Raw genomic sequence first — 125794 nt, 5'->3', positions numbered from 1 at the left:
TTTCCAGCCTCTTTCTCTCTGTTACTTCCCGCACTCCATTCTGTTGTGATCTCTGTTAGTTTCCAGCCTCAAATCACCTGCCTTCTTTCCCCTTCCCTGCTTGCAAAATCCGCTTATTTTCCTGCCCCAACTCAAATGCTCTCCTCTCTTCCGGAATCCTGTGTTATCTCTTCCATCGAATTAATTGCCTCCTCAACAGTCCACATAGCCATAGCTCTTCATTTTGCGTAGTAGTTGGGTAGAATTTCTCCACAGCGACGTCATAGTCTCCGTGGACGGAAGGACTTTCTTTTATTCCTCTTTGTACCTTCACATCTAGCATGATACTTTTTGTGCCCCACAGGCACGGGGCTAAATGTTGCAGCACGTGACAAATTCCATCTGAGCTACAGGCAATTGCTGTAGGCATTTGGGAGAGGGAGATAGAATTCCCCGCCAGTTTTGTCTGCTGCTCAGTCTACACAGTCCCTGCCCTTTCTTTCCACACCTATGGCTTCAACAGCTTCTGTCCTGACACCTGTCAAATCTGTGTCTCAACCCAGAGGTCCACCCATCTCCTGAATATCTTGCACACATTTTATCAAAATTTCAAACTGAACAAGTGCAAACCTGTATACATTATCTCCTTCCCAAACACCTGCCCCTTGTCCTGTGTTCTCTCTATTATGTGGCCACACCACTGCCTGGGTTTGTTCAAGTCAGAAGCCTAGGAATGGTCTACCACTGCCTCTCCATTTCGCCCCAGCATCTTGGTTCATTCAGGCCCTTGTTATTCTTGTTGGCCTCCTGGAGCTGGCTTTCTAATCTACCTCCACAATCCCTTTTCTACACTGCTGCCAGAGAGAGCTTTTGAAGGGTAAATCATCCTGAGATTCAACAGCCTTTCATAATCTCCCTTCACTCTGAGAGTAAGATCCAAACTCGGCAGCTTGCCACACAAAGCCCTTTGTGTTTTGCTACTTTTGTACCTGTCCAGTCTTCTACACCCCACATCCTAGCTATGTAAGCAACTTGGAGCCCCCTGAATACACTATGATTCCTCCGGCCTCTCTGCCTTTGCACATGCTCTTCCCCTTTGCCTTTTCTGGCTAAGCCTTCTTTGGTCTGCAAGAACCAGCCTGGACATCATGGCCTTTGTCAGGTCTTCTTGAATGCCTTGGTCCAGGTTAACTGTGCCATTGATCTTACCACAGCACCTTGTGGACACCCACATCCCGCCTTTTCTGACCACCCGGGTTGTAACTCTTCTCTATCTCACCCTTAACTACTCCTTAAGGGTGGATACCGTGTCTTTATTTTCCAAGAGTCTGACTTAAGCCAGACACATGGGAAGGCCTCCTTAAAGAAAAACAGAAACTTGGAAGGTTACCAATGAAATGCTCCTGCTGAGGAGGGGCAGCTGTATTAGCTTGATTGTCTGCTGAAATTGACCTCCCTGAGGGATTTCCTCCGTTCATTTCCACTACCACCCTTCCCTTGTGTAGAAGGTTAATGCATACAGTTATCATAGTTGTGAACATACTTCCTCCCTTAACATCTCAGTATGTCTGATCCAGGCAGAAATTTTCAAGTAAAACACACCAAAGGGTGTTTAGAAGATCATTCATCCCTTGAAATTCTCTGGGGGGGGGAGAAATTGTGTTCATTGGTCACAATGTTGAGAAAACACTATATTTTTTTCTTCCTAGAGAATCTCAACAAACAGCATATTAAAAGCTCTGAGAAGTCCTGATGTTAACTCCTTTTGATGTTGTTTAGCTTATTGTAAACCAAATGTTGACCACAGAGCTCTTTTGGGTCCCCCCCCCCCGCCCATGAAATGTATATGATCCTTGAATGCTCTTGAAAAAGCCTGGCTAAGGAATAACTGGAAGAAAACAAGTACAGAGGACCGCTACTTCAGGTGCTCTGGTCTGTACAATTGGATTTCCTCCTGCAGATCCAGTTAGTTTCCAGGCTGAAGTCAACTTTTTGCCAAGGTGACATTACCCTGGGGATTTGACAACCCAAGGAAGGTCCCACTTTTTCCCCCAAGGAGTAGGATGAATTTGTATAATTAATCTGTACAACGTGTATGGTTTACAGAGCAGGACTTCCAGAGTGGTCAGTTAAGGAGCTCAGCAGATCCTATCCCTAAAAAACAGTGATAAAACTAAGCAAACTTGTCCCAAAAAATGTAGACTCTGAAAATTGATCAAAGGCATACAACAAATGGGAGAAGCATTTATTCAAGAAGATGTGCGGAACCGCTTTAAGAGCAGTGGGAGTCTGTGATATTTCAGCCTGGGCTACTCCCATCTCAGCTCCCCTTCCCCTAGCTATGTGGCACAGAGGTTCTACCAGGGCCCTCAGAGGGGCCTGCCTTTATTTCGAGCGTGGACAAGCCCATGTCATTGTTGCCAACACTGGCAGCCAGCCTGAGGTCTCAGTAGTGCTTGGTTTTAGCAATAGACTGGCAGACAGACCAGCCAGAAATTGAACGGACCTTGAAAATGAGACAGCCTACTTGATCCCTGGTGATCCAGACGGCTGTGTTCATGGACAAGGCTGTGTGCATCTAAGGGGATATCTAAGAGGGCCCTAGCAAGCTTCTTGTCCCTTAATGGATGTGAGGTCTTGGAAACACAAAATAAAAGCTGGAGTAGATTTGGAAACTGCTCAGACTTTGAATGCATTCCGCAGGCCACCCAAACTCATTAGCAAAGGGTGGAAGCCTTATTGGCTTCAAGGTGTTAAAGTGTAACTTCTGATTATCGCTGGCTGACCACTAAGCTATGCTGACTTGGGTGATCCCTGGGAATCCAAACTTAAAAAAAAAAAAACAACTGAGCAGAGACATCAATGGCCATACAGGAGTTGGGGAGGGGGGAATGGGTGGGGGCACGGACTCAGCAGAATTCCTCCAGGCAAATCACAAAACACACTACAAACCAGAAAACAGCAAAAACACCACACGGTTCCAGAGTTGCTACCATATATTATCTAAAATGTCAAGTTTCCAACAAAAAATTATGAGACATGCAAAGAAACAGGAAAGTGTGACCCATACCCAGGAAGATAAGGAGTCTATAGAAAACTAGCTCTAAGGGATCAGAGTGTTCATGGAAATCAGTGTAATTACAGTTTCGTATCCTGTATTTCACATAAAATTTTATTAGAAACAATTTCACAGCTCATTAAAATTTCTTTGAAAACATTTTTAGTGATTGTTTAGTGTTCCATAATATGGCTATACCATAATTTATCTAACCATGCCTCTATCGTGAGACATAACTACATTTTTGAAGTTCTTTGATTTGATTATACACACACACGCACGCACACAGTGTCCAAACTTCTGATTATTTCCTTGATGTAATTTCCTAAAGATGAAACTTAAAAATGAACTGTTTAAAGTCCCTGAGAAATATTGCTAGATTAAGCTCCAGGAAAGTTGTACAACATACCCCACGTCGGCAGTGGATAGGAGTTTCTTTATCACACCCTGTACTAAAAGAAATCAGTCACAAGCAATGTAATAAGTGAAAATTGTATTTTCACCTATTATAGTGAATGTTGAGTAATTTTTCCACATCTGTTTGCTATGTATGTCCTGTGAATTCCTGTACATGGCGTTTATGCATCTTTCAATGGTATTTTTGTGTTTCGTTATGGATTTGGAAGGATTCCTCATCAACTGTGCTTTGCCACACTTGAGCATACTATTCCAAAAGATGACTAGGTATCTTTAAATACTGGAGCAGTTAAAAAAAATCATATAATCAAATTTCATTAAATGTGAAAAGCAAATAAAACAATTTAGAGAAAACAAAAGAGATGGAAATTGTACTGATAGAGCAAAATGGTTAACAATTGAAAATATCTAAGAGATAGAGGCTGATAAAGATAATGAGAAAGGCAATGTATACATTACAGATTAAAAAAGACCTATTCAGAAGTTAACCAACAGCATTCTTAGATGTGGAGTATGAGAGGTTTCTTTGTAAGGGTTCCATTTTCTGTAAGGGAAACATACAAACTTTTTTTTTTTTTAAGATTTCATTTATTTATTTGACAGAGAGAGAGCGAGAGAGCACAAGCAGGGGGAGCTGCAGAGAGGGAAAAGCAGGCTCCCTGCTGAGCAAGGAGCCTGATGCGGGACTCAATCCAAGGACCCTGCGATCAGGGCCTGGGCCGAAGGCAGATGCTTAACCGAGGGAGCCACCCAGGTGCCCCTACCTTCAAACTTTTATTGAATACCTGCAATGTGTGCTAGTAGGAATGAAGTTAGGTGGGAGTGAAAACAAGATCCACTCTGCTCCTAATCTACTGGGGAAACAATTGGAAATCACAGAAGGCAAGAAAAGGTGCTAAATAGAGGGAAAAGGATACTGTGGGAGCTCAAAGTTAAAATTACTATTAATGAGAATCAAGGAAATGTTATGGAGGGATTGGCATTTCTACTTGATCATGGCGATTAAGATCTCTCTAGATGGAGAATACACAAAAGGGTTTCAAGAAAGGATGTGCAGAAAAAGCACAGGAGGTCACAGGAAGCATGCACCCAGATCCAATCTATCAGTCTTCTATTTAAGTGGATTCTGGTACTGATAGAAATAATCAACATAAAACAGGGTATTTGCTATGAATGAAAAAAATGGCTGAAGACTTATTTTAACTCACTGACCATGGAAAATTTAGACTTCATAAAAAATGACACAATAAAACTGACAATGGCCAAACTTTATACATTTGTTGCCTTAAGATGGGGTCCCTGGAAGCTGACCCCTAGAGGAGAATGAGAGTACAAGTAATTTACTTAAGAGGTCATTCCAGAAAGCATCATCAGTTAGGGAGGGGGAAGTAAGACAGGGATAGGGATGGGCCAGTTAAGGGTACATCTTCGAGCAGTTTTCCACTGGAGGTAATTGGGTTCGAGCCTCACCCCCACTCCCCAGGGAACTAGGAAAAACCGTGTAGAACACACCTGAGAGCCATCCCTCCAGAGGGCATGGGAGCTGGGGTATTTACCCTCCAACTTCCATTTGTCATTGGCTTAGAATTGTGGGGAGTTGCAGGTGTTTGTGCTCAGGAGCCAGCTACCATTCTTGCGTGCTGAAGGGTGAGTGCCAGGGAGGGTATCGGTGGGTCCCCACTGCTATCTATTACGTTTGTTAGTGATTCAAAACAATTGGAAGATTCACATGTTCTTGACAAAATTTAGGCCGACAAAATTTAGGCCCACAAAATTTGCAACACGGGAGACTGGTAGACCTAATTGCCATTAAAGTAAACTCATTTGTAAGAGGTTAAAATGTAAAAATTTTTATTTGGACGAATTTTAAAACAAATCATAGTGACATTTTTATGAATAAGAATTTTCCAGATGATAATAATTGCATTAAAATACTAATAAAAGTACTAGAAACATTTTATCTGCCTTTTATAGAAAATTGATATCAAGGAATTAAAGTGATTTGAGTTTGCTTGGGAAAATATGTTCTTCATAAAATTTCTTCGATGTTGGCATGATTCTGATTAGAATGTTTGTACTAACAAACATGGAGTCACAGTGTCCTCGGGCTCAAAACAAGAAGAGGATCGAAACATCCTGTTCTTGAGTTGCTAGAGGCCAAAAAATGAAGAGGTTTTGTGCCAGGGGAAATTGCATGGGTAAATGCAGAGTGGAAAAGCATATGGAATGCTTTGGGAATGATGAATTCCTTACTGACAGAGCTATGGGAGCAGATGTTAAGCAAAAAAAAAAAAAAAAAAAAAAAATATATATATATATATATATATTCATGAATATTCTGTGGATCTGCAGATTTCTTTGTTGAAGGAGGATAAGAGTAAAATTGGATCTTACAGTCCACTAGTAAAACTCCTCACAACTTTTCATTGAAATGTCCAATGGCCTTATAGAAAAATAATAAAAATTAATTAAAACAATGAGAGGTTGATGGACAACATAATATAAAATTGTGAATAGCCTTGAAAATAATTTTAAGGCAAATTGAGTTAGACTGAGAAAGATGCATATTTCACCTCCTTTGGAATACTGAGGGTTCCCTTCGTGAAAGACAGCAAGTGGAGAAAGATTTTTTTTTTAAGGTACATTGTTCTTGCTACACCAACTGTGTCCTGGTGCAGAAATTTGGGCCTTTACTGGCCAGAAGACTGGGCATTCACAGCTCTTGATCCCAAGGAACTATACCGTGAGGCAGGAAGTTTTGTTCCTGAGTTTTGCCCCTTGCTTGAAACCGGTCTGTGTCCTCTGCCCCTCTCTAGTCCCCCATCCCCTCTGCCCACTCTAGCCTCCCAGCCCCTCTAGTCTATCCACTGCCTTTTTACATTTTTACATTGAAACAGAACAACCCTGTTAATCAACTAGGCAGGAAGTAAGGGCAGACTGGCCGTGGTATAAAATATATCCTCCCCCATTACTCACTCACTGTAGACGACCACAGACCTAGGAAGAACTGTTTCACTTACTGTCACTGGCTTCCAGTACCACAAACGAAGATGATAAGAGGAAGATGATAACCACAAGAGCACAAGGAGGTACAATAGGGGAAAGCCTGTTAGAAGCTGGAACGCAGACAGGAAGCCATGCCCATCAACTAACCCACTTTCCAGCTGCAGATTTATCAAGGGGGTGGAAACACTACCCAAATGCATACAAGTTGGGACTAAAGGCAACCCACACATTCTGTTGATACACTAAGTCTGGGAGGGTCTTCCCCTATTAGTGTATGGATTAAAAGAAAAAACAAATTGGGGTCTACGAAAAAAGACTATGGCATAAAAGAAATAGTTGGATGACTCAAAGAAAGGAAATACTTCTGGAAAATTATTGGCTTTCAGAGCCAGAAGAAGAAGTCTAAACTATTTGGCATCTTCAAAAGATTGCAAATAACCATAACCTCTGTGCACAAGGAGCAAAAGGTCATAGGGAGATGAAGAGCAAAAGTTGAAAAGGTAGTTGACTCAAAGAAGACTGTAAGAAAAGTCCTAAGGCAACAATAGAATTAAAATCCGTATGCAGTCAGTAAAGAATAGAAAGCCTATTATAGGAAATTCACCTGCTGGCAAGAAAACAACCTTGAGATACTTTCCCAGAATGTAGGTGAAAATGACATTCAGTTCTTTACCACATCTTCATGAACACCTACTATTTGCCCATCACTTCCAGGTACTGGATCTAAAGGCCCTCTCCCTATTGTCAGAGTGTGAGAGGCAGCTATTAAACACTTAAACACAAATTAACATACAGCTGCAAATGATGATGGTCGCCACAACTAAAAACTGGTCCTAGAAAGATTGTCTGGGAGAAGCTAGTTCTGATTGAGTGGTTAGGGAGCATCTCTCTAAAGAAGGACGATACAGCTGGAGATATGAAGGATCAGTAAGAGAAAACCAAAACATAGAAAGTGGGCAGGGGTGTGTAGCCCTGCAGCAGGACAGCACATGGGGCATCAGAGAGACCAAAAGAGGACTGGGGCATCTGGTTGAGGAGAGGGAGGCGGGAAATGGGGCAGACGAATACTAGGGCCAGATCGCACGAGGCCACCTGAGGCTGGGTGAGAAGTCTGTATTTTATTCTAAGAGAAATGGGAAGTCATCGAAGGGTTCTAAGTAGGTGGCTGATGCGATTTATGTTTTAAAAGGTCGTCAGGTCCCTGAAAGGGTGAAGTATGGAATTGGAAAGCTCCCCGAGAGGGCCAGGGCAGTGTGAAGGGTGATGACTACTAGGACAACGGTGGTGGCTGACACTGCAGGCAGAGAAGTAGTGGCATTTGGACATGCTCTAGAGGTTACAATTGGCACAACTTGGCGATGAAGTGGTTATACAAGGTATGGAAGAAGAGATGGCCACCGAACAACTCCTGGGTCCATCTTGAACACAAGGGCATATGATGATGCCATTAGCTCCAAATGGAAATACAGGTAGAAGAGCAATTTGGGGAGGGACTAGCAGGAGTGCAGGTCCAGGCCCATTAGCTCTCAGAAGCTCGTGAGGTGTTCAAGAGTGAAGAGGTCAAAAATGTTGCCAGATACGTCAATCTGGATGAAATTGAGAAGAAAGATCAGAATTAGAGAGATACATTGGCCAGTTGCCTGCCATTACAGATAGTACTTAATTATTTTGACTTTATGTAACTTTTCCTTATGGAAATATTCACAGATACACAAAAGTAGACAAAATAGTATACTGAATCTTTACCCATCACAGTACCTATACTACTTTGCCATGAGACTGGTAAATCTCTTGAAGAGAATGAGAAAGATCCCAATTCCCACTGCTTACTCCAGTCTGCTTCCTCATCTGAAAAATGAGATATTCCAACCTACCTCAGGGAGTTCTGGTGACAATAAAAGAGATTAATCATGTCAACAATGTGTGGTAACCAATGTAAGCCATTCATATTTTTATTGTTCAGTGGGCAATATTGATCCAAAACACAGCAAGGTTCCTGAGTGGAAACAAGTTTCTAAACTCAGGAGAAAGTATTGAAATCATTGAGCTCTTAGAACAAAACAGAAGCCGCTGACACAACTATGGCAAGTTTGGGATTCTCAAAGGTGAAGGAAGCCAAGGACACAGCAGGAATCTGACCGAGTGAAATTAAGGTTTCAGTAAAGTGTGAATTGTGCGTGTGAGACTCAGGTGGCCTGCACCGAGTCCCCACTTTGCGATAACGACACTACGTTGAGGGAAATTTCACATGAAAATGAAGTCAGAAGTCGAGTGAGAGCAGGACATGATGTGGTCGAGTGGGGAGTCTGGGCCGGTCTTCGCTGTGAAGAATGACCCCGTGAGTAGCCAGAACAGGCGGATTCGGGATAAAAGGGTTACAGAGCCGTAAGCTGTGCTCTGCAGCAGAGCTTCTGGATCTCAGGGTGCACACAACCCCCCCGGGGGTGCTGTGAACACGCTCTTCTGCCGCAACGGGGGCCCCGCGGCCCGAGACTCTGCGTTTCCAGCAAGCTCGAGGGCCCGGCTTCCGCGCTGCGCCCCGGGAGTTGCCGGGATCCGTGGGCAGCACGGCGGCTCCTCCCGCTGACCCTGCTCCCAGCCCGTGGCGGAGAAGCCACGCACCGCACGCACGCGGCTGCCCGCGCAGCTGCTAGAAGGACGGCGGGACCGGGAAGGGGCAGGAGCCCGCTCTCCGGTGCAGCCAGCGGCCAGCGGCCCAGAGTCCTTCCCTGGGCCTCACGTGGCCCGGGAGGGTTGGGGGAAGAGCAGGAGGGCCACCGCTGTGGCGACGAATACCGGCACCCGCGTCCCTGCCCCCGGGGCCTCAACGTTCACAGGTGGAGCAGCGAGACGGCAGACACGCGGAGCGGACGACCGACGCCGACACCGACACCGAGACAGACAGGTACTGGCTGTTCCTGGCCAAGACATGCGGTCGTGAGAGGTCTTCTGGAAAAAGGTTTTTCCTAAGCTCAGGAACATCTCTATCTGCGGACTGAAAGAACTCCCGTCACCTCGGGGGAAACCACCTGCCTACACACCGACACCGACGGCAATAGTTTTTAACGACAAAAACCCTGCAGTCATTAAAACAGGAGCAAACCCTTCCTTTATTGAGGGCTCCCCTCGTGTTCCGCACGCTGCTTGGTGCTTTACACGAATTCTCTCACCTGAACCTCACGGCGTTGCGATAAAGCCGTGGTGCCCGCCTTCAGGTTGCCTGGATTCAGGAACCGCATCGATTTGGCCAGGACCCCTTTGCTCTCCAGCCGCCGCAGCTCTCTTCCATCCCATGCTGTGGCAGACAGGCTCCTTCTACGCGGGCACACGCAGCTCCGGGCTCACGTCATCGCGGCCCAGTGCCCCTGGAAGAAAGAGAGAGTCTCGCTTCCGGTTTCACCACAGAAGGACTCAGTTGTCTATGCCATGTGCTCACCCTTGGGTCCATCGCAGCGGCTAAGAGGATGGAGTTAGATAACTGGCCAGGGGCTGAGGGCACCATGATCATAAGTCCTGGCAGAATTAAAAGGTTGTAGTGAGGAAAAATAAACAAATGAGAGAGGGGAAGGAGGGTTTGGCCAGCAAATGCAAAGGGTCCAAGAGAGGGAGGTCTATGAGTTGCCCCACTTTACAGATGATGACAGCAAGGACTGGAGAGGTCATGTAAGTCGCCCAAGGTCACACATCTAGAGCTCTCAACCACTATGCTATAAGGCAACAAAGTCAGTTTGATTTCAGGCTTCTCTGCAACATCAGCTTTCATCAGAAAATGGAGCAACAGCTAGAGTTTTTAGAGAAAAGGATTGCTAACTGAAGATTCATACGCTCTGCCAAATTGTCTTTTACAATAATAGCTAACAAATATTAAGCACACACTGTGTGACAGGAACAGTTCTAAGTGCTTTATATACACTGACTCATTCACTCTACCATCACCGCTCATTTTACAGATGAGAGAACTGAGAGTTTAGGTAACTTCTCTAAGAGGCAGGGTGGGGCCCAGGCAATCGGATCTTCTGAGTCTGCCGTGAACTCTGCTTCCAGACTTACAGGGTTCAAACTCACATGGTCAGCACGAACTTCCAAAAAAAATATAATATACACCGTAATAACAAGAGATTAAAAAAGCAGAGTTCAAAAATGAGAAAACTGTGTGAAAATGACAGTTTTAAAAAGTCTAAATGATTACTCTGTATCTAAATCTAAGATTTTAATAACAAAGAGAAGAGGGAGGATACTAAAAGTAAGTTCAACTTGGTCAAATCAGGAGGTACTAAAAGATTACCATTTCATTTAAAAAATTCTCATCATTTAAGAAATATAGGCCACAGAATGCTTTTTTAAATTGTTGTCCTGTTTCAATATTTTATTTAACAGTTTTCCAAATACAGCTGGTGCTGTAAACTCCTCTGAAGGAAAACAATAAGGTTTTTGTCTTTTTTAAAAGGGTAAATAATAAGAGTTTTTTTTGTAATATGAACTCACAGATTCACACTTACTCGACATGTTTCAATTCCCTGCAATGAAGTTTATGTTTACATCAAATTATCCCAACTGTGGGTAGGGGGAGCTTTGAGTTGCCCCCTGAGTCCTTTTGTCATGTCCTGATGTGTCTCATAGATTTATTGCTATCAAAACAAGACCCACAGAATGCTTAAAGGCCATACATACCAGTCCGAAAAGGAGTATATATGCCTTCCAAAGTAATGAAGAGGATAAAAGTGAATACTCATGAGAAACAAATCATAAAACAAAGGAAATGGCAAAGAAGCATTTAAAAATAGCATAGGAAGAAGATGAAACGTAATACATTAAATGTATTCATTATAATGAGAAATATAAATGGAACCTACTCCCTTATTTAAAAATAACATTTCCCAGATTGGATTTTTAAAAATCAATTCTATGTTAATTAAAAACAATCCCACAATCGCTCCAAAAGATCAGTGTAAGAAAATGGGAAGAAATACAAGAATCTGACACAAATGAAGAAAAACCAAAGATCAAAATACAGAATTTGAGATAAAAAACTAAACAAAACGGCATTGAAGTGTATACAATCAAAATATGAAGGGCAGAGATTCACTTGACTATATAATTTATGTCTAATTTAATAGCTTCCTGAAAAGAAACATGTATATGTATTCTAGATACTACGCCTTTTTCTCTAGTGCCCATGGAACACTTACAAATATTGACTATAGTGCTGCACTAACAGTGGCATGTAAGCAGGGTTCAAAAGTTGAAGAAGACTCCTAGGACCCAGAATGACAAAGCCTACTGATGTACAGTTTATTACAGGGAAGTGACATGCTCAAGCAAGAGCATGAATGTCAGAGTATACATCACAGCCTATGACTCACAGTAGGCATCTGCAGAAGCCAGGTGCAGGCTCCTGCTGTCCCGTTTCTTAAGGGCCAGGCCAGATGTCTCCTAGATCCAGAACCACTGATGTGTGCGCAGAACCCTTTGATACCAGGGAACTAAAATGCAATATTTCCTGAGGTTGTTTATATTTTGCTGGTCACCTAGGCATATCCTGGCTGCAGAACCAACACAACCCTGTGGGTGGGGGCTGGGGAGTATCACCCCAAGTGCTACAGGTGCAAGTCTTCAATCTCATTGTTATTAATAAACAGTGCAGACAAGCTGTGTCAAACTGCTCTGAAACTCTTTGGACTCGTGGTTACAGAGATATTATCCATCAATGTTACATGCTTTGACCAGGAGTCAGTGTCAAGCAGGAGCTTTAATTTAAGCAAACAGCTCAGGTTAATTACAGACCTGCTGTGATTAACCTTTATAGCACAGTAGCAAAACACTAAGTATATTTTAATAATTTCCAAAATGCTGAAACCACACAAACCCTATATTTGGAGCACAATTCAAAAAATGAATAAATGTGATGAATACAAAGTAATCAAAATGCAAATTGAAAGAAGATACTTTTAAAAGAATATAAGTCTGATGAAAATTAATAAGAATGTTAATATCCAGTGTTAGCAAGGATCTAGGGGAAGTAGGCCTCTTCATTCACTGCTCCTGTAAACAAACAGTTATAGAACTATTCCTGGTACATCATGGTAATCTGTATCAAAATCCTTAAAAAAGTACCTTCTCTTGGCCCAGAAATTACATATTTGGCATTTCATCCTGAGCAAAGAATTGAGGATTTGGGCAAACATGGATGTTTATTGCAGCACAGTGGATAATAGCAAAATGTTGGCAACAATCAAAATTTCTAGCAATACAAGGGTCTATTTCAGTCAGTTATATCCGTATATTATTCAAAATAATTTTGTAGAGGTCTATTTGTGGCAGGCTGTGTGAGATGCATGTCTAAAATCCTTTCCCTCTTCTTCTATGCTAACAGAATCCAGATACTGTTCAGAGCAGCAATGTTCACTGTTCCAGGCACAAAATCATGAAAATCCAGTTCCCACATTCCCAGCTTCCCCCGTACCTAGAAGTGGACATATGATCCAGTTCCGGTCAATGAAATGTAAGGAGAAGTCTACTGGAGGCTTTGGGAAAGTGGTTTTGTTTGTTTGTTTGTTTGTTTTAGTTTTTGGGTGTTTTTTTTTGTTGTTTTGCTGTCCTAATAAAAGGGGAAGATGCTGTTGATGCAAAAAAATCATCTACTGCAGACCTTATCTTAAGTGAAAATAATTAACCATTCATTAAGCAAGAGTTGGTTGAATTTTCTGTTATTTGGAGCCCAAAGTGTCCCTCACTGTGGTGGATACTATAATGTGCTTCCCAAGATCCCCCTTTAGGACTTCAGATATTGGGAGTGCCATATACAGGCTGACAGTCTTCATCTGCCAGCTAGCTCCAGGAATTGCATTCACTTGAAGTTGGCTGCCTTGCCCAATGTCACATCCCCTTCCCAGAGGCAGCCCACATCAAACTCCACAGGAGTATACAGGCCTAGCCTTCTTTCTTCAGTTTGGGACAACTCAGCACAGCCCTCCCAGCTCCGGAGCTGAAGGCCTGTGACTGACAACTGCACTATTGCCTAAGTCCCCCTTCTGCCTAAACCTTCTTAACTCCCTTCCCCAATGGTGTTGATCTTAAAAGCACTCCCTAATGAACTTCCTGCACTCAAATCTTGGTCGTGGTGTCTGTTTCCTATACCCACAGCACCCACTGATACATTTATTCACATAAAAAGTTGTTCAAAATATGTTGCTAAATGACAACAACAGGTGAGAAAGCACTACACATGGTGTTTTCTTATTATACAGATGATACATCTGTATAGGAAAAATTTCTGCAAAGGAAAACACTAGTATTCTAATAGCAAAACTTGTGTTTCCAAGAATATGCTGGCTAGATGTTTGGAGAAACTCTTTCTAGTTTAGAAAAGAGTAAATGCCAAAAAAAAAAAGGTTTTAATATTTCAATATGTAGAGTAGTGGTGGGTAAGTAATGGCATGAGGGGCAGAAATGATAGGAAGGCACGAACCACAAGAGCTAGAGATCATATTTACTGTGGAGGTATCTGCTGGCTCCTGACAGCCTAGAGCCAGGTTCTGATGAGCCATTGCTGTGGGGGACAGGAGACAAAGCCTAGAGCCCAAGCAGTGTGAGAGGTCAGCTTGGAGACCCTTTCATAAAGGTAGGAGAACCCAAGAGTGACAGCCTCAAGAAATTCAACTGGAAAAAGCCCACCCTGCAGACAGAGCCGGAAGAAGTGAACTCCATGGGAACAGCCAAGTATAAGCAAACTCACATAAGTGTGGGCCAGATCTAAACCCGAATCTCTGTGACCCAAAATAAACCCTGTGCCAAAAATAGAGTTCAAAGTGGACCTTGGTAGTGCCCATAGAAAACTGCCCGAAGAAAACAAAAATTTTTCTTTGGAGGAATACAGTTACAGACTTTAAAGAATTACCATAAATTTTCAAATTCAGAATTTAAAAAAAAAATCACTAAATCCCCAAAGATTGGCGTACACATCAAACTTCAGGATCAGGTACACACACACACACACACACACACACACACACACCAAACTATAGATAGTGGGATGTTCAAACACAGAGTATAAAACAATGATGTTAATTGTATATAAAGAATTAAAGATAGGGTTGCTAGAATAAGGGTGCAGACAGGGTGAGAATGGACTGGACAGATTCAGAAGAAAATCAAATAAAAGTTTATACAATAAAGAGTAATAATTTAAGTTAGAAACTCAAAGGATGCTATAAATAGCAGATAGAACTAAAGGGGAGAGTAAAGAATTAGAAGGTAGATCTAATAAATTACCAATATAGGACAAAAAGACAGAATGATAGAAAATTAATATTAATTAGGGGTTAAGAGAAATAGAGCATAGACAAGGTCCAATATATGTTCCAGAAGGAGTTAAGAACAATAATAGAGGAAAAGGCAATATACAAAGAGGTAAGGTTTCAGAAATTATGAAAGACACCAATGTTCAGTTGCAGAAACCCAAGAATTCCAAGCAGGGTAATTAAAATAAATCCATACTTACGCACATAATAATAAAATTTCAGGATAACAAAGACAAGCAGAAGACTTTCCAATAATAGTAGCCAGAAGGCAGTGGAATAGTATCTTTGAAGCAGCAAGAGAAATAACTGTCAACCTAGAATTTTATAACCAGCAAATAAACTTTTATGAATGAGGGTGAGATAAAGGTGTTTTCAGACATAAACAGACATCATTAAATTAACTTTAAAAGAACATATCCTAGAAGGATTAAAATGATTCTAGGAAGAACATCTGGGATGTAAGAAGGAATGGTGAGCAATATTCAACATTGTACTGGAAGTCCTAGCCAGTGAAAAAGGACAGAAAAAGAAAGGCACACATATCAGAAAAGAAGAAATAAAGCTTCCTATTGACAAACAACTTGCCTATGTAGAAAAATGGAGGAGTCTACCAAAAAATGACTAGAACTAATAAGTGACTTTACCAAGGTCATAGAACATGGCTGACAACTTGATTGCAACCTTGTGAAAAGCCTTCAGGCAGAGGTACCCAGCTAAGCTGCATCCCGATTCCTGACCCACAGAATCTGTGAGATGATAAATATTTGAAGTTGTAGACTGCTTAATTTGGGGCTAATTTGTTACGCAGTAATAGATAACACAATGTCTATTCTCCCCAGATTGACAGGTAGATTCTATGCAATCCCAGCCAAAATCCCAGAAAGGCTTTTTGTAGAAATTGTCAGGTGGACTCTAAAATTTATATGGTAAAGCAAAGGAACTAGAATAGTCAAAACATGTTTGATAAAGAACAAAGCTGGAAGACTCACAGTGCCTGATTTTAAGATGTGATATAAAGCTAGAGTAATCAAGACATTGTGGTATTGGCAAAAAGACAGACTCATAGGTATGTGGAATAGAACAGAGAGTCCAGAGATAAACCCACATATATATGGTGAACTGATTTTTGACAAAGGTGAAAAGGCAATTTTTAGAAAGATAATTTCAACAGATGTTGCTGGAACCACTGAACATTCATATGTAAAACAAAAAATAAAAAACCAAAAGAACCTCATTGGATAGCTCACATCATGTACACAAATGAACTAAATATAGATCATAGACCTAGATATAAAACCTAAGACAATAGAACTTTTAGAAGAAAACACAGAAGAAAATCTTTGTGACCTGGGTTACACAAGGATTTCTTATCTCTGACACTATAAGGACAATCCATAAAAAATCGATTAATTGGACTTCATAAAAATTCTGCTCTTGGAAATACACTGTTAAGAAAAGGAAAAAGAAAAAATAAGAAAAGGTAAAAGACAAATCACAGCCTGAGAAAAATCTTTGCAAAACACATATCTGATTAAAAAAAATTGTAAGCAGAATACATGATGAACTCTCAGAACTCAATAATAAGAACATAAACAACCCAACTCAAAAAAATAGTCAAAAAATTTTAATAGACACTTCACTGAATAAGATGTATGGATGACAAAAAAAAAGCACAAGGAAAGTTGCTTGACATCATTTGTCATTAGGGAAATGAAATTAAAATCATAATGAGATACTACTCTATTCCCTCTAAAATGGCTAAAATGAGAAAGACTGATACTACCTATCAGCAAAGCAAGGATGTGGGGCAACTAGAACTTTCCATACGTTGCTGGCGGGAATGCGAAACATTACAGCCACTTTGGAAACCAGCTGGGCAGTTTCTTATAAAGTTAAATATACATAGGCTAAATTATAGCCCCCAAATATGCCCACATCACAATTGCTGGCATTTGTTAAAGTTCCTTTATACGGCAAAAGGAACAACCTGCAGATATGATTCGATTAAGGATACTGAAATGAGGGGATTATCTTGGATTATCTGGGTGGGACTGATGTAATCACAATGGTCCATCTAAGAGCGACATAGGGATTCAGAGTTAAGAGGAGAAGGTGATGTGATGATGAAAGTAGAGATTGAAGTGTTACACTTTGAAGAGGGAAGAAGGGGCCTCCATCCATTCTCCTGTATTCCACCTGAAGAAGGAACACAAGTGGCTACTAGAAGCTGAAAAGGGCAAGGAAAAAGATTCTCTACTCAGAGCCTCCAGAAGGAGTCAGCCCTAGTGGCACCTAGATTTTAGCCACTTGACTCATGCTGGACTTCTGACATCCAGATCAATAAGAGAATATATTTGTGTTGTTTTAAGCCACTAAGTTTGTGGTAATTTGTTTTAGCAGCAATAGGAAACTAATACAACTTGCCATACCACTCAGCGATCCCACTCCTATTTACCCAAGAGAAATGAAAACATACGGTTAGACAAAACTCTGCATGCTAATGTGTATGGGAGCTTTATTCAGAATTGTAAAAAACTGGATACAACCCAGATATCCTTCGACTAGTGAGTGGGTAAACAAACAGTGGTACAACAATAAGATGGAATAATATTCATCATTAAAAAGGAATGAATTCTGGATGCCTGGGTGGTTCGGTTGGTTAAGTGTCCAACTCTTGATTTTGGCTCAGGTCATGATCTCAGGGTCGTGAGATTGAGCCCTGCAATGGCGTGGAGCCTGCTTAATTCTCTATCTCCCTCTCCCTCTGTCCCTCCCTCCACCACCTGGCTCAGGTGCACTCTCTCTCTCTTTCTCTCTTTAAAAAAAATTAAAAGGAATGAGTTACTGATGCATGCAACAACATGGAAGAATGTCAAATGCATTATGATAAGTGAAAGAAGCAAAGCTCAAAAAGCTACACACTGTGTGATTCCATTTATATGGCATTTTGGAAAAAAGCAGAACTATAAAGACAAAATAGAGATCAGTGGTTTCCAGGGGTAGGGAGTAAATGTTGTACACAAATATTCATAGCAGCATTATTCTTAAGAGTCAGAAAGTAAAAACTATCCAAATGTCCATCAACTGATGAATGGATAAATTAAAATGTGGTCTATTCCAACAATGGAATGCTACTCACATGAACTACTGATACATGCAACAACATGATGTATCTCAAAATAATTATGTTGAGTGAAAGAAGCCAGACCAAAAGAGAGCACATGCTATTTGATTCCATTTATCACAGAACTCTAGAAAATGCAAACTCATTTACGCTGACAGAAAGCAGATCAGTGGTTGCTTGGAGATGGGGGCTGGGAAAGGCAGAAGGTAGAGACTAAAGTAGCACGAGGACACTTTTGTGGATGATGAGATAAGTTCACTATTTTGATTGTGGTGATGGTTTTATGGGTACATATATATGTCAAAACTTATCAAATTATCCTTTCAATATGTGCAATTCACTGTATGTCAATTATACCTCAACAAAGTAGTTGAAATTTTTTTTAAAATTAAAATTTGTGTATTGTGTATTGAGAATATCTTTCCCTGGCCCAATTTTCTATGTGAAGATTGTAATAACGGTCATGCTTGACTAGGCACCTACCATTTACTAGTTATCAGAAGCAGAAAAACAGGGATTAAAAGGCTGTTATGTTTCCCCTCTTTGAAAATTATTCATCTTTTTACTTGCAGAGTTAAACTTCTTCAATCAACGCACTTCAACATTTGGTTGAAATGTGAATCATTTTAGTAAAGTCTGGGAGAAAGTAAATAAAAGGTAAGAAAACATAAAACTTAAATTAAAAAATTTGTTCATACTGCTTTGCCCGTTGTCATTGTTGATCTCTCATCTCAATCCAACCAAAATACTATTAAGTATTATTAATTTCACCAGAATGGAGCTTCAAGTCTGGAACCAAAGGAGAGAAAAAATGCAGTTCTGTCAGAAAAGGAATGTGACTCTATAATTCAGCCCTGTTCCAGCTCTTCTTCCTGTGCAAGGGCAAATATTTTCAGACATTTAAGGAGTCATGTCCCTTTCAGGAAAGATAACTGGAAGCACTATTAATGGCATATGAAAAATTAACCAGAATGAGACAAGGTCCAAAGATGAGAAACATTGGTGTGAGGTTCAAGGTAATCTTCTTTTTCTCCTTCTTCTCCTTCTCCCTCTCCCCCTTCTTCTCCCTCTCCTTCTCCCCCTTCTCCTCCTTCTTCTTTCTTCTTCTTCTTTTGCTTATGGATGTCCAATAATTAAGCACCATTTGTTGAAAAGACTATTCTTCCTCCATTGAATTGCTTATGCATGTTTGTCAAAAGTCAATTTGGTTTGGTCTATTTCTGGGTTCTATTATTTTCTGTTGATCTATGTGTCTCTTTCTCCACCAATATCACACTGTCGTTTGTACTGTAGCTATAGAGTGTATCAACATCTGATAGAGTGATTGTTCCCACTTTATTCCTCTTTTTCAGAATTGTTTTAGCTATTCGAGTTCCTTTGCCTTTCCATATCACTTTTAGAATAAGTTTGTCTATATCTATAAAAAAAAGTCTTGCTGGCATTTTGATAGGAATTGTGTTAAACCTGTACATCAATTTGGAGAGAACTGACATCTTTACTATATTGTCTGCCAATTCATGAACATGGTATGTTTCTCCATTTATTTAAATCTTTGGTTTCCTTCAGCAACAGTTAAAATTTTTCAGCATACAGATCCTTTACGTGTTTTTTTAGATTCTTACCTAGTTTGGGTTTTTTTTGGGGGGGGTAGTGATTTTAAATGGTATTGTTTTAAATTTCAGTTTCCACATGTTTATTGCTAGTTTACAGGAATAGATGGATTTTTGTGTATTTATCTTATACTCTATAGCCTTGCTGAACTCGTTAGTACTGCAGGTTTTATGTTTTTTTTCCTGTAGATTCCTTAGGATTTTCTATATAGAAAATAATGCCATCTGCAAATAGGGATAGTTTTCAATCTTTCTTTCCGATCTTATTTCCCTTTTCCTTTTTCATTTTTGTAATAAAGCACTGGCTAGGACTCACAGTACTATGCTGAATAAGAGTGGTGAAAGTGATTCATTCATGATAAAAATCTTCAACAAAATAGGTTTATAGAGGGACCATACCTCAACATAATAAAGGCCATATATGAAAAACCCACAGCTAACATCATCCTTATTGGGGAAAAACTGAGAGATTTTCCCCTAAGGACAGGAATAAGACAAGGGTGTCTACTCCCACCACTTCTGTTCAACATAGTACTGAAAGTCCTAGCCACAGCAGTCAGACAAGAAAAAGAAATAAAAGGCATCCAAATTGGTAAGGAAGAAGTAAAACTTTCACTATTTGCAGATGACATTATATGATATGTATAGAAAACCCTAAAGACTCCACAAAAAAATGCTATAACTGATAAATTTAGTAAAGTTGCAGGATACAAACCCAATGTACAGAAATCTGTTGCATTTCTATATACCAATAATAAAGCAGCAGAAAGAGAAATTAAGAAAACAATCCCATTTACAAATGCATCAAAAACAATAGGATACCTAGGAATAAACCTAACCAAAGAAGTGAGAGACCTGACTCTGAAAATTATAAAACACTGTTGAAAGAAATTGAAGAGGACACAAAGAAATGGAAAGACATTCCATGCTCATGGATTGGAAGAACAAACATTGTTAAAATGTCTGTACTACCCAGAGCAATCTATATATTTAATGAAATCCTTACCAAAATACCAAGAGCATTTTTCACAGAGCTAGGACAAACAATCCTAAAATTTGTATGGAACCACAAAAGACCCCAAATAGCCAAAGCAATCTTGAAAAAGCAAAGCAAAGTTGGAGGTATCACAATTTTGAACTTCAAGTTATATAACAAAGCAGCAGTTATCAAAACAGTATGATACTGGCACAAAAGACGACACATAGATCAACAGTACAGAATAGAAAACCCAGAAATAAGCCTACAGCTATATGATCAATTAATCTTTGACAAAGGAAGAAAGAATAACCAATGGAAAAACAACAGTCTCTTCAATAAACGGTGTTGGGAAAACTGGACAGATACATGCGAAAGAATGAAACTGGACCACTTTTTTACACCCTTCACAAAACTAAATTCAAAATGGATGAAAGACCTAAAGGTGAGAACTGAAATGATAAAAACTCTAGAAGAGAACATAGGCAACAACTTCTCTGACATTGGCCATAGCAACATTTTTCTAGATATGTCTCCTGAGGCAAGAGAAACAAAAACAAAAATAAACTACTGGGACTACATCAAAATAAAAAGCTTCTGCACAGCAAAGGAAACAGTCAACAAAACTAAAGGCAACCTACAGAATGGGAGAAGATATTTGTCAATAACAAATTTGATAATAGGTTAGTATCCAAAATATATAAAGAATTTATACAACTCAACACCCCCAAAAATCAAATAATCCAACCAAAAAATGAGCAGAAAACATGAACAGACATTTCTCCAAAAAAGACATTCAGATGGCCAATAGACACATGGAAAGATGCTCAACATCGCTTACCATCAGGGAATTGCGAATCAAACCCACAATCAGATATCACCTCACACCTGTCATAATGGCTAAAATCAACAACACAAGAAACAACAGGTGCTGGAGAGAATGTGGAGACAAAGGAACACTTGGGCACTGTTGGTGGGAATGCAAATGGATGCAGCCACTGTGGAAAACAGTATGGAGTTCCTCAAAAGTTCAAAATAGAACTACCCTGTGATCCAGCAATCGTACTCCTAGGTATTTACCCAAAGAATACAAAAACACTAATTCAAAGGGATACATGTACTTCTATGTTTATAGCATTATTTACAATAGCCAAGATATGGAAGCAACTCAAGTGTCCATCAATTGATGAATGAATAAAGAAGATGGCATTTATATATATATATATATATATATATATATTCCATATATATATATATTCCATATATATATATTCCATATATATATATATATGGAATATTATTCAGTTGTAAAATAGAACAAAATCTTGCCATTTGCAGTGACATGGATGAAGCTAGAGAGTATTACGCTAAGTGAAATAAGTCAGAGAAAGATAAATACGATTTCACTCATATGCGGAATTTAAGAAACAAAACAAAGGGAAAAATAAGAGAGAGAGAGAGAGAGAGAAACCAAGAAACGGACTCTTAACTATATAGAACACACTGATGGGTCACCAGAGGAGAGGTGGGTGGGGGGATGGGTGAAACAGGTGAAGGGGATTAAGGAGGGCACTTGTGATGAGTACCGGGTGATGTATGGAAGTGTCGAATCACTATATTGTACACCTGAAACTAATATAACACTATATGTTAACTAACTGGAATTTAAATGAAAACTAAAAAAAAAAGGAGTAGTGAAAGTGGATATTCTTGCCTTCTTCCTGATCTTAGGAGGAAAGCATTCAGTCTTTTACCATTATGTCTGAGGTTAGCTATAGAATTTTTTTTAGATGCTCTGTATCAAATTGAGGAAGTTCTTCTAATTCCCACTTTTCTGAGAGTGTTTATTATGAGTGTTTAATGTTGTTTAATGCTTTTTCTGCATCACTTATATCATCATGTGATTATTCTATTTCAGCATGTTTTTATGATGGATTACACTAATTGATTTTTGAATATTGAAACTTTACATCCTGGAATAAACTCCACTTGGTCATGGTGTATACTTCTTTTTATATATTCCTGTATTTGATTAGCTAATTTTTTTTGAGGATTTTTGTGTGTAAGCTCACGAGTGATACTGTTGTGTAGTTTTCTTTTTTGTACTCCTTTTTTCTGGTTTGGTTACTATATTGTCCTCAAAATGAGTTGGGAAGTATTCCCTCCTTTTCAATTTTCTGGAATAGTTTCCATAGAATTGCTGCTGAAACTCATAGAATTTTAAGTCTGGAAGACACTCATGAAATCAGCAAGTACTGGTTGGGACCTTGATTTGACTATAGAGAACAAGAGACCCCATTTTTTCCCTCTGCAGGTAGCCAAATTCAATTGTAGAGATCTATACCTTGGAGCATTAGCAAAGGAATTAAAGTTACTATCCTTGACACAGTGTAAAAAGAAGACTGGATGGTCAGAAGGAGAGGAAGCGTCATTTCCTAACTAAGTTGACATTTGCTCTCTTCATTGCACTATAAAATCAGGAAATGACAACTGAATTCAAATTTCGAGGAAAGAATGAGCCAAAGCAGTAAGGGCTGGTGAGTCTTAGGTTGGTTTTCCCAGAAGCTGACTCTAAGGATTCCAGTGCAAATAGTTTATTTGGAAGGTACAAAAATAAACAAATAAATAAATCTCAGTAGGAGAAAGAGGAAGTTACTAGGGAAGTAAGACAAGGAAGACAATACAGCAAATAGTGTGTGTTACTATTCGGTACCACTGAGGGTGACTAGAATTTAATTGTGCTGGGGAGGTTCTGAGAACCAGGATCACACCCCCCCCACACACACCCCCTCAGTTATTCCACCAGAGACAGAAGGAGCTGGGATATTTACACACAAACTTCCTTCAGGCACTGAGTGAGAGCCATTCCGGAGGGGTATTAGCTGGCACTTCTGGCCTGCAGTGTAAAAACCAGCAGCAGTGGGCTCCAGCAGCAAAATGCCCTGAACAAAGGTCAGCCTGCTTATCAAAAACAAAAACAGAAGCATCAGTTTTACCTGTTGTTCCCAATATTTATTCCTTTTCCAGGTTTTGCATTTGTCTTTTAATCCACTCTGCTCTTCTTTTTGCAGCTGTTTCTCTATGCTGACCATTTACAAAATCACAATTTCCCAGGTTTATTTATTTTTAAAGATTTTATTTATTTATTTGAGAGAGAGAGAGAGAGAGCGAGCAAGCACGAACGGTGGGGGGCAGAGGAGCAGAGGGAGAGGGAGAAGCAGACTCCCTGCTGAGCAGGGGACTCAGGGCTTGATCCCGGGACCCCCAGGGGATCATGACCCAAGCCAAGGGCAAATGCTCAACCAACTGAGCCACCCAGGCACCCCCCCCCCCCCAGGTTTAAATTTAAAAAGTTGTTTACCATCAGCACATTGCAGTGGTCTTCCTAATGATGCCATTAAACATGAATACAGAATTTTATGAATAAGAAAAGAAAGGTTGTCAGGGGCTGCTAAGTTGGCAGTTAGGTTGTGTGCACCAAAGCAGTAAAGGCAAAGGGCTAGGGCCAGCAGGTGTATTGCATCTGCCACAGCTGGGTAGGAAATCACATTTTGGAGACAGAAAAATTACCTTCCAGAGAAAGATTTGCATTTTTTTAGAAGGAAAATATGAATATCATGATTTAATTTATTCCAAAATTGCTCAAACTGTAGAAATATATTCCTGGGAGTGACACTGTAAAATTTTTGTCAAAAATAATATTCCTTTGATGCTTTGCTTTCAGAAATAATCTGGGAAGGAAAATGGGACTGGCAATGCACAGTCTTTGCATAGAGCATTTTTACTTACTTCTAATTGACGTAAACCTGAATATCATGATCTGATCCTATTCTCTTTAGTATGTTGGAAGAATTACATTAACTTGCTTGTGCTAAATGAGAAAGTACTCTGAATGAGAAAAAAAGTAATGAATTGCATGCTGAGAATAACCTATGGATTAATATTTAAAGTGTCTGAAGAGATGATGTCATAATAAAACTCCCTGGGACACATAGTATAATGGCATTAGTCATAGATTTCCGGAAATGCTGATCCAACATCTTTTAACACTGGAGGCTTTTTATTTATAGAAACACCTAATAATTATTGATCCAAAATAAGCTCAGGTTGTGTTTGATTCTTTCTTAATATTCCATGATGGAATGGTGTAATTTTTGGTATTTATTTTTTCAGTCTGGCCGATAACCATTATATCTTAATATTTTCACTTTTAGAAGTTCTCATATCTCTGCAAATGTTGGAGAATTTTGGAGAATGTAATTTGACAAGTTGATTTGAATGCCAAGGATTGTCATAATTTAATATTATGAGGGAGAAATGAATATTCACTTTTCCAAAAATACAGAAGGAAATGACTTCCTCTTGGAGAACTTTAAAAAATGATACACATGAATATTTTAAACTTAATGTCATTTCTATGAATCATAGCTGAATATAATATTGTAAAATTATAGAGTAGGGTTGAAAATTTTGAGGTTTGGGACAATCTTTTCTCTTTCCTATCTTCTTGGTCCACAAATCTGAACATCTTACCTTACTTCCAAGCAAAGATTTAATAGTAGAGGTGAATTAAGTTCATGTTCCTAAAACTAAACCAATTTTATAAACATAATATACATACAACATAAAATGTTCACTAGTACAGTATGAAATTAAGCCACAAAACTATTTTAAATTCAACCACAGTTGAAACAATTTAGCCAAGAACTGTTCATGAACAGGAAGCTTTCATGTTTGATTTTCAGCAAATTAACATTTCTTCAAGTTGTCAGCATTATTCTAAAAGTAATTAGCATTAGTTAGGGAGACTATTATTGCTTTATCATAGGAAAAAGCTGTAGAAAGCATCAAGTTATAAAATCTTATTATTCTGTGTCCTTTTTTTAACTTAAGGTTCTGATTACTTAGAAATATGTAATGACATTTCCTCCTCTTCTTTTTAAAAAACCTTAATTGCTGAGTTCCTACAACCCGTTCCTATGAAATTTGCAACCATTGTCAGTAGTGCTTGGTAAATGTACCAGTGTTAAAACCAGCCTTGAAAAACAGACAGAGGTTTCTGTAAGTAGTTCTACAGTTAATTATTTCTTCAGGAAGGCATTGTTGCACTACTTCTATACTATTATCAGTAGTCCCTTTGTCAGTTAATATATGTTTTGCACATAAGGCCTACGCTTTTGGAGATGCCTTCTGAGTTGGCAACCAAGCTAATGTAACAGAGTGAACCAGAACAATTTGTCCCTCGAGAAGATTCTGTCAGTTGCCTGAATTAATGAAAGTTCTTTAAAAAAAAATTGCTTTGTATTTTTATAGTGTCCCATTCAGGCATGTAATAAATGTTCCATACATAGTTGCTGAATTAGTATTTTGGCTGTTGTCATTGTTGTTAATAATAAAGAATGAGTCTCTAGATCCACCTACCAATTTCCAGGAAATACACAGGGCAGAAGAACATGTTAAGCTATCCCACAGGAATTCAATCAGCAAAATTCAAATCATGGGAGATGCTACAGAGAAACAATCTGGTTTGTCAACAAATTGTAAGGGGGACAAAAAGAGTTGGTTGGGGAACCTCCAGATTAAAAAGACGTAAAAGCCATGTAAAGATGATAGGGGAAAGGAAACCATAGTGTTTGTGTGTGTGGATGCATACTTAGGTGATGAAACTATAAATTAATGACATGGTTACCATAAAAGTCAGAGGTACGGTTACTTGTAGGAAAGAGGGAGCAAGTGGAGAGCTTCTGCGGTGGCTGGCCATGGTTCTTTTCCTGACACAGATGGTAGTTACAAAGGTCTGTTGCCTTACCATAATTCATTAAGCTGTATAGTTGTTTTATATGGTTTTCTAAAATGTGTTATTTTAATTTAATGCTAATTTAAATTAATTTAATGTTAATTAATTTAATGTTAATTAAAAAGTTTAAGAAATAAACAACCACAACACAGAGGTGTGCAGAGATGTGCAGTAGCACACTGTCATTTAGCATTTCTACCAGACAGATGCAATACATATAAATAACATTGAGACCAGAGGATCATAGTAAAATGTAAAGCAATTAGGAAGTGATGAGGTTTATTATTTTTTATTTTTACTTTTATTTTTTAAGATTTTATTTATTTATTTGACAGAGAGAGAGACAGCCAGCAAGAGAGGGAACACAAGCAGGGGGAGTGGGAGAGGAAGAAGCAGGCTCCCAGCGGAGCAGGGAGCCTGATGCGGGGCTCCATCCCAGGACTCTGGGATCACGCCCTGAGCCGAAGGCAGAGGCTTAACAACTGAGCCACCTAGGCGCCCTGTGATGAGGTTTTTTAAAAAAGATTTTATTTATTAGAGACAGAGAGAGCGAGCATGAGCAGGGAGCCCGATGTGGGGCTCGATCCCAAGACCCAGAGATCATGACCTGAGCCGAAGGCAGAGGCTTCGACTCACCCATCCAGGCGCCCCAGAAGTGATGAGTTTTGAGTAACTAACTGTGCTTTTAATACAATAGTTTACTTAATCATAAGTTTATACAATTTCAGTTTTAATAATGGCTCTATTTAACAAGTGGCTCATGAAATTTCCAGAAATTTCACAACCAACTTGAGCAAGCTAAGAATGGTCTATTCTGGCACACTTGTGTCTGTGTCCCAACAATTCTCCTGCTTTCTTTTGTTTAAAAAAATTTTTTTTTTAGTTTTTAAAATCAAATGCATACTCGTACTGAGTTTTAAAGGTCAAATAGTTCTACAGTGATTATTATAAAATCCACTAGGCTCTGCCTCTCTTTCCCCCATTTTCTGATCCTTAGAGGCAACCACTTCAATTCCTATTTTAACTGATTCTGTTGAAGACACCAGTCCAAACGGATTAGGGGCCCACCCTACTCTAGTATGACCTCATCGTAACTAATTACATCTGCCACAACTCTATTTCCAAATAAGGTCACATTCCGAGGTACTGAGGGTTAGGACTTCAAAACATCTTTTTTTCAGGGAGAGGACAGGACACAATTCAACCCTTAACAGTGGGGAAGGGATTTGGTGTTCTAATTACTTCTTACACAGATTTTCAGCCAAATCCTTTTCCTTCACCCTTCACTTCCAAAGGTAACTTGTTTGCTGTTGCCAATTCTTGAGTTTTGTGGGGTCCTGGGGGTCCCATGGTGTAAAGTGGTTTCTTAGCTTTCCTCAAGGGCAGTTAAAGTTAGTTTCTCAGACCTGCTATGACATCTACCATTTGTTAAGTTTTCCAACTGAAAAAATTTGTCTCTGTTCTCTCTGTTCTCTTTTTATCATTGAAGGTTTATGCCTTAAAAAAATCTCTTTATTATAATTTTATTGGGGTTTGAAGGTGGAGGTGAAAGTAAGATAGATATTGAAGCCAGCATTTTTAGCCAGAAATTCTTCTACGTGTATCTTCATTCTCTCCTTTTCAAATGGTGCCTTCTTTCTTAATTCTCTCACATCTCAAACCACAACAAAACTTTTAAGGAAAATATTTCTCTAATCTCTATATATGTGAAGGGTGGAAGGATAGGGAGAGAGATGGGGTAGGCAGAGGGAGAGCCAAGTTTGATTGATTCAAAGCCCATATTCTACTGATGCCACTCTGCCTCACGAAGTGAATGAACAAACAAATATAGTACTCACCACTCAAGAAGAGAATGGCTGGAAAGCAATCCAACAATGCATGTGAACAGCTATAAAAATGCTTAAAATCTCTGATGCAGTAAGTAGTACCACTCTCAAGATTTTATCCTGAGGATATAATTCAACAGAATGAAGCGACAATGTGGACTCTCATTTATGATGAGAAAATTGTGGACTAAATATTCTGAAAAACCATTCCACTGCAAAAACCATAAAAATCCTAAATAACATACAGAAAAACATCTTTTAAGAGGTATCGTTGAGGGGCGCCTAGGTGGTGCAGTTGACTAAGCATCCAACTCTTGGTTTAGGCTTGGGTCCTGATTTCAGGGTCCCGAGATCAAGCCCTGTGTTGGGCTCCGCGCTCAGCACAGAGTCTGCTTGTCCTTCTCCCACTGCCCCTCCCCCCACCCTCTCTCTCTGTCTCTCTCTCTCAAATAAATAAATCTTTTTTTTTAAGATTTATTTATTTATTTATTAGACGAGAGAGACAGCCAGTGAGAGAGGGAACACAAGCAGGGGGAGTGGGAGAGGAAGAAGCAGGCTCCTAGTGGAGGAGTCTGATGTGGGGCTCGATCCCGGCCGGGATCACGCCCTGAGCCGAAGGCGGACGCTTAACGACTGCGCCACCCAGGCGCCCCTCAAATAAATAAATCTTTTTAAAAAGGTATCATTAAGCTTGAAAGAAGGAAAATCCTCAGGAGTGAAAAATAAAGAGGGAGCTCCAAACTAACTATGGTCTGTGACTGATAACTCCAGGCACATTCATCACTCTCAGGAACCTAAAGTCTTGGGTTTTAATGACCTCATGTATGTGGGAGACAAGATCTTGGACTCAGGGAAGGTAGGGAATTGGAACTGAGATGTCTGCATAAAGCCAGACTCTCACAGGACAGTAAAGTGAGGCAAAATGGAGATAGATGAGAGAGAATGTGGGAGAATCAATCTTCTGCATAACTGAAGAGCACAAAATGCAAAGAGAAAATCTTTAAAGTTGTCAGAGAGAAAACAGAGATCATCTAAAAGGAACAACTAGCCTGGCAGCAACAGTCGAACAATAACTTTGGATTGCTGAGAGAAAACCACCGTCTATGTAGAATTTGATACTGACTTAAATTATGTATTTAAGAATAGGGTGAAATAAGGGCATTTTCAGAAAACCAAAACCTGAAAGAGTTATCACCAAAAGATGCTCATTAAAGGAGCTTTTAAGAGTATATATTAGGATAAAGAGAAACGATCCCAGAAAGAAAGTCGGAGATTTATAAAACAACAATAATGTCTAATTTGGAGGTTAAAAATAAGATGGCGCTAAAATACTGGATAACAATAACTTTCAAGACAGGAGGATGGTGATTAGCCATCCTAAGGCCCTTGGATAGTTTGGGAGGGGATGGAGCTATTGATTCAGATTTTAAGTACACATGCTGAAATTTAAGAGTAATCACTAAGAAGAGAAAGAGAGTATACAACTTACAACCAATAGAAGGGAAAATGTGGAATCAAAAGAAAAATCTGAAAGAAAATAGGAAGGGGAGAAGATGTAGAAAAAGCAGGATAGATACCACAAAATAAAATGGTAAAGAGAATTCCACATACCAACAATTAATTAAAATCACAATAGAGTGTAAATGTTCTAAACTCACCAGTCAAAAGAAAGATATCCTCATATTGGACTAAAATGAAACAAAACAAAGCAATCCAGATATTTGCTGTATCCTAGAGAAAACCTAAAATACAAAGACATGGTATATCAGAATAATTCATGTTAGCTGCTGGTACAAACAACCCTTAAGATCATGGAGCTTAACACAGCAAGGTTTCATTTTTGCTCACATCACAGTTCATCAGTTGAGGCTGCTGCTCAGGCTGTCACTCCTTCAATCAGTGACATAGGAATCTGGGATCTGTTGATCCTCGTTCTACCATCTTGGAGTTCTTTGCCTTGAGCCATGTGAGCAGGGGAGAGACAGCACATATTAAGACTATGCGCGGCATTTTAGGGGCCAAGCCTAGAAGTGGCATACATCACTTCTGCCCACATTCCTCGGTGTTCCCAACATAACTGCAGAGAGCTGGGCTTCTTGCTGTGTTTCCAGGAAGAAGAAACGGAATTAGTGAGCATCTAGCCAGCCCCTGACACATAGAAAGGTTGAAAATATGAAAAGATGGAAAAGGATACACCAGGCAGACACTAACCAGAAGAAAGCTAGAGTAGCTCTGTTCACATTGGACAAAATAGTCTTCAGGCAAAATGGGTTATTAGGAATAAAGATAGTGGGGTGCCTGGGTGGCTCAGTTGGTTAAGCGTCTGTCTTCGGCTCAGGTCATGACCTCGGGGTCCTGGGATGGAGCCCCGCATCGGGCTCCCTGATCAGCGGGGAGCCTGCTTCTCTCTCTGCCCCTCCCCTTGCCTGTGCTCTATTGCTCGCTCTCTCAAATAAATAAATAAATATTTTTTTAAAAAAGGAATAAAGATAGTAACTACATAAAGATAACATTCAACTTGCCAGGAAGAGACACTAATTCTGAAATATATATGTACCTGATGATGTCTTCAAATAACATTAAGCAAAATTGACGGAAGTATGAGGAGAAACTGATATAACATACACCTGTCTCAGTAATTGTTGTCACACAGACCAAAAATTAGTAGTATATAGAAAATATAAATAATCTAATTAATAAGCTTGATCAAAAGGACGTGAATAGAATCTTGTATTCAACTAGAGAAAATGCACACTTTTTCTTAAGAGTGTAAGAAACATTTATGAAAACTGACAATATACTTGGCTATAAAATCAACAAGTTTCCCAGAATCAGTATCATACAAATCATGTTTTCTGATTACAGTGCAATTAGGTAAAAAGTAAGTAACAGAAAGATAACCGAAAGAAAAAAGACTGTATGAAGATATTCACTCTAGTGTTACTTAGCAACAACAATGGAAAATTAGAATCATGGAAATATCCAATGATATGAGTATGGTTAAGTAAATTGTGCCCCATCGACCCAATGGGCTATTAAAAATTATTTTTTAAAGGGACTATGTTTAAGGTATAATACATTAAGTAAAAATTTTAAATCTATTGTATTTATGATCACAACCAAGTGAAAATATGTATGTATTTAGAAAGATATAAGCAAATGAAAACAGTTGTTATATTACAGTGATGAGATTATGTGTAATTCTACCTTTAAAAAGATTTTCTGTGATGTGGTTACACTGTTTAATGTGAGTTAAAATAATCAATAGAAGACCTGATCTCTGTCTGGCAGCTGATGCTACTTATGCCTTAATATCCATTATCCTTTTCTTTTATAACAATAGAATTTTAGTTGGGTACACAACTGCCCAAAACAAGTGTACATTTCCCAGCCTCCCTTGTCGCTAGGCCTTACAATGGGACAAAGTCAGAGCTAATGAAATATGAGAAGTGGGTGCCCCGAAGGGTCAAGAGTCCGTCCTTCCTTTGTCTTTTTCTTTCATCTTGTAACCTGAAATCTTCCTTAGCTTTGTTATTGCATATACTATGGGTAGACTGAACCTAATATACATTTGATTGGATAAGGGACTGTTGCCCAAGTTAATGAATGAGTATGTATGTCTCATGAGGACAAATATGTGTTTTCTATTCAACCGGCATCCAGTATAAGCTCTGAAAACAAGGGGATTATCCATCCTATTTTTGGATATCAAATGATAACATATTAATATGGTAGAGCACATGTTTATGTTAAATATATTCTAGTGGGAATCATACACATTTACTCCAATATTCCTTATCATTTAAGAGAATGTTCTAACAGAGAATGAAATCCATTTACAGGCTGCTTGCCTGAGTTAAATCAGCAATCAAGTTCCATATCTTACATGTTAACCAAAATCAAAAATTTTATTTTAAAGTACAATAAAGAATGCACTTTGTTTAATTATCATAGTCCCTGGTAAGGTTTGATATAATCCAACGGCCCAGATCACAAAAAGGATCAATAATTTGTACTATATCAGGAATAAGATGATCAATTCAAAAGGAGATTGGTAAATATTACTCAAAACAGTTTTTATACTTGAAAAATATCCAAATACAACATTGAGGCAGGTGTGACATTCTGCCCCAGGTCCTTACAATCCTTGATAATGATTAGGTATGCTATGTCATGCCTACTGTAGTAACAAATTCAATATTATTTTTATTATAATTCAGAATAGGTCAATCAAAAGGTGCTCTGTAAAAATAACATGCCAGTTAAAAAAAAAGGCACTGGAAGTTGACTCAGGAGTAGACTTTTATTCTGTGAATTCTAATATTTATGCTAAGCATGGCCTGTTCAGATGTTTTTTAAAATGGAGGAAAATCAAAACTGAATAAAAATTCCAGGGACTAATTTACTCATCATTTATTTTTTCTTTTTTTTTTTTAAAGATTTTATTTATTTATTCGACAGAGAGAGACAGCCAGCGAGAGAGGGAGGGAACACAAGCAGGGGGAGTGGGAGAGGAAGAAGCAGGCTCATAGCAGAGGAGCCTGATGTGGGACTCGATCCCATAACGCCGGGATCACACCCTGAGCTGAAGGCAGATGCTTAACCACTGTGCCACCCAGGCGCCCCTAATTTACTCATCATTTCTTGAGTAAAAGTGTATACAGCTAGTTTGAGGGCAGCTAGTAGAAATCATTATTCAGATTAAAATTCTGTCAGTAAAAAATATTAGTGCTTATGGTAATACTAAAAGGGCTTAAAAATCAGTCACACATTTGGTTAAGAGAGCATCCTGAGGGCTTGTTTATATTTCATTTTCCTTTAATGTGCATATTATCAAGACAAGCAGATTGTTAAATAATTTAGTTTCTATCAGTTAGCTACGCATTAACATGACTGAGAACTATTAATACACAAGTCCTGATACCATGCAAATAATTCCTTTTCTTGTTTTTCCAATTCCTCATCTGGGATGAGCTCATCAACTTTCACAATGTCAAAAGATGGGGTAGAGAAGATGATTGTCTGTCGTTGCTTTGTACTTGGTGTGTCTGTTTGTGGTTCCTAGGTAGAATTATAAATAAAAGAGGAAAGGATTTTATATTTGGTTTTTCCTACTTTCTGTTTTTATGTTGACTGTTTATACTCAGCCTCATCTCAAACCATTTACAGCAGATTTTTTAAAAATTACAAAGCAATAAATGAATACGTGTTAATTGTAAATACCCTACCATGTCGGAATATACTGAGGCAGACTTTACACATATAGCTTTTAATAAGCTTAGATAGAAATGACTTTTATTTTGAGGAAAGCACCATTTGAGATGTGCTGATTCAACAGTGTCAACATACAGAGACTATTGCTTTTGTTTGTCACCTCATATTGATGTGGAGCTAAAACAGCTGGTATTTATCAGATTAGATATATTGTTGAAGAATTTTTAAAACATGTACCAAGAGGAACACAGCTTTATACTATCCAAGTATATGCCAAAGGTGTTTCAGCCTTGACCTTGTAGATTAGGAAAATTCTACTTATACAAGTAGAATTACTTACAGTTTGAATAGTGTCCAAAACAATGAATTCAGTACGAGTTCAACTTACAGTCCCCATGGAAGCATTTTTTTCTTTAGCCATCTTATAAGCTTTTTTCATTTTTTCAACTTTCATTTGAGCTTGCTTGGATCGACGACCCAGATGTTTAATTTGATTCTGCTGTTGGTAGGACCGATATAAAGGTTTGATAGCTGAAAAGGATGAAGGGCATCTAGAAAAGATTTGAATTATAGACAGAAAAAACGCACAAAATGACATTTAAACGTAAAGCAAGTTGCAAATTTTATTAAAGCATCCTCCAGTAACTAGATCATAGGCCTCAGTATCTGGAGCAATATCGCATGCAAGTTTTTAGGCCGGAGTTATCATTTCTGCTTAAATTATATGGCATAGTTCTTTATTTGCACCCTAGGAAGGTGTATAAATGATGATGTGGATCACAATGAGGATGAAAATTATAAAACATGGTATCAATTTAAAATCAGTTTTCCTGGAAAATACCATGTAGTAGTCATTTGGATTATATATATATATATATACACACACACACACACACACACCATATACTAACACAAAATGTATTAAATTTCATAATGGCTGAAAAAACAAGCTGTTTTTATCAGTGCTGGGATCAGATACAGGAGGTGCCATGCGCATAATCCCCTAGGCCTCACCATCGCAAAGCACATAGGCCTAACTTGGCATAACAGCTTTCTTGTGAAAACAAGAGCCCATGTGTGGGGAAAGTACCTGAGAATTAATACTTCCCCTCCTAAACAGTCCTTAGCCAATGACTGAGGTACATTGGTGTATAAATATCCCATGTCCCTTGCCCCTGCAGGATAACTCGAGTCACACGTTCTGCAATGGCTTGGACAGTCCCAGGAGGGATTAAGCACCACTTATCCACAGAGGTAACTTGTTTGCTAACACACGCTGTTTTGGCTGCCTGCCCCGCCTTGTTTCCCTTTCACCAGTGGTTCTGGGAATCACCTCCCAAATAGACTACTCATATCCAAATATTTGATCTCCTGGGAGATCCCAAACTAACACTGCATTCAAAGGAACCTGTAAGAAAGTACTTTTCCCTCTTTAATTGATTTAGGATTTGGCTACTTCATTTGGCTCTTCAAGTGACTCATTGTTAGATAATCAGTAGCAAGAGTCCAAACAGCAGGGAGCCTAGGGTTATATATGGGGGCAGGGAAAATTACATCATTTATTTGACCTTGGTGGTAATAGGGTTAAGTTCTATATTCAGTGCTAATATGGATGAGTTAGAGAAAATCTATTTCATGATGACAGACTACACCCTATACCAGGCCATCTGTCTGGCAAATGTATATATAGCCTTGGTCATAAAATATATGGGCTAAATTATATTATTGGGTCAGCACCACTCATCTCTAGCTCTGGAAAAAACCCAGTATGTTTGCCTGACAGTGGGTCACCAGTGTCTTCATGTACTAAAGGAGAATTTTTTCATTTCAAATATGACTCTGTGGAAATAGACTACCAAGAGATCCTCTTCAATCTGATTATCTCTTTCTTTTTTTCTTAAGATAGAAAGCTTCATTTGTAAATGAGATGGGCTAGGTAAGACTTCTAATGGAAAGAAAAAAGGAATATAATTGGAGCAGTCATTCTGTCCGTATTGTTTCAGATCATAATGCAGTCTATTTTGCTACAACATGAGTTTCTATAATGTGAATTGGCTCACATGCTATTGCTAAAGAAGGGAATAATGTCACTGTAATTTATATGCAATTTGTCCTCAGCAAGGGGAGCCAGAATCACAAGAGTAGAATTATAACCTTCAGCAGAAAAGGAAAAGGTCCTCAAGCTCTGTGCAGCACAGGCAATGAGAGCCCTTTTGGCTGTATTTATGAAAACAAGAATTAGCACCTGCATCTATGGCTCTCTCCCCAGAGGCATCCCCCACCCCACAGTCTACCCTTACTGCCCTCCACCATACTTCCCGCCTTGGGGGGGGGTGGTTATTGGCAGGTTGCACTGCCTCTCATGTCCACTTAAAAGGCAACCACACTAGCCCAGGGCTCCAGTTCCATCTGCATTATCTCTGTGCCCACTACCTGCTCTAATTAAAGAGTTGCCAGCATTTCCACTCTCTTGTACATTTTTTATATTTGCTGTGGTGGCCTCCAGCCATCCTGAGCTGCCTGTCTGGTGGTACAAGTTCTCTCCCCAGGTTCCAATTGTCCTTATTGTTAGTGCTCTGTTTACAAAGATGCCTAAGCTTTGAGCAATTTGCCCCAACCCTATTTTTCCCATATGCCCTATTATTATCTTTCATGAGCTATTTGGCAGAATGTGAACATTTTCAGAAATGCCCCTAGTATTGTGACCCCATTAACATATACTTTTACCTAACTTCAGAAACAATCTGTAGCATCTCTTCTGTTCGTGGTCTCTGTAACAGATACTTCATTTCTTTTTGTAGACGCTTTGAGATTATTCCAGACTCTGCATAATCAACTATGTCATAAATCATCATTGTCCTGGGGATGTTTTTGAGGTTTAATTTTCGCCAGTAGTTATTTCTGCCACCAGAAGATGCAGGGGTCTCATCCAGAACACTGGAATACTATATGGAAAAAACCAGTAAGAATGATCAGTTGTAGGTACTCCAGAATGTTTTTAGACACATTTCCCAAGTTTCAAATGTCCAATGTCACTTCATCCAAAAAGCATTCCTTAATCCCATCTCTGAACTTTATGAGCAACTTTCTTCTATGGCTTATTCCTGACTACTTGGTGTTTTAGCTATCTGCGTACTCAGCTCCCCTACCAGAAGGCAGGATCCTTGTCACATAGTATCACACATATGGTACCACACTCACTAAATCTTTATTTAATGATAAACATTTTATTTTTTATTTAATGAATAAACTTTTAAAAGCCAAATACATGATCTGCACACCTGCTAGTGCTTGTTCATAACATGCTTTGGTTGAGAGGACATTTGCACAAAACTTTTAATTTTTTTATTTTTATATTTTATTTTTTTAAAAGATTTTATTTGTTTATTTACCAGAGAGAGAGATAGCCAGCGAGAGAGGGAACACAGGCAGGGGGAGTGGGAGAGGAAGCACCAGGCTCCCAGCGGAGCAGGGAGCCTGATGCGGGGCTCCATCCCGGGACCCTGGGATCAGGCCCTGAGCCGAAGGCAGACACTTAACGACTGAGTCACCCAGGCACCCCTGCACAAAACTTTTTTGAAATAATGAGTTTACCTTTGGTACTAAATGGCGAATTTCACTATTTTTATTTGGAGCATTTGTAGAAATCCCACTTTTATTTATTTATTTATTTATTTATTTATTTAAATTTAAAATATCAAATTAGGAATGTTAAAATGCAAATGTATACAATCAATGCAACCTTATAAAATGTTCATTTAAGAGACAGGAATTGGGCCAGGGGATATACAATGCTGGGAAACAGAATATCAGCTAGGCATTTAGGGTATATCACACACACACACACACACACACACACACACACACACACATTGTCTTTCTTTTGTATCATTTAGGCATGCACAAATTTTAATTACTACCATTTGATTGAATAAGCCCAGTCTTCCAACAATACGTCTCAAATTTCAGTTTCCTCAGTATAACTTAACTGCATAAAGTACAAACTTTGCTGATAGCTCTCCAGTCCATAGATCACTACAGAAATAACAGATGTGTGTGATTAGTGACAAATCATGTCCCTTCTTCCAAAGTGTCAGTGACTGGTCACTGAGGACCTGTTATTTAGGTCACACACAGACAGCAAAGTGTGTAGTTGTGTCACCCTCTTTGTCTCCCAGTGATAAATCCATGTGCCTTTTTATATTAAAAAAAATCATAAGAATGGGCCAAAAGAGAAAGAGAAAGTGATAATATTGGAAATGAAATTCAAATAAAATGTAAATGGAGTTCTAGAAGAAATAGGTGACTGAGGGGGATACTGACATTGCCATCATTCAAGAGACTGCGGGTGGGCAGCTAGAGGAACATGGTGAAGGTGAACTTAGCCCCATAAATGAGGAAAGTGGTTGTGACTAAAAGGATGAAGCTGTCCTAGAGGAAGTGACGCTGACAAAAAAGACTCTTCACATTAAAAGGAACGTGGAGAGATCTCACAGCATTCAAAGTGCAAAGGATAAAATGTTGGTAGTTAATCCGAAATTAGAAAGGAGTGTGACAATTCACCAAGGCATAGAAAAGAAGCTCACTATGTATTGTAAGTTAGATGAGAAGAACAAGAAGGCAAGCACTGTTTAAACTACTCCTCATACACTGTTTTTTAAAGCTTTGTTGAGGTTCACATCCCATACGATTCACCCACATAAAGTATATAATTCAATGGTTTTTAGTATATTTACAGTTGATAAGTTTTTTACAAAGAAATAAAACACTTTTAATCCTCAATGTTTCTGATGTTTTAAATTATAGTGTAATAAATGTTTTATTTTTCATTTTCCTACATATTTATAATAGACTGTAAGAGAGTTTTTAATGTTTCAACAAGATTTTTTTGAAAGGCATGGAATAATCATGATTTTTCACATCGATTATCAAATTTGCTTTTGCATGGTTTCAGCTTGCATGGTCATTTTTTTAAAAAGATTTTATTTTTAAAAAATCTCTACACCCAATGTGGGGCTTGAACCCACAACCCCAATACCAGGAGTCGCATTCTCCACTGACCGAGCCAGCCAGGCGTCACTGCACGGTCATTTCTATGGCCCTGCACTACCGTGCAAAGTGAGGTCTGCCTGTATATTTTACTTGCTGAGAATGGAGTAGTAAAATGAGTAAACATCTTAGAACTGTCAATGACCTGCTCTGCACTTAGCTACGTGACCTTGGGCAAGTTTAAAAAAATCTTATTAAACTCCATTTTTCTCATCTGTTAAAGGGTCACATACTCGACAAACTTGAAGATTAAAGGAGATAATATGCATAAAAAGAGCCAACAACAGTGCCGTATCCATAAGGGACTCAATAAATGTCAGCAGTCATCATGTTTCTCTCTCCCAATATGTCTATCTGGGGACTTCTTCCTATGACACCAATCCTTGGCATAGTCACACCTGCAAGTATGTGACCCATGTCCTTAGCAAAGATAGTTGGCATCCCCAAGCACTGCTTATTTCCTGGTTCAATTCCCTCATTTTCCAGGTTAAGACTCTAAAGGAAAGAAAACGCAATTGGGCATCTCTAAGGCACTGCATTACTTTCACGCGTCACAATGAAGCAACTGAGTGAATGGTTAAGGCCATATATTATTATTATTATTATTATTATTATTATTATTATGAGACAGAATTTTGGGATCCCTTGTGTCTTTAGAACTTGTAAAATGGTGGTAATAATAGTACCTACTTCTTAGGGTTGTTATGAGAATAAAAGGAGTTGGTACTACTGAACATTTGCTATTATTATTAATCAGGTATCTAGTTTAAGTTTCCTGACTTAGTACTGCTGTCCAACCCGTTATGCAAACCAGGAACCTAGGAGACATGCTGGACACCTCTCCTTAGCTTGCCTCCTTGTCTGTCACCAAGGCCCATTGTTTTTGCTCTCTACTTATCTCTTGTGTCTCCAGCCTCACAGCCCTCAGCCAAGATACCACCATCTTTCCTGAAATACAGCAGAAACATCCAAACTAGGAGAAAGCTCTTACTGTCCTCTAATCCATTCCCTACACTGCAGCCAGATGGATCTCTTCACTCATTAGATTAGATCACCTCATTTCTTAACCCATTAAGAAGAACCAGCTTCTACTTGCACACAGAATCAAGAAAAAGAAAAACACCTTTCTATGGTCAAAAAGCCTGCCTGATGCTCTCTTACCAGCCCTCCAGGCTGCCTACATACCAAACCCTCTGCTCCCTTTTCTCCACCCCCACAGACCTGCTTTCGGCCCTGCAGTTCCTCCTGCCACAGAGCCTCTGCCTGGGGCGCAACACCTGCTCGGCCCCAGACTGATGCTGTGACACATTGTTGATTGCCTGCCCATCAACCATTTCCCACTTCTCCCTTGCCTCCAGAGCCTGGATTTTTTTTTTCAAGTATGGAACAGCAATATGTTCCAGGAAGGAGGGCCCCAGCACATGAACCATGATTGTTCTAAGTCAATCATGGAAAATGATCCCCTTTCCCTTTATCAGTGATTAGGTTAGGGGGAATATGTGATCCAGTTCTGACCAAAGGGACCTGAGGGGATGTCTGTTGGGGGCTTCTGGCAAAGATTTGTCTTTTTTTAAGGTAGGCTCCACACCCAGTGTGGAGCCCAACACAGGGCTTGAACTCACAACCCTGAGATCAAGACCTGAGCTGAGTTCAAGAGTTGGATGCTTAACCAACTGAGCCACCCAAGCACTCCCAAAGATTTTTCTTCTTGTGATAAAAAGGAAAATGATTCTTTAGAGTCCCCTTGTTCCTGCCTTTGAAGGAAGTTAAGAATGTGATGGTCATCTTGTTACCATGTGAAGGAAGCCAAGAGCACCATAGAGAAGCTGACCCGGAACCCTGATGTCCTTGAGCTACTGTATTAGCTAGCCCAGGACCCACCTATCTGTGGACTTCTGACATGGGACGATAAATGTCCTTCGTTGTTTAAGCCTCTTGTGGTTGGGAACATTCTGTCACTTGTAGCACAAAGCACCCAAATAATAATCCAAATATTAATAGAACCCTTCCTTACTAGGTCAAATCTCTATCATACACTCTCTTAGCACCATGTATTTGATTTCACATAATATAAAATTCACCATTTTAACCATTTTAAAAGTAGCACTACTATCTAATTCCAAAACATTTCCATCGCCCCCAAAAGAAAGGCCACATTCATTAGCTATCACTCCCCAGGTGCAAAAAGCCAATATTATATGATTCCATTATACAAACTATCCAGAATAGGTAAATTCAGGGAGACAGCAGATTCGTGGTTTATAGGGGCTGGAGTGATGGAGGAATAGGGAGTGACAGCTTAATAGATGTGAGGTTTCCTTTTAGGGTGACAAAAAGGTTCTGGAACTAGATAGTGGTGGTGTTTGCACAACATTGTGAATGTACTTAATGTCACTAAATTGTACCATTTAAAACGGTAAATTTTATATTGTGTGTATTTTTCTATAGTGAAAAAAATGAATGAAACTTTTGTCTTGGAGGACAAGGTCAAAAGGCTTTTCTAAAGATTATTTATTTTTTTTAAGATTTTATTTATTTATTTGAGAGAGAGTGAGCTCATGAGTGGGGTGGGGCAGAGGGAGGGGGAGAAATGGGCTCCCTGCTGAGCAGGGAGTCTGACAAGCGACAAGCGGCTTGATCCCAGGACCCTGAGATCACCACCTGAGCCTAACGCAGACGCTTAATTGACTGAGCCACCCAGATGCCCCAGAAGGTGTTTTTTTTTTTTAAATTGTTGTTTCTAATATCTAAATCTCAATTTCTTACTTGCATGTAATCTTTCAGGGTGACAATATCTATTTCATCGGTTATTTTGAATTTCTGGAAAAGATGTTGATCTTCCATAACTTGATGGTAAAACTTCTTTTTCCCCATCATTTTGCAAGCATCAGCCACTCCCTATAAAGAGAACAGAAAATAGACCTTTAGAACAGTAGTATAATAGCAACAATTATCAGAGCACATTTTATATATTTCTTCTGACAAATACATCAAATATTGTGCCTTTCTTCTAGCAGCTTGATATTCAATAAAAAGGCTGTATTTACAAAGAAAAGATTGTACAGGAGTTTTTAAACCATTTAAAATTTGTTTCCATAACCATATCTACATACTTTTAAAATGTAGCTGGAGGAGTAGCTGGGTCTACAACCCTCAGAGAACCAGAGTGTTTTAAAAATCTGTTTTTTTTCCGCCTTAAAAAACATTCTTTTCTCTTAACAAAACAAATCTGTAGCGTCATTCACGCTGTCAAGGCAGAGAAAACTTCCTTGGTTATTAAATAGGTTGCCCTAGGAACTGCAGTGAAAGGTGTTACTAAGGCCAGCTCTCTTTTATGTGTTAGTTAATACCTCACCCCCAAATGGAAACATGTACATTTCAGATTGCTTAGACCTCCCTCTCCTTCAGACTTCATTCTCTGTGGCCAGAGTAGTGAAGCATTTTTTTTCTCTCTGAAATGTTGGCATTTTGTATTCAAGGACAGCACCTGAGAGGGCAGAGGTAGAAGAATGCTAGAAAATATGGAGGCCCAAATCTCGTCTGGCCCTGTTTGTACCATACCCTTCCACATACGCCCATCCTTTGCTAAGAGCTATACATAGACTGTGAGTAGAGACTTAAGTACTCCCCACCCTCGTTCCCACCCCCTATAAGTATGTGCTGACTCTTCTAACACATATTTATATTGCATATCTGTGCTTCTGGCCACAAAGCATATGCTTATGAGAAGGGAGACTGGTGTAGATGAGAATTTAAATATCTTTGGATTCCAGATCAGTTTCTCTTTCCCTTTGTAACTCAGAATGCATATTTGTGAAAGCATGGGAACTCCAAGTTATAATGCTGATACGAGGCCGCTTGAGACAAGATAGAAATTTAGAATGTGTTCTTTTTACTTAACACACAATACAACAGTGAGCTTGAATGTATTTTCCATTTCAATTTTCACTTTTGTTATTGAGAATATTCCTTCTTTATTTATTTTTCTAATTCCAAAGCTTTGAACATGGACACACATGGAAAATGAAAGAATATTCAAATGGTTGTAGTTTTATTCCTAATGCACTAAATTGGAAGGGCCAGAAACAGTCTATGTGATGAACCTTCCTTTAGGCAGATCAACTTTGTCTTCCATTTCATTAGTATATAAAGATACAGTATGCATCTAAAGAAGAGGCAATATTGGCACGTGTCACCATTATGCTTTCTTGAAATTAATTTCCTGTGGGTTCTCATCAACCATCCTTACAGTGACACTAAAGGTAAAAGCAAATAAACTGTACAGTGAACACGTCTGAAAACTGTATAATTTCTGCTTTGAGAATTTCTTTAGATATAATTATATTTTACTTTAGCGCAAGTTACTCAAGTAAGGGTATTTCTTGTCAGTCCCTCCCCACTGTACTCCACTCAGCCACCACCCACAACCTCTCCAAGCCCCAGTTTCCTTATTTGTACGGTGCCTCAGCTGTGTGGCTCAGCTGTGTCAGGCCCATCCCAGTATCCAGCCAAAAAAACCCTATGCCTGGCAGCACGGAGCAGGCTCGCTGCCCGCTTGTGACAGGGGTTTGAAAAAAAGTTTGCCCTCCAATGGCCAGGATGTTCTTTCTCAGGCATCTGCCGGGTATGGCCAGCTTCAGGAAAGCGCTTCTGGGTCAGAAGGGATGAGAAAGAAGAGCCCAGCCCCAGGTGAAAGGGAAGGGCGGAAACTAGGCAAGGAGCCCAGGACAGCAGCCAATCAGACTCGGATTCAAGAGGCGGGTTCCATTCTTAGTGGGTGACTCAAAAGGTCAAAGGGGGGCATCTCTAAATTTGACACCTCCCCTGATACCTGGCATCACCGTGGCCCAGAAGCCCCCACAGCCCTGCAGCTCGGTGCTGGCCTAGATCCATACCTGCGCTTGTGATGTTACTTTCATATCTCAAGTCACTTCCCCGCCCGGCTAGAAGTTCTCACTCACGAAGGTAGCAATAACTGGTATCCCTGCACAGGCTCAGAGTTTCTTGGTTTGGAACCGTTCAATTATATAGGGCTCCGAATGAATGAAATCCCCACAACTGCTGGGGTTGTTTCAACCTCGAAGTGTGCACAGGGTGGTGGATAGACGGAGAAGTATTCAAGCCTCAGTTCTGCCCCTGACAAGCATCTCCGAGTTCCAGCTTCCTCACAGGCAAAATGGGAATAACATGTACCTCACCGGAGTTATCAGGGGGCCGTATAAGAGAACATCTTTAGTAGGCTTCCTGACTCAAGAGCGGTTAAGAGCACAGGCTCTCGAGTCAGGATCACTGGGTTTCAATATCGGTTCCTTCCCTTTCTAGCTGTGAGACCTTAGGCAGGTTACTTAGTCTTTTAAAATGGAAGATAACCACAGAATCAACATTCTAGAGTTCATGAGAATTAAATGATAATGCACACAGGATGTTTAACACAGTACTTGACAGTGCTCAATAATGGCAGCTATTATTAATAATAATGTTTTTTCCTTTTTACATAAATGCCCACTCCTCAAAAAGAACAGGGATCTTCAATTTAAACTAATGGTTGCTGGACATTAATGTTTCAGAACTGTCAATTACCCAGAGGCATTCCAGGCCATGGTGTGTGTGTGTGTGGGGGGGCACCTTTAGGACAGTGCTTGTCAAACGACATTGTGCCTAGGATCATCTGGGGGTCTTGTTAAAATGCAGGTGCTAATTCAGTGGGTCTGGGGTGGGGCCTGATAGTCCGCATTTCTAATAAGTTCCAGGGGATGACAGTGCTGTGGGTCTATAGACCACACTCTGAGTAGCAAGGCTTAAGAATATTCTAAATATAGTTGGAGGATGAACTATAGTGACAACCCTCTGTAAATAAGCATTGCTCTGAAAATAGATCATCGAAGTAGGTAACTGAAATGAGATCTCTTTTTTGTACACATGGCTATCCAATTGTTCTAGCACCATTTGAACTGACTTGGCACATCTGATGAAAATCAATTGATCATCTATGAGTGGGTGTATTTTTTAATTTCCTATTCTATCTCATTGATTTACATGTCTGTCTTTAAGCCATCACAACACTGTTGGGATCATTGCAGCTTTTTAAGTCTTGAAGTCAGGTAATGTAAATCTTTGTTCTTCTTCTCTAAAGTGGTTTAGGCTATTCTACATCCTTTCACTTGTTTTTACTGTGTGTGTGTGTGTGTGTGTGTGTGTGTGTGTGTGTGTGTGAATACATGAGAAATACTGTTGGGCAATGCTAAGGAAATGGAACTGGAAATGGAAGTAAGAACCAGGGAAAAGACAGAACAACAACAAAACTGTGAAACTCATCTTCTTTATAAGTGAACTTAGATTACACATCTGAACTAAAACTGACTTATTTAATTCATACCAAGAAATAAGAAGGGGCTCCTGGCTGGCTCGGTTGGTAGAGTGTGAGACTCTTGATCTTGGGGTTGTGGGTTCAAGCCCCAGGATGGGTGTAAAGATTACTTAAAAAAATAAAATCTTTAAAAAAAAAAAGAAGTGAACTTAGGAAAGTTGGATCAGTTTGTTCAACACACAATTTCTACATTCAGAGGACTGGTGTAAACTTTTAGCGTGAAAAATTCTACTTCTACAGGTTTTCTATCAACCATGAATCCAAGTGTTACCAGAGTTTGTTATGAAACTGGAAAAGGAGGGGCGCCTGGGTGGCACAGCGGTTAGGCGTCTGCCTTCGGCTCAGGGCGTGATCCCAGCGTTATGGGATCGAGCCCCACATCAGGCTCCTCTGCTATGAGCCTGCTTCTTCCTCTCCCACTCCCCCTGCTTGTGTTCCCTCTCTTGCTGGCTGTCTCTCTCTGTCAAATAAATATATAAAATCTTAAAAAAAAAAAACAAAAAAGAAACTGAAAAAGGAATCCTAATCTGTTCTTTCATGCTCTGATCATTTAAATCCTCTCAGAATGTTTAGTGAAAAACTCAAACTAAATAGTGTTATCACATTTTTATAATAAGAGCAAAAATTTCTTAAAAATGTATTTGTGTGAGCATTTTTATGGGCAAAAAAATGAAGGATACACAGTGAACTATTAACAGTGATCACCCCAGGCAAGTGAAAGTCACAGCACAGAGAAGAAAGGCATGAGGCATAATTTCCTTTTTTAAAAATCTCTGTGCTATTTCCTTTTTTCCAAACAGTTACTTTTTAATTTAAATAAAACTAAAGTTATTATACAGCATTTTAATGAGTTTTAATATACACACAGTCCTTTCCAGTCACGGCCTCTAAGTTTCTCATTTGCTCCAGCTTGCAGACAGTAGGGGCCACCAGGAGCAGGCCCAGGAGAATTTCTGTTCCTGGAAAAGTCTCATCATGCAACCTCAAAAAAGCAACAATTGATGATATCTTATAGGGACGATAAGCTTATTCTGTACATAAATGTGGCATGAATTTATTCCTTGAGTATAGGATAAGTATCAACTTTTGCATGTGAAGTCATTCTATATAAATGAACAAATACTAATGTTTCTGGAATACCATATTCCATATGAAAACACATAGTCCGTTTGATATAATCTGAAACTGAATGAGATGTTCTCTGATGTTGTCTGAGAACACAGAGAAAAGCAGTCTCTTTTTCTTTTCTAATATTTTTCAGAGAATAAATGCTGTACATCCTGGATCTGATCAGAAACTCCCAGGCTGTGGGGTCTTCTATCCTGAACATGTGCCATTACTGATGATTTCAGATAGGCCATACTTTTCATGTAAAATATCTCCAGAAGGCTACAGGAAAATAACCTTTGATGTATGATTTATAAAAGGCTAAGTATGAGAATGCACGCATTTTTTTCTCAATTATGGCCATGTTTAAGGGCCAAAGGAGTAAAACCTACACTGTGGTAGCACTGCAGATCCTTACTATTAAAAGTGGGGTCCATAGACCAGCAGTAGTGGCAGCACCTGGGAACTGGTTAGAAATGCAGAATCTCGGGGTGCCTGGGTGTCTCAGTCATTAAGCGTCTGCCTTCAGCCCAGAGCGTGATCCCAGGGTCCTGGGATCAAGCCCCGCATCGGGCTCCCTGCTCCTCTGGGAGGCTGCTTCTTCCTCTCCCACTCCCCTGCTTGTGTTCCCTCTCTCGCTGGCTGCCTCTCTCTCTCTGGCAAATAAATAAATAAAATCTTAAAAAAAAAAAAGAAAAAAGAAATGCAGAATCTCACATCCCTTCCCAGATCTAATGAATCAGAAACTACATTTTTTTTTTTAGAAACTACATTTTAACAAGATTCTCAGGTGATTCCTACGCTGTAGACACAATTATGGCAAAAATACATGAAACTTAAAAGTATGGGAACTCATATAAAGGAGGATAAATATTTTAAAAGTTCATTTGCAATAAATAGTCCGGCACACTTTTTTCTAAATAAGCTACCAGAACCAAAGAAACCATGATAAAATGTCATTAAAATAAAATTGCATCAAATGTTCTGCATAATTTAAAAGCCCTGACCAATGGACCACTTTAGTCCATTATTAACAAACCAAAATTTTATTTTTTTCTTTTAATTTAAATTCAATTAGCCAACATATAGAACATCATTAGTTTCAGATGTAGAGTTCAGTGATTCATCTGTTCATATAACACCCAGTGCTCATCACATCACATGCCTTCCTTAATGCCCGCCACCCAGATACGCCATCCCCCCACCCACCTCCCCTCCAGTAACCCTCAGTTTCTTTCCCATAGTTAAGAGTCCCTCATGAACAAACCAAAATTTAATACAAAGAAAAGTGATGAGTATTTTTAAGGGCCTCTAAAAGTCATTCATTCCAAATATTTTTTTAGCTAATAAACACAGACACCCTGAAACATGATGATTAAAAAAATACTACTTGGGTGCTGGGCTGTTTAATGGTGAAATCACTTACTCTGTACACTTTGAATGCAATTCAGATACTACATAGATGTTAAGAAGCAAAAGTAACATAAAATGGGGATGCCTGAGTGGCTCAGTCAGTTAAGCATCTGCCTCTGGCTCAGGTCATAATCCCAGGGTCCTGGGATAGAACCCCATGTCAGGTTCCCTGCTCAGCGGGGAGCCTGCTTCTCCCTCTCCTTCCCGTTCATGCTCTCTGTCACTATCTCTGTTTCTCTCTCTCTAATAAATAAATAAAAATCTTTAAAAAATAAAGTAACATAAAATGTACATCATGAAACATCACCTCACTTGATGGCTTAAATAAATTTTTTCCGCTGAAATACTTGTAACCATGGCCTTCAGTATGAAGAAAAATTTTAAAAACGATGAAAGGTGGAAATGTTTCACCACTAAATCTGAAATAAAGACCAAAAATTAGTGATTTGGCATCAGGCTTGGGGCTTAGTTACTTCTTCTATACTTAAGATAGTTCTCATAGTTTCCTGCATGCAGGGTAAAGGCTATGCCAGAGCACGGAAAGAATGGGTAATGAAATGGATTCCAGAGACGAAAGAGCCACACTGGAGTGTGTGCACTCACAATTATTCTCATTCACGTGTCAGACTGGACCCATCATGGGAGATGAGCCACTCTCAAGGCAACTTTTGGCCCAAGAGTCATGCCTCAGATTCCTCACATAATAAATGTAAATAAGAACAACACATTTACTCTGTAATTATACCCTGAAAACTTACGGGGACTTAAGAAAATAAATTTCTAAGGTTTCTTCATTTTAACAAGTGCTTCTTGAAATAAATTAGCAGAGAAATATTACCTGAATCTAACTTTACACTTCATGCTAGGATCTTTCAGAAGCTCAGCCTCTAAGGGGCTCACTTTCTTCAGTATTTCATGTGTCACACAACGTTCCTGAAATAGATGATGATGCTATAAATGGAAATGGTACCCTGCCCAGATGTAATTTTCTGAGAATAACAGAGGTGGCATGGTAAAGTGAACAGTACACCAGAGTTGGAGTTCTGAAGACGTGGGCTCTAGTCTTGGCTCCTCCATTTATTAACTGCTTAACCTTGAGTCCGTTACTTCATCCTTTTAGCCTCCAAGTTGGAGTAGGTGTCCCTCCTTGACATCCCAGGCACTATTTTTTCCCTATGACAACACTTTTCACCATGTATTGTAATTAACTATGAACTAATCTGTGTCTTCTACTAGACTGTAAGCTGCGTGAAGGTACGGATCGTGTCTTTCTTCTTTACCATGTGTTCCTAGCATCTAGTACAGTCCTTGGAACACAGCAGGTGCTGAGCAAGTATTTGATGTTGAATGAATCATCACTGTAAAATGAGGAAGATAATAGTAATGTTACTAGCTTTTAAGCACCTTTTATATACCACATACTCTGTTACATGACTTATAGACATAACCTCATTTAATCTTTACAAGTCAGCAATAGTACTCAAATATTATCATTCTCATCTTTCCAATGAGCAGGCTGAGACTCTGGAAGTGTCTGGAACTTATTCAAAGGCATACAGGTAGTAAATGGACAAGGCAGGATGCAAACATAGATCTATTTGACTCTAAAGCCCCCACGCCACCCCTGACATGACTCTGCCAACCTTTGTGTCTATGACAATCACATAAAAATGTACACCAAAGGGCTTTTAAAATGACAAAGCATTATTAATGTCAGGTAGGAACTTGAAGTGTTAGGATAACAGATTTTTAAAAAAGAATTAATTTCCTTTTTTCTCTTACTATAAGCATCTAAAGTTATAACAAAACCAGTATTACGATAATTAAATGCAAGTTCCATATGTGAAGACAACGGGTTATGGACCTAAAATGTCACCTGTTTACCCGAGTGGGTTTTCTCTGAAGTATTCTGCTTTTACTGGCCTCAGAAGTGGGTCTGTGGGTCAGATGGTGAAGAAGTGTACAAATTGCTCAGACTTCATGATTTTTTTCAGAGCTGCTAAAATTCCCTTAATGTGGCTATTACTAATTATAAACTATTATAATCATGGGTGATTTTATTAGAATACTTGTTTTTATATGAAGGAAAGCTTTATATACTCTGCTAGCGTTGCCAGAGTTATTTTTTTGGGGGGAGAGGTGGGATATTGACCTTAGGGTTTTTTTTTTTTTACTTAAATAGGACCATATTATTCATACTGTTCTGTACTTGTCTTTTTCATTAATGAGATATCTTAGCTATCTTTGTATTGCAGAATCACATACAAGGCTGCAAGATTTAACACTATGAAAGCGCCAACACTTATTTAACCAGCATCCCACTGGTGGACATTATATGGTTTGTTTCTTTGCTGTTACAAACAATACTGCAACGAAATTGTACATATATTGTATAATGGATTCCTAGACGTGAGATCGCTGGGTGGAAGGTAAGGGCACTTTTAATTCAGAGATTTTTCTTGTTGAACGATCAGTGTCCCACATCTTCAAATAAGAAATTGAATTTTAAAAACATCATTTTGGTTTCAGAAAAAGAATGAACAGTCACCCACATTATTTACAAGTAAATCCAGAAGTATTCATTTAGGGCTAACCAAAGAAGCAATCCCAGAACCCCATGAACTATTATTGGATTCATAGAAGAGATAAAAAAGGTTATATAGTCTATCTTTACTGAACAGAACTTTCAGCTTATAAGTAATTAGATGTCAGAGAAAACAAAAAGCAAAATACATACCACTGCACAAATTGTGTGCTTTAGAAGTTTAAATATTGTTCTGTCCATATGACATAACCAAGCTCTCTGTATCCTCTGCGCTGAAATATCTTTATTAGCTCTGAGAAGAAAAACAAGAGGTTAAGATTAGCGATGTAGTTTATATTTTCCTAATATCTTGGGGAATTCTGAATTTATGCTTCTTCCCCCTGCACCCTCCCATCCCCTACCCTAAGACTGACCTAATGAGGAACATTTGGATGTGGAAATTGAAACTGGTCATTTGCAGAATCTAGTCAGAATGAGGATATAAGATATTCGAGAATATTTCCCTTGGGATTAAAAAAAAGTCCTGGTTAAAACTTTATCAGCAAAAGGCATATGTAACTAAAAATGTAAGAAGAGACAAATTTGCTTTCTAAAAACATCCATGACCTAAAATGATTCCATTATAGTTAGTTCTTAAGAACAGGGTCCAACTAGTCCAAATGCTATGAAAAGAGAATGTAGAATACTCACAGTTATAGTAGGTCCAATTCTTTTCTGGGAACAGACAACCAGGCCCTAAAAAAAGAAACTCCTTTCTCTGATCTTTGCTTGAAACAGGCTCATCCCAGTCAGGTCAGAGAATTATCTTACTTTGGATCACATTTCAGCACTAGCAGATTGTAGGGATCACCCTCTCCAAAACCCCCCAATCCTGTCCTTACCCCTCACAGGGCTACATGTGAAGAGAGGTAGATACTCCTGTATAATGTCGCTGTTGGCTGGCAAAATGCAGACTACAAGATGCAGAGTAGGAAAGGCCTAATGTATGGAAACAAAGCTTTAAATCCTCCTTGATGCCATTTATTAGCTGTTTAACCTTATGCAAATCACTTACCTTCTTCCAGTTGCTGCTTCCTCACTTATAAAATGTAATAATAAGACTGCTTCACAGAGTTGTCAGGATCAAAGAAATGTGTGTTAACATGCTTTGCAAATTATGAAATACTATAATTATAATAATTACTATTCAATTCAAAAGTAATTTTAAAACATGCAAAAAAACCCTCTAAATTACAAAACAACAAGTGTTTGATGTTAGCTGGGTAAATACGGGATGGAAACTGACCAGTTGTGGAAAATGATAAAGGGCGAAAGATGGTGACTTACTGTTGTACTGCCTTTCTCTTTCCAATATTTGACAAATGCATTTTGCAGTCTTTTCCTGAGCGTGGATTATCTAACTTTGGAACACCAGTAACTGGTGCCTTTGAGGAGCGCTTCATTTTCCTTTGATGAAGTGCTCTGAAAGTACATAGATTCAACATTTGAGGTCATAACCTATATTATTACACTGTTTGGACAAGACTCAAGTGCCATATGATTGTTGGGCTAATTCCAGAAACCTTTACAAAGGAAGGCATCATGGATCTCTTAATGTTGCTTACAGTTTACATGCTTCAGGTACTAAAAATATTCCGAGGGACATGGAAAAGACAAGTGGATCTATCCATAGCCATCTAACTGGTCCCCCAGTCTCCAGTCTCTGTGTCCTCCTCGTCCTCCTCCACACTGCAGCTCGAGTTAATTCTGTAGAGCAATAATCCAGCTTTCTTACTCCCCAGCTTAAAATCTTTCGGGGACACTTCATTTCCTCCACACTGAAGTCTAGACTCCTCAGAATGGAGTTCCAGACTTTCCTCAATCTACGGTCTACTCTCTCTTTGAAATATCAAAATACCAACTTTCACCAGCATTCCTCCCTAGACTCTGTAGAACAAGAACTTCTCACCAAAATCAGCCACTGTTTTTCAACTCTGTGCCATTGATCATGCCATTTCCTCTTCTGGAGTGACTTCCCTACCGCCAGCAAACATCAATTCATCTTTCAAGACCCCAGCTAATTGATGCCTCTTCTCTGAAGTTTTCTACCCTCTCTTTTTCATACAGCTGTTCACCCTGTCCCCAAGGCCTCATAATACTGTACATGTTTTTCTTTCACAGTACTTCTCATATTATGTCATGATTTACTTTCTTGGCTGTCACCCCACCAAGCTCATTGAGGGCCAGAGACATCTTGCTAACTATGGAATCCTCCATGCTTAGCGAGAGTGGAGAATTTTTACATGCTTGTCTAAGAACTGTCTGTCCTGGTTTTAGCAGAGAATACCTATGAGACTTTGGGCAAGTTTCTTAACCTCTTGGTAGCTCAGTTCTCTCCGTGGTAAAGTGAGAGGGTGTGTACTAAATGAACTGATTCCACCTTTGGTTTTCTACCCTTTGATGCATTATTCCAATTTGGATGCAGTTCTCAAATTCTTAGTCACTATTTAGCCTCTTCTACTAAAGCAGGGGCTTTTCATTTTCTTCTGGTGCCATGGACCCCTATGGACAAATTCCTAAGAATTACGTTTTTTGAATGTGTGACATAAAACACATAGGATCACAAAGGACTCTATATTGAAATCACTGTCAAAATATTTTTACAAACAAAATTATAGGAATCTATCCTCTTTATGCATTAAATGAAATGAGCACTCTAATAACTACTGTACTTGTGAAGTGGTAATGAGCAGAAATGGTATGTCAAGAAGTCTGCCATGAGTATAACACTGTATGAAAATATCTGTGCTTTCTACTGGTGACAAAATCCCAGGTCCTGCTGATACTACTGTGCTTTGTTGCCTACACTATAAGTGAAACAAATGTTAAAGTTTAGTTAGAAATGAGTGAAAATAAAGTTGTAATTTTTTTCCCGCATCTAAGTTCATATACCCCTTGAATTAAGAACTCCTGCCCTGGGGCTCCTGGGTGGCTCAGTCAGGTTGAGCATCCAACTCTTGCTTTCAGCTCAGGTCATGATCTCATGGGTCCTGGGTTCAACGGGCAGTCTGCTTGAAAATTCTCTCCTTCTGCCCCTCCCCCTGCTCACTCTCTCTCTTTCAAATAAATGAATTTTAAAAAAGGATTTAAGAGCTCCTGCCCTAATTTATCACTATACTTCACACTTTTATATACATGTGACATTCCATTACAAATGCAGAGCCTTCAGAGTCTTCTCAATATTTGTCCTTGGGGATAGGGATGGGGATGGCTTGGAATTTACAGTTCTCTTGAGAAACAGAAAAGCAGCCCTTAACATGTGGGAGTTGGCCTGGCACTCACAGCTGGGCTTTGGTGCTATCCTGGCTTCCTAACAATACTCAATCCAAAGCAAAGCCTGGCTTCTTTGAATTCACCCCCAAATCACCCACCCAAAGCCCAAATCTTTTTTTTTTAAGTAGGCTGCACGCGCAGAGTGGAGCCCAACGGGGGTCTTGAACTCACGACCCTGAAATCAAGCTCTGAGCTGAGATTAAGAGCTGGATGCTTAACTCACTGTGCCACCCTGGCGCCCCAGCCCAAATCTTATAACAAATCTTTCTAGCACCCTCTCATTGAGATGCCCCGTTATGCCAAGTTGTGTGTTTTCCTCGCAGCAATGAGGCATAACAAACCCAACTACAAGCTGAACTACTTGTTCAACTACAGACGTGTTCCTAATGGTCTTTGGCTGGAGGGCAGTGACGCGGCCTCACAAAAACCCCAAAATCTTCCGGATGCCCGCCTGAATGAATTTACACTTTCGATGGGGGTGACGATGTGTAATGAAACACACCCCCATTATGAGACAGTATAATAATTATTTGGGCGAGATCACAGACTTTAAAGGCCGACTACCTAGGTTTGGATTCTGGGTTCCCACTTTTTCCACGTGGCCTCGTACAAATTACTTCTCCGTGCCTCGGTTTTCTCATCTACTAGATTGGGAATAATAATCGTACTCCCCAACCTGGGTTGTTGGACAGTTTAGATGAGTATGTGTAAGGAATTTAGATCAGAGCTGAGGACATAGTAAACACTGTGTTAGTGTTTTGGTATTCTTGTTAATTAGGTCATTATTTTCATTATTACCTTTCCTAATAGTATTAAGGGACATTTGATTCCCAGAGAGGGGCATATGCTTAAGTATCTTAAAGGGAAAAAGAAGTCAGGGCCTTTGCAGACTAAAGGACATAGCAAATTAGATTAAATTTAAAACCTTAGGAACTTCCAGCCCACGGGGAAAAAAAAAATCTAAAAACCTTTTGTGCGATAATTCCAGGCCCCAGGGGTCGGCAGCTTCCGGCTTTGAGACTTTCAAAGACGCCGGAGACCAGCCGAGCGCCCCCGCCCGGCTGCCTCGGCACACAGGATTCCCAGCCCACACCGCTGGGCGCCCAATCGCGGCAGCTAGGCCGATTCCCAGCGCGGCGAGGAACCGGGCGCCTCCCTCCTCGCGCCCCCGCGTGCCGCCCACACTGAGCTGGCGCTTTCCTGCCGCCTAGCAACGGCCGGCGCAGGGGCGGAGCCTACGGGAGGCGGGGCTTGCGTTCGCTCCCTGCCTGAGGACCGACGCGTTACAGCTCAGCGACGCCGCTCCCAGACCAGGCTTCTCAAGTAATCCTTCGCGGAATCGAATTGGCTGTTCGACAGTCACCCGCACCGCGGCCCGCTTGCGGTCAGAGGAATCAGGGCCCTACCCGGCCGCCGTAGCCACATCTCTGTAGTGGGCGGGGCCGAGGCCGGGGTGACCCCGCTGGAGCCACCTCTGCCGGCAACATGTTCAAGGTGAGAGCGTGGAGCCGGGTCACAGCTGTCACCGCCCCCTCCCGGCCTCGCGGAGCCTTGCTCGCACTCTCGTGGGCTTTTCCGGGGGCCAGGCCCGGTTCGCCACGAGGCTTTTCCCGCCTCCGGGCCGGGTGCGTCCGGACCCCGCGGTTCATTCACTGATCCGCTTGGAGGGAGAGGTTGCCGGGCGAAGGCGTGAGATCCCGGGGTGGGCGGGCGGGCCCTGTCGGTCTTGCTCTCGTGAATAAAACACTTAGAAAAGTTAAAGTACCCCCCAAATAATTCACCCACCCCACCTCCCAGTGGTTCCCTATTGGGTTCGTGGGTAAGGAGAGGCCAGGTCAGGGCACTGCAGAGTTCGGCTTTGGTTGCCTGGCAGGGTCAGGTTTCAGAACCTGGTGTGTGAATGGGGGAGGGTCACCTTTGGAGAAGCTGCTCTAGGATTTGGGGAAGCTGGTATGCGAATGCTTGGAAGGGTGGGTAGCTGGAACTTAGTTCCCCTCCCAAGTGAACATTATTTAGTATGGACACGTCGGTCCCCTTCTTTACGTTTGACGAACTTCTGTCCTTTGAAAGAAATCGCTTTTCAGAGTGAAGGCTTTATTTCAAAAATCTGCATTTTAACTGAAGCCGTTATTACGCTACTTTTTAAAAAAAGTAACTGTTTTCTATCATGAGAAGTCACAGGCTACCAGAAATTAGTCTACAAAATTGAGTCTTCAAGAAGCATAGCGCCCGTAAAATACTGCTAATGAAATGTCAAAATTGTACTACCTGTTTAAAAGTTGTATTGTGCTTCTACAGTGTGCTTTGGGCACCTTAGAACAGGCTATAAAATCAGAACATGGATTCGGCCTTAAAATCCTGGCATTGCCACTTTCTGGCTGGGTGACTTTGGGCACATCGCTTAACCATTTTGTGCCTGTTTTCCTACCGGTGAAATTGGGGGAATAGCGTATACTTCAAAGGGTTGTTATAAGGAATAAATAAATGTAAAGCACTTGGAAGAGCCCTTGGCATATAGAAGTGCCATCTAAGTATTTGTTTTTATTTTGTTTTTAGGCTGCTCACAGTTTAGTTACCACGACAGATCCATAAGCAACTTGCATTCATTCGATAAATTTGTGTTGAACACGTATTATGTGCTAGGAGCTCAGCTCAGTTTTAGGGTTGCAACAACAAAGGATATGCTGTGATCAGTTTATATGGGTATCAACAATGCACTGTGGTAGTAGAAAGGAGGGCAGGATCTCCTCTGCCTCAGGGGTTCCCCTCTACACCGGGGGTTCTTGACCTGTGGTCTTCAGGCCCTCAGAAGGTCTGTAGATAGAATTCAGGGGAGTCCCTAAACCCTGATGGGGAAAAAATCTTTATTTTCACAATTCTGCAACTGAAACATAATATTTCCTTCAGTCATGAGTGTAGGTAACTGTTTCAGTTAGCTATTGCTGGGTAACAAGCCAGTGCAAACCAGTGGGTAACAAGCCAGTGCAAACCAGTGCCTTAAAACTGCAATGATTTATTATTTCTCTTGAGCAATTCTACTGGCATCCCCCAGTGGCTGAATTCAGCTGGTGCCTAGACTATAAGGTGACCTTACTGTCACGTATGGGGCTCGGGGCCCCTCACTGTGCTTACCTTGGGCTTCCTCACATGGTCACTGGGTTCCAAGAGGGCAAGTCTGATTGTGCAAACACTTACCTGCTTGCATCACATTTGCCGATGTGAAGTCAAGTCACATGGCCAAGCCAGAGTCAGTATGGGAGCACTACACAATAGCATGGTTATGAGGGGGCTCATTGGAACAATTAATTTAATAAGCTAGTACAGTAATAAATCACAGTAGTATTAGCAGTACCTGTCATCAATAGAAGTCACAAGACCAATAGATGTCATGGACATTTTCATATCAAAATTGTTGCAGATTTCAAGGTATCCATTTATGGTTATTACTACTTCAAAATTACAGTAGTTATAAGACTCATTGTTAGGTTCTTTTATTTAATGAGGTAATGAATATATATTACTATATCACATTTTGAGTTTTAAAAATGTTTTTGTAACTGTTGAAGTATAGTTGGCATTTTATGCAGTTGGAAGCATTACTTTGAGAAAGGGTCCATAGGGTCTGTGGCACAAAAAAGGGGCAAAGAACTCCTGGGAACTTAAGGGGAGGCTTCACAGAGGAGACATTTACATTTAGTTTTGGAAGACAAGAGTTCCTCAGGTGGATCAGCGCTGGTACTCCTTTGGGGGAATTGCTAATATAGCTCAGCTTGAATTATTTAAACATATAGTTTGAGTAGAAAAGATCACAACAAACCTTGGCAGACACCAGAAAATAGGCCAGCCATGTTCGAGAAGCAACTTCTGATAAGTAGGTGTACAAAAGGATGATGTTTAGAAAATCAAGGGAAAAAAGTTTCAAGGAGGACAAGTTATGTTAGGACGCTTTCAGCTGGGAAAACTCAGTCACTTAAATAGTAAGGAGAATTCTCTTACAAAGTCTAGAGGAAGGGTGAACTCCAGTGGGACAACAATGTTATCGAGGACCCGGTCTCATTTCTTGGCTTTCGATGGCAAGATTGGTTCTCCTTATGGTTGTAGCATGACTGGCAGTAGTAACACATGCTTTCTCATTCACTAGAGCAGGGGAGAGGACAAAACTCCCACGCTTGGATTACGCTTTTCCTTCAATCTGATTGGACCAACTTAGGTCACGTGTCCGCCCCTGACCTGATAGCCAGTGCCAGGAGAATACCATGCTGTGATTGGCTTGGACTAAACAGGATCAACTAGGGATGGGGTCGGTTTACCTTAATCACGTGGGAGAGAAATGAATTTACACAGTGGGGAATGGAGTTTGGATTTGTGACCAACAATGTCCATTACAGAGAGGTAAGTTAGATGAATTTAGAGAAGTGTTTATTAATTTGGGCAATTTAGAAAGCTTTCATGACTTTTATACATGTGGTTTTACTGATGGAAATGAAAGCTATATTAATATGGGTTGGTGATGGAGACCTGAGTAAATGGACACAATGGTGGGGTTGATAAATTTGACTTTCTCCTTCAAGGGAAGGAGAGAGAATATGGTAAATAGAGGGAAATGTTGGGTCATGATTGTGGAGTTGTTTTTGTGGTTGTTCCAGTATTCAAGATTTGGCAGTGTATATGGCCTTAGGGAGGAATGTAGGAAGGGGGCTTTTAGAAGAGAGAATCCCTCAGCTTCAAAAAGGAGGAAGGATGTTGCCTTCCTTCTGGGAGCTGGAAAGAAAAGGTTGGAAGTGATGGTAGACCAGTGGTTCTCAGCCAGATGGTACCAGCCATTTGGGATACATTTTGGAAACTTGTATTGTTCTGCATGTCTTTAATTCAGTTGTGTTGAACATTTATATAATGAAATATAATTCTTACTATAAATCTTTCCCTTTTGTTCTCCATCACGTTACCATCAAATCAGTATACTGTTCTCTCTTTTTTTGGTCTTACATGTGTAGATGGGTGATAAATTTTATTTCAAGATAGCAAAACATTTACTTAGAATATTTGTCGTAAAATGGCAGTGTTAGGTCTAATAGTTGAGAAAGTTGAGAACCAGTGCTTCTCAAACTTGAATGTACATGCAGCTCTGCTTCAGTAGGTCTGGGGTGGGGCCTCAGGGTGTCCTTTTTTTTTTTTAGCAAGCTTCTGGATGATATAGATGCTGCTGGTTCCCTACTTTCAATAGCAAGAACTGAAGCAGATTGGTAGATGAATGGTTTCTTGTGTTTTTAAAAGGTGAGTGATTTTATGTGTGGTGGGATTTGCAAGAGGCACTGATCAAAGGGAAAAAAGGTCAGTGAGGGGCTTTGAGGACTCTTCTGAGATCTGCTTCAGGAGGTCTGTCATGATTGTCTCCTGGAAGTGGGGACCAGCAAATGGTAGAATTGATCTGGGTTTAAGAGTTATCAGCTTGGGTCAGCCAAGACTGGAGCGGAAAGAAATTGATGGTATAGGTGTTTGGTGGGAAAAGTACTTGTGTGCGACTAGTTATGTGCATATACAATTAAAATATTTAAACTGGAACCATTGTTTTGATTTATCCATCTTCAGGTCAGTAGGGGGCACTGGTGGATTAAAAAACACATTTGAAAAGCTGCCCAGTCCGTATTTGCTCACTATTCCAGGAAGCAGTTTTTCTAGGTGCTGCTGCTGGAATTGGATATATACACCCAGTCCCCAGATTCATGTTACTAGATTTCATTCATTACACAGATGTTTATCATAGTCCAGCTATGACTGAGCACTGTGCTACACCCTTGCAGGTACAAGTAAAAAGTCCTAGTTCTTACCCAGGAGAGAGTCCCCAGATTTGGCCGCACGCCAGAATTATGGTCTGATTTCCTATTTAAGTGAGGTCCAGGAACCTCTGGTTTTGAACCCCCCCTCCCCAGGTGACTGAAACTTCAGGTTAGTGGCGCAGAAACAGCCCATTCCAATGCAGCGTGGTAAGTGCTCTGATGTAAAAGAGTTGTGGGAAATATAGACCAATGGGTCTCAACTTTGGCTACACATTAGAATCACCTAGGGAGCAAGTCCTGCTGCCCAGGCTGCACCCAGGCCAATGCCGTCATAATCTTTAGGATGGGATGTGAGCATCTAGTTTGTAGACTATGTAGCCCACCTTGAGAACTAGACTTAGAGGAATGACCACCAGCAGGGGGCATCAGGAGACTTTGTAGAGGAGAACCTGCTTGCGCTGACCTCTGAAGCTGGGCTGACACGATTGGAAGGGCCTTCCAAGCAGAGCAGAAAAGCAGATGCAAGGACACAGAAGAGTTCAGCGCTGTGTTAAGACCTTAGGCTTCACTGTGTTCCCGTGGGCAAGATACTCAAATTCCTCTGTAAAACAAGGATAAGACTAGCACCAAGCCTCAAATTTTTGTGTGGGTTAAATTAACTCAGACCCAAAGCTTCGCACAGTGCTTGGTATCAAGTAAGGGCTCGGTAAACATGAGCTGTTACTTTCAGTTGGCTTCTTGTAGGAGGCTGCTACGGTAGTGTGATGGCGGTGCACAGTCTTGGGGCTTTCCGGAAGTATTTTTTAATTTCAAAATTTAGTTGTCGACTGGCTGTGGCAGAGGAGGGAGAAGAATTTAAGGATGCGGCCCAGGCTTTTAGCTTGGAAAATCGAGGGGCTGCTGGAACTATTCAGTGAGATGGGAAAGTGGAAGAAGGCTGGGGGAGGGAGGTCAGCATTTGATTTTGAACGGATTGGCCCCCTTGAAGTATCTGTGGACATTATCATGTGGTGATCAGTTGACATGAAACCCAAGGGTATGGCGTTTTCAAGAGACAGGTGGGTTGGAGATGGGGGTCTTGAGGGAGAAAACTTGGCGTCCTGGAAACTCAGACAGTTCCTTCGTTCCTTCCTGAAGGACAGAGATATGACCTGCACTCAGAGCTCCCCGCTCACAGGAGCCTGAGGTGACCGTGTCCTTGGCTATAAGGCATTATTGCCTCACATACTCTTTGTGGCTGTTTGGTCTTGATGTAATGCCTTTATTGCCTATCTTACTTTCTGAAATTAATTTTCTTACCATAAACAGTATATCACTAGTACAAACTGAGGGGAGAATAACACTGCTAAATGGAAAAGGAAAATCACCAGTAAATTGCAAAAGAAGTGCTGTAACTTTATTTTACTTGAATGTTATTTTAAATGGCAAAGATAATAAAGATTTCTCCCCTACAATTTAAGCATCTCCAAAGAACTTCTTGAGAAATTATAGTGAATATGTATACTTATACATACACACATATATTTACTATGTGTATATATTTATCATATATGTATATATGCATACATATTTACTCACATAAATACATATTTATGTGCAAGATTAATTGGATTTTTTCCCTTTTTTACCCTTCAAAGATGTTGGGTGGTGGATCACAAAGAAGAAAAACTGCCCAGCCCCACTGGATGATGTCAGAAAGCACAAGCTCAGGTTCAGTTGATAGTGTTTTTGGTTTCTGGCTGAGCAACTTTAATGAGGTTTCTTAATTTCTCGGAGTCTCCTTATCAAGGTACTGGGGGCCCAGTAATATGGCCCTCCATTTGGCACAGGATTGTTGGGAGGTTCAAATGCGATAACGTGGGAAGAACCGTAAACTCTGAAGCGCTGTATGAATGTAAGCTATTGTCTATCCTTCTGCATCGTATCTGTCTCCCGAAGTGAGCTAGAGTTTCAGGTAGCACTGAGGACTGTCACAAATAGATGAAACTTGGATAAATTCACTTCTATATGAGAAGTGAATTCTTCTCAGGACACCGTAACACTGTTCCACCTAAAGTGCTATTGGCCTTCCAGCTAACACTGGAAGAGGAGATAGAAGATGTAGCTGAATTGTACCTTAAAAGAATGGGGAGCAGAGACAAACGGAATCGACTAGATATTTATGATAAATGAATTCATTACCCTGTGAGGCCTACGTGTATTTGTAGACTTTCATGATTAGAGGATCTATATGTATGTGTGCTCGACACTTCTGTCTTTTCTAGGCTGGACTGGAAGTTTTTAGAGGCTAAAAAATGAACTTTGATAATTGTTTGTATGGTACATTTAAAATTACTGCAAGTAATTAGATGCATAAGACATCTCTATAGCAAAGAAACGTATCTGTTTCCCAAACTCGACAGTTGACTTATTTATATGATAGGAAAGTGTCAAAAGATTTTTGAAATGAAAGTTTAAAAAGAGTTGATTTTCCCCAGGAATGCTTAAGTGAAATTTTATGATTAGTGCATACAACATGAAAGTTCATGTAGATATTTTCAGGGGAAAAAAATCTCAGTCTGAAGATAAATCTTAGAATTTAGAAGTTACTTGTTTTTCACTTTGAGTTTTCCCTAATTTCTGCATGGTCTCATGCCAGTTCTTTTAGAAAACTTTGAACAGTGCCAATTTCTTAATGAGGTGGGTTTTAAAACTGTTTGTTGTATACTAAAAGTGGTAGAAGCAAGAATTTAGAGCAAGGGTTGGAGAGTTTTCAATATGCTGAGAGCCTATAACTTTGAATATTAAGCTGTATTTTTATGATAATAGCATTATAGATAGTACAGTTGTATTTTGAATGAATATTGTTTTAAAGGCACTTTAAATACAGTTACCCTTTGTCTTCCTACTTCTTTCTGATTCTTTGAAGCAACTCAGTGTGCTTTATTCAAAGCTTACACTGGCTCCAACTTAAGCATGTCTTTGTTTGGTTGGGTGAGGATGAGGAGCCCTTCGTGGGAGCTAGAGATAGATTCACAAGCGTGTGTTAATAGGTCTGGTTGGGAGCGATATCCAGTGGTTTCTTTTTTTTAGAACTATCTATTCATTCATTTGACCAGTCTTTTTATTTTTGTTAATTTTTTTAAATTTTTAAATTTTTTATTTAAACTCAATTTAGTTAACATATACTGTATTATTAGTTTAAGGGGTAGAATTTAGGGATTCATCAGTTGCGTGTAACACCTAGTACTCATTCCGTCAAGTGCCCTCCTTCGTGCCCATCACCCAGGTACCCTATCCCTCTGTCCACCTTCCCTCCAGCAACCCTCCGTTTGTTCCCTAGAGTTAAGTCTTTTATGGTTTGCCTCCCTCTCTGTTTTCATCTTATTTTATTTTTCTTCCCTTCACTTTTGTTCATCTTTTTTGTTTCTTAAATTCCACATATGAGTGGAATCATATGGTATTTATCTTTCTCTGACTTATTTCACTTAGCATAATACTCTCTAGTTCCATCCATCCTTGCAAATGGCAAGATTTCATTCTTTCTGATGGCTGAGTAATATTCCATTGTGTATATATATACCACATTGTCTTTATCCATTCATCTGTTAATGGACGACATCTGGGCTCTTTCCATAGTTTGGCTACGGGGGACATTGCTGCTATAAACATTGGGGTGCATATGCCCCTTTGAATCACTATGTTTGTATGCTTTGGATAAATATCTAGTAGTGCAATTGCTGGGTCATAAGTTCTATTTTCAACTTTTTGAGGAACCTCTGTACAGTTTTCCAGAGTGGCTGCACCAGTTTGCCTTCCCACCAACAGTGCAAGAGGGTTCCCCTTTCTCCACATCCTTGCCAACATCTCTCATTTCCTAGTTGTTCATTGTAGCCATTCTGACGGGTGCGAGGTAGTATCTTATTGTGGTTTTGATTTGTATTTCCCTGATGCCGAGTGATGTCGAGCATTTTTTCACATGTCTGTTGGCCATTTGTATGTCTTCTTTGGAGAAATGTCTGTTTGTATCATCTGCCAGTTTCTTGACTGGATTTTTTGGGTGTTGAGTTTGGTAAGTTCTTTATAGATTTTGGATACTAGCTCTTTATGTGATCAGACATTTGCAAATATCTTCTCCCGTTCTGTTGGTTGTTTTTTTGGTTTTGTTGATTGTATCCTTTGCTGTGCAAAAGCTTTTTATCCTGATGAAGTCCCAGTAGTTCATTTTTGCTTTCGTTTCCCTTGCCTCCAGAGATGTGTCTACAAAGAAGTTGCTGCGGCCTAGGTCAGAGAGGTTGCTGCCTGTGTTCCCCTCTAGGATTTTGGTGGATTCCTGTCTGACGTTTAGGTTTTTCATCCATTTTGAGTTTATTTTTGTGTATGGTGTAAGAAAGTGGTCCAGTTTCATTCCACATGTGGCTGTCCAAATTTCCCAGCACCATTTGTTGAAGAGACCGTCTTTTTTCCATTGGATATTCGTTCCTGCTTTGTCAAAGATTAGTTGACCATAGAGTTGAGGGTCCATTTCTGGGTTCTCTGGTCTGTTCCATTGATCTATGTCTCTGTTTCTGTGCCAGTACCATACTCTCTTGGTGATTATAGCTTTGTAATACAGCTTGAGGTTTGACTGGTCTTTTTAAATAGGATATATGAAAATAGTAAAGGTTTCTTTTTCTTTTCTCCTCCATCCCACAGACGTCAGTCCTTGTGAAATAACAGATTGTTTTTCTTTATGCTTGCTGAAATGAATCTCCTCTCCCATTAGAGGTGTTGATTCATGTGTTGTGTTATGACATGGGTTAAACTGGCAAATGAGTAAGTAAGCACCAAGTGATACGAGGACTCCAACAAGTTTCCTGAGTCCTCTGTTGGTTGCTTACCTCACTTGGTAAATATTGATCCTGAGCGTGTTTGTGGAGTCAAATCATTTGGGAGCACTGTTAGAAGTTGCTGTGTATAGTCCAAATATTGACTTTTCTTGTTTTTGTTCCGTATTTTTGCAGAGATTTTCATTATGAATCCGGATTGTCATCAACTGAATTGAGCCTTACACAGCCACTTTTTTCCCTAAAAAAAATGTTACCATTTTTTTTTCCTTAAGAAAAAGCTGTGAATAACTGATGTGAGGTTGAAGGCAGTTGTCATCAGTGAGTTTGGTGTTCTTTGTAACACAGTGGTTTATTAGGAAATGAAACCTGGGTTTCGATAGACTTTGCTTTGGCAAAATAGCTCTTCCTCTTAGAAAATGTAGATTTTTTTAGTTACTTGAAAAAATGGAAGTGTTTAAAAGACAATTCTTGAAGTAAATTGTTCCCCTCTGATTTTTTTCCCCTTTGTATTCCCTGAACTCAGAAAAGATTGAATGAATATTGGGGTGCCATTCCGAAAGAGAGAGAGAAAGAGAGAGAAATATATACATACGAGTTTAGGTAAACAGTGGTAAATTTCTGTCTGAATGAGGAAGTTCAAGATAAATTTGAAACATGGTAGATTATGTGTCATGTGTGTTCTAAGTCAGTGACGCCAGTACAGCCCAACCAGCTGACTCAAAATGTGCCTGAAGGAACAGTAATCTCACTCGTTGGCCTTGAGGTTTCCTTCCTGTTTATCAGACAAGTTCATTACTTTTTTTTTTCTGTGAATTTAACAAAAACCGATAGCTATTTTTTAAGAGTAGACTATGAAACAGTTACAAGTGAAAGACAGTTTCTTTGCTGACCTAATTTTGTGGTGAATTCTGCCCTCCAAAGATAAAATAGAAGTTGGCTTTATGTAAGCCAGAGATAGTGTTAAACGTGAAGATAGCCTCATTTCCCCCCTTATCTCTTTAGATCACAGTTTGTTTATGGTAGATAAGGAAGACCTGGGAGATTTCAGTTACTCTACTGCAGAATTACAGAATTGAGTTTCCCACAAAATAGTTCTGTATTGGGGCACCTGGGTGGCTCATTAGGTTAAGCGTCTGCCTTCCGCTTTGGTCATGATCCTGGGATCCTGGGATCTAGCCCTGCATCTGGCTCCCTACTCAGCGGGGAGTCTGCTGCTTTCTCGCCCTCTGCCTCTGCCCCGCCCTTTGTCCCTCCCCCTGCTCGAGCTCTCCGGTGCTCGCTCGCTCTCTCTCATAGACTCTTAAAAAGTAGTTCTGTATTTGTCATAGTTGGAAGACCATTTTTCTATTTTTGGTTTAAAGTCTGAACTCTTAAAATACTGACTTCATAATCCATTTACTAGGAAACAGACTGAGAGGATTGTGGTTTCCGTTGTTATGAAAGTGTGAGTGCTCCCAAATTTATACATCCAGACGAATGCCCATCCAAACGGTCGTTTTGAGAGGATAGATTTAATTATCTTGTCAACACATTTCTTCCAAGACATGGTGTCACTGATCAGTAGATTTATGCAAAAAATATCTTCACAGATCAAAATATTTTTACCCCTCTTCATTTGGAGTTACCTTCATACTTCAGCAGATTTCTTTAAAATATACTCAGGAGCCAGCCACTTTTGTTCTTTGCATATTACAAAATGAATCAATGTATGTTGCAAAAACTTTAGAAAATACAGAAGATACTAAAGAATCACCCTTAATTGCCCCACCTTTATAGACAACCATGGTTAACATCTTTTCAGACTTGTTTGTGGGCACACTTACACATACCCTCAGTTTCATATTTTCAGAAACCTTACAACCCCCTACCCTTTAAACAATGCCATTTTCTAATCTGCTTTTCTCACTTATATTTCAAATGTACTGAGACTGCTTTTCTTACAGGCTTAAAATTTGATCCGAAAGCATTTAGAAATGGAAGCCATATGATCACATATTAAAAGTAAATTCCCTTTATTAATTTGTTATATAAGTAGTTGCAGTAAATTCTGACTCCGTATTTGATCTATCAAGGTTACTACTTTGAAGAGAAAAAACTTTTTTTGAGGAGGTGTACTGTTTATATTTCTCTCTGGCTGCATTTTTTTTTTTTTTACCATCTTAACCATTTTTTTAGTTTCTTTTTTTTGTATTGCAGTAAAAGAACACAACCCCACACATAACAAAAAAGTTACCATCTTAGCCATTTTTAAGTGTACAGTTCAGTAGTGCTAAATATATTCACATTGATGCACAATAATCTCCACAGCTTTTTTATCTTGGGAAATTGAAACTCTCTATCCATTAAACTTTTCCCCATTTCTTCCTTCTCCAGCCCCTGGTAACCACCATTTCACTCTCTGTTTCTATGAAATTTGACTACTTTAGATGCCTCATGTAAATGAACTCATACAGTACTTGTCTTTTGTGACTGGTTTATTTTGTTTAGCATAATGCCCTTGACAGCCAGGTTGCTTTCACCTTTTGGCTATTGTGAATAATGCTGCTGTGAATTTGAGTGTATCCTCAAGACCCTGTTTTCAGTTTCTTGGGTTATATACCCAGACATGGAATTGTTGGATCATATGGTAATTCTATGTTTAATTTTTTGAGGAACTTCCACACTGTTTTCCCTGGATGTTGCACCATTTCACAATCCCACCAGCAGTGCACAAGGGATCCACTGTCTCTTGTGTCCTTGCTAACACTTGCTATTTTCTGGTTTTTTATAATGGCCATCCTAAGGCATATGAGGTGAGATTATACCTATTTTTAAAAAATAGTATATAAGTAATACTGAATAACTGTTCTTTTAAAAAGTCAAAACAGTACAGTGAAGATAATTTTTAGGTTCCCATTGTCTGTATCCCTCTAACTTCCTTCTCAGAGAAAGAAAGCCTTGATTACCAGTTGGTGTGTGGCACTCCAGATGAGAAAGAATTGCTCTATAAAATGTAGATACTGAATGCTCATTATGGCAGGAAGCCATATTTTTTTGATATTTCACGAATATGGACTCATTTAGTTTCTCTTTATTTTTAATTCAGTGTACAACACATTACTAAGGACAACAGTGTAGCCTGATTTGGGCAAAATCATTGATTGTTTTCATCATTTTGTTTTACCCTAAATTCTTTCACACAGTTTATTTTTTCATTTTATGTTTTTCTTTTTTTTTTTGGAACAAGAATATCCTTAAAAGTATTGTCAGTTTTCATAGACCTTTTTAATTTTATTTTAAGATTTTATTTATTTGAGAAAGAGAGAGGGTGAGTGGGGTGGGGGGAGGGGCAGGGGAGGAGGAGAAGCAGGTTCCTTGATGAGCAGGGAGCCCGATGTGGGGCTTGATGCCAGGACCCCGGGATCATGACCTTAGCCAAAGGTAGACATTTCACTGAATGAGCCACCCAGGTACTCCAGACCTTTTTTTAAACAATCCGTTTGAGATTTTTATCTCTTAAACAACTGAAAAGAATCAGATTAAAAACATTTTGTTTTTAATGAAAAATGCTTTCAGATGGAAATTATTGCAGAAAAGGTTGACTAAAGATCAAAGAACCAGTGTAACATTTGGAGGAAAAATATATAATTATGCCTCATTTCCTATAAATAGGAGAATATCTAATTTTAAATGACATTTACTGTAAAAATGTCCCCACATGCACTTGTTTTCCGCAGTGACAGATATAAAAACGGTCTTGTGTAATAACTTTGGAAACAGCTGCACATTTTAATGTACAGATTATATGACCGCTAAGTTATAGAGTAGCTAAAATGCAATAATTAAGGCATTAGGTTTATTTATGCAGTTTTTGATACCAAATAATTTTGAGTATGTTATCATCAAAACCCATCTGACCTTGATATTAAAAGGGAACTTCTTGATTGAGAATGCTTTGAGATTATTAAAGCTTCAGCCATGGTTTATGGCTCTGTATTTGCTGTGTTTAGAGACTGTACCCACTCATGGGTATAGCTGAAAAGATTGTGGTGTTTCAAAAGTATTGCTCACGTTCCAAACCTCAGTTTCTTTTGTTACTGCTCTTCACAGAGGCTGGTCCTAGTGACACTAAGTCTTAACATTAGTCTGTTGGTTGGCTGCCAAAAGAAAGAAATGCATAAACTTTTGATGATTCTGCCTTCTCCCTGCAGTTCTTTCCCAGGATTTCCAGTTGTGGTGCATTATTCTTTTCTGTGTTACTCCGGTCCTTTGTCGGTTAGTGCACTCATCACAAGCGGGGTAATTATTTGTCCACTTTTTTAGATGATGGAGGCAGCAACCACATCTGACTGTCTTTGAAGTCTATTTTCATTGTTTCATTAAAGAGTTGCTTTGATGTTGTCCTTTGTGTGGCTTGTAGGGCCATTAAGTAAGGTAGGGAAATGGAGAGAAACAGGGTTTTGGAGAAAGGAAATTCATTATGAGGTAGCAATTGAAACGCTTAGTGAAGAAGTCCATTGGGAGTTCCAAGTGCAAGCCTGAGGCTTAGGGAGAGGCTGGGTTTGGGAATACTGATTTGGGCATCAGTAGCATAGGGTGGAAGTCAAAGACTTAGATTCAAATGAAGTTGCTCCAGAGTAAGAAGGGGAGAGGGTTAAGGACTACTCTGACTCACCAACTTTCAAGAAATGGGCAGAGGAAGATAAGGCCCAAAAGGAGAGGGAAAGAGTGCCCTACAAAGCATGTACAATGGAGCTAGAGTAGAATCTTGGCAACTGAAGCAAGAGAGAGAATGAAGATAGTGGAGGGGTCACGAGTTTCGGGGTGCAGCCAGGATGACAGATGACCATTGGTGTTTAGTACCTGGGAGGCCATTGGTGGCCTTGGAAAGAATGATTTTAGGTACGTTGAATAGTGAAGGGAGGAGGGAATGAAGTAGAGAAAGCAAATAAGAGTCTATTTTTCTTTTTTTAAAAATGTATTTATTAGAGAGCAAGAGAGCACAAGCAGGGTGAGCGGCAGAGGGAGAGGGAGAAGCAGGTTCCCCCCTGAGCAAGGAGCCCCACATGGGCTCAGTCCCAGGACCCTGGGAACATGACCTGAGCTGAAGGCAGATACTTAACCCACTAAGCCACCCAGGCGCCCCAAGAGTCTATTTTTCTAACTTTGTGTTGAAATCTCACATACAGAAAAGTACACAGATCACTAGCGAATTTTTACAAACTGACCATACTAGCATATCTAGTACTCTAGAACCCCTTATGGTCCTGGTCACTGCCCAGCTTGTGAAGGGTATCCACTATTCTTTTTTATTTTTGTTTCTTGACCTGAAGTTTTATTATTATTGAAGTATAGTTGACATACAATGTTTTATTAGTTTCAGGTGTGTAACATATTGATTCAACAATTCTATACATTATTCATTGCTCACTGTAGTAAGTGTAGTCACCAACTATCACCATACAACATTATACAGTATTATAGGCAATATTGCTTACGCTGTATTTTTCATCTCGATGACTTATTTTATAGGCAACTGGAAGTTTGTACCTCTTAGTTCCCTTTATCTTTTTTTTATTTTATTTTATTTATTTTTATTTTTTATTTTTTTAAAGATTTTATTTATTTATTAGACAGAGATAGAGACAGCCAGCAAGAGAGGGAACACAAGCAGGGGGAGTGGGAGAGGAAGAAGCAGGCTCATAGCAGAGGAGCCTGACGTGGGGCTCGATCCCATAACGCCGGGATCACGCCCTGAGCTGAAGGCAGACGCTTAACCGCTGTGCCACCCAGGCGCCCCTATCTTTTTTTTAATTAACATGTAATGTATTATTTGTTTCAGGGGTACAGGTCTATGAGTCATCAGTCTTACACAACACACAGCACTCACCACAACACATACCCTCCCAAGTGTCCATCACCCAGCCACCCCATCCTCCTACCCCCTTCCCTTCCAGCAACCCTCAGTTTGTTTCGTGGGATTAAGAGTCTCTTATGGTTTGTCTCCCTCTCTGGTTTCATCTTGTTTCATTTTTTCTGCTCTTCCCCTGTGATCCTCTGCCTTGTTTCTCAAATTCTGCATATCAGTGAGGTCATATGATAATTGTCTTTCTCTGATTGACTTATTTCACTTAGCATAATACCCTCTAGTTGCATCCACATCATTGCAAATGGCAGGATTTCATTTTTTGATGGCTGGGTAATATTCCATTGTATATTTATATACCACATCTTTATCCGTTCATCTGTTGATGGACATCCAGACTCTTCCCACAGTTTGGCTGTTGTGGACATTGCTGCTATAAACATTGGGGTGTAGGTGCCCCTTCAGGTCACTACATTTGTATCTTTGGGGTAAATACCCAAGAGTGCAATTGCTGGGTCATAGGGTAGCTCTATTTTCAACTTTTTGAGGAACCTCCATACTGCTTTCCAGAGTGGCTGCACCAACTACATTCCCACCAACAGTGCATGAGTGTTCTTTTTTCTCCACATCCTTGCCAACACCTGTCATTTCCTGTCTTGTTAATTTTAGCCATTCTGACTGGTGTGAGGCGGTGTCTCATTGTGGTTTTGATTTGTTACTTCCCTGATGCCTAGTGATGTCGAGCATTTTTTCACGTGTCTATTGGCCATTTGTATGTCTTCTTTGGAGAAATGTCTGTTCATGTCTTCTGCCCATTTCTTGATTGGATTATTTGTTTTTTGGGTGTTGAGTTTGATAAGTTCTTTATAGATTTTGGATACTAGCTCTTTATTTGATATATCATTTGCAAATATCTTCTCCTTTTCTTTCGGTTGTCTTTTGATTTTGTTGACTGTTTCCTTGGCTCTGCAAAAGCCTTTTAGCTTGATGAAGTCCCAGGAGTTCATTTTCCTCTTTGTTTCCCTTGCCTTTGGAGACATGTCTAGCAAGAAGTTGCTGCGGCCGAGAGGTCGAAGAGGTTGCCGCCTGTGTTCTCAAGGATTTTGATGGATTCCTGTTTCACATTTAGATCTTTCATCCATTTTGAATTTATTTGTGTGTATGGTGTAAGAAAGCGGTCCGGTTTTGTTCTTCCGCATGTCACTGCCCAATTTTCCCATCACCATTTGTTGAAGAGACTGTCTTTTTTCCATTGGATATTCTTTCCTACTTTGTCAAAGATTAGTTGGCCATAGAGTTGAGGGCCCATTTCTGAGTTCTGTATTATGTTCCATTGATCTATGTGTGTTTTTGTGCCAGTACCATACTGTCTTGATGATTACAGCTTTGTAATAGAGCTTGAAGCCCGGAATTGTGATGTCACCAGCTTTGGTTTTCTTTTTTCAACATTCCTTTGGTCATTCGGGGTCTTTTCTAGTTCCATACCAATTTTAGGATTATTTGTTCTAGTTCTGGGAAAAAGTTGATGGTATTTTGATAGGGATTGTATTGAATGTGTAGATTGCTCTAGATAGCATAGACATTTTAACAATATTTGTTCTTTTTTTTAAAAATTATGTTATGTTAGTCACCATACAGTGCATCATTAGTTTTTGATATAGTGTTCCACGATTCATTATTTGTGTATAACACCCAGTGCTCATTACAACATGTGCCCTCCTTAATAGTTGTTCTTCCAATCCATGAGCATGGAAAGTTTTTCCATTTCTTTATGTCTTCCTCAATTTCTTTCTTGAGTTTTCTGTAGTTTTCTGAGTACAGAACCTTTGCCTCTTTGGTTAGATTTATTCCTAGGTATCTTATGGTTTTGAGTACAATTGTAAATGGGATTGACTCCTTAATTTCTCTTAATTCTGCCTTGTTGTTGGTGTATAGAAATGCAACTGATTTCTGTGCATTGATTTTATATCCTTCCGCTTTACTGAATTCCTGTATGAGTTCTAGCAATTTTGGGGTAGGTCTTTTGGATTTTCCACATAAAGTATCATATCATCTGCAAAGACTGAGAGTTTGACTTCTTTGCCGATTCGGATGCCTTTTCTTTCTTTTTGTTGTCTGATTGCTGAGGCTAGGACTTCTAGTACTATGTTGAACAGCAGTGGTGATAATGGACATCTTTGCTGTGTTACTGACCTTAGGGGAAAAGCTCTAAGGTTTTCCCCATTGAGAATGATATTCGCTGTGGGTTTTTCATAGATGGCATTTATGATATTAAATCCCTACACTGTGAAAAGTTTTAATCAAGAAAGAATGCTGTACTTTGTCAAATGCTTTTTCTGCATCTGTTGAGAGGGTCATATGGTTCTTGTCCTTTCTTTTATTAATGTAGTGTATCATAATGATTGACTTGCAGATGTTGAACCAACCGTGCAGCCCAGGAATAAATCCCACTTGGTCATGGTGCATAATCCTTTTAATGTACTGTTGGATCCTATTAGCTAGTATTTTGGTAAGAATTTTTACATCCATGTTCATCAAGGATATTGGTCTGTAATTCTCCTTTTTGGTGGGGTCTTTGTCTGGTTTTGGGATCAAGGTAATGCTGGCGTCATCAAAAGAGTTTGCAAGTTTTCCTTCCATTTCTGTTTTTTGGAACAGTTTCAGAAGAATAGGTATTAATTCTTCTTAAATGTTTAGTAGAATTCCCCTGGGAAGCCATCTGGCCCTGGGCTCTTGTTTGTTGGGAGATTTTTGATTACTGCTTCAGTTTCCTTGCTGGTTATGGGTCTGTTCAGGTTTTCTATGGGTCTTGCTTTTTTTATCCAGTCTGATACCCCGTGTCTTTTGATTGGGGCATTTAGCCCATTTACATTCAGGGTAACTATTGAAAGATATTAATTTAGTGCCATTGTATTGCCTGTAAGGTGACTGTTACTGTATATTGTCTTTGTTCCTTTCTGGTGTATGTTACTTTTGGGCTCTCTCTTTGCTTAGAGGACCCCTTTTAATATTTCTTGTAGGGCTGGTTTGGTGATCACAAATTCTTTTAGTTTCTGTTTGTTCTGGAAGCTTTTTATCACTCCTTCTATTTTCAATGACAGCCTAGCTAGATAAAGTATTCTTGGCTACATATTTTTCTCATTTAGTACCCTGACTATATCGTGCCAATCCTTTCTGGCCTGCCAGGTCTCTGTAGATAGGTCTGCTGTCAATCTAATGTTTCTACCCTTGTAGGTTACAGACCTCTTGTCCAGAGCTGCTTTCAGGATTTTCTCTTTGTCTCTGAGATTTGTAAATTTTACTGTTAGATGTTGGGGTATTGACCTATTCTTATTGATTTTGAGGGGTGGTTCTCTGTGCCTCCTAGATTTTGATGTCTGTTTCCTTCCCCAAATTAGGGAAGTTCTCCACTATAATTTGCTCCCATATACCTTCTGCCTCTCTCTCTTTTTCTTATTCTGGGATCCCAATTATTCTAATATTGTTTCGCTTCATGGTACCACTTATGTCTTGAACTCTCCCCTTGTGATCCAGTAGTTGTTTATCCCTCTTTTTCTCAGCTTCTTTACTCTCCATCATTTGGTCTTCTGTATCACTAATTCTGTCTTCTGCCTCATTTATCCTAGCAGTTAGAGCCTCCATTTTTTATTACATCTCATTAATAGCCTTTTTGATTTTGACTTGGTTAGATTTTAGTTCTTTTATTTCTCCTGAAGGGGATTCTCTAGTGTCTTCTGTGCTTTTTTCAAGCCCAGCTAGTATCTTTATAATCGTTATTCTGAACTCTAGTTCCGACATCTTACTTACGTCCATATGGATTAGGTCCCTGGCAGTCAGTACTGCCTCTTGTTCTCTTTTTTGAGGTGAGTTTTTCCATCTTGTCTTTCTGTCCAGAGAAGAATAGATGAATGAGGGAACAAAATACTAAAAGGGAAACAACGACCTCAGAGAAATATACACTAAACAAATCAGAAGAGACCCGAAACTAGGGGGAAAAAAGAATATGATCAGGTGGGTGAATAGAACAGAGCCATACACAGATTTTGGGTGTATTTTGGTCTGTTAAAAGAAATTGCGGCCCAAAATTTTAAAGAAACAAAAACTTATATACATATACATATATATGCTCATATATATATGTATACATACACACACACAAATAAGGTTAAATACAATGAAGGGATAGAATATGACTGTAAAAATGAAAATTAAAAAGATTTTAAAAAAGGAATTGGTAAGATAAGACGTTGGTTGAAAAAGGAAAGAAGAAAAATTTTTTAAAAAGTAAATAAAGAAAATTTTAAAAATTTAAGTGGAAAGACTAAAGAATCATGGGGAAAAAAGCCATGAGTGCTATGTGCTGTATTCCCCTAGCGCTGGAGTTTTGCAGTTCTCATTGATTGGTAAACTTGGTGTTGGAGGGTTGTTCTTACTGAGCTTCTGGGGGGGGGGGCCTCTTGCTTTTGAAGCTCAAGTGTCTTTGCCCCGGGCAGAATTGCACCACCCTTGCCAGGGGGCCAGGCTAGTAATCTGCTCTGGTTTGCTCTCAGTAGCTTTTGTTCCCTGAAGGTTTTCAGCGGAGCTTTAGAGGATGAGAATGAAAACGGTGGCCTCCTAATCTCCTGTCCCAAGCCAGAGCTCTCAGCTCTGCGGGGGGGGGGGGGGGGGGGGGGGGGGGCACGCCTCACTGTGCCCTCAGAGAAAAGCAGTCACCCTGTCTCCCTGGTCTCCAGCCACACTCTGCGCTCACCCGGCCTGTGACCGAGCATTTCTATCCCTGGTACACGACCCCGTTTGCAGTCTCCAAACCCAGCAGACTCCTGCGCTCCACGCTGCTCCTCCCGGGGGAGGGAGGGGGTCTCCCCGGATCTACCGCTTGTTGGGCCCCTGCTCTCCAATGGTGCCTTATGGCCACCCTGAGCTGAGAGCCCCCTCCTCAGCTCACTGCGCAGCCGGCTTCCCCGCTCCAATACCTGGGAGCTCTGCCACACGCAGGCACCCTCAGTCTTTCTGTGACCCCAAGGGTCCTGAGACCACACTATCCCAGCGAGCCCCCCCACCCCAGCTTAGCCACCAGAGCGATGTCCCTCACCGGAGCAGACTTCTAAAAGTTCCGATTTTGTGCTCCGCTGTTCTGTCACTTGCCGGTAGCTGGGTGACGGCGACTCCCCCCCACACTGCGGTCTGTCTTCCCGTGTATCACCTCAGATTCTCTTCTCCGCACTTCCTTCCTTGCAGAAAGTGGTCACTTTTCTGTTCATAGAGTTGCAGCTATTCTTTTCTTAGATCTCCAGTTGAGTTCGCAGGTGTTCAGAATGGTTTGTTAGCTATCTAGCTGAATTCCACCAGGCGAATTAAGGTGTCCTACTCCTCCACCATCTTGGACTCTCCTCCACTTTTTTAAAAAAAATATTTAAGTAATCTCTACACCCAGCATAGGGCTCGAACTTACAACCCCAAGATCAAGAGTCACATGCTCTTCCTTCTGAGCCAGCCAGGTGCCCCAAGGATATCCACTATTCTCCCTCCTAACCATAGTCTATTTTTAAAGTAAGTTTGTCAGTGAAGGAAGATAGAAGGATGGGTGGTAGAATGAGAATTAGGGGTGGAGGGTATTGGTTGTGTTGTGTTTATGATGGGAAAGATTTTCTTGAATGTAAATAAACCCCATAACTTCTCTAGTGGGTGGCCATTCACTGTTTATTTTTATGTTTAGGGCAATTTTCATTTCACGCTTTCAAATGTTTTTAAAAGTATGTACATTTGAGTGTTTATACAAACCTAAGTTGAATAACTGTTCCCCAAGCATCTGCTTGTGGAATACTGGTTTTCTAAATTTGGCTGATTGTGGGAATAGATTCTTGCCCCCCCCCAAGGTTTACTGAATCAGACACCGTGGGGGAATGTGTTGGAATCTCTGCTCCCCCAAAAAAACAAAACAAAACAAAAACAAACAAAAAACACCTCCTCAGGTGATTCTGAAACCTGTTCTGTAGCAGGCTTGTAAAGTGAGGCTTACATTTTATTCAAAAGGAAACTGGTTTATATTTTAAATGAAAGGTCTAGTAAGATAATAGATATTTAAGAATAAAGGGTCACCCTTCTTACAGATGGGAGAGACTATATACTGGATTCTCCATAAAGTTTAAAAAAAGTTGTCAGGGTCTGAGCCCTACCATTCATGAGCTTCCTTGAGTGATTCTGGCTTATTTAGCTTGAGATTTTTGTCTTCAAGGCGGTTTTACTGGGACACAGTCAGAAAGTGATCCTGAAGCTACAGAGTCTGGGCCAGTGTTTATTTGCAAAACAAGGACAGTTTAGCCTTCTGGGTGCCCATTATGAGCTGAGTGTTTATGACCTCACAGGTTCATATCTTGGGTGTGTCCAAGAATCTCCTTTGCTGCTGGAGCTGAGGCTAAACTCAATCTCAGGCCCAAGTTTTTTTTTTTAATTTATTTTTTAAATTTTGACCTGAGTCTTTTTGAGTAAACTCATCAGCTTCCTGGAAACTCTATAAGGGCAGGGACCATGTCTTGCTAAGTGTTGTGGCATATTTAGCACTGTGCCTGACATGGAGTAGGTATACAATAAGTTTGGTTTGGAATAAAATTGTAGTCGACCTCTTCTAATGTTATATCATGTGTAACCCTGCTTCCCTAGCCAGATCTGTTTTGCTCTCATCAGTCCTTGATGACCTTCATTGGAGAGAGTAAGAAGCAGAAATCCTTTAAGACGGTGGTGGCCTACATCATTCACGACATTTCTTCTTAGGACCTCATCCAACCACCTGCCAATCCTGGTGCTCAGTTTACATTGATGATGAAACCCTCTGTGGGCTATGTAAAAACAAATGTTGAAAGACAAAGAATCCAAATGTTTAAGTTGGAGAATATACCTTAATAAGGGAGAGTTTAAGATACCTCGCTGGGGAATAGAATCAGGAAATAGAATCAGAAAGAAGGGTTAGGCACATGAGCCAGGGAACTCGCTGGCACTCCCCCTGAGGTTTGCAAGGCTCGGCGTCACCAACTCACCTTTGTCTGAGTCAGCTTTTAGTTTTCTCTGTGACTGATGGTCTCTTACAAGTCACCACATTGGGCTTCTTACTTTGAGACCCCCCCGACTGTCTGAGTTCCAGGAGAGGCATCTAGAAGCAGAAGGATACATTCCAGAGGGTAGGCTGGATCTAAAGCCATGAAGCTGTTGAATCTAGTTATTCTCTAGCTATAGCTTAGCTCTCATTGAAGATGCAGTTCTTAACAGAGTGGGCTTGACTTTGGTCTATTGAGCCGAACCTACCAAATCTGAACTAGAGCATGCCTATTCAGGTCTTGGAAGGTGCGTATGTACCCATTTTCTGAGCCAAGCCCTCTGTCCTGGGTAGAGAGTGAACCTCACTAATAAAGATTCTCAAGGACTGTCACTTGGGACAGTGAGTGCTCAGGCCAGGGGTATGCACAGCCTAGAGGTTCCAGCCTCTCATCAGGAAAGGTGCAGGGGAGATCTCACTTCCCAGGAGGTATTTGCAGTCTGGTTGTACCATAATGGGTCAAGACCCCTCATGGAGAGAGAGAATGCCTCTGTGTTCTAGTCTCACGCAAGGCAACCCAACAGAAGTGTCCATTGGAGAAAAGGTGATAAAGCCAGAGCTTGAGTGATTTAGTGATCCAGACCGTGGAAGTTGGTTAAATCTTTCTTCAAGACATCTAACTTCCAAATTAGTGGATTTTTTCCTTCCTTGAGGACAGAGAAGATTGAAGAAGGTTCTTCTTTGACTCCTACTTTGCTCCTACACTTTCGTGGGGTGATCTCTGCCCATTTGAATAGCGTTTCTCTTCTTAAATTCTGGTATCAAATGGGTTGGCCTGAATATTCAATATGAGCTCTCACAAGTTACAATAAACACCTGGCAGGGGCCCAGCCTCTAGAATCCCCATTTGTGATAACATCTGGTCTGGCTGAGGCAGGATGGGGTAATCTCTTACCAAGAGGAGCCCCATTTGATGCCAAAAAGAAAAGTGAACCACCCGAGATGTTGGGCAGCGCATCAGCGTCGGGCTTGTCTGCCTGTGAACCTGTTACCGGGTCGATAGCACCTGGTTCCTTACCACAGTCAGATTCCTTAGGGATCACCTTTGGCCTCCAGTTCCCATTCATATTTTAGCATGAACTTGATGCAGTTTAGGTGTGCATGGATTTTTTTGAGATACAGTTTACATAACAATGAGATGCACAGATGTTAAGTTGTACAGATATTACAATTAGAGTTTTAACAAATGTATATACAACTTCTGTAAGCCATACCCCCATTCGAGGTATGGATCATTTCTACCATCCCAGAAAGTTCCCTGGTGCCCCTTCTCAGGAAGTCCATCGCCTCCCAACGCTTCACCCCCCCAGGCATGACTATTTTAATTTCTGTCACTGTGTATTAGATCTGAGGCCCAGGATTTTAAAACATACCGATTTTCTTGAAGTCTGGATGATGAGAGATGTCAGAAAATAATATTTATTTAGGCAAATCCGTGGTTCTCGGTGCAGGGTGAGGTGGGGGAGATGCCTCCCCAAGAGTCTTTGGCAGTGTCTGGAGACATGGTGTTGAGTCATGACTGGGAGGGGTGCTACTGGCATCCGGTGGGTAGAAGCCAGGGATGTCAAGAAGCATCTAGTGCACAGGACAGCCCTCACATCAAAGAATGATCCAGGCCAAAGTGTTAATATTGCTGAGATTGAGAAACCCTGGAGTAAATTATGTGCTCTCTGTGGAGAGAGCTGTGGCCCTAGGGAGTGTTAATCTGTAGATCTCCCAAGTCTTCTGGGGTGAGGGTCATTTTTTCCTTATATATAGTTGAGAGCATTCGGAAAGCTGAAAGGGCAGCCGCAGGAGGGACCTTTCTTGGGTGTTCCCACCCTTGTGGCCACAGTTCTTGCTGTGGAATGGGAGTGGGGGTAGCTTTGGAGGGGGCGGAAGACTGACAGGAGAAGAGGAAGAAAACAACTTGGGCAATAAAGGACCAGGCTTTACTTAACATTAAAATTAGAAAAGTGGATGAAAGGGAAAAATAAAGGGAAAGTAATCAAGAGTCCAATAAAATGTTACATTTAAAAAGTGAGGAAGTTGAGATGGAAAAGAAAAGATGAAAGGAAGTGAAAATAATCACTAAGGAACAGAAAAAGTAAAAATCTGAATTAAAAAACAGAAGGCTAAGAGATGAAAAAGGAAATATGTGAGAAGATAGGATTAAGGATTGAAAGCAGGAATTGAGAATTTAAAAGGTCAGCATAAGGCATTATATCAAAGAAGGATGAAGGTAGGGGTGCCTGTGTGGCTCAGTCAGGTAAGCCTCTGCTTTCGGCTCAGGTCATGATCCCGGGGTCCTGGAATGGAGCCCTGCATCGGGCTCCCTGCTCAGCAGCGAATCTGTTTCTACCTCTCCCTCTGCCTGCTTGTGCTCTCTCTCTCTCTCTCTCTCTACCGCTCGCTCTCTCTCAAATAAATAAAATCTTTTTAAAAAGAATGATGAAGGTAGAGGGCAGTATGAACCCCAAATGGTTGGGGGCTGCAGGGCTGGATGGGGAGTGGGAAAGGGTGAGGCACTAGCTCTTGCCGATAAGGAAGGGGGGATCAAAGTCCAGAGAAGGGCTAGCTGGCTCAGTGGAAAGTCCCCAGTTCAAAGCAGTGTTGTCAGTAGGTTGTGGATAGACCCAGGGGGCAGAGGGCACTGAATTGGCACCTCCAGATACCAGCAGCCTAATAGGCCCCTCTCCTGGAGTACCAGGAGGGACCACACTGACTGTCAGCAGTAGCTGGTTAACCTTTACCCCGGAAACAAAAGAAATTTGTAGCAATATTGCCTTGAAATTAAGTCCTTTCAAGATGAACACTTACTGCTTCAGGTTATGTTAATTATTTTTAAACCAGTTAAAGTCATAACCACTCCTTAAAATAGCTTCCAGTTCTTTATTTGCTTCTGAAGTAGGAATTTCCCTTTTTGTGTGTAACTCCAGGGGTACATTTCAACAGACATTTTGTTATGTTCTATTTAGCATTATATGTTTTGTTAGTATTATGGAATAGCCTAGTCTTTCACATTACAGGCATTGCATATCTCAGTAGTATGATTTCCATGATGCTAAAGCTTGCCTACAGAGTTAGAACACGTCAGCCACTCATTTATTTTCCACCTCTCTTCCATCCATTCATGCAGGCAGTAAACAGTTACTGAACATTTCTTTTGTGCTAGGCATAGGCAGGGGCAGTAGGGAGACAGAGTAAGACATGGCAGCATTGTGAAAGGTCTTCCAATCTGGTAGGGAGAACTTGGTAGACATAAATAAATGGATAAGTAGGAAAAGAAAAGAAAAATGCAGTATATCTCCCTGCTCTTAGGCAGTTGTACAGAAAGACAAAGCAAGTATAGGACATTCCAGGCAGAGCAAGCAGCATGTGTCAACCCAGGAAGCTGAGCAACAGCACGGGAGATATCTAGGGAATTTGTGTGCTGTGGGAGAAGGCAGAGTGGCAGAGATGAGGTGAAAGAAGGTGGCCGGGTTCGCATCATAATGGATGTTCTTTGGCCTGCGTAAAAGTCCTAGATAATAATGGAGGATCTCACATAAGGGTAGAAGATAATCAGTTTGCAGTTTAGAAAGATCATTCTTTTGCGGTGTGGTGGTTCGAGTCATCAGAGGGCCAGGTGAGCCATTAGAATGTTGCTGGAAACAATCCAAAAAAGAAATGAGGGCCTAAAGAAAGATTGTACAGGAAGAGATAAAGTGGAGAGAGTGAATCGAGATTATTGAACAGTTAGAATTAACAGGATTTACTGACCGATAGGACAGTGGTGGTGGTGGTGGTGAATATGACCTCAGAGTTTCTGACCAGGTTGTCTGGTTGGGTGGTGGCACCATGCCTGAGAGGAAGTAGAGGAAGAAGGGGCAGGTCTGTGGTAAAGATGCTGCATGGTCAAGTGCTGTGTAAAGGTCGGGGAGTATTACTGAAAATAAAGCCTTCTGACTTGATGCCATAGCACCCACCCACCCATCAGGCCAAGTGTGGACTTGGAGGCCCAGACAAGATCTTGATGAGTTGATTTTGCACATTGCTTGTAGAAAAGTAGAAATGTCCAGGAGTAATTGGATAAGTGCGTTGGGAGCTCAGGAAGGAGCTCTGGGCTGGGCCTGCATATCTGGGAGACACTGGCTTTGCCTTGCAGCCCTGGGTGTGAGTGACCCAGTGAGGGAGGGCAAGACACGAAAAGATACTGAGTTGGAGAACTTAGACGGGGGGAGACCAGCTCTGAATGGGAATGGAAAGAGAAAGCTTGTGAAAGTTTGGTTTTTAGAATTACAGAAATAATCTTTACTCTGTTTAGTGAATCACTAGTTGAAATCATTAGAAACCTCTTCCACTGTTGTTGGTGGGGGGTATGTGTATGTGTGTGGGAGAGATCAAGACTCTTTTATAATTTTAAAATCATTTCATAGCATTTCTGTTATTTTTAAAAGTGCACATATGTGTCTGGTATGTATCTTTTATTTTACTTGACAGGCTGAGTAGAAAAACTTAGGGACTACTGTCTTGGAAATTAAGGTGAAGGTGACCTGAAATTTTAAGTCCGTGAGTATAAGTTTTTTAGTTTCTGACTTCGATGAAACTTCAGGAATACATCTGTTTCTCATAAAGTGCAATACGCCTTCCAGGGCAGAAGTTGCTGACGTTATAAACGTGCTCACGTTATGCACATTCAGTTTATTGCATTGACAGAAGGCTTAAGATTGCTTCTGTGTTTCAGGTAATTCAGAGGTCTGTGGGGCCGGCCAGCCTGAGTCTGCTCACCTTCAAAGTCTATGCATCACCTAAAAAGGACTCACCTCACAAAGCTTCTGTGAAGGTTAATGAGGTAACATGCCGTCATGTTGTGATATATTTTGAACGTCTGCTTTAGTTACTATACGAAGGATTCAAATTGTATGTCAGTCAAATTGTAGGACAGTTTAGAAGACACTTAGAAGGAGGAAATATATTTCCTTATAGTTTTTCTTCGTGGGAAGCTACTAAAGTGTAGCTTTTTGAACAAATAAACTTTAATTAATGATAGCTAAGGGCAAATTAAGGAGTATTTCCTAGATTTTTTTTGTGGGGAATCTGCTCATCACCTCTAAGTGATCTGCCTCATCCAAGACTGCTTTCTTTTCTTTCTTTCTTTCTTTCTTTCTTTCTTTCTTTCTTTCTTTCTTTCTTTCTTTCTTTCTTTTTTTTTTTTTAAAGATTTTATTTATTTAACAGAGAGAGACAGAGAGCACAGGCAGGGGGAGTGGCAGGCAGAGGGAGAGGAAGAAGCAGGCTCCCCCGCAGAGCAGGGAGCCCGATGTGGGGCTCAATCCCAGGACCCTGGGATAATGACCTGAGCTGAAGGCAGTCGCTTAACCAACTGAGCCACCCAGGCGCCCCTCTAAGACTGCTTTCAAGCCAAGAAAACATTTGCATTTTTCCCTAAGAAATTGAAGACCTGGGTTCATTCCTCTTGGCCAGATTAGGGTCTCATAAGTAGATGCTTAGTAAATACTAAATAAACAAAACAAGAAATCTTCTCTCCATTGTTTATATTCTTTTTTGTCTATACTTCCCACCGATTTTTTTGGATATTTGCTTTCTATTGACTTAGAGTAAAATGATGTAAAGATCTGCCTTCAGTCATGAACCAGGTTACTTGAGTGGTGTTTTCAAAAAGCTAATTAGTTTATCTTTTTGCCCTTTATACTCTTCTCAGACCTTGGGTCTGTGGCATTTTTTTGAGGGTGAAAAAGGCAGCCAGTAGTGACTATGAACAGTTTCTCTTCTGGGTGGAGAACAAACTTGCTATCCTGCTTGGATTAGCACTAGACTGATCATTTGAATTCAATTTTTTTTAACATCCCCTCCCCACTTTAGAGTAATAGATTCCTTTTTCCAAGCTGTGTATTAGGTGAAATACCAAATGCCAGGATATAAAATGTATAAAGGGGGAGGCTGCTTTGTCTGCTGCCACTGGAGTGGGATCCCGGAGGGTAGGACACTTCATAGTCCTGTGTTCTTGGCCTTGTTCTTATTGATGAATCAGGTGCAAAGATCCTCTGAAGTAAGGTTCAGGGTGCATGAAACCCTTAGAGTCATAGCAGTTCATGAATTATTAGAAATAATGATGCTTACAAATTTGATGATTGTTTACATTATCTCATGACTATATATGCTTTTTTTGTTTTGTTTTGTTTTTTTAATGTATGCAGCTTTCACTCTACTCTGTTCCTGAGGGTCAATCTAAATATGTGGAAGAGACAAGGACCCCACTCGAAGAAAGCATTTCACATCTCCGACGTTATTGCGAGCCGTATACAAGTTGGTGTCAGGTACAGCTGTGCTGAAAGTGGAGTGACACATTTCTGTTTAGAGTCATAGAGAAAAGTCTATATTGGCTGCATGTTTTCAGAAAAAGGCACGATAGAGGGCTCCAACTTCAGAGGGCCTGACTTACGGTGTTCATCAGTGCCATCTCTGAGGGGAGCAGAGAGCCCTAGCTTCCTGATGGCGGCTGTTGCAATAGCTGCAGGGGGAATGGTCCTCCTACCAGGCAGCATGTGGCACCTTGACTAGAGAATGGACTAGTAACTATCTTGTTGGTCATACCTATGAAGACATCATTGTCTCCCAGGGGAGGATAGGGGGCTGGAACTCTAGTAGAAGGAAAAGGTTATAATGTAAGCATTTATGTCAAAATTGGAGAGTTTTTCTCCCCCCAGAAAGTATACACATCAGAACCATTGTAACAGGAATGGTTACAGAACATTTTGAATGCTGTAATAGGAGGATGGATAACTAAAAAGGTGTGTGATTACGTATTTGAGTACTGAACTATTTGTCCCAGTGACCAAAGAGCTATGTATACAGATGGGCTCCTGTCACTGCTCAGGTTTTAGATTAGGCACCTGTCGTGTTCATGGAAGCATTTCTGCAATTTTTAACATCTGAAATGGAAGTTTACAGTCTACAGAATGCTTCTGTGCGCTTTGATACATGAAGTATTTGCCATACTTGATCTGGATTTCAAAAATTGATGGCAGATTAGTACAGAGTATGTAGATGTGTGTGACATGGTCTAGCTATACTTTGCTTGAGATTTACAGACTGAATTTTCATCCAGAACTTGTCTTAAAATTTTCATTTCCACTCTCTGTGCCAGTGCTGGACCTCTTTTCAGCAGTTTAGAAGAAATGGGTAAGCTTAGACTCTGTCAACAATGTATTTAGGTCAGTATACTTAAGTATCATAACCATATTATTGAGTTATAAATACCTAAAGACTTTTACTTAATGTGTTGTAAAAAACTTAGACTTTAGGGGCACCTGGGTAGCTCAGTCATTGAGTGTCTGCCTTTGGCTCAGGTCATGATCCCAAGGTCCTGGGATCGAGCCCCGCATCAGGGGAGCAGGAAGCCTGCTTCTCCCTCTCCCACTCCCCCTGCTTATGTTCCCTCTCTTGCTGTGTCTCTCTGTCAAATAAATAAATAAAAATGTTTTTAAAAAAACTTAGACTTATTGTCTTGTTCTAGAAGATTTTTAAACCATCTGCTGGTTAAGATAAGGTTGGCAAATTTGTACAAATATTTTTCTGTCATGTAAGCATTAACTGTGGTTATTTTGTGCTCTTTTTTTTTTTTTGGTTATAAAAGTACTTTGTCTCTTAACCTTTCAACCTAAGATTGCTTTTTGTTTTTTACTTTTTCATCTGTGCATGATGCTCAGTGCAGCAAAATGCTTTTGCAAACGAGAGAATAATTGTCAACATGTTTATTTGTACTACTTCTAAATAAAAAAGCCATTTTGTGATTACAGTGGCTTTATTTTTCTATAGGATGATGTCTTCTTCAATAGAAATATTTCTAATTACTGGCTCCTTTTTCAGGCCAATAATTTCTATCCCCTTTCTTTAAGAACTAATTTAATTTTTCTTTATAGTGAGAAGATTATGCTAGCAAAAGAAATAGGTCATCACTCTAGACATTTATCTGTAGTTTTTCTTTCTTTTTATGGGCATAAAATACCAATAATGAATTTTAATGAAGCAGTATTCAATTTTTAAATGTTTTTTATGTCTTTCCCTAAATTCAATGTTTATTGTTTAAGGGCATTTAGCAGTATTAGGATAACTTGTTCTGACTTGGACCAAATTAAACAAAACAAATCCTTTATTTCCAAGTGGCAGCTGGTTCTGGTACCTTCTGATGCCCATGTGTCTCTTCTTCTAACTTTATTTTAGACTTATTTTTTTTAAGATTTTATGTATTTATTTGAGAGAGAGAGAGAGTACGCATGAGTTGGGGGGGCAGAGGCTCCCCACTGAGCAGGGATTTCCCCACACAGGACTTGATCCCAGGATCCCGGGATCATGACCTGAGCTGAAGGCAGATGCTTAACCAACTGAGCCACCCAGGCGCCCCTATTGTAGACTTCTTGAAGGTGGGGTACCTTCTAGCTAGTCCACTGTTTTCTTTAGGTTATATGATATTCATGTACAAAGCCATTTTATTGTTGTTGTTGTTGTTAAGAGAATGTTAATACTTCATTTGCTCCAGGATTAGGGTAAGTGTCTCTCAAAACTTGGATATCTACTCCTTTGTCCCATTCAAGTTGGTCATTCTTGCTTCAGAAGGACAGTTTTCAGATACAGACTCTAAAATCATGATGTGTGAGGAAATAGACTTAACATGAAAGACAGATTTAATCTCACAGGGAGAGGATTTCTGGTTTAATTATCAAGGGGATTGATTTTTGTCCATTCTCTTTGAATTAAATGGAAGAATAAAAAGGCTGGGTTGTTGAAATCACGCTGCTTGTAATGTTTGCTTCCTGTGGCAATAATAAACTGTTCTGCTGAGCAATTTGTGGTGAAGGGGAAATTACACAAGAGAAAAAGAACACAAAAACCCCCAGATAGACAGTATATCCCTTTGTTCAAAAAGTGTTAATAACATGATAATTTATGCAGTAAAGGCAAATATGTTTATCGTTGCTTTCTAATCAGCATATCCTTCTCATTCATTTTCTTTTCACCTTTTTAGGAAATGTACTCACAAACTAAGCCCAGGATGCAGAGCTTGGTTCAATGGGGGTTAGGTAAGTTGATTTTTGAGTAGGCATAATCAGTTTCTTCATTAACATTGAATTCTTTAACCGGGATTCCATGGATGGGCTCCAGGAGATCTGGGAATTCCTTGAAATGGTAGGTAGAATATTAGAGCTATGTGGATTTTTCTGGAAAGAAGATCTGTTGTTCTCATCAGATTTCAGGGGGCTGGTGTCCCTGAACATTTGGGAAATCTGTTCAAGATCCTTAGGATTGTTGAGCTAACAAGTTCAGATACACTGGATATTTTTTTCCTGAAATCTGTTTCCAGGTGCAGTGTCCCTGACTCACACTAACCCCCACTAACTCATCAGTAGGTTTTCGAAATCAGAATACTTATTTGTATGGCTGTTAATAACATGTTACAGAAATTTGGAGGCTAGAAGGAACTGGGCTGGTGTGCCTAGGAAAGGCCTTACTGCATGAATAGTGTTCTTACATTTTTTTCATTGGGTTTTTTATTGTCCTTGATTGTTTTTCACATCCACTTATTCCATACACTCATAAACTGGGTTCACAGTCTATATTCTGACTCATCTCCATCAGAAACTGGCAAATTAATGGACGTTGAGCGTATTTCGTTCCCCTTACTGGGCATCTCAGCAAAGAAGAACTCATGTTTTTACAAGTGTTTGCTTCCATGACTGAATAAAACAAACACGAACACAGCTTATTTCCTTCCGAAGATCATCGAGCGTTGATGGGCTGATACAGGATATTAACATCCATGAATAATATGTATGTTAATAAATAACATCCTAGTTTTATTAATTTCATCAGCACTTATTTAGTTTTTATTACATGCCGGGAACTAGTCTGAGTGCTTTCAAAATATTAATTTTTTGTATGATCCTCATAACCCTGACAGGTAGGTGCTTTTATTACCTTCATGTTTTAATCGGAGGAAACTAAAGAACTTCTGATCTCTTGTCATTACATATGTGACTGAGGAGGGCTCTTCATTGTTACCCATCACTTCTCATTGATTCATAGCAATAGGCATTATTTGCAACCTAAGTCTTGTTTTTCTTCTCTTGGACTGGTGACTGCAAAAGCTCTTAAGAAGAAACATCCCATTATGAGTTGTGTTGTTGTCTGCCAAGGCGTTCCGTCCATTTCCTGGCAGTCACAGCCAGGACATGTTACCTGAAGCCAGGCTGGGGCTTCATTGCAACCTTTCAGCATATCTTCGTTCCCATTTCTCTGTGATTTACCCACTTCCGCTCAGCTCACCAAGGCCATCTGGGTGACCTCCTATCAGCTGCTCCGTGTGCACGTCTCGAAGTAAAAAACACTGTGCTGGTAGGCAAAAATAAAGGGAAGTAGAGAATTGCTTCCGATGACCCAGACAAAGAGATGGAAAGTGAAAACTAAGTTAAAGGCAAAATAAGTAAAAGGCCAGACAGGAATTCGTGCAAACGACACAAGCCCTATAGTAGTATTTTAAATGATTACCGCGTTTCCCAAATACCCAGGAAACGGAAAACTGGCATGTGTCTGCTCTTTTCTGGGGGAGAAAATTACCGAGCGTTCCAGTTAGTTCAGTTCCACATACATTTGTTAAGTCATCATCATGGCAGGCATGGAAGATCATGGCTGATTAAGAAGACAGTGGTCACGGGGCGCCTGGGTAGCACAGTCATTAAGCGTCTGCCTTCGGCTCAGGGCGTGATCCCGGCAATCTGGGATCGAGCCCCACGTCAGGCTCTTCCGCTGGGAGCCTGCTTCCTCCTCTCCTACTCCCCCTACTTGTGTTCCCTCTCTCGCTGGCTGTTTCTCTGTCAAATAAATAAAGAAAATCTTAAAAAAAAAAAAAAGAAGACAATGGTCACAACCACTGAGGTGCATATAATACATTTTCAACAGTAGCACAAATACAGAGAAAGTCACAGACCACTGTTGAAGGTACAGAGGAAGGAGACGAGTTTATAGAGTTTGGAGGGAGGGGAAGAGTCAGAGAAAGGTTTCTGAGTTGAATCTTAGAGTTAGAGTCAGCCACACCAAGACATGGGAGTGGAACTTGGGCAGCATTCCACACGGAGGGCACAGCACTCCACACGGAGGGCACAGCACGATCAGGGCTTGGAGGAGTGACTCAGTGTTTCCTGATTAGGAAACTGGAAGCAGATAGGGAGTGCTGAAGATGGGGCTGAGAGAGAGAAATGAAGGGTTTTTAAGTTAGTCTCTCTGAAACCCATTTGTTAATTGATTCAGTATCCGTCCACACCTAGCAGTGCTTTTAATAAGTAGCTGTTGGATGAACATCCACTGTTACCACTGAGGGAAAATAACATAGAAGTCTAAGCAATGTACCATTCAGGAGTGTATGTTCTCCTTGAGGAGACATAAAATACACCCCTGAATAATTAAACACAAGGTGCTACAGGATTACGTACCAAATGATGGTACGGAGAATAAATATGATGGGACTTTAGAGGAGAGAGAGAGGCGTGGGCTGAGGAGTCTAGGAAAGGTTTCTGAGGGGGTTAGGAATGCAGATGGCTCTTACTTGGTGGGATTGGCTCGGTGGACAGGAGAGGAGTCATCATTCAAATGAGGTCATAAGGCATGCTCAGGCACGGCGCTTAGGCTCACATGCTGCATTTCTTTGTGTTTATTTATCACCAGTGACTATTTCCCGCATATACTTGCACTGAAAGTTTCCTTCATTGTCCAGATTTATTCTGTTCTCGATTTCGAATAATGAATTCAAATGGCAAAGGATACGTTTTTCCCTGAGCCTCATGTATTTGGTTCCTGAGTTTCAGAGAACAAGCACCAGAGCTTTACAAGATAGCGGCAGATCTATCCAGATCTGTTCTGTTTCTGTGTTTGGAAGGAGGAATCCCTGTGTTGGTATTTCTCCCCCTGTGCATAGTTGATTCAGATCTGTTACATTCAGGAATATGAAGGTAATCTAACATTACTTTCTTCTCAGTAGGTCATCAGACCAGAAGTGTTTGAAAATTGGCTACTTGCTATGTGACTAATAAATCATGTTTATATACCACATAAAAAGAATATGTTGAAAAAAAGCATATTAGCATAAAGCAAAGAACACATTATTTGAGAAGCATTTGATACTATATGTACTAGTTATGTGTAAGACTTTTTTTTGGTTTGTTTCTTAATGGGCAATTTACAGAACTGTTTCCTGGTCTGATTCTATTGTAGGCAGCTATGAATATTTCCAAAATGCACCTCCTGGATTTTTTCCAAGACTTGGTGTTATTGGTTTTGCTGGCATTGTTGGACTTCTTTTGGCTAGAGGTAGGTGCAATTTTGTGGGTTTTTTTTTAAAACAGTTCATAAGGGAGAGATAAGATAGGTACTTGGTTCTTTCTTTTTATTTGCCAGTTGTCAGAATAATGAGTTGGTTCCTGAAATATAGCTTTCTTAATATATAATTGTTATGGTTGTTTTATCCAGTATATTTGATTTTAAGCATATATAGAAATTATAAAAATATGAAATGGAAGAAACGGTATACTCCTGGTTAAAAAATAATATATTTATATCCTTTATAGGCACATTCACTTGATCAAATTACTCTCTCTCTCTCTCTCTGGTACAGAAAGAGTGAATTTTTGTTAGCCAAAGTCTGTCACACCTGAGAAACTGTTTCTATTTGTTTCATTATTGAGATCAGGCTTTTAATCACAGTGAATAGAACAGTGATTTTGTAGAGATTTTATTAATTTCTTGATGTGTCATAGCTTTGGTCATCAGTGATGATATTAAAATTTTTAAGACACTTAAAAGCTAACAAATGTCAACTGAAATATATTACTACACTATCCTGCTGGATTGCAAACATTTATAGGGAATAAAGGATGACAAGGTACTTCACTATAATATAGAGAAAAATTTGTTATAAACTACTGAGGTTTCACTGATTATAAAATTCAGACTTTACAAAAATTCCTAAAATAGAGAGTTTATGAACCCTGCGATCAGACCCCCATAAAAGATTAACTATAGTGACTGCTTTGGTACTCATTCCTTCAGTTTTGAAAAGCTTCTCTGTATGTGCCTTATCTGTTATTTTAGAGTTTGGAGGCAGGCAGCACTACTGCCACTCCCTGAATCTGTGGAATGAACTCCTGTCATAGTTTCTGTGCCCTCCTCCCATCCTGTGCAGAATATATAAGAATTAAATTTAGAGTTCATTTTTCTAATCAACTTGCGAAAGAGTTGAACTACCCCCCCCAGACATTTTCCCCCTCCTTTCTCTAAAGCTGTCCAAAAAAGCATTTCTGTCTTACTTAGATAGCGTTTGAAATTTATGAAGATCCCAAGGCCAGGGTGTTGGAATCTTGGCTACTGTTAAGGAGCCAGGAATGTGAAATCAAGTGAGATTAGCTTCCCCTTCCCTCTCGATGGTGAGAACATGGCCCTAAAGCAAGCTTCCTCTGCTGCGTGTGTGTGCGCGTGTGCGTGTGTTGCTCTGCTGTCTGGTGTTTATCCCCCTGCACGTGCACTTGGGCGACCATCCTGAGGAGAACTGGGGACTGTGCCCTTCTGGGCAGAACAGCAGCATAAGGACACCCACTACTGTGGGTTCTAGTCCTTCGTTTTTGCTTGCTGGTTTATTTTTTCCTCTCTCCTTTTCCTTTTCCAGAGAGGGTTCAGTAGCATTAAAATGATGTAAAAACCCTAATTCTTTTTCAAAAAAGTACACATGGGGTCACCTGGTTGGCTCAGTTGGTTAAGCATCTGACTCTTGGTTTTGCCTCAGGTCCTGATCTCATGGGTTGTGAGATCAAGCCCCGCGTTGGGCTCCACGTTCGGTGGGAGTCTGTTTGGGTATTCTCTCCCTCTGCCTCTTCCCCTCCTCGCTTGTGTGCTCTCTCTCCCTCTCTGAGATAAATAAATCTTTTAAAAAAGTACACATGTGCACGCACACATTCGTGCACAAATATTCAACAATGAGTCTTTTCCTTGGGGTGCTGGGGTAGCAAGGCCTGAGGTGAACAATGGCGCGTGCTCACTGAATAAGATGAGCAGGATGGTGAGTATGTTTATGTGTCTGGAGTGGTTTGCAGCCCCCTCCAGGTAGGTGGCCCCCCTGTGCCGGCAGCAGCAGGGTGGGCTCAGAAGATCCCTCCTGGCAGAGTTTTCTTTTCTTTTCTTTTCTTTTCTTTTCTTTTCTTTTCTTTCCTTTCCTTTCCTTTCCTTTCCTTTCCTTTTCTTTTCTTTTTTTGTCTAACTTTTAAAACATTTTATTTTAAATAAAAATTGTATGTTTTTAAGGTGTACGACATGATATTTTGATATACATATATGTATACATATACATAGTGAAATGATTACTCCAGTCAAGCTATTTAACATATCTTCTATCATAGTTACCTTTTTTTTTTTTAAGATTTTATTTATTTATGTGACAGAGAGACAGCCAGCGAGAGAGGGAACACAGCAGGGGGAGTGGGAGAGGAAGAAGCAGGCTCCTAGCGGAGGAGCCCGATGTGGGACTCGATCCCGGAACGCTGGGATCACGCCCTGAGCCGAAGGCAGACGCTTTAACGACTGCACCACCCAGGCGTCCATAGTTACCTTTTTTTTAGATGAAAGCACTAGTAATCTCTCTTAGTAAATCTTTAAGATTCAATATTAACTATAGTCATCATGCCATGCATTACTCTCTAGACTTACTCATTCTGTGTTACTGCAACTTTGTACCCTGGGACCAGCATCTCTCCATCTCCCCCTCCCCCTCCCCCCTACTTGCTTCTGGTAGCCACACTTCTGTCTGTTTCTATGCATTTGACTCTTTTAGATTCCAGATATCAGTGAGATCATGCAGTTTTTGTTCTTTGTCTTTAAGGCTTATTTCCCATAGTATAATGCCCTCTGCATTCATCCATGTTGTTGCAAATGGCAGGGTCTCCTTTTTTAAAGCTGAGTAATATTCCATTCATATAGATACCACAGTTTCTTTACCTACTCATCCCTTGACACTTAGGTTGCTTCCATGTCTTGGCTCTGATGACTAATGCTGCAGTGAACATGGGAGCACAGATATCTGTTTGAGATACTGATTTCATGTCCTTTGGGTATATACCCAGAAGAGGGATTGCTGGATCATATGATAGGGTTTCTTGAGCATAAATGCTAAGGTGGTCCTCATTTAATGAGAATGGCCATGACTGGTGGTGACAAGAGGCACCTCTCTAGGAGGTGAGTGGATGATCATTCAAAGGAGGTGGACTCAGCCAGGTCACTCAATGGTGGCAGGTGGTTGTTGCCTACCAATGTTGCCTTCTGGTGGCTCCTCCCCCTCCCCGCTTCCTTCCTGCAGTTTTGGAGCCCCCAGCTCCTTGTGTGAACCATTAGGAGCTGGAGGCCCAAGAGCTGCTGCTTATCAGTTTTTTGTAAATGACCCAGAAATGGCGGGTTGTCAGGTGTGCTGTCCTTCACCTGGTCTTCACTTATGTGAGCTGCTCAGGAACTTAAAGCTTCAAGTGTACAGGTGGGACCCCAGGGATAAAACAGTGTTTTCTAGAGTAATTCTGTCCTTTCAATCAAGGCAGTAGGAGAAGGAGAGAAACATTAATTTACTAAGAGTCTAGACTGATAACATTTGTTTTGTCTCCTGTGACCCCAGTTCCATCTTTGGAGATATGTGGTTTAAAGTTTAAAACCAATAAACAGCACTTAGGTTATTCTAACTGTGTGATAGTACCACATTGTGCTAGCATCTGTCCATGTCCCCTGTCAAAAGCCCTGTGCCTCTCAGCAGAGACTCTCTAGGTCCAAGTTCATTTCTAGAGGCTTCTCCTCTTTCATCATCTACCATTTTTCTGAACCTCATTCTCAGGCTTCTCCAGTTCTCCGTGTTGCTACCTATCCTGCCCATTCCCCTTTACCCAGGGTTTACATGTAGCTGGGGTGCAAGGGTATAAGAGCAGCTGTCTTCGGGAGTCTTAGACCAGGTTCGGTTAGTCATCACTGACAAAATCCAAAGGCAGAGTGATGAGTGGTGTTGAAACAAGAATTTATTTCAGTGAGGCCAACACCCAGAAGACGGTGGACTAGCGTCTCAGAGACGGTCTCCAAAGTGCCGAAAATACTACCAGGTTTATGTAAGGAAAATGTGGGGCAAAGGTAAGTGCAGGTAGTCAGTGAAGGTCAAGTCCATTGTTCTCTTGGAGTCAGTCACGTGGGGTCTTGCTGGCTCAGGGCAGTCCTTATTACTTGAGGGGGTAGGTTTGGTTCCCATAGGGACGTTTTACACACAGGGTCTTTTGCCTGAGTTACGAGATAAGCTGGAAAGGGAAATTTAATAATTTAGAAAGTGCAGACTGAGGGGTGCCTGGCTGGCTTAGTCATTAGAGCAGGCAACTCTTGATCTCATGGTTCTAGTTCAAGCCCCATGTTGGGTGTAGAGATTACTTAAAAATAAAATCCTAAAACAATTTTTTAAATTTATTTATTCAACAGAGATAGAGACAGCCAGTGAGAGAGGGAACACAAGCAGGGGGAGTGGGAGAGGGAGAAGCAGGCTCATAGCGGAGGAGCCTGATGTGGGGCTCGATCTCACAACGCCGGGATCACGCCCTGAGCCAAAGGCAGACGCTTAACTGCTGTGCCACCCAGTCGCCCCGCCTAAAAAATTTTTTAACAGTGCAAACTGGAGGCGCCTGGGTGGCTCAGTCGGTTAAGCATCTGCCTTCGGCTCAGGTCATGTTCCCTGGTTCCTGGGATCAAGCCCCACGTCAGGCTCCTTGCTCAGTGGGGAAGCCTGCTTCTCCCTCTGCCTCTGCTGCTCCCCCTGCTTGTGTTCTGTCTCTCTCTGTCAAATAAATAAATAAAATCTCTGAAAAAAAGTGCAGACTGAGGTCAAAATGGAGGTAGTTGAAGTCCTCTTTCATATAGCCTCTTGCAGTCTGGACTGAGACTCAGCACTACTGTGGTCTTGGCACATGGCTTCTTGCTCTCTTGGGTTTGACCCCCTTATTTTGGGTGCCGTGTCATCTTTTCCTTGGTTTGCTCTGCCATATCGTTGAACTACATGCTCACATCACTTTCAAAAAAGCCCATGTTGGAAGGAAACTTTCCAAATCCTTGCAAGTCTGAAAATTACTTTCTATCCTCATATTAGGTGATAATTTGGTTGGGTATAGAATTTGTTTTCCATCAAAACTTTGAAGGCCATGTCTTCTAGCATCTGGCATTGCAGATGTGTCAGCAGCCAGTCTGGATGCTTGTTCTTTCCTGGTTGGGCATTTTGGTGCCTGCAATCCTCAGCTGTAGGAACATAATCTGGTTTGTGTTTCTTTGAAAATTTACTCTCATTCGTTTTCCTTCCTGAACTCCTGTTAATTAGCAGTGAAGCTGTTTAAGCGACCCTATATGCCTCTTTTATTTTCTTGATCATTTCATTTTACTCCTTTTGAGTTTTTTTACTTTTGTCATTTCCAAGTAGCTCTTTCTTGTTCTTTGATTGTTCCTTTTTCATAGAACCCTTTTTTCTTTAAATGTAGTGGCTTCTTAAATTTATTCAATGATACTTAATAATAGGTGTAGTTTTGTTTTTAAGTTCTTTTGTTTCCTGTAGGGTCATTTTTCCCCCTTTCTTGCTTGTCTTGATCTTCTCTTTTATGCTGCAGTCTTTCCTTAAATGACTAGTGACCCTTGGTTGTACAGTCATGTTGAGGAGCAAGGCGACTGAAATGCTAATAAGAACTTTTTGTGCATAGAAATGGGGGTTACTGGCCAGCAGGTTCTACCGCAGGGTGAGCTGAAAGGGAACTAACTGATTTATACGGAGGGTGCTTACACCTGGGGCCTGTGCGAGGAAAACTGTGCTCTTGGGTACTAACGCTCACATGCACACACACCACCTAGCTTGGTTCTCAGCAGAAAATTTATGGCATTTCTTTAGAGATATTCTTTTTTTTTTTAATTAAAGTAGGCTCTGTACCCAGCATGGAGCCCAACGCAGGGCTTGAACTTAGCCTGAGATCAAGACCTGAGCTGAGATCAAGAGTCAGATGCTTAACTGACTGAGCCACCCAGGCACTCCTCTTCAGAGATACTTCTCCGCCTTTGTAAAAGTTTGGCTGGATAGACTGCCTGGCCACAGGCAGTTGTACACCAAGATGGCACGGAGGAAGGAGGGAATCACCTAGGCTCTGCACAGGACTTGCATTTGTGTCCGTCCATAGTCCCCACATCTCTCCGCCTCCCCCCATCTTGATCCTTGGTTGCCCTCTCCATCCTCCCCAGTACCTGCCAGCTCTGGGCTGCCGGGCACCTGCTGCTCCCCCCTCCCCTGCAGGCGCTCCTCAGGACTTCATAGCTGCATGTCCTCTTGCTTCTGTCCACGCTCCGTTTTCTGTAAATTGGATGACACATCTTATCTCCCAATGGCCCCTCCACACATTTCCTCTTCATTGTGGGTTTATTACCTGTTTTTTTTTTTTTACTGTTATTTTCAAGGAGTATTAGAAAGGAGGGGGGAGCAGTGCTTGTGTTGAGCCCTTAAATAAGGAAGCCGGTTTACTGTAAAAAAACATAAACCTCAGAAACCCAAGTGCCGTCTGCTGCTTTTCAGAACATTCTGTTTTTGCTCCCTTAGAAGCGGTGGTTCTCTTGAAAACATTGTGCTGATGAAAGAAGCCAGTTACAAAGGACCACATATTATATAACTGCATTTATGTGAACTGTCCAGAGTAGGCAACTCTAGAGACAGAAAGTACATTAGTGGTCCCCCAGGGATGGGGGTGATGGGGGAATAGGGAGGGTGACTGCTAATGGATATGGCATTTCTTTTTGGGGTGATGAAAATATTCTACAATTGATTGTAGTGATGATTGCATACCTCTGTAAATACATCACAGTGAATGTACACTTTAAATGGGTGAGTTGTGTGAATTATAGAAAGAAAGAAATCTTACTCAGTGTTAGGTGTCCAGGGCAAACTGAGATGGTAAGGGTAATGAATCATCTGTTGGCATCTACAACCTTTTATTTAATAGGTTCAAAAATAAAGAAGCTGGTGTATCCACCTGGGTTCATGGGACTTGCTGCTTCTCTTTATTATCCGCAACAAGCCATCGTATTTGTCCAGGTAAGTTAGACCCAGGAAACTGGGGTGTCCCTTTTTCTTGCTTATGTATGTTTGGGTTTACTGCTTAATATTTTTTTTTTTGCAGCTTTTATAGCCCCAGACTAAACTTTGTTTGCACGTATAGATGAACTCCCACAAATGTAAATGTTTTTCTCTGCCACGTGCCTCAGTTCTGGCCCTCCTTCTAAACATGTCAGCGTTCAGAGAATGCTCACTAATTTGAATATTAGTCAAAAAAATTAAGATACCTTTTTTGGGGTCATATTTATGTGGAAGTCTGGAGACTCAAACTCCAAAGCTGCTAGTTATAGGTCATTCTCCATTTGGGTGTATCTGGTCACAACCTGTCCTCCTTGAAGCTGCAGGCCTGTGCTCTGGCCCTGTGCACCTTCTCCCTGGGCCTGGTGTCGCCCTCACTTTGCTTGCTGGGGGCTTCAAGGAGTGCAGTCCCCTCTGCTGGGAATGCCCCTCTCAGGGCTCTCAGTTGGCCACTCCTTTCTTTCCCTTCAGATCTCAGCTTATGGCATCCTGTCAAGTTGGAGAACAGAGTTGGCAGAACAGATGGGTAAAGCTATGTTTTAGTCTGTTCAAGATTCCATAACAAAATACCACAGACTGAGTGGCTTGAACAACAGAGATTTATTTTCGTGTTGTCCTGGAGGCTGGAAGTCCAAGATCATGGTGTTGGTAGGGTTGGTTTCTCCTAAGGCCTCTCTCCTTGGCTTGCAGATGGCCACCTTTTCACTGTGTGTGGACATCCCTGGTGTCTCATCCTCGTCTTATAATGAGACCAGTCATATTGGATTAGAGCCCTACTCTTATTACCTCATTTAACCTCAGTTACTACTTTAAAGGCCCTATCTCCAAGGACAGTCACGCACAGTCACGCACAGTCACTCTGTGGGTTAGGACTTCAACATGAGAATTTTGAGGGGCACAATTCAGTCCATAACAGCTAGACCAGCTGTTCGCAAAGTGTGGTCCCTAGACCAGCAACATCAGGATCCCCTGGCTTGTTAGAAATGCACATTCTCAGGCCCCAGCCCAGACTGAGTCAGACATTCTGAGGATTAGGGCCAGCGGTCTGTGTTTTAGCAAGCCCTCCAGGGGATTTGAATGTCCTTGATGTTTGAGAACCACTGATAGAGACTAGACTTCCTTAGGGCAGTGGTGTCTGGACTCAGTGGAACTCTAGATCTAGAGTGCCTTGGAAAACTGGCAAGAACAAGGCAAGCTCGAGGTTTTGAAGTCCTGGACAGCATTTGGAGACAGGGACCCGCCCGGTTCCTGGAGGTACTCTGTCACGCTGAGACTTGGTCCTAGAAGAGCAGCAGTGCCGTCATCAGAGTTGGGCCCTCAGGGCTCTGAGCCAGACTGAACTGACACTGAGCTCCCTGGAGTGCTCGTGACAGGATTGAGTCTGGATTCTTGGATTGCACTGCAGTGTAGGTGGGAGGCCCGTGGCTCCAGCTGTGAGAAATTGGTGGCTTTGGTAGCAGATGCCAGTGAGATCTTTATAGCATGGGCTTGACATTGTTTTTAGCAGTCCTGGAGGCAGAGAGTTAATATCCCTCTGCCTGCTTCAGCCCCAGCTCAGGAATGGTGAATCATGTCTGCCTGCCCTGGATCATAAACATAATCATATATCATCTCAGTGTGTTGTGGTTTCAACAGTAAATGGATAGGGTGTGGAGAGTGGGCTTGGCTGCTGGTTGAGAAGCATATGTGGCTGCCCCCTGAGTAGGGGTCTTTTTTATTTATATGCCACAGCATATGTTGCAAAAGATCTTTTGTATTCATAGCCAAAATTGCGGGACGCAAATATGAGTTGTATTCTAATTTATTTTAAGTCAGTGGGAAGGAGTTTTGTCTTTTATTTTGTACTTAGAGTAAGCCAGAACAAAACAATTAACTATTTTCACTAGATACAAAACATTAGTGATCTGATTGGGATGATGAGAAAGTTCTGGAAATGGATAATGGTGATGGTTTCATAATACTGTGCATGTACTTAATGCCACTGAATTGTACACCTAAAAATGGATGAAATGGTAAATTGTATATTTTGCTACAGTAAAACAAAAGAGATGTCAGTGATTGAAAGGGATTTTCTGTTACTGTTTAGTGTCGTTTAGTTCCTATTTCAACAGTTTTAATTTTTTTTATGAATACCCTGACCTTGGACCAGCCACTTAATTGCTCATGTTGTTTTTTGTTCAGTAATGTTTGGAGACAAGTACTGTAAGAAAATGCTTAAAGTGATGGCAAATGTTATTTTCCTTTCAGAAATGTAAAGCACCAAGAATAATGTCATATACGTGGTAAATGCTCAATATGTCTACCAGTAGGTCTGAGAATCATATATTTTAAGAACAGTTAGAGCACCTGGAAGAAAATAACTTGTAAGAAACCAGCATGTTGCAGTGACCACTGGATTTACTAGCACTGTGACCTTAGTTGGACTAGTCACTTGGTTGCTGAGTATTTCCTTATACTCTTTGCCTACTTATTGCACAGGGTTGTTACTTAGCATAGAGATAATTCATGTGAAAGTGCTTTGTAAACTACAATGCTATACGTAGATAAATTATTACAAAAATTAGAAAGAAAATAATAACCGCTTTCAGAAACTTGCAATGGAAATTCCATGTGGGAGAGTAATCAACAGAGTTTGTCATATGTAGGACCAATGAATGCAAATTACCGGAAGCATTTTTTTTTTTTTTTTAAGAAAACTCGATACTTCAAAAATTCCAACAGTTAAAGTCAGCTAGCGAAAGGTGGACCAGGGCATTTAAAATTTTTTTTTTAATTTTTTTCATTCGAGTATAGTTGCTGCACAATATTACATTAGTTTCAGGTGTACAACATAGTGATTTGACAAGTTTATACATTATGCTGTGCTCACTCACCACAGGTGTAGCTACCATCTGTCACCGTGCAGTGCTATTACAGTATCGTATGAAAGAGTGAGCATCTTGGCCCCAAAGTATTCTCTGACCCTGGGGCCTATGTCTTAGGATGTTGTAGAAAGGATCTTAGATCAAGAGGCAGAATTCCTATAGAAGCGTAAAGACTTTATGTTTTGGGAGGACCTGGGAAAACTAAGACCATCTTCATTAGGTTCACCTATTTTTTTTTATCTAGGTCCCTAAAATGAGTGAGTGATTTTCATCTGGGCATGTGCCTTGGTTGGCTGTGATGTGTTAGATGTGATAGGCAGAAACTTTCTTTCTGTGTCTCATTTTCAGGAATTTCCCATATCAGCAGTTGACCTCCTTCATTTTTTTCCTTATTCACCTGTAATTTATGGCAAATTCTTTTAAACAGTAACTGCATGACCAAACTGTGTTTTCTTCTTATGCTATGATTCTCGCTCTCTTTTTATTTGCTTACGTTACGCAGCTTTAATGTGTATGCCCCAAGGCTTCTGGGGTCGTGGTATGCTTAAATGCAGTTATTTTGGAAACAGGAAAAAAGGAAAGTGGAATATTCTCATTCTTACCAGTCATGTATGGAATAGCAATGGATCTTTTATATTTTGTTTCAAGGTCAGTGGGGAGAAGTTATATGACTGGGGTTTACGAGGATACATAGTCGTAGAAGATTTGTGGAAGGAGAACTTTCAAAAGGTGAGAAAGATCTTTTTCGTTATCTTCCTTTTGGTTTAAATATATGGTTTCTCTAGGGTTTTTGTAAGATATTCTTGATAACACTGTTGCCTGATCCTGCTTTTTCTCTTTGTTTTCATTATGCCTCTAGCTCAGATTCTCTGTTGGTGGCCTTAATCGGAGGAGCAGTAGAACCTCTGTGCATTTGGTTATTATCAGCAGGGCTGAATACGTGGTGACCATAAAATGCATTCCACTGCAGTCTTAGATCATAATTTCCTCTCTGTTATATTTATAATGTGCTCAAAGTATAGCATATTTTCTGAAAGTTTTATCAAAACTTCATTCATAGGGAACATACTGTGTTCCCAGGCAAAAAAACTAACCAAGGCTCCTCCTCTTGCTGTTTCACTTATTATTGGCTCCCTCCTTTCCTTTAGCAGGGCGTCATCTCTTCATCCCCTAGCCTTCTTGGCCCGCTTAAGGGCATAAGCCATGGTGTGTTGGGGATCAGCCACCAGCTACAGACTATATTCTCTGTGCTGACTGGTGGATGAGCAGCAGAGGGAGGAGGTTGTGTAGTTGTAAGAAGGTGTCATCTTTTATCTCTTTTTGAAGCCCCATAGCTGATTGAATGTTGCGCCTGTTCGCTGGAACGTTCTTTCCTCTGATAAGGAAGAATGAGTATAGAACAAGGCATCATGTCTCCTTCGAGCACTCGGAGGCACTGCTTGATAGATAAGGAACAGTTAGGGTTCTTACATTAACATCCCTTCTACATTATAGATTGAAGGAAGTTCATTTTCACTTCTATCATCTCAAATCGAAATACTCTTTACAAATACAAAGAACTGTGTCAAAATTGAAATCCAGAATGTGGATGTAACATTGTAGAATCCATTATAAGCCCTCCTCATGGTTTACATAAACAGTCTTTCAGTGAAATCTTAAGACTCATTTTTGTGTTAGTGGTAGCTAAAGGAATTAGTCTCTCTGGAGGCTGTTTAAGCAAACGTTGAGTAGAAAGTTCTGCGTTAGTATCAAGTGCCCTTTGGCAGTCCCCTTTAAAGAATAAACACCCGTAGTTTTGTTTCCATTCCTCTGACATTTTCTTTGGAAGTTTGCTTTCCTGTTTAAAGAATTCCTTAAGTCCACACCGAATTTTATATGGGAAAGGAAATAGAATGTCAGGAAAGCTCTACAGAGCCCTAGAAAGAAACGTGGAAAATGAAACTCATGCTCAGTTCCCAGTGTTCACGGTGGTGGTGGCACAGACATACGTGCCCCGAAGCCAGTTGGGCGGGTGTCTCCTGGGAGCCTCTGAGTGCTCGTGGTGGTGTCCGTGGGCAGCTCAGACCCACTGCGCATGAAAGCCAAGGAGGGGATCCCCCCCAGAGCCTCTGGCTTGGAAATAGCTTTCTCTGCTCTGAGAATTCAGCCCAGGGCAGAAGCAGCGGGACTGTGGTTGGAATGCAGGTTAAACAGGCCGGCATTTTATGGTAATTTGAAAACGTTAGATATTAAAGCTACTCACATTTATATGCAAGTCTTTGGGGAGTGAGAGAGTAAAGATGTCTAATTAGCTCATGGTTGGCCTGTATTTTTTTCTCTAGTCTTCTGTGCCCTCGTCCTCTTCAGAGTTACTGAAAATGTAATGTTCTTTCATTTGTTTACCGTGAAAGCATAATCTCTTCCTGACGGTTGTGTGTTCTCACTAGAAGGTAATAAAGTTTTAAACATTTAGCACAAGTTTTAAATGAAGAACAACAGAAGGCTCTAATCAAATTTTGATGTACTTAGATTTCAGGAATTATTTGATGGTGAAAGCCATTGTTTTTTATTGATTGCTCTTCTCTCTTCTTGTGGGTTTCAGGGGGTTTTTGTTTTGTTTAGTTTTATGAATGAGAGCAAAGATTTAAGTTACCCTGAAACAGGAATCCTTTGGGGCCCAGGAGCTGTCTCTTTGAAGGGACCTGGGAGACACTTCATGATTGAGATTTTTGTTCGTTTCTTAGCTTATTTGGAAATTGATTTTCAAGTCAGATTTGAAATTAGCAGTCTCAATTAGATGCAGTCTAATTCATGGTTGTCCGTAGTTATCACTGTAGTGATCTAACAAAGGTACATGTTTGTGGTTCTGAACAGTCAAAAGGAATTTGTGGACATCATGTTTAAAACAAGGCTCTGAAATTTTCAGTGGTATGAATGATGGCTCAGTTCTCAATTATATTATTTGCCATGGAGTTGTATTACTCTCAAAGACCCTAAATAAGTCTGTGGTGTTTTTCTGCTCTGCCACATTCCTTTTCCCTTTTAGGAATTGATACTAAATATTTGCACTGAGTCTTCGACCAATAAAGTTCAGATGAAGGTGGGTTTCAGTTCTGTCATTGCCTTTGGTCAGGTCAGAGAAATTTATCTGCTTCAGCTAAAATGAAGTCTTTGTCAGAACTGTGAAGCAATGATGGGTGTGTCCAAAAATATTGTCAGCCTAGTGTGGTCTAGGGTTTGTTTTTGTTTTTGTTTTCAGATAGAAGATATATCTGTTGGATTTTATTTTATTTTTTATTTTTATTTTTATTTTTATTTTTAAAGATTTTATTTATTTATTTGACAGAGATAGAGACAGCCAGCAAGGGAGGGAACACAAGCAGGGGGAGTGGGAGAGGAAGAAGCAGGCTCATAGCGGAGGAGCCTGATGTGGGGCTCGATCCCATAATGCCGGGATCACGCCCTGAGCCGAAGGCAGATGCTTAACCGCTGTGCCACCCAGGCGCCCCTATCTGTTGGATTTTAATCTCTGTTTACAGGGGCACCTGGCTGGCTCAGTCAGTGGAGCATGCTACTCTTTATCTCAGGCTCGTGAGTTCAAGCCCCACATAGGCTGTCTATAGAGATTACTTTTTAAAAAATCTTAAAAAAAACTTCTGTTTACAGACACACACACAGAAACAGACAAGAGTTTAAAATCCAGTAGTGTAGTGACCTCATATATACCAATCATCCATCCACCTTTAAAGGATAGGAAATTACCAATGCCTTCTAAGTTCTCCATGCCCTCCCCCTCCTTCCCCTGTCTCCCCAGAGGGAACTACTATCCAGAATTTGGTTTTTCATTTCCTTGTTCTTCTTCTAAAACATTGTAGTTGAGTTTGCCTTTTTTTGTCTTTAAAATATAAATAAATATATCAAATATACATATAAAGAGTTTATTTAGATGGAATCTTACTATGTGTACTGTTTCCCTTAACATGTTTATGGGCTGTGTATGGCTATAGTTTATTCATTTTCACTGCTGTAGAGTATTCCTTTGTGGGAAAATAACCACGTTGATGACTAGTAGGGTGATTTTCAGTATATTGTTGCACATACAGCTGTGAGCATTTTTGTACATGTGTCAGATTTATGAGGAGTTTTCCTAGGCCGGGATTCCTGATTCGTGGGGTCTACACATCAGTTTTACTAGATGATGCCAAGTAGTTTTACAAAGTGGTTGTTTCCAGTTTTGCCATTCTGGTAGCTTTAAAATAATTTTTCACTATAGGGTGTGAGTTTGTGTGCATGTGCATGTGTGGGTGTGCGTGTCTGTGGTTTTCCTTTATTCTCCAATTTTTATTTTGAAATAATTTCAGAACTACGGAACAGTTGCAGAAATAGTGTATAATGACTGTCGCCTTCACTTCAATTCACCAGTTAATATTTTGCTACATTTGCTTTGTCTCTTATTTTACACATGTGTGGGCACTCACACACACACGTATTTTTTTCTGAACTATGTGAGAGTTAGTTGTAGGTATCATTGCACTTTCCACCCATACTAATTCATCATGTATTTCCAAAGAACGTGGACATTCACTAATATAATCATAATACCATTATCACACTGGGGAAAGGTAACATTTCCTTGTTTGCATAAACATTACCTCATCTGCAGTCCATGTTCTGGTTTCCGCAGCTGCCCCAATAATGTGCATTCCTTCAACTTTTTAATTTATTTTTTTTAGCTTAGTGAACTAGTATAAGGCAAACTCCCTTGTGACCATCCTCTAAGGACAAAAAACAGAACTTTGCCAGCCTTCCCAGAACCCCCTCCATGTAGCCCACTCCAATTACAGTTCTCTCCCTCCATCCAAAATTACCTACTACCCTGACTTTTATAGTAATAACTTTCTTTTCTTTATGGTTTTATCACCGAAGTATTTATCCCTGTCACTTTAGTTTTGCCTCTTACTACTTCTGACTTTATTTGCCTTTTAAGTCTTTTTCCCCCTTTTTATTTTTTTTTTATTTTTTTTTAAAGATTTTATTTATTTATTCGACAGAGAGAGAGAGCCAGCAAGAGAGGGAACACAAGCAGGGGGAGTGGGAGAGGAAGAAGCAGGCTCACAGCGGAAGAGCCCGATGTGGGGCTCGATCCCGTAACGCCGGGATCACGCCCTGAGCCGAAGGCAGACGCCTAACCGCTGTGCCACCCAGGCGCCCCCTTTCCCCCTTTTTAAAGTCACTTTTAATCGGAGGTTCCCCTTCCATCTTTTTATTTTCCTTATAATGTATCTGTTAAAAGAACCTGGCATATTGGACCTAGAGAGTTTCCATGGGTTTGGGCTTTGCGGATGGCACACTTAAGATGCAGTTGACCGTGTTCCTCTCTTCTCTGCGTTTCCTGCAGATTGGCAGCTGGATTCAGATGATTGCTTGATGAAGTTTGTGTTTGATCCTGTTGGCAAGGCTGTAGGTCTATGCAGACACCTAAATCTGGTTTTTACTTTGCTGTTTTGGTGTTAGCGGGTATTGATGACCAGTGCCTAGACGCATTGATTCCCTGGAGGTTAGAAAATGGGCATATTCTACATCTGTTATGTCATTTTTCACATATTAGGTGGAATACTTTAATAAGGAACCACTTCCCCTCATCTACTGTTTAGTTACCCAGTTAGAAGAAAGGGTAAATGCTTTATTTTTTCTCTTATGTATCCAGTTTTCAAAATAATGGATCGGTTCCCTCTCATCCTCAGAAGGTCACCAGATTGTTTTTTAAAAATAGTTACGAATTTGTAGATTTATATATATCTGGATTTGAATGTTTTATGATTCTTATTCCTTACTAAAATTGAAATTGGCCCACTTTGGCTAGTAGAAGTTGGCTTAGAGTCCTTTTGACATGACCCAAGTAGTCTGATAGTTTCCTCACTATCTGGCATGTCACAATGGTCTCAGAATTTCTCATAGTAGTTTTAACGTACATTTCCTTGATCACTAATGAGGTTGAGCATTTTCACATGTTTTATTGGTTTCTTCTTGGAACGCCTACTCATATCTTTTGGTCCTTTTTTTTTTTTATGAGTAATGTGTTCCTGTCTTAATGATTTATGAGGGTTCTTTATTTTTTTTCCTAGTTGCTAATATTGTTGGTCACGTGTTGGCAGATGTGTTCTTCCAGTTTGAGGCTTTTCAGTTTAGGTGTCTTTTGACGATCAGAAGTTCCTATTGTAGTTGGTTTTATTGATTTTTTTTCCATTATGGTGTTCACTCTGAGTCCAGGAGCTTAATAAAAGCCTGAAACTGTTTACTGATTGTCCATTGCTGATCTGAAACCCTTTCGCAAGTATCAGCCCAACGTCTGAGTATCCGAGATGGATGCCAGTTGTGGGCGTGGGGCCCCAGGGTCACAGATGGCTCTTTTGGAGCTGTCCTATAATTAGCCAAACACAGCAGTGTGTCTCAGTAAATCGCATGTTTAGTTTTCACTAGGTTTTAAGAAAATGTAACAAGTTACTATGAAAGAATTGTAGAATGACTGTTAAAGGCCAACAATAACTAAAAAGTAAAATCTTAATAATTCTTTAAAGGGCAGGAAAATCCATGAAGAAATACAAACCTGTTACTAACGTGAAAACCGAGCAGAACTTATGAAGCTGGGCTTTTAATAGTTGTGTTCAGGCCCCTGCTGGCTCAGCAGGAAAATGAAAGGGAAGCCGCAGCCACCACCCTGAGTAAATATGCCCTGCTTTCTCTTCCTCCATTCCAAATTCCTCAGCTTGCTAAACACACTCAAGTTTAGCTCTCAGTAAGTTACGGGGTTTCACAATTATCCTCTCTGATATTTCTATCGCAGACGGAGAAATACTGCATGATTCAGCTTATATGAAGTATCTGAAATAGTCAGACTTATAGGACCAGAGAGTAGAATGGTGGTTGCCAGGGGCTGGGTGTGGGGAAGGGGATTGGGGAGTTACTGTTCAAGGGGGGTAAAGTCTCAGTCATGCAAGATGAATATGTTCTAAAGATCAGCTGTACAGCACTGTGCCTATAAGTCAACAGTACTGTATCATACATTTAAAAATTTGTCAGAGTCAATCTCATGTTAAGTGTTCTTAAAACAATAAAATAAAAATAAGAATGTTGTGGTGGGTTTTCCATAAAGCTAAATTTGTTCTAAATTGGTGCCTTTTCTAGTGTCGGCTGTTTAAACGTACTAGGCAATGATTTTTCTTTTTTTTTTTTACACCATTACTTAACAAAATAAAAAGTTAAAAATCCTGGGCAGGGGGAGCATCTCCTTTTTTGAAAGGCATAAAGCTTTTTTTATCAGAAAAGGTGGACCAAGCAGAATACAGTACAGCCTGGTGGCCAAGAGAGTGGACTCTGGAGTAGGTGCTCCAGGCCCCGCCCCGCCCCACCCCACCCCGTCCCGCCCCGCCTCCACCTCTCTTGAAACCTGGGGAAATTGCTCAGGCACTCTGGGAAATGGGAGTAGGACCTCCTGGGGCTGCTTTGAAATGAAATAAGTTTATCCATGTAAGAAACTTATAAAATGGCCAGACTCTAGCACATGACAGCCATGACAGCTGTCATGTGACCCTGCATATTTTTGCTTCTGCTTGAGGAGATAACATCTCCTGATGGGAAATGGAACCAGAGGGCTTATATCCATTAGGCGAGAGTCCTCCCACCAGTGTTTTAGTTTCCTGTCCTGCCATAACAAATGACCACAAGTTTACTGGCTGAAAATAATACAAATTTATATTGTCTTAGACCCCGTAGATCAGAAGTCTTGGTGCTAAATCAAGGTGTCAGCAGGGCTGCATTCCTTTCTGTTGGCTCCAGGGGAGAATCCATTTCCCCCCTCATTCAGGTTGTTGACAGAATTCATTTCAGTTCCTTATGGTTGCAGGGTCAAGGTCTGTTTTGCTGGCTGCCAGCTGAGGGCTGTTCCTAGCTTCTAGAGGCTGCAGCTGTCCTTGGCTCACAGCCCTCTTCCTCCATCTTCAAAGCCAGCCAGTGCAAGTTGAGTCCTTTTCATGTCCCATTTCTCTGACCCTGTCTTTTGCCTCCCTCTTTGACTATTGGAACCCATGTAATAATGCAAAATAATCTCCCTGTTGGAAAGTCAGCTGATTCGCAGCCTGAATCCCCATGCCACGTAAATTCACCTTTGCCATGTAAAGTAACACAGCCACAGCTTCCAGGATTAGGATGCAGACATTTTTGGGGGAGGCCTGATTCTGCTTATCATATCTAATGAACTGGGATGTCATTGGGGGTCTTTAACAGGTCATTTAACCTTACCTTTTATCTCCTCATCAAAAAGGTACAGTGATATTTTACATAGGATAAATAATGTTTATTGAGTACTTACTGTGAGCTTGGCCCTGGGTGTTAAACTCTTTGTTCATGAAGAGTCAGTGGCAGGTTCTAGTGTTATTCCCCATTTTACAAATGAAGGAACTGCATTTGGGAAAGTTAAGTAATTGATCAAAATAATCAGCTGGTGAGGGGCTCAGATATTTCAGTGGGCTAGTATACCTCAGGGGTTTGTCTGGAAATCCTTCTTTACTGAGCAGTGCATACTAATTAGAAGTAAATGTTTGGACTAAAACAAATGTTTTGATGTTGCTAATAGAAGTGATCATTCATGTTCATGGCTGTGGTAAGAAAATAAATTTTCTTCTATAGCCTAGCCAAGTTGGCACATAAAACTAACCATCACAGTGCTATTTAGCTTATTCCTCTAGCCCTATGTATATAGTCCAATATGGCAGCCACTAGCTGTTGAGTACTTGAAATATAGCTGGTCTGAATTGAGGTGTGTGCTATAAGTATAAATTCACAGCAAACTTAGAAGACATGGTACAAATAAAAAGAATGTAAACTATCATTTTTATACTGTGATCGTATGTTGAAATAATATTTTAGATATGTTGGATTAAATAAAATATATTAATCATTTTAAAAAACAGAGAAACCTGGGCAGCTGGGTGGCTTAGTTGGTTGAGCTTCCGACTCTTGATTTTGGTTCAGGTCATGGTCTCAGCGTCCTAGGATCGAGCCCTGTGTCGGGCTCCACGCTCAGTGGGGATTCTGCTTGAGATTCTCTTCCCCTCTCTTTCTCTCACTGCCCCTCCCCCTGCCCACACGCACTCTGTCTCTAAAATGAATAAATCTGAGAGTGGGCAACCCACCCAGGTGCCCCTAAATAAATAAATCTTTAAAAAAATGAAACCTGATAGGTATCAAACTTAAATTATAAGGAGAATTCAGTTATAAAATATTTCAAATGAAACTGTCTGAAAAATGCAAAAAAAAAGTTAATTTCTGGCTTGTACTAAATCACAATCTGTCTTTTGAAGTCGGAGAATGTTGTTTTTTTTCTGAGATCATGGCAGTTTCTGCCAAGACAGATCTGATTTGTAATAGGGTGGTTGGGCTCAATATTTCTTTAGTGAGATATTTGATTGTCATGTTTTGTGATACTATAAGTGATACATAACCAAACAAGAAAAATTTCCTAGCAACAGAGTTGTTTTCCTCAACCAGAAGAATATTTTATGTGCTCATTTTCTGAATGTCCAAAAGATAAAAAACCTTAAGAATTTAGCATCTTAGGGACCTGGGTGGCTCAGTCGGTTAAACATCTGCCTTTGGCTCAGGTCATAATCCCAGGGTCCTGGGATCGAGCCCCATATCAGGCTCTCTGCTCAGCAGGGAGCCTGCTTTTCCCTCTCCCTAGGGCTGCTGCTCCCCCTGCTTGTGCTTTCTCTCTCTGTCAAATAAGTAAATAAAATATGTATTAAAAAATAATTTAACATCTTATATTTTTGAGGTTGAGATGCTGGCAAGTATAGATAGTAGAATATATAAGAACATCACTAAAAGTACTTGGCAAGCATAACATTAAGGTAATTCACACCTAAAATACATTTAACTAGGTAGAGAATTATACGGTTTTTATGACAGATGCAATTGCTGGACATGGTTATCTCACTTACCTTCATAAATGAAGCCTCTTTTTTTTTAAATCTCTTTTTGTTCTTCATTAATTACATACCCAAACATTTTTCTTACCCTCATCAGATCTCTAGGTTCTATTGTATTTCGTTTGTTTATTCAACAAATGTTTAAGTACCGTGTGCTAGGAGGTCCTAGGGATATTGTGCCCTCATGAAGCTTACATATTAGTAAATGATTCGGCTTATATATTAGTAAATGAATGGAAGAATTATACAATTCAGGAAGCACATGGATACTGTGAATGTGAATAAAAGGTTTTCATCTAAATTGAAGGACACGTGATGGATGGGAAAGCCTTGATCTAGAGGATGAATAGCATTTAAACAGGCAGAAAGTGGGATTGACCAGTCTAGGTCAAGGGATACATTTTGCAAAGTTCTCATCCTAGGAAAGAGCTTGGCAGGTTGGAAAAGCAACAGCAAGAAGGCTTCTGTGTGTGTGTGTATGTGTGTGATTGTGACTCTCAAGGAATACAGTAAGGCACACGGTACTGAGTCCTGTAGAGCTCGGTTCAGAGCAACAAGTAGTTATGGGTGTTGTATGATGATCCACCAAGCAATAAATAGGGCCTTGTTCTCCAGAACTTCATCATCACGTGGATGTGGTCTGGAGATAGGGTAACCATATAATTTATCATCCAAGTCAGGATACACTTGAAAGTGAAAGGGGGTGCTGTTAATTATGCTGGGACAGTGGGTATAAAGCAGTATAACTTGGGCATGCCGGGATGTATGATCACCATGCTTAGAGACCAGTTTTCAACCACTCCGGTAAGCTTGGCGTTGCCTAGACACTGTGCTCTGAAAGTACAGGGTTAGTTATGTGTTCCTGCTTTCTCACTTTCCCCCCTCCTTCACGCATGGATAACTCTGCGAGAAGGCCACCAGGAGAACCTGCACCAAGTCTAGACCACGGAATCCCAGCCCCGTTGTTCGCTCACCTACAGCCTACTGTTTGCAGGTTGCCATCTCATGAGAGTTCACCTCCTTGATGGACATCAATTCTTGTTAACATGTTTTCAGAATTACAGTATTGAAAACGTATAGGAAGGAAAATAAAGCCTTAAACGTTTAGCGCATGAACTTTTCCTACAAGAAACTTTCCTGCATCACTTCTGGTAGATGACAAGACCTAATTATACGTTCCCAGATGGTGGCCAGGCAGAATGGGTGTGGTCCAATTATAACCTCTTTCACAGTAAATATGTTTTGTGATTTGGCCCCTCTGGTGGATGATACACAGAGAAGAACAGCTTTATTCTTTATTTTTATTTTTTTAATTCTTTAGCAATGGCAGCAGTGTAGAAGTCTTTTCACTCTTGGATTTTTTATGGAGTCAGCTGTTTGGCTGAATCTCTGTGGTGAGGATTAATGGAGCTTTAGTTCCTGCTCTCCTCTGTGCCTAAGTCACTGTCTATAGCAGGGCCCTCAGGGAGCCCTTGTAATTCCTTCAGTTAACTGAGAAATGGGTCAGGTTGCATTATAAGAATATTTAATGTTGTATTTAGCCAAATACTGAAGATGGGCATCTTGAGACACTCCAGGCTTTCTTTAGAAGTTTCACTATTTCTTTTTAAACTGTATTAATATTCTTAATTTTTGTTTTATAAGCCAGGAAATGTGAAGAATTCACCGGGAAATAAATAGAACGCTCCATGCTCTGCCCATTTTAATCAGGTAAAGAACAAGAGAATTCTGTAGTCATTTTTAGCCTTGTTAGCACCAGCTGAAATGACTCGTTCTTAATTCAACTTAATTAATTATAGCAGTTTCAGCTTCATTTAGATACATAAGGGCCAGTATGATGTTTCATTCCATCTTTAATTTGTGGACTTAAGTGCCTTCACTTGTTTAATTGTGTTCATTCCTGAGAAGTACCTGGGTTTTTAAGACAAGCTAGAACGTGGCAGTTGGGATTTGTATACAAAACTATTTCAAACAATTGAAAAGTGCCATTGTTTCTTAGGTTTGTGTTTTTTTCAAATAACACTTTACTATAGTAGGCACTCTTGTATTTATCTGAGTCATTAAATAAACATTTGTTGAATGAGCAATGTTGTAGAGAAGCTCAAGATTATATAGAAATATTATTTAAAGTACCATAGGGAATTCATAGGTGTAATTATTCTTTCTTTAAAGATTGAGTAACCGGAGGCTAGAGAAATTTAGGATACCAGATGAAGTCAGAAAATCAGTGTGATTTCTTCTGCTCTTGTACTCAATTCACTCTCTTCACTCATTTGTTCAGTATTTACTCATGAGTACCAGCTAAGTACAAAACACTAGTTATATTAATGTTAGTTTGTGTGTATATTAAAAATTATATGATAGCACTTGTGATTTCCTGATAAGATTATATTGAATTTGAAAACAATTAAATATTTAACTAATTATTATTTAATTCTGGTATATCCATGAAGAGGAGTGTTATTATGTTTCAGTAATATTTAATTGCATGGAAACTTATTAAATGAAAAAAAAGGTAGTATGGTACATTTTTAGAGAGGATAAAGACCAGGAAATACAACAAAAAATGTAAGTATATATCTTGGGATAGTAGAATAATGGGTGTTCTTTATAGTTTTTCTTCTATATAACTTTCTATATTTTAAGGTATTCTGCAGTGAATATGAATTTTATAGTCTTTTTTTAAAAAAGATCACTGCTACATTAATTGTAAATCATGACTGCTGTTTACAATCCATGAAAGCCCTCAGTGTGAGGCTTTTCTTTCTCAAGCTGTGTCCATATTTTTAGAGATGCAGAGAGTCTTACAGTCTTAGAATTTGAGAGGGGTCCTCTGGCCCCCCAGCCAGCCTCAGCATAAATACCCTGTAGCCCTGTGTGTTCTCACTTGTCATCTTCACTGATAGGCACTTCACGCCACAGGGCAGCCATCTTTGGACAGTACTGATTTTTAGGAAGCTGTTTCTTATACTAAGCAAAAATATGTCTTTTTGTAACTCCTATGCAATGGTTCTGATCCTGCCTTAGGGGTCACAGAAAACAAACCCAGATCCTCTTTCACATCTCAGCCCTTCATATGGTAACCCCAAGTCATACTTCTCAAATTTTATCATACAAACATATTACCACAGGAGCTTGTTCAAAGACAGAGGCCTAAGCCCCACCCCAGTATCAGCATTCCTGGAGAGCCGGGCCAGATGTGTACCAGATGTGTATTGAAAGAGAGACTAGAACATGAGCAGCCAGGAAACCACATATGTCCTCCAGAAACTTGACATTGAATATATTATGTTTTCTCTGCAGGGACATTGAGACTTGGCATACAGGGAAACTACGTAAATATCTATTTCATCTTTCCAGAATATTCTGGGCCAGAGTTCAGCTTACTGTATACACAACCTTGATCTCATTCTTTACTTTTTTACTTCTTTATTGGAGATGGAGTTTTCAATTATAAAAGCGATACATATTTGTTGTAAAGAAATTTTTTTTTATGGGAGCCTGGGTGGCTCAGTTGGTTAAGCAGCTAACTTTGGCTCAGGTCATGATCTCAGGGTCCTGGGATCCAATCAGGCCCCGTGTTGGGCTCCCTGCTCAGCGGGGAGTCTTCTTCTCCCTCTTCCCCTGCCCCTCCCCCTGCTTGTGCGCGCTCTCTCTCTCTCTCTCAAATAAATAATAAATAAAATCTTCTAAAAAATATTTTTAGATAAATATTTTTAGTTTGTTTGGTCCTCTGTTCCTTTTCCATGGTTAATTTCTGATACTAGTTTGACATACAATTCCAGCCTTTTTTCTCTGTGTGTAAATGTGTGCACATCATACCTTCTTTTGGTTTTTTGACAGAATGAGCTCATATTCCTTGAATGGTTTTGCAAGTACACTGAAACGTCCATGAGGGAACATATCTCAATTTTATTATCACACCTAAAGAAATTAACACTAATTGTTTAATATCATTTCATATTTAGGTAGTACATAGATTTCCCTGATTGTCTTTTTGCCTTTGGTTTCTTTGAATCAGGACCCAAACAAGATCTGCCCATTGCATTTGACTGATAGGTCCCTGAAGTCCCTTTTAAACTGTAATAGTTCCTTCTCCTTCATTTTCCCCTTGCCATTCATTTTTTGAAAAAACAGGCCTATTTATCCTTTAGAAGATCCCACATTCTGGCTATGACTGAGTACCTCCATTTAGTGTCATTCTGTTTATCTCTTGGTTCCTCTCTTCTCTCCATTTCCAATAAAATGGTAGTTAGATCTGAAGGCTCCATCAGATGAGGTTCAGTGTTGGTAAGAATACTTCATAGACAGTGCTGTGTTTAGCTGTGTTGAATGAATGAAATAACTTGCCTTTTTTCACATAATATATTATGTGCATCTTTTTCTCTTAGTACTTAGAGATCTCATTCCTTCTCTTAGCTGCTTAATAATTTCCTAGTGTGTACTACCATGGCCTATTGAATCCTTGTCAATATAGGTCATTTCCAGTTTCCAGTTTTAACAGTGCAGTAAATGTATTGAATTCTTAGAGAAGTCCAAAACAGATTAATAAACTGAAATGGAAAAGGTAAGCTAGGGGTTTACATGTTTAACATAAGAAGTTTGGGCTTTATATTAAAAGATATATTTGTATCTAAAAATATATCTCTAAAATATTTATAAACCTCTAATTGCTAAGTAGATTCATTACATATTGGAAAGAAAGCAATCTGGAGAAGAATCAGTTTGTCTTTGGTATGTCTTTGGATGATGTGTGTTCCATTCCAGAGAAGAATAGTGGGGTGATCTGAGGAAAGGTATACGTCAGACTGATGGTGATATAATCACACTCTCCTTCAGCAGATGGACAGAAATGTAGTTGTTTGGTTTTTCAGAAGGGGAGAGATGTGGTGTGTGCTGTGCCATTTAAGCATTTATTTTTTATTTATTCATCCATCCATCTGTTTAATTATGCTCAGGTACACAGCCAGTTGAGAATCTGAATGTAGTTTGGATGAAACACAAAACCTTTCTGCTTTGTAGTTTAAGTGTCTGTAAAATAGAAATAATTACAGTTTTTTTCTGGCGCATTATGATCCTTACAGTCATAATAGTAATGTAAATATTTAATATGGTTTCTCAATTTGACCCTGATGAATTTTCAAAAAACAAAGTTTTAGAGTCTCTTTTTTTTTTCCCTTGGCAGTTTACTTATGGTTTTCTTTTTCTTTTAGTTATAGGTAAACATTGGAAACTCCATGCAGTAAACCAATATTTCTACAGAAAAATGGCAGAGAAGTCAGTACTGAATGTAGTAATTTGGCTTTCTTCTTCAGGACAAACTGTACTAGGCTTCTTTGTTATCTTGGGTGATGCCATGCTACAAGTGGACTAATCGGAAATCCTTTCACCTAGAGACAATGTCTAGCCTTAGAACTCCTCGTTCTCATGTGGCTATTTATGTACATAATTAAAATTCCAAATTAAAAAAAAAGTTCTGCCTTTTTTTATATTGAGTGACAGTTTAAGCGTATCTGGCTGGTGCCCATGTGTGCAGTACGCATGGTTGTATGTGTGGTATGTCTCTTTGAGTGTGTGTGTGTGTGTGTGTGTGTGTGTGTGTGTGTTAAAGAAAACCGTTAACTCCCCTCAGGGCAGACCAGCTGGCAGTCTGCACAGTGCAAGCCCCACAAGAGTCGAGTCAAGCAGAGTGGCTCTAGAGCTGAAAGATGATGCTCGAACGGCCAGCGCGAGAGCCTAACTTGTAAGTAATAGTTGGCCTGACGGTGATTAGAAGACATACAAAAGAAAACAGTAATCGCGACCCCTTGTTGTGTTCCATTACCTCCCAGCTTACACGGATCTTCCCCTTCCTGAATGCCAGTGGGAGATGCATAATGAAGCAGTCTGTCCTCGGCCAGTGCAGGAATGGTATGTGCTCATGTGTGTTGGTTCTGTGTATGTCGGCCTTGTACTCACTTCTGTGGCCCCTGAATGCACAGCTTACTGAACTTTCTATTTTCATTGCTGGTGGGAACAGCAGGAGCCCCTTTTGACACATCAGCCAGCGAGGGAAGATGGCAGGGGAACAGCATGTGAAAAAGAATTGAGAATTTCCAATTTGCAGTCAGGTTGGAAATTAAAAGTTGTCTTTGTATTCTTGCAGTGTCAATTCTGAACTGTTGACCTTCCAGATTTGATAGCATTTGGTAAGCTAGCACGGCACAAATGAAACGTGCTCATGTTAATAGATAGAGCCAAAATGGCCAAGAATGTTGCCAGCATTATCACCAGACTAATGAGCTGAAGCAAATTTGTCCCTAGAATAATCCCCGTGGTGACCCAGAAGTCTTTATTTCCTTTTTTGCCAAAATACTTTTGTGTTATCGTGCCAGTCTTCCAAATATATTAAAGCTGTGCCCTAAATTTAATATCTCATAAATATACTATTATTATTTCAGGCTTTTCCCATTGGCTTGGCTTCCTTTATCACCCCCAGAAAGTAGAAACTCCACAAGTTTCCTCGTTCTTGAGATTGCTTGATCTAGAGAAGATGAAGAAATGGCTCTTGAGATCATTAATCAAAAGGTATTTGAGTTTCTCCTAACTGTAAGGTATTACTTCCCATTTTTAACCCTTTAGTCAGTATTGAAACATTGCCTTAAAACCTCTTAAATCCTCCAAGGGGGTTGGTGGGGTGGGGGTCACAGAGCCGGCTCAGAATAGTACGTGGCCTGCATTTAGGACAGCAAGGTTCATCACTTTCCAACCAGGCTAACTCAGTCGCTCTTTATACTATGATCCTTTCCTTCCGTGGTGATTTATGTCCAGTGCTGCCTGCCTTTTACATTTATCACTTTTTGCTTACCTTCCATGAACCCTGAACTGTAGGGAGTAAAAAATTTGCATATTATAAGATTTTGTATTTCTCCAGCTCTTTATACTTTTCATAGTGCTAGTGTATATCTTTCCTTTCTTGGCTTATTCCTGACCTCAGTACGTTTGTATTCTGTTTTTCTGTCCTGAGGTAATACCTTTTACTTATGTTTATACTTTTTATTCTGTTTTTTTGTGACAGTTCCCTTTATGATAAAACTGTGATTCTCAATTCAGTTTATCTGTAACTTAATCAGGACAATTCTATTTGAATAACTTTAGAGACTCTGGAGGGAATGTTCTCTACCATATAGAGTGATACAAGGTGCTCTGAAGAGACAAATGTGGTGTGGTCTGTTCTGTGATAATGTAGTAGTTGGAGTCCTAAGAAAGATTGCTTTATCACAGATCAAGATTGTAAAGCAATTGTTTCAATGGGGAAAAAGGGACGGGAGATGCTGAAGAATGCCTTCATCAATCTGATCATCTGTGTTGCGGCTTGGGACAAAATCAAAACAATAGTAGTAGGTGGAAGAACCAAGGCCAGCCGAGGGACTGCCCACCTTGGCAGTACAGTAGTAGGTGCCTGGGCCACTGGGTTAGCAGCTTTTATTGTAAATGCACTGCTGGTCCCAGCCCACAGGTGGCCCATGTACCGCAAAGTACTTCCCTAATGGATCAATGACATTAGATTCAAGTGGCCTAAAGGAAATTCAAAATAAGGTAAAACGTTTGTGTTCACATATACAGGTGGAATAATGTGACTTGTTTGTGGTTAAATAGCCAACCGATGACAGTTCAAATTAGGCCATATAGTGAGTATTACTGATTTTTATTCGTTTAAAGATAAAGTTCAGAGTCCTTGAATTCAGTGAGAAAGAGACAGAGATTATGTTCTCCTCACTGTCCTATATTAATGAATGCACTTTGCACTCATTTTCTGGGAAAGGTTTGATATGTAGAGAAACACTTTACATTGTGACCAGCAGTATTCGTGCTTATTGTATAGCTGAATGGTGTACCATGAGTGTAAATGTTTTCACTTTTTAATTTAATACACCCACCCAATCTAATGCAAAAACTTCTGTCAGAGGGATCAGCAATGTATTTGTGGGATTAAATTCTCATCCAAGGCTTAATTGTAATTAAAGGTAGGTAAGTGAAATAAAAGGAATCTAAACTGGTAAGGAAGAAGTAAAACTCTCACTCTTTGCAGATGACGTGATACTATGTACAGAAAACCTTTGACACTCCACCAAAAAACTACTAGATAAATGAATTCAGTAAAGTCTCAGGATACCGAATCAATGTACAGAAACCTGTGGCATTCCTGTACACTAAAAATGAAGCAGCAGAAGGTGAAATTAAGAAAATCCCATTTATAGTTGCACCAAAAACAATAAAATATATCTAGGAATAAACTTAATCAAACAGATGAAAAGTATATATATGGAAAACTATAAAACACTGATGAAAGAAATTCAAGATGACATAAAGAAATGGAAAGACATTCCATGCTCATGGGTTGGAAGAATTGGGTTGTCTATATTACCCAAAGCAGTCCATACATTTAATGCAATCCCTATCAAAATACCAATAGCCATTTTTCACAGAACTAGAACAAACAACCCTAAAATTTGTATGGAACCACAAAAGACCTCAAATAGCCAAAGCAATCTTGAAAAAGAAAAAATGGAGGTGTTACAATTCCGTGTTTCGAGTTATATGACAAAAGGGCAGTCATTAAAATAGTATGGCACTGGCATAAAAATAGACACATAGATTAATGGAATAGAACAGAAAATCCAGAAATAAACCCACAAGTACATGGTCAATTAATCTTCAACGAAGGAGGAATGAATATACAGTGGGGAAGAAGTCTTTTCAACAAATGGTGCTGGGAAAACAGGATAGCTACATGCAAAAAGAATGAAACTGGACCACGTTCTTTCACCATACACAAAAATAAACTCAAAATAGATTGAAGACCTACATGTGAGTCCTCCCACAAAAATCCTTCAGGAGAGCACAGGCAGTAATTTCTCATACATGGGCTAGAGCAGCATTTTTCTAGATATGTCTCCTGAGGCAAGGGAAATAAAAGCAAAAATAAACTGTTGGGACTACATCAAAATAAAAAGTTTCTGCACAGTGAAGGAAACAGTCAACAAAACTAAAAGGCAGCCTACAGAATGGGAGAAGATATTTGCAAATGACATACCCAATAAAGGGTTAGTATCCAAAATATATAAAGAACTGATACAACTCAACACCCAAAAACCAAATAATCCAATTAAAAAATGGACGGAAGACATGAACAGACATTTTTCCAAAGAAGGCATCCAGATGGCCAACAGACACATGAAAAGAAGTTCATCATCACTCATTATCAGGGGAATACGAATCAAAACCACAATGAGATATCAGCTCACACCTGTCAGAGGGGCTAAAATCAAAAACACAAGAAACAACAAGTGTTGGTGAGGATGTGGAGAAAAAGGAACCCTCATGCACCATTGGTGGGAATGCAAACTGGTGCAGCCCCTGTGGAAAACAGTATGGAGGTTCCTCAAAAAAATAAAAATAGAACTATCTATGATCCAGTAGTTGCACTCCTGGATATTTACCCCCCAAATGCAAAAGCACTAATTCAGAGGGATACATGCACCCCTATGTTTAGAGCAGCATTATTTCTAATAGCCAAACTATGGAAGCAGCAGAAGTGTCCCATCAATTGATGAATGGATAAAGAAGTGATATATATATTCCATTCTCTCTATATGTATATATGTATAGAATGGAATATTACTCAGCCATAAAAAGAACGAAATCTTGCCATTTACAATGACATGGATGGAGCTAGAGAGTATTATACTAAATGAAATAAGTCAGAGAAAGACAAATACCATATGATCTCACTTATATGTGGAATTTAAGAAACAAAACAAACAAGCAAAGAAAAAAGACAAACCAGGAAAGAGTCTTGACTATAGACAACAAACTGATGGTTACCAAAGGGGAGGAGGGCGGGGAAATGGGTGAAATAAGAGCTGGAAATTAAAGAGTATACATATCATGACGGGAAAAAAATGATAAAAGACGTAATGGCTTCGTTTATCACCATCTGAAAGAGTTGCTTGCGGTTTTGGTTTTCACCCTGTACACCTCCTGTCTTATGTTTTGTTTCCCTTTTGGTAGGTTCAAATTTCAAGTCCACAGTCAGCTAGCACATAGTTCTAAAGATACAATTAGGTCAGACTCTAGACATGACCAAAGTTCAGGCTTATTTATATTTAGGAAATGATAGCCAAAGAAATTTCTGGATGGAGCAAAACTTTGTTTTCATAAGCCAGCATTTCAGTGTTTACATTTTGTTCACTTAGCAGTGCTGAGTGACCTGTATTTCACATTTAAGGGCCTTTATCTTCTTAAGTCTAAAGCGTTGTTGTTGCGCTTCAGCTATGACTCTGAGAGGCAGGAGAATAGTGTAGAAAGTGGCTCTTCTCCCTGCCCACCCCCAACCTGGGAAATAGTCTTCAGACTCAGCTGCAGAGTCCGTCCATAAACTCTCTTTTCGCAGGTACACCTTGGGACACTCTCCGTTCAGCACTGGCTTGTCTGAAGAGTGTAAAGAACAGGTGGACACAAAAGTAAAGGCAAAGATGGAGAAAAATATAGGATTCAGAGACTGCTCCCCACACTCAAAAGTGAAGTCACAGCGAGTCCTTCCAGTGTGTAGATGATGCAATACTCAGATTTTGTTAGTGACTCCAAATTTGAGTGTGGTTGGAGGCATGACTTTAAATGCTTTGTTCACTACAGGGAAAATACCAGCTTTTAAACATCAGCTGTCTGGTTTATCTTTTTTTTAAAGATCTTATTTGTTTGAGAGAGAGAGAGAGAGCATAAGCAGGGGAGAGGCAGAGGGAGAAGGAGGAGCTGAGCAGAGAGCCCAGTGCGGGGCTCCATCCCAAGACTCCCGAGATCATGACCCGAGCCAAAGGCAGACATTTAACCGACTGAGCCACTCAGGCGCCCCTGGTTTATCTTCCATATCTCTTCTAAACTGGGAGAAAATGACCCTCAGCTAATGAGTGTCTGAATGCACATATGACTTTGTCCGTAAGACCGTAGGAGAGGGAATTTTGTTTTTCCTTAGGAAGAGAGTGATTCTTAGGTTGTCATTAGCACTGAAGGAAAGGATGGGTAGAGGGAGACAGTGGGACCCCTGGTTTTTGCAACACACTTGGTGGAACTGTTTGACTCTTGAAATCCTGAGCCCGTATAACAGTGACATAAATAAAAGTAACAAAAACATTTTTAAAAGAATTCTAAGAAAAGCAAGGAAGTTAACATTAGAAGTCTCAAATTTACTTTGTAAACTTTGGTTCGGTGTGTTCAGTGGGGCCCTTCCTGTCATGAGTGCGGTATGATACATTTCTGTTGTTTCAAGTTTTAGAAGGTTGTGGTGTGACTTTTATCTATGGCATTTTGTGGGTCATATCTCTCTGATTTACTTTCTGACTCCTCCTTCAGGAATGCAACCCTCAGTCACAGCATTACCCAAGAGGGAAGCTGTGATTTGTCTGGGGGCATGTTCCCCGGGATCGAAAGTCATGTTTCCACGAAGAAAAGCAGACTGCTTTGTGTAGTGTTCGACTTACTGAGGCTCTTTAGACGTGGCCGTGGCCATGGTGCTCCCAGGGCCTTCCCTGCTTCGCGTTCCCTACTTGCTTCCTGCTGCTGAGGCTGGTGAGGATATGTCCTCCTTTCGGCATCTCCTCTCTGTCCTGTCAGGCAAACGTGACATTGTTTTCTGCTCCTCACTTTGTGTTCCTGGCTCTTTGTGGGCCCAGCTGATCTAAAGACGCTTGACTTACTACTAATAGATTTCTTGGTGCGATTGTTGTTTTCCCCTTGGGTCACCTTCTGTTCTTGTTCCTCATTTCTAGGCAGGATGTGAGATTTAGGAAAGGCTTGCCCCTTTACAGAACTTTTTTAAGTTGTTTGTACTCCTGTTGAATTCCCCATCGCTCTTACATTTCTAAAGAACTGCGTTTCCAGACGTGAAAACCTCTCTCTGACCTCCCGGATCACTTTGTAGATTTTCTGTGTCCTCCTGCATGTTCTACCCTTGTGATTTCGCACCTGATCTCTAGTAGACTACTCTCCCTGAGACCAGGGCAAGTGTCTTTCTCTTTAGTGTTCCCACGGTGCTGACCTTAGGTGCTGACATATACGTGGCAAAATGTGTGCTGAGTGTGCTCTTTAAAGTTCAAAATTGCATTGATTTGGTTTTATTTGAGCCCTTGAGGGTGCCCATAAGCATTAGATTTGTTCGATGGCCACCGGTCCAAGAGTGTGTGTGCCTCTGTTTCTGACTTCCAGATCTAAACACAGAGGAGGTTGAGTTTGGTACTCTCTAAAGGCCTTCAATCTCTGTGACTTTCCCCCCTTAGACTGATTAAGCACCCCTTGAGTGCATGGTCTAGATATTCTGTTATGTTGTACAGGGAGGAGAAATACAGTTTACAGTTCAGTCGTCAAGACAAAGCAAGCACACAAAACAATAATTACAGGCAGCATGATCATAACGTTCGGATTGCTATCTGATAGATAGTAATTCCGTGTATTGGTCTTGTGCAAAAGAGCACCCAAGGATATTTGTCTAAAACATGAACATAGTGTACTTAGACAGTGGTCTTACATTTTTTGTGTACACTGACTTTTTTAGAGAAGGAAGAAGAGTAATCAGAGAAAACAAGTCTTGTACAACAGAACATTGGTTTTGGATGGATGTTTTTACTTTTAGTCTAACCTGTGCTCTCTTTGTGTGATTACTGTTTTCCTTTTGGAGCACCTTCTGTCCCCAGCAAGCCTGACAAAAGTTACCTTAGGGTTGGGCACCCTTGATGTATTCCTCTAGCTCATTCTTAATGTTATTGCAGATACACAAGATTTAATATTTTATTCCTTTCAGTTAACAAAAAGGAGTTTAAACATGTGCCGAAGAGTAGTACCAGATGAAATCCTTGCAGGTCCTGCTTTAATGAATAGATATGTTTTACTTAAAATTAATACCCACTTACATAATAAGGTATGCCACTGACCTTTAAAAATCTCTTAGTAGCTTAAACATGCCACTATACAGTATTTACTACAGTAATATACTGACTTTTTAAAAATTCATACATGGGATAAACTTCAACTCACTGTAATGATGATGATTTGGAATATTCCTAGACACCAAATTTGATAAGTAAACTGTAAATTAGAGCTTGAATGAGTGCCACGGCCCCTGTGCAGAAGAGAGTTCACACAGCAGGCGCAAGACCGCCATCTTTTAGCTTCTCAGAAGTTCCCCAAGCCGATAAAAGCTGGGGCACCAGACCCTGCACATATATTGTTTGTGTAAATGATGTGATTTATGGCAAACACCTGATTTCCTTCTGGAAATTGGGGATTTGGGTAGTTACTAGGCCAGTGCTACCTATGTGACCAACCCCCAATAAAAATCTTAGGTGCTGGGTCTCTAATGGGCTTCCCGAGGTAGAAGCATAATACAGGTGTGGCTGTATTTTTTCTGCCGGGGAAAAGGACACGTTCAGTGTGTCCCCTCGCGGGCAGAGAAGGAGGGAGCCTTTGAAGGAAGCCTGTGCATGGATCTCCTCAGACTCTGCCGGTGTCTTTTTCCCTTGCTGGTCTTGTCGTATACCCTTTGCTGTAATAAATCTAAGCCTAAAGACAAGTGTATGCCGAGTCCTGTGAGTCGTCTTAGTGAATTGCCACATGTGTGGGTAATCTTGGGGACCCCCCTGAAACAGCATGTTGAGATGGTATTTGGTTCATTTATGTTAGGCTCTCTTCCCCTCAGCTTTAGAGGAAAAATATAAATAAAAGGACTGTTCTATTTACATTAAATATTTCCAGGTCACAAGACATTAAAAAACAGTTTTTATTCATCTTTCTCAAGCAAAGAGAAAGTAGTTTTTGAAAGCCACAGAAAGCTCTAAGCTCCCTTGTTTAGACCAAATTAGTGATTAGATTTTTCCTGATTCTCACAATAGAGTCTTTCTTCCTTCCCTCACGCTATGGAGGCAAACTGTTTGGGCTGGTTCATAAGTAAATAGGTCATAAACTGCACTCCATTCAAAAGTGACGTACTTATGAAAGCATTTATTTGTCCTACAGAGAGAGTACTGGCTCATTTCAAATATTGTTCTCAGCCTAGATTAGAATGCTAAAGAGCACACATTGCACATTTTGTTTTAAACACAACGGTTTAATTGTTTTTTGACGGTGCCATAAATATTTTCTGGAAAAGCACTACCAAATAGGTAAGACTTTTAGGAAACTGTGTGGGATCATAGACCTAAATGTAAGACCTAAAACTAGAACTCTTAGAAGACGACATAGGAGTAAATCTTGGTAAAGGAGTAAATCGTGACCTTGGGTTTGGCAGTGGTTTCTTAGTTACAACACCAAAAGCACAAAGGGGCAGAACAGATAAATTGGACTGTGTCAAAGTTTAAAAAATTTGTGTTATATGTAAACAGTAGGATCAAGAAAATTAAGAGATAACCCATTGAGTGCAGGAAATACTTGCAAGTCATATATCTGATAAGAGACTGTAATCAGGTATATAAAGAACTTTAACAACTCCACAATAAAAAGACAACCCAATTAAAACTGGGCAAAGGAACAGACATTTTCCCAAAGAAGATATACAAGTGGCCAATAAACAAATGAAAAGATTTTCACCGTCATTAGTGTGACGGCAGGGCAAACGAGAACCACGATGAGATAGGGTGGCTGTAATAAGAAAGGAAGGCAGTAGCAAGTGTAGGTGAGGATGTAGAAGAAACGGTCCAGTGGTCCAGCAGTTCTTCACAATGTTAAGCATAGAGTTCTCATATGACTCAAATTTCACTCCTTGGTAAATACCCAAGAGAAATGAAAACATGGTGCACGTAAAAACTTGTCCACAGATGTTCATAGCATCATTATTTATATCAGCCTAACAGTAGAAACAACTAAATGTCTTATGAACAGATGAATGGATAAAGAAAACACATTTTCATACAGTGGAATATTACTCAGCCATAAAAACGAATGGAGTACTGGTGTGTGCTACACTGATGACAATTGAAAACATTATCTAAGAAGCCAGTCACATACTGTATGATCAGAACACATATTGGATGATTCCATACGTTTTAAATGTCCAGAATAGGTAAATCCGTAGAGAAAGTAGATTAGTGGTTGCTTAGCACTTTGGAGGGTGGCAGTGGAGTGTATCATTCAGGATTCAACTAGAGAAACAGAACAAGGATGACATCTATGTCAAGAAGTTTATTGCAAGGAATTGGGTTAGGTGATTGCTGGGGTCCAAAGTCCATAGAGCAAGTCATCAGGAAGGGCACGCTCGGATTCTCAGGCACGAGCTGGAGCCATAGTCCACAAGTGAAATTTCTTAGGGGGAAGCTCACTTCTGCTGTTAGGCCTTTCAACTGATTGGATCAAGCCCATTTAGATTAAAGTCAGCTGATAATGGACTTTAATCAAGTCTATAAAATACCTTCATAGCAGTACTGAGTTGACATATAAAACAGACCATTGTTGGGGCACCTGGGTGGCTCATTTGGTTAAGCTTCCAACTCTTGATTATCAGCTCCCGTCTTGATTTCCGGGTCTTGAGTTCAGGCCTCATGTTGGGCTCCACATTGGTGAAACTTAACTTAAAAAAAAATACAACTGACCATCGTGGGGTGAGGTGTGGAGGGGGAGTGACTGCTAACGGGTTTCTTTTTGGGCTGATGAGCGTGTTCTAAAATTGTGGTCATGGTTGCAGAGCTCTGTGAATATATGGAAAACTATGGAATTACATGCTTTAAATGGGCGAATTGTGTGGTTTGTGAATTATATCTCCATAAAGATGTTAGTATAATAAGGTATAAATACATACTGTATGTGTCCTTTAACATCCGTGTTCATAGCAGCACTATTCACAATAGCCAGGAGGTAGAAGCAACCCAAATGTCCGCTGACACACGAATCGATAAACAAAATGTGAGATATCCATACAGTGGAATATTACCCCTAGAAAGGAAGGAAATCCAAAACAAATTTTTTTTTAAGTTAGGAAATCCTGTCACAAGCTGCATCGTGGATGAACCTTGAGGACATATTATGCTCAGTGAAGCAAGGCTCCACAAAAGGACAAATGTTGTGTGCTTCCACTGTTGTCTAAAGTAGTCGAATTCATAGAAATAGAATGGTGGTTGCCAGGAGCTGGGGGGAGGGGCACATGGGGAGCTCTTGGTCAATGGCTGTAGTTTCAGACTTGCAAAATGAAAACGGTCTGGAGGTCTTCTACAGAACAGTGTAAACATTTAGCATCACCAAACTGCACAGTTGGAAATGGTTAAGATGGTAAGATCTAGTCTCGAGTGATGGCATGTGGCTGCCTGGCTCTTCTCTGAGTTTGGGGGACAGCCGTGGGGAGCCGCTCACCTTCAGGGAAGTGGCGTAGAGCGCTGGTGCCCACCTGGCTGCATTCTGAGGCTGTCTGGCCTGTCGCAGGCTTTGAGTGGGAAAGCAGAACAGCCAACAGCTGCAGTGTTGAACCAGAAAGTATCCTCGCTGCCTTGTTGACCCCTTTGCTCTTTAAGATCTCCTGCCCAGCTTCTCCCGGGGGAGGGGCAGCTGGAACTGGTGAAGTCAGGCAGCCTTGGGGCCATGCTCCTTTGGCAGGGGTTCTCAATCAGGCAGTTCTGCCTCCAGGCAACCCTTGGTGATGTCTGTCTGGCGGCATGTTTGGTTGTCTCAACTTTGGAGGGTGGGTGCTAAACTTGCTGCTAGACTTCCTCCAAAGTACAGAACAGCCCCCCATCCGAAAATGATCCAGTAGTGCTGGAGGTGAGCAACCCAGCCCTGGTGCCCTGGACCTTTGCAAGGCTTGCTCCTTCTCACCCAGGTCTTGACCTCAGTCGATCTTTGCTTGAGTGAGTTCTGATCGGCCAGCATAAAGTAGTTTTTTTTTTTTTTGGTTACACTATCACTATATTGTATTTTTGCTTGTCTGTCTTTTTTTTTTTTTTTAAGATTTTATTCATTCGACAGAGAGAGAGAGACAGCCAGCGAGAGAGGGAACACAAGCAGGGGGAGTGGGAGAGGAAGAAGCAGGCTCACAGCGGAAGAGCCTGATGTGGGGCTCGATCCCATAACGCCGGGATCACGCCCTGAGCCGAAGGCAGACGCTTAACCGCTGTGCCACCCAGGTGCCCCTGCTTGTCTGTCTTTTG

At 40.3% G+C, this 125794-nt stretch overlaps 2 protein-coding genes across 4 annotated transcripts; one reads left to right on the top strand and one right to left on the bottom strand.

Moving 5' to 3' along the window:
* Positions 1 to 32551: 32551 nt before the first annotated feature.
* CXHXorf58 (chromosome X CXorf58 homolog) lies at positions 32552 to 54184 on the bottom strand. Its single transcript, XM_057309987.1, has 6 exons — positions 54069 to 54184; positions 49981 to 51249; positions 48082 to 48176; positions 47551 to 47662; positions 41123 to 41254; positions 32552 to 36252 (listed from the first exon to the last, which is right to left on the bottom strand). Exons 2-6 carry the CDS (start codon positions 50026 to 50028, stop codon positions 36031 to 36033), a joined length of 609 nt encoding a protein of 202 aa, XP_057165970.1. The 5' UTR covers positions 50029 to 51249; positions 54069 to 54184; the 3' UTR covers positions 32552 to 36030.
* Positions 54185 to 54364: 180 nt separating this feature from the next.
* Positions 54365 to 114108, top strand: APOO (apolipoprotein O). Of its 3 annotated transcripts, XM_026480183.4 has the most exons (9): positions 54365 to 54594; positions 81326 to 81433; positions 82800 to 82919; positions 85628 to 85682; positions 88867 to 88962; positions 95676 to 95767; positions 99319 to 99399; positions 110280 to 110345; positions 113849 to 114108. In XM_026480183.4, exons 1-8 carry the CDS (start codon positions 54586 to 54588, stop codon positions 110313 to 110315), a joined length of 597 nt encoding a protein of 198 aa, XP_026335968.1. In that variant the 5' UTR covers positions 54365 to 54585; the 3' UTR covers positions 110316 to 110345; positions 113849 to 114108. The 3 variants fall into 3 exon arrangements, with proteins under 3 accessions (XP_026335968.1, XP_026335970.1, XP_026335969.1); XM_026480185.4 differs by lacking the exon at positions 88867 to 88962; XM_026480184.4 differs by lacking the exon at positions 99319 to 99399.
* Positions 114109 to 125794: the final 11686 nt, after the last annotated feature.

Source organism: Ursus arctos, chromosome X (assembly GCF_023065955.2).
Source record: "Ursus arctos isolate Adak ecotype North America chromosome X, UrsArc2.0, whole genome shotgun sequence".
In the NCBI taxonomy this organism is placed as follows: Eukaryota; Metazoa; Chordata; class Mammalia; order Carnivora; family Ursidae; genus Ursus; species Ursus arctos.
This window is presented reverse-complemented; position numbering and strand designations above follow the sequence as displayed.

What these genes read in the sequence shown, in the direction of transcription:
- CXHXorf58 (XM_057309987.1), bottom strand. Translation starts at nt 50,028, where the DNA reads ATGGACAGAACAATATTTAAACTTCTAAAGCACACAATTTGTGCAGTG. An exon ending in AGCACACAATTTGTGCAGTG is followed by an intron (nt 48,177 to 49,980) that starts GTATGTATTTTG and finishes CATCTATTTCAG; the next exon opens with GAACGTTGTGTGACACATGA. An exon ending in CCCTGAAAGATTACATGCAA is followed by an intron (nt 36,253 to 41,122) that starts GTAAGAAATTGA and finishes TTTTCCATATAG; the next exon opens with TATTCCAGTGTTCTGGATGA.
- APOO (XM_026480183.4), top strand. An exon ending in CTTCTGTGAAGGTTAATGAG is followed by an intron (nt 81,434 to 82,799) that starts GTAACATGCCGT and finishes TAATGTATGCAG; the next exon opens with CTTTCACTCTACTCTGTTCC. An exon ending in AAGCCATCGTATTTGTCCAG is followed by an intron (nt 95,768 to 99,318) that starts GTAAGTTAGACC and finishes TTTTGTTTCAAG; the next exon opens with GTCAGTGGGGAGAAGTTATA.